The sequence below is a fragment of the Vespula pensylvanica genome, chromosome 15 (assembly GCF_014466175.1).
Source record: "Vespula pensylvanica isolate Volc-1 chromosome 15, ASM1446617v1, whole genome shotgun sequence".
Taxonomy (NCBI): Eukaryota; Metazoa; Arthropoda; class Insecta; order Hymenoptera; family Vespidae; genus Vespula; species Vespula pensylvanica.
In genome coordinates, this window is record NC_057699.1 from 4,575,725 (window position 1) to 4,693,297 (window position 117,573).

The 117,573-nt window shown below is 37.9% G+C and overlaps 10 protein-coding genes across 28 annotated transcripts in view; 3 read left to right on the plus strand and 7 right to left on the minus strand.

Moving 5' to 3' along the window:
• Positions 1-7,114, minus strand: part of LOC122634666 — a 10,964-nt gene extending 3,850 nt beyond the window's left edge. For both annotated transcript variants that reach the window (XM_043823821.1, XM_043823820.1), the window contains exons 1-3: positions 6,967-7,114; positions 383-504; positions 81-185 (exon numbers count right to left, since the gene is read on the minus strand). In XM_043823821.1, coding sequence (XP_043679756.1) covers positions 81-185; positions 383-494 — 217 coding nt within the window. In that variant the 5' untranslated portion in view covers positions 495-504; positions 6,967-7,114. The remainder of the gene's footprint in view (positions 1-80; positions 186-382; positions 505-6,966) is intronic.
• A 7,486-nt stretch (positions 7,115-14,600) lies between these two features.
• On the minus strand, positions 14,601-43,982 carry LOC122634671 (frequenin-1). Its single transcript, XM_043823829.1, has 8 exons — positions 43,761-43,982; positions 41,215-41,903; positions 24,427-24,451; positions 24,240-24,288; positions 23,952-24,041; positions 23,610-23,688; positions 23,137-23,225; positions 14,601-21,279 (listed from the first exon to the last, which is right to left on the minus strand). Exons 2-8 carry the CDS (start codon positions 41,276-41,278, stop codon positions 21,112-21,114), a joined length of 564 nt encoding a protein of 187 aa, XP_043679764.1. The 5' UTR covers positions 41,279-41,903; positions 43,761-43,982; the 3' UTR covers positions 14,601-21,111.
• Positions 43,983-51,130: 7,148 nt separating this feature from the next.
• Positions 51,131-53,176, plus strand: LOC122634611 (armadillo repeat-containing protein 1-like). The gene is made up of 5 exons (XM_043823711.1): positions 51,131-51,586; positions 51,688-51,874; positions 51,948-52,280; positions 52,349-52,558; positions 52,641-53,176. Exons 2-5 carry the CDS (start codon positions 51,773-51,775, stop codon positions 52,812-52,814), a joined length of 819 nt encoding a protein of 272 aa, XP_043679646.1. The 5' UTR covers positions 51,131-51,586; positions 51,688-51,772; the 3' UTR covers positions 52,815-53,176.
• Positions 53,177-55,317: 2,141 nt separating this feature from the next.
• Positions 55,318-63,072, minus strand: LOC122634698 (mitogen-activated protein kinase kinase kinase 13). 6 transcript variants are annotated; one of them, XM_043823893.1, is made up of 13 exons: positions 62,944-63,071; positions 62,684-62,881; positions 61,164-61,309; positions 59,552-59,823; positions 59,168-59,354; positions 58,850-59,041; positions 58,346-58,772; positions 58,047-58,273; positions 57,629-57,956; positions 57,049-57,452; positions 56,719-56,940; positions 56,432-56,627; positions 55,318-56,322 (listed from the first exon to the last, which is right to left on the minus strand). In XM_043823893.1, exons 2-13 carry the CDS (start codon positions 62,783-62,785, stop codon positions 56,200-56,202), a joined length of 2,826 nt encoding a protein of 941 aa, XP_043679828.1. In that variant the 5' UTR covers positions 62,786-62,881; positions 62,944-63,071; the 3' UTR covers positions 55,318-56,199. The 6 variants fall into 6 exon arrangements, with proteins under 6 accessions (XP_043679828.1, XP_043679829.1, XP_043679830.1 ...); XM_043823894.1 differs by having other exon boundaries at positions 62,684-62,898; positions 62,944-63,061; XM_043823895.1 differs by having other exon boundaries at positions 56,719-56,937; positions 62,684-63,072.
• A 76-nt stretch (positions 63,073-63,148) lies between these two features.
• LOC122634700 (3-hydroxyacyl-CoA dehydrogenase type-2-like) lies at positions 63,149-65,303 on the plus strand. The gene is made up of 4 exons (XM_043823906.1): positions 63,149-63,297; positions 63,735-63,924; positions 64,285-64,449; positions 64,555-65,303. Exons 2-4 carry the CDS (start codon positions 63,916-63,918, stop codon positions 65,146-65,148), a joined length of 768 nt encoding a protein of 255 aa, XP_043679841.1. The 5' UTR covers positions 63,149-63,297; positions 63,735-63,915; the 3' UTR covers positions 65,149-65,303.
• Positions 65,292-72,572, minus strand: LOC122634697 (protein nervous wreck). Of its 2 annotated transcripts, none has more exons than XM_043823891.1 (22): positions 72,205-72,572; positions 70,901-70,998; positions 70,748-70,793; positions 70,554-70,639; positions 70,334-70,478; positions 70,071-70,207; positions 69,920-69,983; positions 69,714-69,842; positions 69,505-69,627; positions 68,819-68,922; positions 68,578-68,722; positions 68,439-68,516; positions 68,280-68,331; positions 68,088-68,191; positions 67,862-68,012; positions 67,637-67,800; positions 67,246-67,564; positions 66,968-67,182; positions 66,781-66,880; positions 66,549-66,671; positions 66,415-66,446; positions 65,292-66,242 (listed from the first exon to the last, which is right to left on the minus strand). In XM_043823891.1, the coding sequence occupies exons 1-22, from the start codon at positions 72,430-72,432 to the stop codon at positions 65,655-65,657; spliced, it is 3,231 nt and encodes a 1,076-aa protein (XP_043679826.1). In that variant the 5' UTR covers positions 72,433-72,572; the 3' UTR covers positions 65,292-65,654. The 2 variants fall into 2 exon arrangements, with proteins under 2 accessions (XP_043679826.1, XP_043679825.1); XM_043823890.1 differs by having other exon boundaries at positions 67,862-68,015.
• Positions 72,573-72,693: 121 nt separating this feature from the next.
• Positions 72,694-77,445, minus strand: LOC122634699 (BTB/POZ domain-containing protein 10). Of its 7 annotated transcripts, none has more exons than XR_006328457.1 (10): positions 77,309-77,445; positions 76,865-77,149; positions 76,412-76,537; positions 75,453-75,569; positions 74,977-75,114; positions 74,625-74,896; positions 74,304-74,501; positions 73,739-74,221; positions 73,203-73,311; positions 72,694-73,104 (listed from the first exon to the last, which is right to left on the minus strand). XR_006328457.1 is itself a non-coding variant. In XM_043823900.1 (8 exons), exons 2-8 carry the CDS (start codon positions 76,975-76,977, stop codon positions 73,755-73,757), a joined length of 1,431 nt encoding a protein of 476 aa, XP_043679835.1. In that variant the 5' UTR covers positions 76,978-77,149; positions 77,309-77,444; the 3' UTR covers positions 73,366-73,754. The 7 variants fall into 7 exon arrangements, 5 of the variants coding, with proteins under 5 accessions (XP_043679835.1, XP_043679839.1, XP_043679836.1 ...); XR_006328456.1 differs by having other exon boundaries at positions 73,735-74,221; XM_043823900.1 differs by lacking the exons at positions 72,694-73,104; positions 73,203-73,311 and having other exon boundaries at positions 73,366-74,221; positions 77,309-77,444.
• A 143-nt stretch (positions 77,446-77,588) lies between these two features.
• Positions 77,589-78,975, minus strand: LOC122634701 (3-hydroxyacyl-CoA dehydrogenase type-2-like). The gene is made up of 3 exons (XM_043823907.1): positions 78,829-78,975; positions 78,410-78,574; positions 77,589-78,318 (listed from the first exon to the last, which is right to left on the minus strand). The coding sequence occupies exons 1-3, from the start codon at positions 78,835-78,837 to the stop codon at positions 77,728-77,730; spliced, it is 765 nt and encodes a 254-aa protein (XP_043679842.1). The 5' UTR covers positions 78,838-78,975; the 3' UTR covers positions 77,589-77,727.
• Positions 78,976-79,203: 228 nt separating this feature from the next.
• LOC122634450 (radial spoke head protein 6 homolog A) lies at positions 79,204-83,137 on the minus strand. The gene is given in 10 exon segments (XM_043823388.1): positions 79,204-79,689; positions 79,760-79,947; positions 80,295-80,527; positions 80,829-80,971; positions 81,079-81,232; positions 81,295-81,417; positions 81,534-81,882; positions 81,974-82,153; positions 82,231-82,437; positions 82,503-83,137. Coding segments are annotated over 10 exon segments (1,761 nt in total). The 5' UTR covers positions 82,622-83,137; the 3' UTR covers positions 79,204-79,624.
• Positions 83,138-85,148: 2,011 nt separating this feature from the next.
• The window catches only part of LOC122634451 (papilin), a 53,003-nt gene continuing 20,578 nt past the window's right edge, over positions 85,149-117,573 (plus strand). For 5 of the 6 annotated variants that reach the window (XM_043823389.1, XM_043823396.1, XM_043823393.1 and 2 more), the window contains exons 1-2: positions 87,023-87,260; positions 116,545-116,605. In XM_043823389.1, the coding sequence (XP_043679324.1) occupies positions 87,238-87,260; positions 116,545-116,605 (84 nt within the window). In that variant the 5' untranslated portion in view covers positions 87,023-87,237. Of the gene's footprint in view, positions 85,414-87,022; positions 87,261-116,544; positions 116,606-117,573 lie in introns of those variants that run through there. The other variant, XM_043823390.1, reaches the window with a different exon arrangement.

Sequence of the window (117,573 nt, forward strand, 5' to 3'; positions counted from 1 at the left end):
AGAGAGAGAGAGAGTAGCGTAATGATGCGTGATTTAGAGAACTCGCCGTTATCCTCTCGCTCGTCGAAAGGAGAACCTACTTTTACGTGCGCCCTGTCGGTAGATCCCTTGAATCCACTCTAGGATATTTTGTGCCATCACGTCTGCAGCCGACGCTGGAGCGGCTCGCTGGACTCTCGAGCGTGCTAATGGATTTCAAAGGATTTTTTTTTGGTCAACTTATTTGTCACTTCTCGTCGCTTCTCGTCTTTCTTTTTTCTTTCTTTTTTTCTTTCTTTTTTTTTCTCTCTTTTTGTTTAACTTTTTATATCTTTTTATTTTCTCTTCATCGATCGTGAGACACCGAGCGAACTCGAGACGAGTCCTCCCGTAACTCCCTTACCAGCTTCGACGACGTCGTCCGACGTTCTCACGAACAGGGCATGTCCTATGTATTCTTGACCCATCGTCGCTCCGAGAACAGCTACGACGAGTAACGTCGTACTGCGCCACATCGTCCCTTATCTGTAATCGACGTTAATCCGATTAAAGGCATCGACTTTTCGAGTTGCATCGACGAGTTCAATCGATGGCGACGTAAAATTATCGAATCGTTTTATCCTACCTAAGATCGTTTATACGAGATATGAAATTATTTCACTGGGTGTGATTGTTTCACACGCTCTTTTTTTCAACGCGTTTCTCTTTGATTCGTTAAAAAAACAAAGAACGAATTGGGACGAATTCGTTTTCAAGGACTCTTAAGACGGGACAACGATCGTGACTCTTGCAAAGTTCGAAAGTAGAAAGCGATAGTTATGAAATCTTTGCTTGGGATCCCTCTCAAGGTTGACGTCAGCATTCGAAGGCAATGGTACAGGAAGCCGTAAAAGTCTGGATGATGATTTCTCGTCGAGGTCTATCCTTCGAGATACTTTCGAAGGATCGCGTTGGCCCGAAACTTTATGAGAAAATATCCGATTATGAGAGAGAAGTAAACGAGGCGTTGCTTGCTACGAGAAGAGTTAGGATAACTTGTTTTTAATGAGCATCTCGTGAACGGATAAGGAACGAAGACGCCGAGAGAGAGAGAGATGTGAAACGAGATTATAAGACTTTATACTCCAAAAGGAGTACTTTGATCTCGAAAGAAGAATTGTACGTTGGCAAAAGGTGCATTTTGACGTGGTAATTCGTTTGCGATTTCGCAACGATTAAAAGAGGACTGATGGTTTGTGCAAGTGAAATCATCGTAAAGTTGGTATTAAGAAAAGTCGAGTCATAAATAAAGCGTTAAAACGTTCCGAACGAGTTACGGTCGTACGCGCATATATAGTTAATTTATACATTTTCACGTTGCCCGTGTCCATTTGCCACCAAAGCCAAATTTTAATGGCTCGAAACGAGCTTTTACTCACCTCGAAATATTTGTAAAATGATCGTCGCCGCGGACTCGTCCACAGAAATTTACGGTAATTCGAGTAAACGCTCGTTTTGTAGTTTCTACGCAATTGTTACGAGAGACATCGGTTGTAACTCGTGGTTGGCTCGACTCGAAACATTTTTAATGAATGCGTGGTGCAGGAGATTAAAATCATTGCATAGTTTTAATATATTCTTATCTTTTCACTTAATATCTGTTTTTTCGTTTCTTTCTTTTCTTTTTCTTTTTTTTCTTTCGATCATTAACGTCTCGGTAATCCGGATATATCAATCGAGTGATCGATTTTTTTCGTCGAAATTTTACGACGATCGTTTAATTTATATTTTTACACTTAAAATCGTTTTATACGAACATCGTAACGATAAGTATCAATGGAATGCAATTTAATCGTTTGATCTTATTAATCGGCAATTATTCGATCGCATGTCGAAAATATTTAACGCGATATTCGTAATTTTTCTGTAATAAAACGTTGTTTCTGCGCGGTATAATGTCTATTCCTTTGGATGTATCGAATCATGATTCAAAAAATGCCGGGTTAGAGTTCGAAAAGTCAATGGAAAGAATCGAAGAGTCGTGCGAGGTGAAAGGTGAAAGTCTCGTAGTCTCGAAGGAAAAAGATCTCTCGTGGTACTCGTAGATCGCAGGAGCGGGTAAAACGTAGTGTACGCGGAGACATCGAGATGCTCTCGAACCATGGAAAGAGAAGTCGTGCTCGAAAGAGGGTAAGAGAGAGAGAGAGAGAGAGAGAGAAAGAGAGAGAGGGAAATTCAAGATCCGAAGAGAGAAGAGCATCGATTCATTCATCAATTCTTTCGGTGAATGCGCAGGTACGACTTTCTAATCTAATCTTAATTCCTTTCTTTTGTTACTCCTATGAGATCTAATCCAATTTAAATTTCCTTAACATTGTTGTCAACGGGACGATTCAAACATTAATAATTTCTCATTTAAATTGCTGGTAATTGCGCGTATGCGTGTGGTGAGAAAAAATTCAATGATAACGTTAAAGTTTTCTCGAATATTAAACGTTAAGGATAAAAAATATTATACACATATACATATATATTGAGAATGACAACGTGTAAAAAAAGAAAAGAAAAAAGGAAGCTGCGGATACATGGTAGGCAGTTTTACGTGAAAATAAGCCGAAGGAACGTATAATTTTTGCGTGTATTAGAAACGAATCGATTCGTTGTAAGTAGTTGTAGGTGTCTCCGCTGTAGGCAACCTGTTCCCGCGAATAAAATTAATAGAAGCACGTTAATTAAGTTGGACCGTCGGCTAATTAGCGAAGCGGCCTAAGCGAGTGCAAGGAACGGTTCGTGTAGGTACACGGCGACTTTGCGAAAGACGGGTAGGTATCCGAGCGATATCGTAACTATGAGTTGAGGGAATCGTATCGAGGGACCTCGCCGAGCGTGTAATTATCGTGCGAAATCCTCTCGAGGACGAGACGCGTCCTCACGCGCGCGTTTCTGCGGTTTCGAGCTACTTCCAAGCGATTAAGCAAGATCGCACTTGAGATCGTTCCTGCGGTTTCTTTCTTTCCTCCTCCTGCTACCTCCCTTTTTTCTCTTTTCTTTTTTCTTTTGTTATTTCTTCTTCTTCTTTCTTTCTATCTTTTCTTTTACTCTTTTTTTCTCCTTTCCGTTTCTTCTCCTCTTTCGTTTTTTCCTTCCTCTTTCCTGTTACTTCTTCCTTTCCATATTTCTTCTCTCTTTCGTCCGTCTTACCTTACATTTCGTTTTCAAGAATTTTAATAACGAGTCGGACTAACTCTTTTATTATCTGAATTACGTGCGCGGTTTCATAACGAGCGCGCCTTCCAAGATGGTACATTTGGAATCGCCTGCTGAGACTACGATCATTACTCTTCTAAATGTAATCTACAAATCCGTCTTTATTCCTCTCTAGTTTCCTCATTCGATGCCACCTTCCATCTGATTACGTTTAATACTTCGCCCGAAATAGATCGGTTGGTCGCGATCATTTCATTTCAGATTTTACATAGATATTTGTACATTGATTTTATACGTTTGCTATATACCTTCGTCCAAGTATACCCATCTCGATATAATTTTAGCTTTAACACGTTACGGACAAATCACACACGCACGCACACACATATATATATATTTATGTATAATAGAGAAATATCTACAAGATGATGATTCGATGTATTCGATTTCGTACGTATATAAGTATAAAAGAAAAAGAAAAGAAAACGTCGAGTGTTCGTGTTTATTCTGCTAAAATTATATAAGAAAAAGAAAAGTGAAGTTCACTGTTAATAGAAATAATCGATGATAGCTCAAGCTATTACGATGATAGTTGGAAAACGTTTCGTGTTAGGTAGTCTATCGCAGCCTTTCTCAATGCGAAACGATATCCGTCATCTTACGTTCAAAGCGAGAAATACAAATTAATTTCTAAGAGATTTTTCGAAAATTTTCGTAGAACGTCCTTGCTAATTCGGGAGGAAACGGTAATAAAAATCGTATTCTTGTGGTATCGTTACGAACAAATCTACTGGACCGCAAACAGACGAAAAGGTTGAGAGACGCTGATCTATCGGATAGTAGCGAGCAAAGAGCTCTTTGATCTCTACGAGAAAACTGTTACGTTCGATAGGTCTGGGTCAGGAGGACATTGATTTCCTTTTTCACTGACACAAGAACGCTAAGGAAGATTCATTGCCAACAAAAAAGGAGAATTATATGCGTTTTCTATCTCGAGAAGCTGCCTAATATGCAACTAATTAACTTAACAGTATCGACTTATCGTAGAATTTCATCGAACGTTCGTCGCGATCGATCGAATACGAAAGAAAAAGAAAAAGAACAGTTTCCCATGGAAAGTTCGTTTGTAAATTTTCTTTTTTTTTTTTTTTCTTTTTTTATTTTGACATAGATCAACTGGAAACGATTTACTCGGTGAAACTAAAACTCGACCTTTTTCACTTTTCTCTCTCTCTCTCTCTTTTTGTTTTATTTTTCTTTTTCCTTTCTTTCTTCCGTATTCGATACATTTAGTATCGATTTTCTCGTTAAATTATTTTTTAAGGTAATCTCCAATACTCTGCCAGATCGCCAAACAGTTTCGTGTTAGTTTCGAAACTTTTGGTATTATTAAAGCACTCGTTATGCACTTTCCTCTCCCTCTCTCTCTCTCTCTCTCTCTCTCTGTCCCTCTCTCTAAACGTTTCTATCAACGCACGGCTCGAACACGACAAAACGCATGCTAATACTCGTTTCTAAATGCCAACGATCGATTCACACGAATAGATATTTCGAAACTCTTCTTTTAAAATGGTACGACTGTGTTTTCATTTATCTATCTTTTTTCCTTCTTCTCCTTTTTTTCTTTTTGATAGCTTCCTCGAGATGATATTAATTTATATCGTTTTTTTTTTTTGTAATAATAACAAAAAGATTATGAATATATATGTAAGTAGATATAAAAAAGAAAAATCAAAGAAAATTTTGTAGATTGTTAATCGTTATATTAAAACTTTTTATTAATATCTTTTTTATTAATATATATATAGTTTCCTATAGATGGTTATAGTTCGAAATAGAAGTTCTATTAATTTCGAACTAACGATATCCCTTTCATGCGTATTCGATGCGATATTTCGAATCGTAGCAAGTACTCGATTTAACGTGTGCTTCCAAAGTTAACTTTCCAAACAGTTTCAATAGTAGTTGAAATTAGATGAGTTTGAATAAAACAGAGAATAAAATTGGATTTTCTAGAAATCAAATTTTTTAGTATATAAATATAAATTCAGTCATCGAATCGACAAGTTTAATTGCATATTTGTTACATTCTAATTTAAAATAATCTGTTTTTTCTTTTTATAGAGAATGGACCGAAAGTTCCCCGGTGATTTTACTCTTTTTACTCTTTTTATATATATATATATATATATATTCTATTTATATATGTATATATGTAAATATATATATTTTTAAGTACTATATACTTTATTAAGAAAACGAAAAAACATAAATAAAAAAGTGTATAAAAAGTGTTAAATAAAGAGTAACACGTAATAGTTATTTCTTCATAGCGTCCATCGGCAAACGAAACTCGGTACGCTTTTCTACTTCTTTTACTTTACTTTACGAAATCCAACTCACGTCTTGTTCACCGTTTAACAAAAGAAGAAAATGTATTCTTCAACGAACGATGTAAGCCATGTTCTACGTGCAGTAAATAGTGTATGTACGTATGTATGTATATCTATATATATGTATGCGTGTACGTGTGTGTGTGTGTACGGTAGATGCATCTTTTATCTCCGTCTGGTACATACATAAACTATTTATGTTTCTCACGAATATATACAGCGTGAATGGTAGAAGTCCACAAAATTTTATTTTTTTACAAATCTCGCGAATTTGAAAATGTAGAAAAAAAATGAAAGAAAATAGTAATAATTTTTTTTACGATAAATCGTAAAAGAAAACCTTCGCTATTAATGAAAGTTTTAAAAGATCACTGTATATACGTATATATGTATATATATATATATATATATAAACGGTTTATAATCCATATATTTAATGCGCGTATGTATTCACTTTCTTCGCGACGCGTCGTGACCAAACGATCGATCATCGTCGTCTCTTCTTTTCGGTTTCTCTCACTCTCGCTCGACCGTGTCAAACATACTATGTACGGTAGATAGACGCGCATATGTATGTACATACATGTTCTGTCTTTGGATGGAGTATCTTTCAGAAGTAAAAACTTTTTTCTGTGGTTTAGATTGATTTAACATTGAATCGTCGACTATACAGACCGCTACGGTCCATTTTAACTCGAACAAAATAATATATACAAGTAACACACTTTCCTTTTTAAAGCCGTCCTTATGGTTATTAGGGATTGAATGACACCAAAGACTTGACTCGTATTACACGTCTAAAAAGATGTAGATATATAATCCTTTTGAATGCATAAGAGAGATTTGTGAAAGAGATGAATCCGAAGTTACCAAAAATTTGTAAATAACTGGGTCAAATCAAATAAGAGAGAATGGAAGAACCCTTATAAATGTATCTGACGTTTAATGCGTAAAAAATTTAACGCGCGTTTAACAATTATGATAACGTTACCGTTTCATTATTTCTGCGAACGTTATAATTTTCTCCTAAAAAGATTAAAGGTTTGAGCGTATAGAAATTCGGTACGAATTAATCTCATAAGAGAACAACATTTATAATATCTTTTTCTTTCTTCTCTAATTTGCAACTCTAAGGACGAACCAACGCATATGAGATATATGAAATAATTTTTTTTACAACCTCGAGCGGCGCGATATTTGTGTCGTGAAAAAGAAAAAAGACGTCATTGCACGCGTAAAAGGATAGAACGTTTATAAATCTCCGAACGAGTCAGCGCGAACTATTAATTAATTTTTTTTTTTTTTTCGTTCGTTTTTCTCTTCTTCACTGGACTTTGAAAGATGGACCAACGTAGATATCATCACGTGGAAGGAAGTAATATTTTCTCCGATTCGAAACTAGGCTCACCTGGCAGTGAAATCCTTTAAGCAGAGAGAAAGAGTTCGTGTCCAGTAGATAAATAGCGTTGATCTTCCCTCGCGATTCCTCCGGCGAAAGATTCGCGTTCCACCGCGCGCTAGCTTATGAGAAAGGTGAGAGCGAATACCTGGGAGCATCTTCATTCAAGCTTTATATAGGTATTGTGCCCCCTTACCTAGCCACGTTGTAGAAAGACCGTGCCATCACCGTGCCGTCGTAATTTTATCATCAGCGAGAGTGAAAAAACGATCTTCTGATGAAATTGCGTTAAGATTTATGTACAACTAAAATAATTCTTCTCGAGATCATATTCTTTACATTTCCAGGTCGGACACTAAAATAACAACGACGCGATCGTGATTTTCACGAAACTATTATTATTCAGAAAAACCGATACGCATTATCTTCTCTATTATCCGTAGGTATAGTTATGTTATAAAAAGTATATATATATACATAAGTGGCCGACAACATTACTAGTATCTACATCACTAATTATTATTATCAACGAAGCTTCATTGATTTCATTCTTAATTCTATCTGATTTTATAAAAAAAAAAAAAAAAAAAAAAACAAATAACGCGAGTCCAGTGAAATTTAATGATCATGATTTTCATAAAGCTGCTACAATCGTTATTAAGGGAAATCTATTACCTTAATGGATTTACATCTATTATCGTAATGGATTTACAAAATGATTACGATCGATATTATTAATTGTCTGTTCTAACAATGAAGCTTCACCAATTTCATTCTTAATTTCATTCAATGATTTTTTGATAAATCGAATAATGTCAATGAGAGAGATGTCAGAAAGATTGTCTCGTTATGTCATTTGGAATGATTATGTTATTACATTGTTTCTTTAAAAGGTTCGATAGTATCTTAAAGCCGAAATTTTTCTTTCACCTTGTTTAGAAAAAAAGTCACATGGGTCGACACAAATTTAACAATTAAGTAAGATGCAGCGTATGAAAATGGCGCTTTCTATTTCTCGAACTATCTCTCTCTCCTCTCTCTCTCTCTCTCTCTCTCATTCTGGGATATTAATTCGTAGAAGTGAATTATTCAATGCGAACTCGTACCTCTTCGAGAAGATAACGATCTCTGGAGGATTGGAAGCAAAGTTCGTGCGACTAGCATTCGCACTACTTGTGCGATCTATCAAACGAGATAAGTCGGTCCCACTATGGTTAATGTATAACGACGAACGATCGATATTAAACATGATTAATCAGAAAATAACGAGGAATTACTGTTCGCAAAGAATGATAACATTTTATCTAATCTTCAATTATTACGACAATTAAAGAACGTCTCTTGTAAATACTTTTAAATGTTTTATTTTTAAATCGAATAATACGTTTGAAATCTTTCGATCTTGTTCTCGCATTCTCGCGCGTATAATTATAGAAATTATAAAAAATCTTTCAAAGGAGTTCTTACAAAAAATAAATAAAGCTTTCAAAAAAAAAAGAAAAAGAAGAATCTTTAGGTATAGACGTTTAAATTGTTGCAAATTTGATCGATTTTATTTCTTTATTTTTCTTTTATACACATCAAATAGCTTTCGATTATTTTCACCTAGATGTATGTTTCTATACAAGGACACGTTTATATGAATGAACGACCAAAATAAAAACGAGTTCCTTTTACACGATCGATAGGGCGTGTTAAAGTATGCGTGAGCAAGAATTGGGATAGACTCGGTGAAATAAACGACCTTTAACCAGTGTGTGCACACGAAGACGATAGAAGTGAAAGGCTCGCGTTGTAACGATTCAATGCGTTATTCGATGCGTTTATTTCTTCTCTATATAAAAATAGAGATTCTCCAAATTTTTTCTTCGAATAAAAATCGATAAAATCATAATCATTCTACATTTGAGAAAACTATGATTAAGAAGAAAAATATTTAATGGATATATTTCTAACTTTCCCGATGAATTTATTAATAGATGCATAAAAAGTTATAAGAATCGAAAGGATTAAAAGGTAGCGTACTAACTTACTGATCTTTCAATATAAATTACGCGTACTTTACTATAATCTCGGTGCTACTTGTGTCAAATATATTCAACTACGGTAAATAACGTAGTACTCGTAATTACGCTATGATGAAAGAAACATAAAAGTTTACCCTTACATATATACGTACACGCATACATATATACGCGAATAATCGCTACGAAAAAAAATTAAATATGCTTCTCAACGAGATTATCTCCAAAATACGTCGACGTAATAAAATGGAAAGAAAAGCAAAAGAAGAGAATAAAAAAAGAAAAGCTAAAAATATTCTCTATTATCCTCTTCACGGCTTTTCCTTTCTCGAGCCATTTTTTTTTTCTCTACTTAAAAACAATTTTATAAAAAGTAATATACAGGAAAATATACATACGTTCAGTATATGCAACATTTTAAACGCGAGATTCTCTTTACGCATGAATATTTGCATCGGCTTTACGGTAGAAAAGCACGTTGCATAAAGGACGAAGGTTGCGGTCAGCTCAAGGTAAAAGATCATTTCCATTTGATCTATTTGCAAAACTTCCTTCAAAACATCTACGATCATCTTTTTGATATTTGTACATTATGTAACGATAAGATCTCGATTACGTAGACAAACGAGAGAAATAAATCTGTTGATCTCATTTTTTTACATAGTCATTTCGTTCTATATTCTTATTGAGTACGAAACATACATGTGTGACACGCACGCACACGTACACGTATCTTACAAATCTTACAAATCTTTCTATTTAAAGTATCCTTGTAACCATGCCAGAGCGATTAACGCGAGTAATAGAAATAACGACGCGATTAAGATAGTACATATTGACGTGTTCATCAACGAAAGGTAACAAAAGTTGCTTCTTTAAAGTCCCGATTCGACTAATTACTAAGAGAAAGGATGTGGTAGTCAGTCAGCCGACAACCGACGCTGAAGGATTTCCGAGGGAAAGAAGAAAGCTATATGCCAAAGGCGATTTTTGGTGTTCCCTCTTAAACTACACAAGCGAACACGTAATCGTTTGTTCTGTTTGTCGGCTGTTGCTCGAGGGACATTATGCAAAGGTCTCTTCGTTTTTTTGACTGCCAGAAAAGGATAGAAAAGATGTAATTAATCGATAGTTAAAGAAAGAGCTAAAGTTAGAGAAAGAGAGAAGCTCTGTATGCGTGCGTACATATACATATACGTACGCACACAAACACACACACACATATATATAATGTATATATTTTATAGTATATGATGTAGTGCTGTCTCGTACACGTGTATGTTTTACGACCTTACTATCGGCACAAAAGGCCAGTGCCGCTTTCTCGTGACGTTTTTTACGCAGCGACGACAAATGGTCCTACGATGATGTGTCGAATATCGCAATGAAGGTTCCTTCTTACTAAAAACATCGGTGGGATGGGCTGCTAGTTACGACATCAAATATCAGGTAAGAATGAACATAATCGATGAACATGTGTTTATCTACTACTATCGAAAAAGTAATTTTGGATTATTCCTCGATTATCATGGAATATTTTTGGGAAGATAATTTCGTAGAAATTACAATCCGTAAGGAAAGTAATTTCTGAATCGTTCTTATATTTTTTACTAGTTTCGAAGATATTTACATGTAAAAATTATTTGTTTGTTTAAAAAAAAAAAGTAATTTGTTTATTAATTATTTATTAATTTATGTAATTTTCTAAATTAGCGGCAATCTGAATTTCTTTTTGTTGCTGCAAAAGAATAGAAATTTACTTTTTACGAATTGTTTATAACAAATTGTTAATTAATTATTAACAATACGCTGAAAAAAATAGAAAAAATTCTGCCCTTTAAAACGACAGTTCGTTCGAGTCTCTACGACATTTAGTCGCAAAGATATTCCCATGTAAACGGAAGAAGTGGCTATTAATAATGTAACAAAAAATTGTTCATTCAATAAAAAAATAATTTGTCTGTTGATTATTTATCGATATATGTAATTTTATAAGTTAGACGCAATCTGAATTTTTTTTTGTTTCCGCAAAAGAATAGGAATTTACTTGCTAAAAAATTGTTTGTAACAAATTGTTTATAAAAAAATTGTTAATTAATTATTAACAATACGTTGAAAAAATAGAAAAAATTCTGCCCTTTAAAACGATAGTTCATTCGAGTCTCTACGATTTATAGTTCCGAAGATATTTCCATATAAATGAAAAACGTTTGGATTGGCCTACTGACCTATATAATTTCATTCAAATTAGCTCGGTGACACACTGACCTATATAAATTCCGAGAATTTACGCGCTCGTACTACTCTTACTACGAACAGCTGATCTTTACGAATTATGAACGAAAATCTTTCGAAGGCGATATCTCAGGAACGAGAAGTCGTAAAGACTCGAAACCAACGCCGTTTTCAAGCGTAATTTATTCTTTATTTATTTAAATATTGCAATAATATTGTTATAATAAAATCGATTTTGTTAATAACTTTTAAAATTGAATTTTTTCTTTTCTTTCGTAATAAAAAAGTAACCATGGCGAAATCATTAAAATTTTCGTTAAAATTATTTAAATTTAGTTTTGTTTATTTACAATTGGCTATACTACTATTACTACTACTACCACTACTACTACTATTACTACTAACAGCTGTGTACTATGCGAATTATGAACGAAAATCTTTCGACAGCGATATCTTCGAAACGAAAAATCGTAGGGACTTGAAATCAACGCCGTTTTAAACTATAATTTATTCTTTATTTATTTAAGTATAACAATAAAATCGATATAATAAAATCGATTTTGTTAATAATTTTTCAAACTGAATTTTTTCTTTTCTTTCGTTATAAAGGCATAACTACAACGAAATCGTATAAATTTGTATCATTATTGCGTAAATTTTATTTTGTTTATTTAAAATAAAGAATGAAAGATCTATTAATGATCGATAACGTACGAAATCGAAAGATGTGAAAATTCGAAAGAGCTTTTTTTCGTAACTTACTTACTACGTATTATTCGCGTCTATTCGCATGGTTTCTTATTTATTTAAAATATCTCTCAAATTAAAGTTTAATTAAAACGATATGTTGAAAATGGTTATAATTGGATGAGCATATGTTAACTTGTGTTGTATTCATGCTTCTGTTTAACCATTGCGGGTCTCTCTCGTGCAAACAGTAGATCCGATCCGACCGATAGCAGACACTTCTCGAGAGTCAAATTACTCTCGTTCGTGCTCTTTCAACGATCGTCTAGATCTCATTGGAGGATATCGAGGATGGTAAATATTACGCAAACAACGATTCCACGTTGAACATCCACAACGCGATCGTCTGGTAAAAAGACAAAAGTTGGAACGATAGAAAGTCTGTTACTTTCTTAAACTTGTATATGTAAGTGCGTATGTGTGCGTGTGTAATTACGAAATGTTTATCAAAGTGAACGTGATTAGAAATAAATTTTAAAATAGAAAATTTTATATTTACCGAAAATATATTTTACGATTTAAAAGGCAGTTTTTGTCATTTCTTTCTTACATGAAAATATTGAAATTTTGAAATTTTACAAGACTGTTTTTATCCTTTTTCTACTCAAATGAAAAGCGAAGGGGGAGAGAGAGAGAGAGAGAGAGAGAGAGAGAGAGAGGAACGAAGTGTATGCACTATTTGTCTTTAAAATAAAAATACGCTTTCTCTACGCCATACGTGTCGTAAGAATCGAATAATTTCAATCTTCTCAAGTGTAGGAACGTCGCAATTAACTTTGTCGACTTCGTCCACATCGTAAAGAAAAACCGACGTAAAATTGATCGTTCGTGTTTAACCCCGTTTAACGTATTTATGTATAAGTAGGTACATACTCGATCGGTTAAAAAGCATCGTTAAATATTGCAAATGTTGTTGAAATTATTCGTAACTAAAAAAGAGATGAAAGATTTTAGGTTTGCTAAGAGAGCAAATTTTTAATATTTAAATTAATATCTAAAGTACCTTACCTTTAGGATTTTACGTTAAAATTTTACCTGAGAACGTAAGTAAATGATTCCAACGACGACGGTTTCCTTATCCCTGCTTTTTTCGTTTTTTAACCGCTTATAAGGTTATGCGACGTTAAAGTCCGTATTCCGTAAAATCTGCACGAAATTTTATTGCTAGAAAATTAATCGTTACCTCGTATCTGAAAAGTTTTATGTTTTCTTTTAAATACGATTATAAATAGGGTATACTACACTTCTACTATTAAAAACTTATAATATATTAATATAGACATATTACAATGAAATATACCATGATAAATAAATGCATATACTGCGAGTATTCGCTACATATTATATATAAAATAAAAGTTATATACTTTTTTCGTAGGCACGAAAGAAACCTTGGATTGTAACAGAGATGATCGTAAATTTATTATATTTATAGAAGCAATAGAAAGGAAGAGGGAAAAAGAAAAAGAGAGGGAGAGAGAGAGAGGATAAAGTCCTGCGGATGTGCTTGAAATTATTTTTATTAATATTCATCGGACGCACAAACACACACATATCGTGTGTTACGATGTCGTCGTCATCATTTAGAAAAAACGCATGGGACCATACAAAATAACAATGCGCTTAGATTTTCGTGAGTAACCGAGCAACGGCTTTGAGATCGCGATTCTTGTTTTTGCAAATTGAAAAGCTTAATCGCTTTTTCCTCAAGAAATCGGTCGATCATCGTCAACAAACTACGAAACAACAATATCGCTCTAAAACGGAATCTTGCCATCTTGCGCGGTTATATTTCTCTATATCGCTTATATTTCTCTCTAATCCATATATTTCCTTTCTTTTCTAATCCGCATCTTATCACGTCGAACGAATCAAAATCTCTTAATTCGTTCATTCGTCCATCTTCGCGTTTCTCCCTCATTTCCATGTAATTTTCATTCGTTCGTTCGTTTTTCTTCGCGTTCTTTCTTTCCAGTTGCCTACCCCATGACTCTTCGCATTTAGTGATTGTTAATAATTATCACAGAAAGTTCGTAAAACAAAGATCTTGACGTGTATTGTTGTTGGTATTGTTATTGTTATTGTTGTTGTTGTTGTTGTTGTTGTTGTTGTTGTTGTTGTTGTTGTTGTTGTTGTTGTTGTTGTTGTTGTTGTTGTTGTTGTTGTTCAGTGTACCCCCACGCGAATCTACGCGTGATTTTTTTTCTTCCCTCTCTCGTTTATTTTTCTTATCTGTGCGTAATAGGTGTAAGTATGTGTGTGAGAATGTGACATTTGCGTTCCTTTGTACGTCGTGTGCCATTCGGTTCAATACCGATTTATAGTCTTTACTGATATATGTATGTGTATACGTGGGTGTACGCATTGAGAGATCAACATCTCGTGTTCGTGTATACATGTATGTACGTATGTATGTATGTGTTACGTATTAGTTTCTGTCGAATTACATGCTTTCAGACGGAAAAGTATCGCAGGCTGCTGTAAGTATAGTAACGATATTAGCGATAGGTAAGTAAATACTAAGTGTTAATAATAGCGCGGTACAAGTAGCGGTAAATATAACGGTATTATTATTTAGAGTTAGCATTATTTTTTTTTTCAAGATTCGCAGCGCTTAAAAGTAGTAGTTGTGTGATATTACTACGATAGAATACGTTTTCAATTCTTTTTTTTCTTTCTTTCTTTCGTTTATCTATTATTCTTTATCGTCAAAGGAGAGGGAGTAAGAAGAAATCATTCAGGGTACGAATGAGATAAAGGAAGGGTCGTGTGCAAAGGGATAATATTCCGCGAAAGGAATTATTTAAAATATAGGGGTTGCGTCCAATGATTTCACTTATTCTCCATCGATCTAACATTATTTTTTCTTTTTTTCTCGAAAGGGAAAGAGAGAGAGAAAGAACGAGGGAGAAAACTTGTGAAAAGTAGAAAGATAGAAATAACGGGAGAAAGAAAGAACGAAAGAGACAAAAAGTAAAGTTTTCATTCGGTTCATGCTCGAAATAAAAATAAATAACCCATGAAGAAACATGGAAAATCGTTTATCTACGGTTTAGCTGCTTGTCTTAAGCGGTCAAAAGATTTATGAAATTGCAAGTGATATCTTTTTCTATATTCCGTAAAACTAATGCATAATATTAAAGATAAATATAAAAATTTATTTTTCAAAATAATAAAATAAATGAAATAAAACGAGTAGCAAACTCTGAGACAAGTTCGATACGTAAAACGAAATGAAAAGAAAGCTACAACCGTTAATACCTTCGAAACGAACCCTTTCCATCTCTGAGAATCTCTTTTCTCGATGTTTTCATTAAAGGATAAAACTTTTCTTTCCAGGGTAACTCGAAAAATCGATCTTCCCTTTCGAGGATATCGAAGAGAAATCGAGAGGGACGTTAGAGGAGTACAAAAGGAATCGGTGCAAATTTCTCTCTTCCTTTTGCTTCGATTCTCACCGTTTAAACGTATTAATCATCTCGATTAGCATGTTTTCGACGGACGAGAATGAGCATGAGGATGAGAGAGAAAGGGGTGAGACGAAAAATTTCAAAACAAAAAAAAATTATTCTTCAGCTTTGTATTCTATCCTTTTCCATGTTCTTTGCACGCGTAATTCTTTCTAAGAGAGACACGGGTAAGAGCGAGAAGGGAAATCGTGCGAAATAGAGAGAAGGAGATAGATGGAGAGATAGAGATAGATAATGGGTAAGATCGGTTTAAAACACGTATGAAGAAGTATTAACACGAAAAGCGTCTACGAGTTTTCATTTTTGTTTTTGTTTCTTTTTTTTTTTTGTTCTTTTTCTTTTTTCAACTAAGCGAGACACAGTTGTCAATTCTCTTACTTGTATTCCCATTGAAAATCGTAAGAAAAATGGATTCGAGTAATCTTTCTTTCTTTTCTTATTATTTTATCGCCGTATTCTTTTTATATATATATCGTTCTTTTTTTTTGTAATTTCTCGTTTTTTCGTTCGTACCATTCTTCTCATCGTTAAAAGCTCGACGACTCTCTCGCTTTATACATATATATATAAAGTTTCGTCGATCGAGAGTATCGTCTCGAGTTTCTTCTCGCTGTGTATCGATCTTTTAAAAGTCGACGATAAACGAAGAATACAAAAAGGTTACACGCGGTAGATCGTAAGAGACAACGACGAAAGATACGATACGATAGAAAGAGACAACGACGACGAGGACGAAGATGATCCAAGACGAACGTGCCTTTACGATACTTTTCTTCTTACGTTTTTTTTTCTCCCTTCTTTCCTTTTCTTTTCTTTTTGCACTCGAGAAAAGAAAATTTGCGATATGACGGCGATGCTCGACGTCGAAGACGAGATGCGCGAATCGATTTATATAGCGTCAACGAAGAGAATATACAGGGTGATTCTGTGATTTTGTTTTAGAAACTTTTAAGAACGATAGAGGAGATCGTTATGAACGACTTTCATATAGAAACTCATTTCGTTTGGTAATTACGGAACGTGACATACGCGATTAATCGATCTAAGTAACATTGCGAAATAATGATCCAAAAATGTTCCACAAAAAAGCCTACGTTACAAACGAAACCAATGATTTACCATAACCCTTTAGAATAAAAACCATCGTTGGAGAAAGTAGTCCGACAACGACACACATCACTTTCCGTAATTATCTAAGGAGATCTTTAAAAGTTTGTAACAAACTCATAAAATCACCTTGTATGATAGAAACGAGATAGAAAAATATACATAAAACGGCACCTTCACTCGTTCGCTCGTCCTTATTTTCTTTTTTTTTTTTATTTTTCTTTTTTTCTCACAGTCGATAAAAGAATACCTTATTTACGTAAAATGCCTAAGAAATTGATTTTACGAGGTGGGCCAAGAGTTTTTACGCTTGCGTGATACTTTTACGATTTGAAAAAAAAAAAGGAAATTGATCTCAAAAGTTTCGGAAAAGAGTGTAATTGGATTTTTCGAATTCATCTGGAAACTTTTCACTCCCGTTCTTGTATTTTCATTCGTATGTATCTTTCTCTCTTTCTGGTTATCTCTCGAGATTGTCTTACGATCTTGGCGTAAAATCTGAAAATTTTTTATTTAATTTTTTTTTCGGTTTTAAACGAATCACTCGAAACGTAGGAAATCTTATTCGTTTCGAAATGATCGAGATTGTTCTTCGTTTCTTATTTAAAACACTCAAACGGCTGCATTCAAAGTTTCGTTTTGTCTTTTTTTTTCTTTTCTTTTTTTTTTTTACTGTTATTATTGCTACGATTCTTAATTTTTGAATCTCATTCATCTTTCCTAAGTTAAGTATCTTCCTGCCCAAACAGACAATATTTTTCATTCGATCGATAAAAAATGTCTATTATCGTTGCATTTTCGTCTCTTTTGACGATTACAGAAATACTCTTTTAACGATTAAAGAAACCTTCGAAGATGCAACGCACAATTATTATTAGAAGCAAGCAAGATATCGGATATGTAACTAGAAAAATGTTTGATTCGTCGGTAAAAATTCTACAATAAATCCAAGTTCTTAGCATTTAATTAAGAAACTCTTGCATTATTTCTATATCTAGTGATCCTGTGATAAAAATATATATATATGTATATGTATATGTATATAAGTTTATACGCATTTATTACACGTGAAACACATTAAGCAGCGTGCTTTTTTTAACGTAATCGCGATTGCTAATAAGCACGATCTCTCGTTCTCAGCCATTTCATGCGACGAGGTTCTTATTTTTTAATTTTTATTTTCTCTTTATTTTTATGTCCAAGATGTGGACAGTCGTAGAAGAATAAAATCGGCGAGATAAAGTAAAAAGAGAAAGGAAAAGAAAGAGGGAGAAAAAATATACAAAAAGTGAGGAAATTCGTCGGATAATATTTGCTAACGTAATCTCGTTGAATGCTGCCAAGGTAAAAAGGATTTCGTGGGAAATTTGCCAATATCGATGCGATTGCGGTTTTTCCGCCGGGCTAAGCAAAAACAAGAAAAAAAGACAAAACGAAAAAGGAAAATGTAAAAAATCTGAATCGAGGATGATAGCGAACGAGAAATTGGTAAATCGTAAATATTTTTAAAGATTTTAAGAACGAGAGAAAGAGAAGGGAGAAAGAAAGGGAGAGAAGGGAGGGAAAGAGAAAATTCGAAATTCGTTCGACGAAATTTAGCCTACTTCTCCTTTTCCTCGTAGTTTTTCTTTCTTTTTTCTTTAGTTTGGATAAAATTCTTCATAAAGAAGAACTTTTTTCCGAGTCGAATTTTAATCCTCACACCGAAGCTTCCCCGTTTCTTCAGCTTTGCCAAAGAATTTGCGCGCACGATAAACGAACGAGTTTCGCGTTGAAAGATATTTTTATACTTTTTGCGGAGTTTTAAAAGCGTAGCAGAAGTCTCCGAGTTCCTTTCGAAAGTTCATTTAACAGAGGAAAAGGAAATAACGTCGGATGGAAGAGAGAAAGAAGAGGAATGGAAACGGAGAATAGGAAAGGGGAAAGAAAATTCCACGAATCCTCGTAAATCGATCTTCCTCGATCGTTCAAGATGTAAGGACGAAGGTACGATTTAAATCCATTCGGATTTGCTTTTTGGAAAGTTTCCATGATCGAAGTTATTTGAATATCGATGATATGAAATGGAAAAAAAAAAGAAAAAAAAAAGAGATAGATACATCGGTATATATCTCCGAAAATTCTCCGAAATGGATAGAACGTTAAAGCGAAAAAAGAAATACACGTTAGCTGCTACATGTGATACTTTTGGAAAGAATCGTATTTTATTTTCCTCTTCCCAACGCATAAGTTTCTCTTGAATAATTGATGCAATCAAGTTCTTGGTAATACTTTCGGAGATTACTGTTTACTACTACTTAAGAATAATGTTTAATAAAAAGAATAAGAGAAGAAGAAGAAGAAGAAGAAGAAGAAGAAGAAGAAGAAGAAGAAGAAGAAGAAGAAGAAGAAGAAGAAGAAGAAGAAGAAGAAGAAGAAGAAAAGAGCAAAGATTGCGTCTAGTTAATTCCCTCGAGTAAAAGGAAAAAAGTTGCAAATTGTAACTCACTTTCATATTTCCGATCTATCAAAAAGTTCTTTATCCAACACATTTATAATTTAGAAGGATTTGCGATGAGACATTCCAGTGCGAACGTGGGCAACTTTCCTAATCCGTAAGAATCATCGTTTCTATCCTATAGATAGACTACTCGGATTGGTTTTTTAACCGTAGACAGAAATCTTGGAGTACCTTTAAATTACATCACTTGGGCGTTAGGTTTTTCCGATAATCGAAGATAGTACTTTACTTTTCCACCCTTTTTACCAGCGATACGACAGCGCCGGTACATATATATATATATATGTGTGTGTATGTGTGTAGGTATATCTAACGGTAGGTAAATAACGACAAGAGCCGGACTGTATTGCATTTGGTGAGATAAGATCGTATTGGTATCAGAACGTGTTCATGCATCGTCGACAGTCAGAGATATCCAATTACGAAACGGAGGATAAAATTATAACGCGGTGCTTGAATACGTCACGTTGAAAATCGATTTGAATCTTCCCCTACATTTCAGAGATTATTTCCTACATTTACAGACATATGTATAGATAGATAGATAGATAGATAGATAGATAGATAGATAGGTATATAAATTACTAATTTCTATTATTCGTTCGTAAAGATTTTTATCTAATGTATTCTTTCAAGGAAATATAGTTTTTTTTTCTTTTTTTTTATAAGAACGCGTTAGACAGAAGATTTTAAAGACATCAGCCGCGCAAACAGTGATGATACGATATGACGGTATCGTATAGATAGCTGTTAGATAACGATAATAATAATAATACTAATAATAATAATAATAATTGATAATCGTTTGGCGCGTAACAGTAGCCATTGGCAGATCAAAATGTAATTTGTCAATTTTGCAAGACTCACCAACGATTCTTTGCGCCATCAAGAAAGAAGAAAAACAAAAAAAATAGGAAAAAGGAAAATAGGAAGAAACTTGCCGTTAGTCGTGGTAAATATAAATATGTAAAACGGACGAGATCGCTTGGTCGCGATCCTTGTCCTTGAAAAATTCAACTTTCTACGGTCCTCCTTTGCCTCTTCCTTTTTCTTCTTTTATTCGACGAATACACGTGAATTTGAAAAAAGCTTTCGTTTGTAAATTTTTTGTCTTCTATTGCTCCTTTTACGTGCTCTTTTCGACTACCTCTATTTTTCCCTCTTTCTTTCTTTCTTTCTTTCTATCTACCTCTCCCTTTCTTCTTTTCCTTTCTCTTTTTCCCTTCCTCGGTAAAAGTACGCATTCGTTCGACGCGCATATTCCACGACACACTGAGAACGTTATAACCGATAAAGACGAGGATCGATGAGAAGGCACGGTTTGCCTCCCTTCTTTTCCCCCAGCTAATCCTCCCTTACATTCGCGATATTTCCCTCAACTTTCCTTCCTTCCTTCCTTCCTTCCTTCCTTCACACATTTCATTTCACGAGCCGCTCCATGTTCGCGCGATTAAACGAAGGAAGAAAAGCGGTTTAGCCGATAATATTCCACGCAACGACGAAAATATCATCGTTTCTCTGTCCGCGACGAAAGCTTTAATATTTTTTAAATCTTGTAAATATATTCCATGTTATTTCTCTCGAAGGAAACGCAACGAACTTTTGTCTCGTTCCTTTCTCCCTCTTCTTCTTCTTCTTCCCTTTTTTCTTTTTCTAATACAGGCTGACACTTATTTTAAACATCATTGTGATTTCCCAAACGTACCAATCGACAAAGCGAACAAAGCCGAGGATCGGGAAAAATACTGGGACGCGACGATCGTTGATAAATATTTTTTGGGCACTCCATCTCGTTTCTTCTTCGTATTATTTTTTTTTGTCTTTCTCTTTCTCTTTCTCCTTCCATTCCTTTTTTTACCTTTCCCTCGATATTATTCTCTCCTTTTTTTTTTCTTTCTTTCTTTCATTTCGATTATCTTCCCCCGTGATGCGCGACGCTATATTCTCTCGTCTTCGCTCTTCCTTTCCACGGATTTGGATAAATCAAATCGACGACGACGTAATCTCTCGACACGAATAGAAGATCGAAGGATCTCGTCTGTCGTTCCTGATAATAACTTTTAGCGAACGGTTACTCGCCACCCAATGATAAAGCTTGGACGATTCGTGGGTCCGCTTTGCTACCCTCTCGAAATTCTTCAAGGGTAAGCTTATTGTCGTGATTCTTGTCCATTTGATCGAATATTTTGTCGACCCTTTTCTGCGGCGTGTTCTCGTCTTCCGCTTGTGGTTGTTGTCCCTAAAAAATAACAGGGATTTTTTTTCTATATACATGTGTACGTATATATATATATATATATATATATATACTTCTTTTTCCTCTCTTCTCTATATTTTCTTTTTTTTAACAGTATTTCTAACACTACATTTTTTACGATTCGAAAACATTCATTTTTGTTAAACCTTTTTTATTTTTTTTATTTTTTATTCCAACATATCTTTACAAATATCTCGTTTTATCTTTCAAAAAAATTTCGAGAGAAAGATATTAAATCGTACTCTTTTCAGGTTGTAATTAATCAAAAAATCGATTAATTAATCGAGAATATTCGTATTCATCGCTTACGTACGATCTAACGTATAAAATTCAACTACTCCAAAGGGCGGAAATTGAAAGCGGAGAGAAAAAGCGATGCATCGATGTTCAAGGACGAAGAGACGAGCTTTTGATTTTACCTAATTGCAGGTCAATTTTATTTCAAATAGAGAGAGAAAGAGAGAGAGAGGGGGGGGAGAAAGTGTCTCGTGGATAAAATGAAAATAAATCAAACGAAGAAATTGAATTTGTATTACGTTGAATTCAACGTTACGCAACTACCGACGTAATTATAGGCTTTCACGATTATGCGATATAATTTCAACGATTCTTGCTTCATACTATTCCCTTTAAAACTAAAATGCAGATCATGGCCGAGTTGCACGACGTAACTTCGCGTTAAAGAGGGCCACGTTGCTCGAACAATGGCCACGTCAATGGATATACATGGATTTTATAACTTTTTAGTTTCGACTGCCGTTTTTTCGGGTCATTTCGTCCGTCTTAAAAGATTTAACGACGTTCGATATGGCTATATCAGATCTTATGAAAATTTGGAAATTTCTTTGACAAAATATTTTTCACGCGATAGTTTCGAAATAAGAATATTTTTAAACAAGTTACTATAATAAATGTTCGTTAAAAAATAATAATTATACTTCTTGATCCGTGTTTCGAATAAAGCAAGACGGTCGTTCGTCTAATTATCTCGGTCTCATCGAGTCTTCTATAGAGAAGCTCGCGAAGCTCAATTAACCTCACTCTCTCTCTTTTCTCTTTGGACCCGTCTCGATTCGTCGGAACGCGATCGATCGGGCCACTCGCCGTCGCGATAACATTTCGCTCTAGAATTTCCACAAATAGCTCGATTCTCAATTCCGAGTCCGACCTCCGACGTTTCGACTTGATTTAGAAAAAAAAGAAGATATCCTAAGGAGCTAGTCATTTAAATAAGAGATACAAAGTCGTACCGAACCCCTAAAAAAATAACAAATTAAAAATTTTTATTTCTTAACAATATTATTATTCAAATCGTATAAATACTTTTTAAAGATAACGTCTACTGAAAGCTCATTTTTTGTATGCAGCTTTATTCATTATCGTGACATTTAACGAGCGAATAAAGTGTTTTTATCAAATGTAATAAAGATAGGCCAAAGATAGGGGAATGCATCGCCTGGTTTGTTAAGAAAAAAAGAGCTGCATTTTTGTACTGTTGTAAAAATTGAACGAGCACGCGGATAAACGATAGAAAACATTTTTTGTTCGATTTTGAATATACTCGTAGTAGGAAAATTTATTTGATTTGAGAAAGCGAGCATTTAAACTGCATGCATACACATATACATAGTGTACATATATATAAAGTCGCAAAAGTTGGGACGATTACCTTTGGCTATACGAGTAACGAGAGAAACAAGAAATAGACGATATGAAAAAGGCGATAAAACGTTTTATCTCGTTCTGCCATGAAGTATATAATGTCTTTTTTCCTCTGTTTTTTTTTTTTTTTTTTTTTTGTAAAAGAGCAGTCGTTTCTGCTTTGAGCTCGGTACTCACCACCATTTGATATATCGCGTCGACGATATCATACATTTCCTCCCTCGTGATAAAACCGTCGTCGTCAACGTCGTACAATCGAAAGGCCCCTGTAAGACGAGCACAGAAATCGAGATGGTAGTTTTAAGAAAAATATATACGTATGCGGAAACACGTGCGAAATAAATCATTATTTTGATCGGCAAGAATAACTCCGTTGTTCGATCGTTTTATCGTGTCTATAATAGAAATTATGTATTTAATACGAGAGCCTTTATGGCGTTACCTTTATACGCGACAAATACGATCAAAATCTTTGATAAATAATATTGAGAAATAATTTCAAAGTAACAGGTCGTTGTAGAGGTTTAAACCGTATACAAGAGTTTTATATTTTTTGTCAGAAATATAGAAAATCTTTTCTCTTTTATCTCAGAAGGATAAAGTTTGTCTCCTCGAGAAAAGGATCTCCCATTTATTCGTTAGTTACTTACAGTGCAGCTTCTCGTCCAATTTGCCTCGTGACGTAACAGAGAGAGCTCTTATGAATTCTTCAAATTCTATCGTGCCATCCTAAAAGAAATGTCATACTTACTAAGAGCTTTCATTTTTTCATCGTTTACTCGCATCTTTTCGTCGTTGTCGTTTACATACGCGTGTACGTAAATCGACCCGAACGATGTCGAACGAGTCGAGATTATAATCGAAAGATACTATTTCCACGAGAAATCACCTTCGCGACGCGAACTCTAACGTTCTACGATCTTATACCAAAGTCGAGATGGGAGACGTGCACGATCGGTATTGCATTAATATTATACTTTGCTGACACTCACGCTGTTCTCATCGAATACCCTGAAGACTAGCGAGGCAAACTTGGAAGGATCGCCTTGGGGAAAGAACTGCTTATAGATCTTAATAAAACCCTGAAATCGAAAGAAGGGAAAATCTGTAGATTCGAGTCAAACTGTTTCGAGCGTAAACGTTACGCATACCTACGTAATTTCGCGACTTTTTATTTGTTGTGCTTGTTTATTTATTTATTTATTTATTTATTTATTTATTTATTTATATATTCTTTTTTTTTGTCGCGACAGCAAAGTAATCAACAAAATTTATATTACCTCTTCGGTTAATAGACCGTCTGGACAATCCTTGAGAAATCCTTTGTGCCTGGGAAGAATTAAGCGAAATCGATGATGGATAAAAAGCACGAGAATAGTTTGTTATGGTGATATAATATAAATTTGCGTTTTAATCAGCGTTAAAAATTTTTTATCGATTTATTGAGAATTCATTTGTCAAACTTACCACTGCCGAATCTCCTTCTCGGTGACTGAAACAAAATAAAGAAGAATGAAGAATCATGATTTAGTTTTATGGTAAAAGAGAGACAGAGAGATAGAGATAGAGGAGAGAAAGAGAGAAAAGTCCGAATAAAAGAATTATCGCGAGCGCCGAACACAGCGTCCTTGGGTATCAACAATCAAGTACTCTGATTTATCGAGCTAACGAATTTTCTCTATAAATCTAGTGGGATGCGGATTGGTCCGGAAATCCAAAAACTCGAATCGGGAATCGCGATTGAAATGAACGAAACAAATCCTTATTGCATCGAAACGGAAACTTTGTTTGTATTTGCGTACAAAGTACAAACAAAGTATTAACGAATAGACCATATCAATTATCGTAAATTAAACTCTCCGTAATCCTACTTTGTATCATTTATATAAAAAGATTTTATGTACTAATATGATAGTAATATATATCATGCTATAATGCTACAATGTTGTAATACGCCCATATTAATAGCGTAATTATAATATACTAGGTGGAAGATACTTGAAAACGTAAAGACTGTAGAAATACGAGTTCGTAAATTGAGAATTACGCGCGCGAGTGACGTTGCAAGAGATTAAATGCAATATACCTATATACGTGGAAGAGGAGAGAAAAAAAGAGAGAAAATTTATACGAAGAAATGATAGGAAACATCTTGGAATGAATTTCTCTTGATAGAATTCAGAGCTAAAGGTGAACGATAGAGAGAGAGAGAGAGAGAGAGAGAGTGGGAGGAAGAGTTAATCATTCGAACGCGGCGTTTGCTTTCTCAAAGAGCGAAGTGGTCGAAACGAGCCCTTGGCAGCACTCCTTTCAATCCAATGGAATAGTTCTGTTGCGTTGGAAAAGTCACCGCAATGCAGTCCATCGGTTCATCGATAAATTCAATTCGTTTCGAGATGACCAGTCTCCTCTCTTCGTGGATATTGTCGAGAAAGACAATCGATAACTGTGGTTAAGATAGGTATATGTAAAAAGAAGGCAGAGAGAAAGAGAGAGAGAGATTCAGCGTCTATGCAGCAGCTGGCATTCTTTCGACGATAGACGGTACTTAAACGAATGAATTAAATTTTTGTTTTCTCAGAGAGAGAGAAAAAAAAAGGTTTAAAAAACTTATCCTTTGATCGTTCTCTCGTCGAGATCACTATTAAATTAGGTATTCCAAGAAATGTTATCTCAAAGTTTCGTTCGTTTAAAGGTTTCTACGAAACTTTTCTCGTCCAAGGATAATCCGCCAAACAATCGTATTTGTTCCGCTTAAAGCGTCTGATTTGGAAATATTGACTTTTTAGGGGATGGCAGTGGGAGAGGAGAGGAGAGGGAAGGAAAAAAAATTTGGGCTCGTTAGTTTTGACCGAGGAAACGCTCGTAAAATCAATAAATCGTGGGTGGCCCAATTTCTTGAGCGTGTACGTTGTCCACCGCAATGGCACTTTTAATCACGATGGCCGATAAATTTCTCAAGGAGTTTCGTGCGAGATCACGCAGCGAACGTGACAAGGCCGGTAAGAATTCGAGATGGTGTTTGTCTCTCCTATGCCTGCTCTTACCGATTATCTTTAACTCTTTCTCCCTCTTGTTCCCTTACACCGAAGAACACCGCTAAGTACTCGAATATTATTCGACAATTGGCATAACAATAGTAATTTACATGATAATACCGAATAATGTTCTTGGTGGATTTACAATCTTCTTCTGTGTTCCGTTTGATTATGGCGAGCTTTCGAAATGTCGAAAATGTTACGTGACCGGAAATATAGGCTATAAGTTAACTACTTTTATCTCCCACAGGATATCGCATCGTTACCTGCTATGTTCGACATACACGCGAGTAGGTATATCTGTGTACATCTATGTACGTATATATAGCATCGAAATCATGCAACAACTCTTGGAACTCGAGAATCTTTGCATAGCAATGCGAATGGCAAAAGTAAAGAGGGTTTCGTTCCTTCGAAAGCTAGCTGTGCTCGTTTTAGTCGGAAATTAACTTCCTTTCGGTTATTTACATACCCGGCTCAAGAAATAATGTTATTAAAAAATTTGCCTACTCGTGTTTTTCTCTTCTTTAAGATTTCTTTTTCTTCTCCCTTCATATTTCATTCGAGTCGCTCTTTCTCACACCGGTCGTTTCGTGAACGAAATCACGATCGGTAAATGACTTATGTTTTTGAAACTTGTCGAGAAAAAGTTTGGAAATTGTGTGTGGCCCAGATAATGGGAAATTATATCGTTAAGTCGATCCGTTCCTGAACTAACTTTCCGCAATGCGGTCCATCCCGATAGTCTCCGTGTAACACGATGTAACACGAGTTCGAAAAGTGATATAACAATATATGCACGTTCTCATTTTTATAATATACCCGCTCCTTCGAGATTACGATGACGATGAGACTACTTCGTTCATTAATCTTTTTCACGAGAAACTATAAGATATCAAAGATATAATAATGAATTCTGCCGACATCTTCGATATCATCAAGATCTAGCCAGTGTACAATAGACGGATAACATCTAACATTTTCTCAAGTGGAAAAAGTCAGACAGCGTTTCTCCAAAATGTAGAAACTTATTTCCTGTTTCTACGATCGTTTTTTTAATCGTACCGTTATAAACCCAGGTGTTAAAGCTTTATAGGTATAATTAATGAAACGTATTTCGCGACGATCGCGTTTATTGCCTCTAGAAGATTAGCTTTGATTATTTATGAGACTTGCTTCTGGCGATATCGTAGAGTGTACGCTGGCAGTAATTAATGACAATTGTCATTTTTCTATCTACTTTATGTCGTCTTTTTAATGTCCCATATTTTACAGAGGAAAGTAGGTAGTATTTCGTATTTATGGAAAACTGAAATGTTGAAAAATGAATTTGTTTCACAAAAATTGTAGCTAAAAATACTGTAGTAAATAATACGTAATTGTATTAGAAATTTGTTATACGTTTATCTCTTCTGATCGAACTGATCTCCCATATATCGCTTTACAAGAAAAAGTATAATTATTTATACGTATATTTATATATTTATACAATACTATACGTTCTCGATATAGACAATGATATTTATTCCTCAAAGATAAGTCGTAAAGATAACATAAGATAGCTGGAAAATAGTAGATATTATATGATAATATCTTATCGTGAGAGGAAACATGTTGGAACCTTTCTAGTAATAAAAAGTTGTCTTTATTACGGAAGATATACGTATGTATGTAGATATCTAGGTAGATAAATACAAGTGAAGGAAAAGAATCTATAAAGGAGACAGGCAGATGAAAAAATGTAACAGAATATATGGGAATATTTAGAGAGAGGCAGAGAGACAAAGAGAAAGAGAAAGAGAGAGAGAGAGAGAGAGAGAGAGAGAAAAGGGGATGAGAAGCTCAGAAGCACAGAGCGAAAACCGATCGTCGTTCCCAAGGAGTTGCTATGGGGTATAAAATACTCCTATAACCATGCAAATGAGCTTTGATATATATATATATATATATACGTATATGTATGTACATATATACACCTATATTTAGTTCCTAACGTTTGTCTCCGAATACCACGCTGTGGTATTCTGTTAGGCAATTTTGCTAGGGTAAACAAAATTTCATTTTAAAGAAGGAAAACTAAAGAACGACCGAAGCGATAAGTTCTCTCTCGAAATTTTCTTATGTAACATTCCATTAACGAATTTCCTTTTCTTTTTCTTTCCAAAATTCGATAGTATTTCTTTTTCTAACAAAAAAATACAGGTAAAAGAAAATAAAAAGAAAGAAGAAGGAACCGACTAAAGTCAGCTGAAAGTTGCCCAAGTCAAGATACTTTTCGCTTTTGGGTAATAAAACTAATTATTATCGCAAGCTCAAAGTGTGCGAGAGGAAGAAGGAGAAACAGAGAGAGAAGGTTTCGCAGATCCCTTTAACGAACAATTTCCGTGACAGGAAAGTTTCGTGCTGACCGCAAAACTCTGCTCTCTCACGAACACACTTGGATACGTAAGCTCGAGTCTCGACTCTGGAAATGTGTCTTTCTCTTTCTCTTTCTCTATTTCTATTTCTACCTCTCTCTCTCTCTCTCTCTCTCTCTCTCTCTCTCTCTCTCTCTCTCTCCCTCTTTCTCGGCCGGAACATTCTCAAGAGGGCAACCGTAATTGGTTCGACGCCAAGGAGACTTAATTGCCGTTAGGATCGTTTCTATGAGAAAAACGAGACCGAGTTCAGCTTTGGCGATAATTATAGAGAATTTTATTGCAGTTTGTTTATCTTTCGAATACAGACGATAACCAACAAAAACGGAATATATGCACGGGTATATCGTTTACTATTAGAAAATAGTTACCAGAATAAATTCGTTATATGCTATTTTCTATTTTAATCCTTTTTATATATTCAGTAATAAAGAAATAATTCAATAGTATGAATTTATTAGTAGAGGAATTCTTATTGTTAGTATTAAATATCAACATTTCACGCGTATATATGTATATCGTTGATGAAGAGTAGTTGGCTTGCAGTTAAGCTTGTAGTTTTACAATCTGAAAAAAAGAAAATTAGCCTAGAAAGTTTCGAAAACGAGTAATTAATTTTTAAAATTACCGAGAAAGTTTTGGCGTGTCCTGTATACACGTACACACATATAGATGTATATATATGTAAGTACCCTCTTTCTCCGATGTAAGATTCAAATCATTTTCCTCAAAGCATTCTTTTCTTTTCCTTCCTTTTGCTGAAGTTTTTGAGATATCGCGATAACTATCTTCTTCGCTTTTCTCGTTGCAATAAATTAGAAAAACTCGGTATATCCTAGATTCGGAGAAGCTCGGTTTCGAGCATGAGACGTTAATTCGGAACTTTTCTAATCCATGGTTCTAGAGATACCTCTTGTAGCAACGAAAAAAAAATTTAGAAAAAAAGAAAAAAAAAGGGGAGCCCAAGAGTCATCAAGTTTTTCCCGGAAAACGAGTTTGCCAGGTCAAGAGGGTTATTTAATGAGTTGCTTCTCAGAAATTTAGTGATTTTCCTTTCGCCGTTTTTTTTTTATATCGTAGTGATAATAAATTAAAAGGGACGAACTTTCGTGCTCCTATTTTATTTATTTTATTTTATTCTCCCTCCTTTTTTCTTCCCTTCCTATCCCATCTCTGTTCCTCCCTTTCACAAACTCTCTTTGTTTCTCGTCAAATGTTCGAAGAAGATAAACGAGCCGATTGATCAGTCTGTGTTGTGCCACATCGATAGCGAATTTTTATCGACGAAACAAAAGAACCAACTTCCATCTATCTCTCCTGGTGTCCTTCTGCCTTTCTCTCTCTCTCTCTCTCTCTCTCTCTCTCTCTCTCTCTCTCTCTCTCTCTCTTTTATTTCTTTTTTTTTTTTAGTTTAATTTAAACGACACAAAGGGACAATTTCGACGTCATATTTGAAATAATGCAATCCTTTGTTTATATCATTGTAAACTGATGGAGTAGAATTTTAAAACAATATGTGCGAGTAAAGGTTCGTTTGATCATGTTCAAAACTCTTATTAAAATCTTATCATACATATGGATCAATGAAAAGCTTTATGCATTTTAAAGATTATATGATGATTACTTTATAGCGGATAAAAAGAAAAAAGAATACAAAGAAAAAATATGTTTCCAAACGAGTATTATTAGAAAAATTATAATAAAAACCTGCACGTATTTAAGTCACGTTCGTATAATTTTCCTTTCGTTTAATAGTTTATAAAAATTAACAAAACCGTGAAAGTATTCTTATAAAAATGATTATAAAAGTATGCATTTGAGTTACAGGCACGTATTTGTACAGTTTTTCATTTCTTTCAATTTTTACAATATTAAAAAAGTATAATAATAAATATAAAACGACAGAACAGAGGAAGAGGGTAAGAGATATAGAGAACGAGGAAGAACAAGAGAGAGAGAGAGAGAGAGAGAGAGAGAGAGAGAGAGAGAGAGAGAGAGAGAGAGAGAGAGAATTACGAGAACGGCCTCGACCGAGTCCTTGCACACGTACAACAGAGGGTAAGCTTAAAACGCATCAGGATGCAGCAGGATAGACCAGGCGTACATAAATGAAGCGCAGATAGAATACAAATACGGATTGCATAAGCATAGAAATTGTATATAAATTATATATATATATATGTGTGTATGTATATGTTCTGTATGTATAAATCACGAATGTGTAAGATCGTTTACTGGTTTAACACGATATAAAGCGTTATAATAGCGATTTTAACGATTTTCTATATGTCGTAACTTTCGCGATTCTTTATGTCCTCGAAAGAAAAAAAAAAAAAAAGAAAAATAAAGAAAATCGATATCCTTTCTATCCTGTTAACCCCATAAAACTTTTCTTGCCACTCATTTTATCTTTCCTGTGACTTGTCATAAGAGTCGATGATCCTTTTTAAAGTAGTTTGGGCAAACGAGCGTCTCGTTTTGGCAGCGGCCCTTTAGAAATGAGAAGGATGTGCCAATAAATCGACAAATTTGTCGACGATCAACATGTTCGAAGCGTTCCTAACTTTAAGGGTGAACACGTGCAAGCAATTTGTTTGCAAAGCAAGCCCAATTTCTATCGATACTTCAAGAGAGAAAGAGGAAGAGCGATAATAAGACAACTTTGATAATCCTCTCGAATAATCATGAAAACGTCTACCGTCATATACATATTGTATTAAATTATGTACGAGTTGCATTAGAAAAAATTAAAGAAATAAAAAAATTAATTATCCTCCTATCAGAAATATTATAATTATAATTTTTATCATACAGATATATAGATAAACAGATGTAGACATGAATATTATATATTGTATTTAGAGATATTTTTACATTTATTATGTAAGGATCTTATATTGGTCCATTTTTGAAAATATATAGCTTACTTTCCACACCTCTTATGTGCTCGCTATATAAATGTATATTTAGATATATACATAGTCGTCATTTTTCTGATAGAAATATCTTTAGAAAAGTATTCAATTTCGTAGAATATGACAGGGAAACGTATCGTGGTTACGGTGCATGAGAAATATGACTTATATCCAAAGAGATGTATGTTTAAAGTAAAAGCAAGAATGGTTCTTACCAAAGACATTGTATTGAGAGCATATAAATGAACAAATAAAGAGGAAGAAAGAAAGAAAGAAAGAAAGAAAGAAAGAAAGAAAGAAAGAAAGAGAGAGAGAGAGAGAGAGAGAGAGAGAGAGAGAGAGAGAGAGAGAGAAGGAATAAAAAGAAAATAAAAGCATCTGATCTTATTATTTAAAATTATTGAAGTACGCAAGTTTCGAGAGGAATTTAAGTCGTTTAAAGTTTTAATTAACGAACTCTCTTTCCTTTTTCGATATTGATTAATAATTAATATTCGATATTTTCATTGAATATATTGTTAATTATCTTTTGCTGTGTTCAAATCAATGGTTAATGGTAATTGATAAATGATGAAAAAAGCTTGTACAAGTATAAGTACGAACGAAAGCGAAGCGAACTGTTTTAATTAAAAAAATATTTCGTTTCTGATACGTTCCTGTTTATACTACTTATCAGTTAACAAAATCGCTAGCACGAAAGATCGCATAGTGGTTTTAACAGCCTATGGATAATGATTTGTTTTAGATAAAAGTGCGATCATTCGATAGCGTATAATTACCGGCAAACCCGACAATTCGTTTTTATATCGGATAATATTTACACACTTAAAATATCTTGCGGTGTGCTGTTCACGTTGTAGATTTTATCGCAAACAAACGAATATATCTTCGGATTATAACAGATGGTAGATATAATATGTAATCGATTTATCTTGTCTCAACTAAAACGGGATAAGAAAGTTGCTGGAAAGACGCGTCAGCTTTCCTCTTAATTTTCGAAAGACTATGATATATGAGTCGGTTTAAGTTCTACTCAAGGTTACTGAGCTATCAATAAAAATTTAGTTTTTTGATAAATCTTGATTTTTTTTTCTCGAACTATCGTTAATCAGATATTTAAAAAAATATAACTCGTGAAAGAGAAAATTTGTCAAGCTCCATGTACTGTGAAATGATTTTCAAGATCGAAATTTAGCTGCCAGTTAAATAGAAATTTAAGAAATTGCGTTGACAATTTATCTTCTCGTTCGTCGAGTAAAATAACTTGCTCGTTAAAAAGCTCTTCTTTTTTTAACATTCTCGGAAAGATGTCTGGTAGTTCGTGACGAGAGTATTCTTTCTAGCAAGATAACAGACTTCTTTAAGAGCTTTAGAGAACACAAATGTTTTCCTATAAAGCGTAACATTTTTTTACGATAGAAACGATAAAGAAGTCTATGAAGTAATTTATCAATGAGTTTGCTTTCATTCCAAAATTTAATAAGGCTATGGAGTAATTAGACAATGGACATCTATAATTCGCAATTAAAACAATGATCGTCGAAAATAGTCATTGATTCGCAATTTTATCTTATCCGTAGAATCGTAAATTGACGGATATCACTGTTGATAAATTTTCATTGATCCTTTCCTTATTAAAGGCGGCTATAATCCACGCGATAACGCTTTATTTCAATTAAGAACTTTACTAGGTGAACATAGTATAGGTATATATACATATATGTACGCGTGTACGTACATATGTATATGTATTTTTTTCCCTCAGTTTATAATAATACTAGATTAATCTCATATATGTAACTCGAATAAATAAAGCAATAATTTGCATAATATCAACAAATTAACGCTCTGTGAAAAAGTGTAAAATCGTGATTCGTCGTTTTCACGTTATATCCCCAGTCGTCTCATATTTTCGATAATCTTCGACTCGTTGCACATGCCAGTCTTTTATTTTCTTGTTTACCGACCTTGCTAGACTGATAAATAAATCAATGGAATATTTGCGAACAACATAGATTCTCTCTCTTTCTCTTTGTCTTATTTTACGACTCACCGCATTAAAAACGAAATCAGACAAATATTATTACTAGGAGAAAATGGATCGATGAATTTTCGTCGTTTTCTTCTTCTCAACATTTTACCATAAAAATTATACTAATTCAAAGAATCGAATATTTGATACTTCCCTCGTTCCCGAAATAGTTCATTAGAGATGATTCGAGATTGTAAAAAAAAAAATCTGTGACATAATTCATAAGTTCGATTTGCATATTCGCAAGAAAAACTCTATTATCAATTTAGATAGAAATCGTATACGTTCACAAATGATTTGTCAAGGAAGACACACTATACGACATCGGAACTGTACACTTTGATTTATTCATTATGACTTTACACTGTAGGAAACTCGAATGCTTGTAAGACTTGCTTATATACACGAAATGCTAAGAGCCACGAAAGGTTCGTCCCGTATATGTGTATACGTACACGTATGTATATACGCATGTGTACGTACGATCGTAACCACAAGCTAGTGCTTTATAGTGTCTCATAAATTTCCTTTGGTCGAACAAAGGACATTTCTAGCGTGCGAAAGTATCCAACACATACTCTCTCTCTCTCTCTCTCTTATTCTTATATCGTACGGGTCCATCGTCATCTCGCATTCTAACTCTAATTCTATTACGAGGCGAGAAATGACAGAATTACAAGCACATAGCGTTAATTCCACGAGCGTGATAGTAATTCGTTAGTAGCTCATAGAATTTAATACCAAGACCGTTTCCACTTGGAAATGACAGGGTGATTTTATTACCGGACCATCATCTTGAAGATACGATTGAAGTCTTCTCGAGACCTATTCCTGAAGAAACCTGATCGATAATTATGAGATTTAACAGGGTGGTTTTAGGGTCATCACGATGATCGACACGACCACGACGTAATCGTATTTTATTGCGAAGGAGAGAAGACCAAGTGTTGAAGCACTTTCTAGACTATGTAGAAATCGATAAATCAAATTAAAAAAAGTTAATACTATGACTATATTCCTGTTGCTATGAAATAAGTGATGATAAAATTTGAGTGTTAATTATTATCGTTCATTTAACATTTCAACGCGATATAAGTGTACAAAAATAAGATTATCAACTTGGCGCAATTTTATTCTTTTTTTTTTTTTTTTCAATCGTGTAATCCAATAATCCGAATGAAATAAATGACATTGGCAGGGTCTATCTATCGAGCAAAACTATAAGTCGATAAATCCGATCGGAAATGAGAAACGCCGAAAGTCCGATTACTCCAGTCAATTAGTAGCAATTAAGCTGCTCTTCAAGCGATTAATTGCGTCGACTTTGCTTCGGGACTAAATGTAACTTCCTACGTACATATATATGCCTATCTACGTACATGTGCACGTGTTGTATATATAAGTATATAAGACGTCAGGGAGACACGAAATATTCAAACACGCATTAGCTTACTTTCGGGTCACAGCAGAATTGCTTCGGATATTTCATTTTAATTTTGAGATAATTGCAAACGAGATCTTCTAGATCATTCCGTAATCTCCGTTTTTCCTTCTTTTTAATGTTGTCAGCTTCGATTAAAAAATAGTCACGAGAGAGAGAAAGAGAGAGAAAAAGTCATTTTTCTTTCCACGGATTCGTAATTTATTTTCTGTGATATTTTCTTTCCAGTAAAAAAGTGAGAATTTGAGGACATGATTTAACAAAAAAATGAAATGTCTGACAGTCTATCTTCTTCTTTATTCGCTATCTTCGTTCTCTCTTTTATTCTCGGAAGAAAAGCGTTTCTTTGGAAAATTATGTTAAATTTTGTATAAGTCGAGGAAAAACGAAGAACTCGGAAGCTTTGGAAAATAGCTCGAAGCGTGTCTCCAATGAATTGCAATGTACATATTTTTCTTCTCCATTTCTCTTTCACTCTCTCTTTCTTTCTTTCTCCCTTGCTTTTTTTCCAAGAAAAAAAAATTCGAAAAGTTAGGCGACTTACAGAAACCATATTCCTTTATGTGAAGATTCTCTGCATAGATGAAAAATCAATATTCCTTAAATAAAAAGTATTACTCGATCGCGATAATTAACCTCTTCGATAAGTTTCTTATTTGATTATATTACTTCTTAATTCCATTGAACTTTGATATTACTTCATTTACTTAGTACATGGTGAATAGCGATCGAGACTAACGGTAAGAAGTTTAATACAGTGAAAGAACACTCTATCACCTAATTCTAATCTAATTACTCGGTTAAGTAAATTTTCAGAATATTTTTCTATGCAATATCAAAATTTATATACCTACATTTCAAAGAAAATCAAATGAAATTTCCAATCTGTCTAAACCGTTATTTATCGATCAGAAATCTCTACAGGTCCTAAATCAAAACCCTTTTCTGAAACGTCAAATTCAGATCGAACTGTTCGGAATTATTTGCATAGTATATATACACATACATACATACATATACACGTGTATATATATATATGTATATATATCACATGCACACGCGTAAAAATATGTATCAATAGCTGCGTCTGTTTCAATAGGAAATGTGATATCGATACGATAAGGCAATAGCCTGTTTGGATAATAGCTCGTTCAAATGACAAAATATTTTGATAATTGATACGATTAAGAGATCGTATTGTACTTGTATTTTACAAGGAAACTGATTCAAAATACAAGAGAAACATTTTAATAATAAAACATTCAAAAAAGCAAAATAAGACGTGATATCGTTAAAAAATTTGATTCGAGATAACGTATCGTGCCGTAAATAAAAAATTGATCGATTGATCGATTGATCGATCGATAAAATCTCACTCGCGCGCCCACACCGACATTTTAAAAAATAAATGAGATAAAAAAATTCTTTCGAGAGATTTTAATTAGTAAATAAATAAATATATAAAAATTTTTAAAGCGTTGACACATGCAACATCTCGTGTCATAAATAATATTAATGAAAAAAAAAAGAAAGAAAAAAAAAACAAAAAAAAAAGGATTGATTAGTAAAAATTTAAAAAGCGTTTCAAGCCCGTTTCGAAAAAAGGAGAAACATGGTAGAGAGGATTACATCGTTTTACGGACGAGCGAGTGCTCTCAGAAGTTGGAAAATGAAGGGTCGTCGAGGCAACCGGACCGGTAATTGTTCAGCCACACTTGTGCACACGTGTAATATCTAGACAAGCTGGTGCTACTGCATCATTATCGATCGACCTTCGAATTCTCTCTCGCAGGTAATGTTCGATGAACAAACATCAATTATATTTTTCAAACGTAATAAACGAAGATCGAAGATACTTCTTGAAATACGAAAAACTTTATGGAGGAAGAATAATAAGTGCAATTTGTAGGTATGCAGCTAACCGATCCAATCGCAATTAGTTTTATCCGAGAAAGAGAGAGAGAGAGAGAGAGAGAGAGAGAGATGTATTGGATTATCGCGTTGCATATAATAATTGTTTATGGATTATGCGATCATTCGATTTATTTTATTTATCCTTTATTAAATCTATAATGACTTCCTATCGTATAGGATTACTTATCGTCGTTAAATAATTTATATAAATTGTATTTTGCGAAATTAAAAATACTGCTTCTTTATCCCTCCTCGTAGATACGAATATTTTTTGTTCCGCGTATATACGGATATTATATACGAGTACGCGTTTATCAAATTGCACGAGTCATTTCTAAAATTATAGAATATTTTATGACGTATATCGACGATTTTACAATAATGCTCGATTTTATGGGATAATATATAATATAATACATCGATGACGACAATACCTTCGTACTATTCGAGGATATCGATCAAACGACCTCTCCGACATAGTTCGTTGTCGTCGATATTAGCAAAGGAAGATTCGTTTTCTGCTTCCTCGACCAACCAAGCCCGACTTCCTATTTTCTCTTTCTTTCTTTTTCTTTTTCTAACCCGATCCGAAAGTTCACCCCGAACGAAGGAATTCGATTGAACTTGTCCTTTATATCGAGAAAAATTTTCTCGAGACATTAAATTGCTAAGAGACAAAAAAAATGGAGAAAGATAAAAAAATATTTCTCAAGTTTTTACTTAAAAAGTAACATTGTAATGTCTCTTTAAATTCTAACCAAGTAATAACTATAACGTTTACTTAACACGTAAAAACGAGCAAAAATACGTAACGTTAAACGCTCGTTAGTAGAAGAAATTCATATTTTCTTTGATATACGTGTTCTTTTAGAAATCTCGCTTCCTAAATAAATTATGACAAGAGATGAGGAAAGAGAAATAAAGAAGAAAAGAAAAGAAAAGAAAGGAAAAGAAAAGAAGAGAGAAAGGGAAAGAGAAATAAAGAGAACTAGAAAGCGGAAAAGGAAAAGAAAAAGAACGTTGGTAAGAGAAAAGGGCAAAGAAGAGCGATAGAAAGAGAAAGAAATAGAGGACAAGGGTAATAGGAAGAGAGGAATAGGGGCAAGAGCAATAGGAATAGGAATAGAAAGAGACAGAGAGAGTGCAATAAAAAGGGAAAGAGAAAGAAAGATATATATATATATATATACATATATAAATGTAAATAGAAGACAAAAAGACAATAAATAGTCGTTCCTCTTTGGTCACATTCTATCTTTGGAGAGCGCGAAAATTTGATCGTAGAATACGGTACGAAAGTATGAAAATAAATTGGAACGGTCTCTCGAGGGTGGAGAATCAGTAAAATGAGGGTGGTTGGGGGTGGGAGAGAAGGAGGTGTAGTAATTGTCGAGGGGTGGTTGGCGCACACGAAGAACCGAAGCGAGTTTTCTCGTCGTATGCATTCGTAGGTGCGTGACCAAAGAGTGGAAAAGCACAGACATCGATCGTCGTTCGTCCTCGCCTCGCCCTCTCGCCGCCGCCACCGCCGCCGCCGCCGCCGCCACCACCGCCGCCATCGTTTCGCATATATCCTACGATCCCGCCTGTAGGCAGAAACGATAGCTAAACTAAAACGAACGTTGCTCGGTTATGTACTCTCGTATATATATCTGCATACATATATTATATGTATACGTACGTACATATATATGGAGAGATAGAGGTACGGAAAAAGAGAGAGAAAGAGCATCGACTTTCACCCCTCCTTGCGAACATTCTTTTCTTTTTTTTTTTTCTTCTTTTTGACTCTCCAGCCACCCTTTGTCTCTCTCTCTCTCTCTCTCTCTCTCTCTCTCTCTCTCTCTCTCTCTCTCTCTCTCTCTCTCTCTCTCTCTCTCTCTCTCTCTCTCTCTCTCTTTTTATGATAGGAAAAAAGCAAACTTTTTTCTAGAACCGATAACACGGCCAGCAACGTATCCTATTGTCTCGTTATGTTGTATGAAACACGTGTCCTCTTTTACTGCGTGCATATGGAAAAAGGATGGATAGAAAATAGGATCGACAGACGTTGAATAAAACGAGCCTTCTAGTTTCTCGCTATGACACTTCCGCCTTTTAATCTCAATTGAAAAAAAATATCGTTTGGAACGTTTAACGTTCTGATTTACCTACGTTTTTATAATATGGTCGAGAGAAGAATATTTTTTTAGCGCTAATAAGAAATTACAAAAATAATTTCTTTTTCTTTTTGAAAATACGATGGAATCAATTGTAATAACGAAATGATATAATGTAATTTAAAGTGATATAAATGTCAAGATTTTTAATCAGGATTTTATGAAAGAAAATGATAGAAAAGTTAGTTAATAACGATAGCAAAGAGAAAGACGCGCTTTATACTGTGCACTTAGTTGTTAAACGAACGTTTGATCCAGTTCATGCTATCGTTAATTTCCTTTTGAAACGTTCGCTTCACAATAGCTACGTTCTCGTTTATCTTCGAGGCGTATTGTCAGAGATCGAGGAATTTCGAAGAACTCGATCTGATAGGGCTATCGTTTCTAAATACAGGGTGTACCAAAAAGTTTATCATATTAGAATGTTTCCTTTGAAACTCTCAAAGGTATGTTAAAAAAAAAAAAGAAAGAAAGAAAAAAGAAAAGAAAAATATCGAAGAATTCGACGATCGTGTTCGAAACGTCGTTTTACGTAAAAAAAGAATCTCTTATCTAACAAAAGTAGCGATTTAAATATAATATATTCGAACGAAGAGAATATAAATATAAATCGCTTCGATCGACGAGTTTAATAAACGAGCTGCTTCCCTATTCCATACCTAAAAAGAAAGGGTCCCCATAATAGTATATAATGACACACGAAACCAGGTATTCCACTGCTGAAGTGGATAGACGACGGATATGGTTCCCACATACGAAAAAAGAAAGAAAATATAGGGAGATCGTCCCAGGATAAAATAATCATTCGAATCGATCCAAGTTGAATAAAAATAAGAAGGACGTTAAATAAGTGGAACAAAAAATAAAAACCAAAAAAAAAAGAGAGAGAGAGAGAGAGAGAAAGGAAAAATACAAGCTACCTTTCGAGTTTGGTCATCGAGATTTACATTTAACTCGATAAAAATTTTTCCTTCAAGAAAAATAAGAAGAGGAAAGAGGATTACTTCGAATATATAGTATCCATCGCTATTCTCCAATTCGTTTGAAATGGCAGGCTCATTAAAATCCTTCGTTACGACGCGTTAGATACAAATCGCCATTGGAGAAGAGGGTGTTTAACTGACGAGCTAAATGAGACTGGATTACACGGATCGTTAAAGGGGATAACTAAACGCATTGTGTCGGCTAATGACTCCGCGCTTCTTGGCTACGTTCATCGAGTGTAAACACCCTGAGACAGTGTATCCTTGCGAACAATAAGCATCGTCTGTCCGTTACATTACCATTCCTTTTACTACCATGGCCTAAGACTCGCAAAGCTTTTCCTTTCAATGTACATATTGTATTAAACGCTCCTGCATCGAGATATATCATATCAAGACGCAAGAGTATTTTGTTAATGTGTATGCGTTTGTGCGTGTACACACACATACATACGTCATACATACGTACATATATATATATATAGAAACACACACCAATACGAAGCGATATCTAACGAAGTCATTAAAATGAAAAAATTAAAATTAATCCTCTGTAACCCCTAATATTAGTACTATTTCAGTTTCGCGTACACAACATTAGTTTTGATCAAGAACGTACCAAAGTTAATGCGATTGGCTGCTGCTAAATATGAATATATTCATATCGTATAGCAATACGCAAAATGTTTATATGCATATAAAGTGCACGTTGCTTTATATACAATGATATAAACAGGGAACGGATCGCAAATATACAAGCTTCGCGTTATATAATATTTATTTGTTTATATAGGAATAATAATTGAGTTATAGAGGATTAATTAAGAATAATCAATTTGCAGAAACCTTTTTTTATAGAAATGTTCTAAAATCAACGATCATTCAAATCGAATTATTCTATAATGATTTCTTCTTCGTTGATGAAAGGAACGCGTTCCTGGAAGTTCGATTGTATCTGACGACTCTCGCACAGTATTATTCCTCTATCGAGTAGAAACGTGGTAAACGACGGATGCGAGAGAAGACCCGAGAAAGAGAACAATACGAAAGTGGAACGTTTCTAAAGTCGGTCGGTACCGATCATGAAACCAAATGCGAATACCAGAGAGAAGAAAAATAAAAACGGTCGTGATTACGAATACAGAGCATGATTTATAAAACTCGAGAATGTCGGAGGATACGAGTTTGGTCGAAATTTGGTTGCAAATTTCATCGAAAATTTTTTTTTCCGATTTTACTTCGAATTCGTTCGGCGATCTTGTTTCCGATTGAAAAAATTTGGTTTGAAATTGTTCTCGGCAATGTTTTTTCTCCTCTCTTCGTTTCTTCCATCAATCATTATATAATTTTACTTACAATAAGTAGCGGTGGTAAGTCGATCGATGGTATCCTGCTTGAGCTTGCTATTTTTCTTGCCCATTTTCGTTGACTTCTTTTTATTTCTTTTCCTTTTATCTCCTTCGACGGAAAACTTTTCTCCCTCGACGAATATCCGAACAACGTAAATATGTTTTCTCTTTCTCGAAGAAATAACTCTCACCGTTCACCGTGCATCGCCGCTCGACTTATTAGACGAATTCGACGAGACGAGAGAAGACGTACTTGAAAAAAATCGTCGAGAGATTCAGCTCTATCCTTCGACGCGTTCTTTTCTCAAAATCACTTTGTTTTTCCCTTTCGATTCACTCTCGAACGAGTAAAGTCTTTCGAGACGATTCTTTGCGATCGATTGCACTTTCGATCGAAATATTTCGAATCGAGTTACGATTTCACTTGTTTCGAGCTTATAGTTCAACACATTCTTACGATCGATTCAAGTTTTCTTTTCTTTCTTCGTCGTTTATTACTACTACAAAACAAAAACTTACTCTATCTCTATCCTTAAAAAGTCTTGGACAAAAGTTTTCGAAAGGATTCAATTTGGATATACAGAAACTTTAGCTCGTCGATGTGAACATCCGTGCGAGTTCCAAAAGACTTCTCGATAATTTCACGTTGCGATCTCGCACTTGGGCCGATCCTCGAGAGACGTCTGGAGAAGTTTGCTGGAAAGCCAGTCGAATTCCTTATACGTTGGGCTTTACCGATATAATCTCGTTCCAGTTCGATCCTCATCGAATCTCGCTACTTCGATTTCGACGACCCGATTGCCCTCGAGGATTCTCTCTCTCTCTTTTTTTTTTCTTCCTTTTTTGTTCCTCTTTCGAATAACGATCACGAAAAACAATCGTACCAAAAAATTTACTTTCAAAATCGAACGATCTTGTTCTTACCTTCGTTCGATTTTTCTCATCAAAATCTCAAGAATTTTTCTCTCGAGAAAATACAAAAAAGATGACGGAGACTTTAATGGATTTTTTTAGGATGTTTGAGGAAACGTAATTAGAAATTTTAATGATTTTTCATTGGCCTCTTTAACGAGGACGTCGAAAGACTCTTGGTACGAAGATAATTGCTTTTTGTCATCGTTCTATATAACACGATTCACTCCAATTCGCTCGATTACGATAACATATTTTACTTATAGAAAGTTTCTCTAGTCGAGTAGACGTTTCGGTTAAATAATTAATGAAGAGACATTCATGACGTTTAATCGCGAAATAGAAGGACGTACAGATAAAGAAAGAAAGAGGAGAGACAGAGAGAGAGAGAGAGAGAGAGAGAGAGAGAGAGAGAGAGAGAGAGAGAAAAGAACCAGAAAGGAAATCCTTTAGACAGACAAGGAGAAATCGCAGGAAGAACGTAAAGTTTCCGCAAGAGAGTTCTCCCTTATCTTTGGTGAAGCAGGATTCACTTCCGGTCGAGGTCGTGCTGCACCCTTGACCTCGATCTCTCTAACGCGACACCAGCAGGTGCGCGCTCGTGTATGCGCTTTCGTTTACAAAAGAAACTGTACAAAAAAAGAAAAGAAAGGAAAAAAAAAGAAAATTAAAAAGAAAGAGAGGAAAAAAATATGCTATTCGCAAGATCTGTATTTTGTTGGTTGAATGAAACGACTCGTCGAATCGAGATAACAATTGAGGAGAATAGAATAGGATAAGCTGGAGCTTCGATCGAATGCATTTCTTTTCATATGCAACGATGCGTATTCTAGGGAAATAGGAAAATAGTCAAAAAATGAAAAGAAAAGAGGAAAAAAAAAACAAAAATATTGAGATAGTTCGATCACGGAAAGAATCGAGATATGAACGAAAGAATTGGTTCAATTTGATTTTCCTTTTTTCAAATCGGCGCAACTGGTTATCGACGCGATAACACTCGCGCGCGTGTGCGCCTGGATTGTAGGTGTACGTAGAGTCCCATTCATAAACTAAAGCAGATATTGACAAACCGCGGGTGGCAGCAGCACTCGAGTATCATGTGGGTGGCAACGTTCCACTTAAGTCGTCGGAAAGAGAAGAACTCGTTAGGGAGGGAAGGTTTAACAGGAAAAAAAATCGGATCAAGAAGACAACAAAAAAAAAAATTATAAAGAAGGAAGAAAGAATGAACGGGACGAATGAGAAAAGAACGTTCCGAAGTTACTGACGAAATCGGTATAATTTTGACTTAGCGATAGAAAAGGGAATATGCTATGCCTTTTGAAAATCGCAATGCGGAAAGAGGAAGCTGTACTGTTTGGCTTGACTATCGGACTGCGTCTCGAGTCGATAGAGGTGGTCCAGGAATTTTCGGTATTGGCTACTCTCTCGTATCTCTCTCTCTCTCTCTCTCTCCCTCCCTCTCTCTCTCTCTGCCTGTCTGTCTGTCTGTCTATCTGTCTGTCCGTCTGTCCGTCTGTCCGTTTGCCCGACTCCTGTATAACCAAGAAGGACGCAGAAAGAAATTCGTATTTTTCGTGAAAAATGACCGTAGCTGTTCGAACCGTCGAAATAGCGAGATTTCATTCATGAGCTTCTTACCGTTGTTGGCGAGAAAAGTAAGTACGTCGGCAAAGCGCGAACCAGTGACGTCATAGCTTCGCGGCGCCTGGCGTCAGACTGGCTCAACGGTGACATTACGTGCTGGTGCGTGGGGTAAACGTCGCGCAGGCGCGACTACGTTCGAACCGGAGAACGCGGCTCTCTCCCATCGTCTCTTCCCCACGTCTTCTACGGGGAGAAAACGACTACCCTCTCTTTCATCCCCTCTCCTACCCCTTCCCTTTCTTCCTCCACCGCTATAGTCCTTTTACATTTTATTCCATTTCCCGATCCTTCGTTTCTTCCTTTTCCTTTTTTTTCTTTTTCTCTTACCGATCGTTTTCTCGGTCTATCTTCGTCCCTCCCTCTCGTTTTCTCAAAGTCAGACAAACCGATTTTACCGAACATCGAGCAGAAACGTAATCGACCTCCTTTTCAAAGAACCGTCCTTCCAAATCGCTAATCTCGATTACGCTATTGACAAAAAACAAAAATTTCTTACGACCTCTTACAACTTTTTACGACAAAACTCGCCGAAAGCTTTCGCCCTTTTCTTCTTCTTCTTCTTCTTCTTCTTCCTCCTCTTCTTCCTATTTCGTTGATACTGGCTCTAGGAACTTAATTGAAAATAGATAATTAAGTGCGATTAACGGCGTACACGAGGAGGATTCGAGAAAACAGTAAACGAACTCTCGACTTGATAGCTTCGTCATCCAACTTTTATAGGACGTAGGACGGATTTGAAACGAGATCGTTTTCAACTAACTTGTTCTTCGTATAGTTCTTGAGAATATATACTATTAGAGAGACAATCCGTTTTGTCGTTTAGGTCATATAAATATATAGATACTTGTGCTTTTTTTTCTTCCAATATACATAACGTAGCTGGATATAAGTATTTAGACGCGAAATATACGTATTGGATACGTGATAATATCGAGATTTTCAGTGTTCCATCTGAATAAATAATAATAGTATCTTTTCTACTATCTTATATCCAAATAAACGACATCGATATTTTTAATTAAAATTACTAACACTGCTCGCTGGCCAATCCAACGCCATACTACTGTTTTTATCCCATTTATCCCATTTTCCTTTTGTCTCGCCATTTTATTTAGATGTCAAATAATAAAAGTTTCAATATTATTTATCGGCCAGCTCGGTATACACATCGATACGACTAGTTTTGTATATACGTAAGTAGAAATCATAGAAACAATCTTGTACGTTCGAAAACAAAGATACGTGGATACGTATGAACCGTAAGAACGGTTAATGCATATAAACACATCGTGCGAATAGTTTTGTACGTATATCGATATAAATCATAAAAATAATTTGATACGTACATACAATAGATATAAATTCACGTGGAAAATATCGATGTCACGAGGGCTAGGACACGTAGTTTGGTGAAACGATCGCATGACAGATGACCCGGTGTCGTGGCGACCGAGAACTGGGATTTGCTTTAAATCCATCGATGCGGATCGATTGACTTTAAACGTCCACTCCGGATCGCTTTTTCGCCTGTCCTCATGAATAAAAGAGGAGGCCTCGCGAGCGTTGACGTATTCTCGCGAGTACATACATACATATCGTACGGGTAACTCTTCATACTGGAAACGATTTCGTTTCAGTCAGCACCCTTTCTACCGCGAAATCCTAAATCTTTCATTCTTCCTATTTTCTTTGTTCGCTTTAAATTCCTCGATCATTTTGCCGACTATTGTCAAACTTTTCCCTCTTTGTTTCCTAATTATAATTGCTCGCATCTAGGAAGATTCGTCGTGACGGACTCGCAAGAAAGATACGAATGACGTTGGAAACGTGCCAAAATATTTATGAATGAAAGAACAGAAAGAAAATCGTATACATAGGCACACGCGTATCCTTATAACTATCTATCTCGCAGCTAAGTTTGTATTTGATCGAAGCTTCCGCGTAAATGCGACTTCAAAATTTTCTTTACTAATGAAAATATTACGAATTGTCCTAAACAGAAAGCGAATTTCCATGAAGTTATAAAATGAATTTCTATCGAACGATTCTACCATATTTCCGATATAACTATGACGATGCAAATTTCTATCTACAGAGAAGTGAAATAGCTCTGCGAAACGTCGGTACTTTCTTCGAATAGTTGCGTAGATCAGGGATTAGAATCGATTACTCGCAAATTTTATCCTGCGTAACTTTCCCCGAGTAGTATGCAAATAGATTTAGTATAGTTATTACCTCCAGAACGTCGTTTGTTAATCTGGAACCTGGGATCAAATGATTAGCATTTTCCATGTAGCGATATCATCTGGAACAAAATATTGTATATTTGTTACGTATGGAATGTATAATATATATATATATATATATATATACACGTATGTAAATAATAATACGAATATTATACGCGAATACATATGTATATGTAAATAATATGTAAATAATAAAATGTATATGTAAAAAATAATATGAACGTGTATAATACGTGTGTACAATTCGACAAAAACATTCGTAATTTCGATATCTACTAAAATTAGACGTGTTTGTATAGTACACGGATAATATACTACATCCGGTCGTCACAAAGTTATAACAAAAGTGCTCGATAAAGCGTAGAATATGTAGAGATTGAAAACAGGGTCAAAGAAAATAGGATGCGTCAGCGATTTCGGTTTCGTCGGTAGAAAACATCTAGTTTCTATCGAAAATAAAAGCATCAACGAGTAAAGCTACTTAACGAAGCGTCTACCATAATTTTTTACTAATATTTAATAAAGAAAGAGAAAAGATACGATCACGAAATTAACTCAATATCGAATCTTGAAAATGATTTGTCGACGAGATAAGAAAATTAACTTTCTTTAAACAATTATTATTGTATATTTACAATATTATTACATCTTTTTATGAAAATAAAAAATATGAATTCACGCAATTAGAGGAAGAAAAAAAAATTTTCTATGTACACAATGAAGAAGCGTGTTTCATCGATATTAAGAAAACGATGAATAGTAATGTAAGTTCGCCGTACGATAAGTATCATACTTGCGTGTTTGCGTGAATTGTAATATTTCGTAGTGGCGCAAAATGGCACGTAGTTGAAGGTACAAACTTTAGGTCGAGCTATGTAAATTACCTTTGTGAAAAGTCATTGAAAAAATATCGTTATCGAGATGGGTGGTCTAGGTGTTAATTAAAATCAAATCAAATAAAAATGTGTATAACGAGATAAACAGCAGGGATAAGCAATTAAGCCAAGATAAATTACTATCTATTTGGCTAACGAAACATCATTAAGAGATACTAATTGCCTCTCTTAATAGATTTACGGTGCATCGAACGTTACATTTTCAACAACGAGATATCTCTCGGAACAATATTATTTCGAGAGTAGAATTGATATGACACACGTACATAGGTACATATAAGTAGATACATAAGCGTGTATATTGGTGTGAATACATAACGTAGCCAGATTCGAAGAAAATTCTCAACGCATTCGTACAGATCTTACTTCTCGCATTACCATATTCCACTTCGATGGTCATCGTTGGAAAGTTTCTCCCTTTTCAAAAGAACGCTCGACTTCTTCTTGTTCTCGTTCAGCACATCTCGCTGATTGGCAACCGTGGAATACGGATTCGTGTTCCGTTCTTCATCGAGAATACTGCCACTTACATCGCTACGGTTTTTCCTACAAAATCGTACCCTAGAATTTCTTTCAAGGCTAGTCGCTATATTTCTACGTTCTTACGTAATGTACGAATCTATACTCTAGTTTTATATTTCACAACCTGTGATTCGGACATTCCGAATTTATCATCTCGGTGAATATTATATTATATCTAGATTATAATATTAATATTATATTAGCATGGAATATGAATATATATATATATATATGTATTCCGTGGAATAATTTATAAATTATATGTATACTTATTTACGCACTGATCGGATACATGAGCGTATAAATAATCAATAGTAAAACATATCGTGTCTGATATACCATATGTACTTGTGTACGTCGACGACAGAAAATTAATCGCGTAAGTTTTTCTTTTTGTGTCCTGACAAAAGGACCGATCAACGTTCCATCGATGTCATAATAAAATATTTCGTCGATATAACCGATACGCGTTCAACGGTTAAACGAGACTAATGCAGCGTCTACATATATATTATATAGTTCTTGATTCGCATTGCACACCGACGGCACCGAGAGAGTACAAATGGAAATCGGTATTTCTCTGTCATGAAATTGCATCCATTGCATAAATGTGTAGCTTCCTATTCGTACATATATAAAAATAATGAATTAGTATTAGAACGGTTTTCTTTCTCCGAAGAACATGAGACAGAGATAGAGGTGAAAGAATTTTATTACATTTATTTACTTTTTTTTTTTTCTTTTTTTTTTTTTATCGTAAACTCGTTCACCTCGATCTTCTATCGATATAAATCTTTGAGAAAACGTGACTCGATGTCTACGAGCGAATATATGACTCTATTTACGATCAAGAATAGATGGATGAACGAAAAAGAGGAAGAGACAAAAACAAAAATAGAAAATGACGGAGATAAAAATTGATTGTGTCGAACGTAACATCGAATTCGAGAGAAAAGATAGATCGATATAATTTTGTAAAATGTTTTGATAATAATTTTGTCCATAAAGAAGAAGGATAATGTCGATTATCGTTAAGATTTCTCGAGAATAAAAATCTTTTTCATTTCTTATCTCCCTCCCCCACCCTCTCTCTGTCATTTTTTAATTCTTTCGATTGGCTATACCTGTACATATGTACATACATCAAGGACACACATAAATATCTTTTAAAGTTGTACAGAAATTCTGCTTACTCTGAATAAACCTATCTGTTGTTGTGTGTATAGACGATTCCGATATTCGCGAGCTTTGTTCATCAGAGCGTATGCCTATTTACAGTTCGTCTCTTGATGTGTGCATACTGCAGCATCCGTGCAGAAATTCATCGTACTTGGAAATTTACCGAGAGCACCGTGTTGACTTCTCTATGCGCGCACGCACACAGCTATGTTCTCCAAGAATATTAATAAAAAAGGTATAATGACGATAATGATCGGAAAATTGAAGGTTAATAACAAAATATTTTCGACAAAGCTAAAAATTTCGTGTTTCTGAGATAACAATTTGTAATGCTTCATTTTGTACATCCGATATATTTCCGTCGCTTATTTAATTATGTAGAATATAGAATATTTTACGAATGAATGACTAATAGTTTTATTATTTTTTCAATTATTACAAAGAGGATTGTCGAATTTTATCTAGCATCGAGTTCTTGGATCATTCGTTTGTTTGTTTAATAAATAGTCCGTCTTAATAGCAAACACAGATAACGAAATAATAAAGTGTCGATCTCCGTGTTTCGTCCTAATTCTTCTCTCTCTCTCTCTCTTTCTCTCTTCCTTCGTTAAAAGCAGGCATTTTTATCAACGTCACGGTTAGAGATTCATTAGTAAAGCTCCGTGAATAGTACGAATCCTATAGAATCTCTTCGAAGAGTGATTACAAAAGATAGTAAAATTACAATGGGAATTCGATCCATGATAGTATCGAGTTACGATAGAAAAAATATTAGAGCTCGTTGATTAGCGTGTCTCAGCTGACAGTTTCGATTGTTCCTTAAGGTTACATAAATTACTTTTTTTTTATTCCAATAATAAAAAATGTATATCCGATTAAGAAAGATTTTTGTAAACTATTTTGTTGATAACGTATGCATTAAATTAGCCAACAAGTAACGTTGAAATTTTCTTTCAGTATTTTACTATTTATTTTCCTCTATTTTTTTTTTTTTTTTTTTTACTCGTAATTAAGATATAATTTATAAGCCTCGACCCAGCATAAAATATTATTTATATATAATATTATAATAGTTCATTATTATTTTTTACTGAAAATTCTTATATATTATTTATTTATATTTTATTATACATTATTGTTACGTATAACATTGCTGTCATATTGTTGTTTGCTTTGAGACGAAAGTTGGAAAAATAAATAAAATATATAAATAATATTTGGCAAAGAGAATATTCGTCCGACCCTGTGGTGCGTTTCTTGCGACTGACGACGATATCCACCCTGTATCGACCCAGCAACGCCCACCCAAAGAACAGCTCCCACCATGGACTACCGACCCATCTACTACTAGCAAGCAACTCGTACAATTTCATCCAAAAATCTAAACGCAATGCGACGCACCGCATGCGGATGGCTTTCTCTTCATAAAAGTTTTATGACTTTTTGAAACGCTGTCTTTTGAAAAATCATAAAAATCCACTCTTTTCTTATTTACTATTTACATCATAAAATATCTTATCCCATCAAGTATTGAATCCTAATATATTTGGGGTTACCCCATGTACATATATATGTGTGTGTGTATATATATATGTATATATATATGTATGTATAACCTAAAAATCTATTTTATGAAATTATTTCGAAATTATAAAAAAATAAAATTAGATCGATTTTTGTAAATATCCTTTTGCTACAAAACAAATTATTTATTTGTATGGAATCTAGAAAATTTATATGCTATGGCATATGTAAAATGAAAATTTGACAAAATGTAACCTAAATTTCATTTTATAAAATAATTCGTAAATTATAGTCATAAAATTATACAAATTTTGTCAAGTATCATATTTTTTCAACATAACAAATTATCTCCTCGTATACAAATTTGAAAATCTTTATGAAAATAAATATATACGTTATGTTATACATACATATCAAATAAAAATCTGATAAAAGATATTATTGTAAATATATATGCGTGTATATTTCTTACCCATAACGAGTAAAAATGGACGTATTCTTATTTAATAAACAATCAACGAGGACTCCAAGCGTTGTTTATATGTTTCAATAGAGAAAATATAGGCACACATTGATCGTCAACAACTTATAAATTATTACAAGAAACGAATACGTATTCAGCGTGGAGATACACAGCTTTCACATATGGCGCGAATAAAAGAAAGTCACTGCGAAAAAATCGCGCCAATTATGCAACACTGGCGCCGTCTGGCGTCGCTACTAGGAATCTTTACTAGGGATCTGCATAAATTTAAATTTAATTAATAAATTATTAAAACGATATTAATGATAAAATCTTGAATCAGTATAGTACAAATTTTACAATTCCAATGTTCTTTTCTAATATAATAAGTGAAAATCGTTAAAAAGGTTATAGAAATTTATACGTCCAATTTAGACGCCATATTATACTACTTGATACAAAAATAGAGTTCGATTCTTTTATTTTCATTCGTTTAATTTTTATCATTTTTCTTCTCTCTTCTCGTCTTACTATTCGTTTGGTTTATTCTTTATCGCATCTGTAATTATTTTTACACCAATGTTAGCTTTATTCATGCAATTATTTATTGTCCCCTACTATCCCTGTAAAACTGATTCTAAACTTTCCTTTTTCTCACAATCATTAGAAGTTGTCTGAGCTATATAAACGATCGACTCGTACATATAGTTATAGAAATCAGATGGAAAAGCACGTTTGGCGCTAGGAGTCAACTCACATTTTCTGATAGTAAATAGAAAGTACTCGTTCCAACAGCTCTTTTTGTTTGCAACGTGCTCGTTAAACTTCCTTCTGTGATACCCTTTAACGTTTATTTAATTAATTTATTTTTATACTTAGTTAAATAATTCTTGATCCTTAAAAAAAAAAAAAGAACGTTTCGTTCCTACTGTATTTTTATAAGATACAGTATGTTTAATTTACTTAACTTTTATCGTGACGAACAGTGTAAGTTGTTGTTTATGTTGTGAAATATGGTGTATACTGTAATATCGGTTTATCAGTGAAAATAAAAAATATATATATATAGATGTATCTGATTATTTCAGAAGATTGAATGTTTGTAATCATCAAGTTTCATTACTGCGGTGCACGGGTTTCCAAAATAATTCCCGTTTACGTTACGTGTACAAAATGGAAACGGAAGAATATGATAATCCTAAGGAAATAAGAGCAACATTAGAAACATATAAGAAGTTAGCTGACGATTTTTCTAACCATGACACAATCTTAAAGGTGAAACATATAATATTTTTTTTCTCAGCTCATCACATAAATTCAATGTTATCATATATCGTTGTTATTACAGGATAAAACGGTGTTGTCCTACATAGCTTATATTCTCGAAGTACCTTATTTAGATATTATTAATCTCTCATTAGATATTTTGGAATTGTTTATTAAAAATGCTGATAATTATTTACACATAACCTCTACTTTTGGAATAAGAGAAGCCTTAGACGCCGTTGTAAACAGATTTATATTGAGTGAACCAGAAATATCTAAAAGGGCACAACATCTAAAAGATAACATAGAACGTATGAAACCACCCATATATAATTTACGTAGTAGGTGCAGGATCATCGAACGAAAAAAATTAAAAACACATGTAATTGTATTACATGTCCAAGGCTTGTTACCGGTAAGTTTGCTTTTTCTTTGATAAAAACTATCTTAATTAATGATTTTTATGTTTAATGTTAAAAATAGGAGACTAGATCTGAACTGGAATCTACACTGATCAAAATTGAAGGATTGATATCTCTTGTGATAGATGTTGAACATCAACGCGTTACCATGCGTACATTGAATAACGTTACAGCTAAACTAATCGCTGAAGCTATACAAGAAAATTTAGATAACATGGAGGCATGGCTAGTTACAAAAAATAAATTCAATCAAGAATTTCTAGTTAGACTGGTAATTTGCTTTCTTTGTTAGATTGGTAATGTGACAAATATGTAAAAATATTGACAAAATTAATGATAATCCTATGTCTTAGACCCATAAAGAAGATACCGATGACATTGAGAATATGCCAGAATACTTACCGGAAGAAGAAGAGCAAGAAGATGGAAAAGAAGGAGTCGTATCTTTATTTAGTGGTTTAAGACAAAGTGCTTCGTCGTTATACAAATCTACAGCAGAATTTCTTCATAATTCTTTTTATTGGTAAATCATTATTGATAAATTAATCAGTTCGAATCATGAAACTGTTCTGCAAATAAGAACATATTTAATGAATCTTTTCATTTATATGACTAAAGACTTTTAAATCAATAGTTATTATTTATTATGACCTAAATATCACTTTTTATGAATATATTTGTTCTCCTTAAATTTTGGTTTCTCTTTATAAGAGTATAGCATTATAAATATTGTAAAGATAACAAAAAGTCTCGTGCATGTACCTATTTATCAAGTTCATATTTGAACTATAATGTACATATATCTCGAATTATCTCGAATTTTCTTAAAAAAAATAAAGATGTGTTGTAAGTTATATAGAATTATATGTGATCAAAAATAATTAAATCTTTTAGGCTTTTACTTATTTACTTATTTATGCTGCGTATGACTTCTTAAAAATAACATATTATACATCAACGTATTAATCGTCAATTTTAATTTAACAATTTCCAACGCAAATTATATTTTAATGTTTAAAAAGTATACATCTAACGTTGTTAAATGTTATAAAAAAGATTCGTAAAGAGAATGGATATTATGAATATAAAAAATGTGTTATTTAGAATAAAGCATAATGATGCATTGTTCGATAATTATCGTTCTCTCCTTTTTTTTTTTTTCTTTTTTTCGTATCAATAGTTAAAATATTAAAATATTCCCTAAATAGAAGGAACGAGACAATGACGATAATTCTATAAATGTTTAGAAGAATTGTTAATTGCAAAGTTCAAACTATCATTGTATTTTTTATATAAATGTGAAAAAAAAATTCTATCATTTCTCAGGTACTTTTTGCAATATTCCTATAGTAATATTGGATATATAATATTCTAAGTTAATACATATAATGTATATGTACCGTATAGTGCAATATTTAAAAATATTTAAATTAATGTTAGTTTAATAAAATAGTAATTAAATCACAAAGTCACGCACATTAGGCCGTATCAATGAACTTTATTATACATAACATTAATTTTTGTGTAGCATTTCTATTATCAAAGAATAATAGACTTAATCAAATTAGCTGCCAATGCATGGAAAGGGATAATGTACACACTCGTGTGTGTAGCTGTCAGCATAAATATGTTGAATACAACATATATAATTCTTATACAAAGTATACTTCTACACACTTTATAAATCATCTTAATCAAGTGAGCACATCAATACATTGCCTATAATCTTAAAGTACTATTCTTTTAAATCTACATTGTATTGTCCATATTTACAGACATATAATAATTGTCATTAAGGCAATCTGAGTTTCAAAGCAGGTACAATAGATGGATGCGAAATATTACGTTGTAAAATATAGAGTAAACTATATTTCACAGTCAGACGCGCATAAGAGAGCTGCGTAATAGTTTCATTGCTTGTAATTTGACAGAATGAGTATATCGTCAGAATACAATTAAACGCTATCATCAAAATTTGTTTCTGAACTCAGATTTTATGACTTTTATATTTTTCTATATAAAATGATTTATTTAAATGGTAAGCTAGACTAAAATGACGGACTTCAATATATATATATATATAATAATAAGAATCATTATTTCGTTCTAACGATGATCTAATGACTAAAAATTAGGAAAAATGCATGAATTATGTTATCTGCTTTGGAAAACAGAATGAGTATAAACAATTAAGTACAATGTGTGTGTGTGTGTGTATGTATTTAGTATTAAATATGTCACCCGCGCGTTATATCTTTAATGACAATTGTACATACATATTGCTTTTATCAGCTCTTATTTATTCTCTCTTTTTATATTTATCTCTTTTATTTTCATTTTATATTGGTGTTTTCTTAAATTTAGAATCATGTAAGAACATATACCTAGAACCTCGATTATCCGAAACTACTATAGAATTGATCTCTTTGAAATAGAACATTTTTTTCGGATAATCAAATTCAATGACAATACTCAACTTTATCATGCTATTGTATTTATAAAGGAAATCATTTTTTTCAATCATTATTTTTAAATAGTCGAGAATATACGAATATTTTAATTAAATTAGTAATAATATTTTATTATAAGTTTTTTTCAATTTGTTTATACACTTAAATGTAATATTTCGAATAATCACAATTCTATTAGATGCCATATTATGTTTCAGGAATTATTTTGAAAGACTATATTTTATATATCTATATATATATATATAGATATAGATATAGATATATATATATATATAGCAACTATCTTTTCGAATTTATATAAATTGACGCGCTTTATACAAATGGCCATCAGTACTCGTGTCACGTTAATTACCTAATTATTGTTAACTTTTATTTTCTTCTTCGTTATTTGTGAAAAATACTTTCATTATCCTTTCTAAAGTGAAACCTCTGCTCCTATGCAAAATGTTTGCAACATACTATTATTTGATCTACTTCTTTCGCATGCTATTCATAATGAAATTGTGATATTGTTCTAAATAGTTTATACAAAATAAATTCGTTAAACCCATCATACAAATTACTGGAATGATCAATTTGTTAATGCACTCAGATATTTGTACAGGATATATAATCCAAAGTCTTATCGCATTGTACCATTACTGATTATGACTTACCAAAGACAATGTTTATACAATGTTTATTTGGTATACTAGAAGAGAAACTATTTTTATAATTGTATCTTTATATCAGTTGAACTTGCGTCAAAAATTATTTCCAAGTCGTTTACAAAGGTACAATTTTACGTTATATAACACAAAGGAACTATAAATAAAGGAAATAACCATAAAGAAATGAGATGATCTTTCATGGAACAAGATGAATGAATTGACGAATGAGTTACTGAAAAGTAAATCATGATGTTTACATTGTTAATCACGTTCAACCTGATGCACTAAATAAGTAAATTTCTATATACGATCTATATCTACGATATAAAAGAAATGTCTCAGCATTCAATAAATACATCCCCATAGCTTTGACGATTTGAATTGTCGCGAATGTAGAAAAAAAAAAATTGAACGTGCTAAGTGTATTGATTTTTTCGTTGTAAAATTTAGCAAATATGATAAAAATTCAGTAAGCAACGTAGTAAAAATTCAAATTCCTGTCCTGATATTACTTTCTATTTGTTATTTGTATTTATTACGATTTTATTTGTATGATCTATAGATATATCTGAAATTATATGGATTTTTTTTTGTTTTACTTAGAAATTATGCATGGCGGATACAATCTAAGAAATATATACCCTGAAATAGACAAGCATCTGGAATACGTAATATAAGCTGTAAAAAATAAAAATAGATGAAACATGATTACTTAAATGACCAATATTGCAGGTGACATTATATATTGGAAATCATTCTTAAATGAGACGTAAAAACGATACTAATACGAACTATATATTACTTTTCAACCTTATTACGTTAGCATTGTTTGGTTGAGATGCAATAGTAATCTCACTGACTTCATCCGTTTCCGACTGACTTGAAGAATCCGAACCATCATGTATTCCTTTCCTCTGAATAACAATTAAGCGATAACAGAATGCGTTAAATGTAAATTTGTAATTTCCAACTAATCGTATAAAATACGGCCATTTACCTTTAAATTGATCATATTAAATTTACCTTTTGTGAATGATGAATATTGCGAAGGACCCTTTGAACGTCAGGATTACTTTCTAATGTAGAGGATTGACTGGACGGAGGATGTGAATATTCTGAAGTATTCTCCTCATCAGAGGCCAATACTCCTTCTATTCTAACGGTTGCTTGTTTAAATCTTCTTAATCTACAACCTGGACCAATTGGCCTTCTTGCAATACTAGAAACATAGATACACGTTTGTATTAACTTCGAGATCGCACAAATACACACTTTTTATCTGAATATAACTTATTTAATAACGAATGTACCTTCTACGTCTAAGAGAATAACTATAAGTATAATTTGGGTCTTCTCCTTCTTCATCGGACCAACTTTCCTCGCAAGCATCATCCTCCTCACGATCGCACAGAGTATTTACAAATTCCGAACAGGACCTCACTCTATTCTCAGACTGTTCTTGTGATATATTTAAAGTACTCGTGACAGAACAATAGTTCGCTGGCAGTTTCGTAGGCTCATCTTTACCCCTGCTACAAGACGCATTTATTGTATTTATTAATGACTTCTGCTCGTTACGAAATAACGTAACAAAAAATATTCACGTATAATACATCAGATTAAAAGTGATTTAAAATTACCTGTGTGATTTTATTACTTCGTCACAATTTCCATTATCCATAGGCGAAATAAGGCGATTAGCATTTATAATTTCCGTCACTTTTCTACCGAGAGTCTCAAGATTATCGTCGTCACTGCAGTCTGCCAATCGTTCATTTCCATTCGCATTATTTTCATGCTCGGGGTCTGGACTAGAACAAGAACTAGACTGCATTTTACAATGAGTTTCAGACAAAATTGGATTCCCATTGAAATATTCTATAGAGTGTTCAGCCATAGACCGTGCATCGATACCATCTATCGAAGATTTTTCTGTTATCGAAGAATTCATTGAGTTTTTAATGGAACTCACGACATTTCCACTTATATCCGTTAAATCTGTTTGAGTCTGATTATCGACTAGCCTCGCCGTTATTTCGTTGCTCTGGAATAAATGGTAACGCCTTCACTATTCCTATATTACGATACTCTACATTTTTTTTTTTTTTTTTTTTTTTTTTTTGATATAATAGAATTATTACGATTTAATAAGAAATTTATGAACGAATTATAAGCATAAATGTAAATATTAACGATTTTTCTTCATAAAATTGTCTCTACCTTTCTCTCACGATGAGGACTCGATCTTGGACTACAATTCACACCACAACCAGACCCAACTCTTCGGTGTCTATATTTCCATTGCTTAAAATTATTATTATTCGATGCTAATACAGTCTCTGGTTGATTCGCTTCGTTCAACTGTGTAAAAGTGGTTGCTTTAGCAGGGCTTAACGGATAATCAACAGGAGATGATGGCGTAGTGGGAGTTGAGGAGGTTGAAAACTGTATCGTGGGATTTCTTCTACGATATAATCTTTCCTGTGCTTTCAAAAGCGGATGTACAAGACGTTTTTTACATTGTTTGTATCCCGATTGTTGTTCTCTTCTACAAATATAACAAATAAAAGAGAATAAAAACGTTTGAATGGCTTAACGTAAATTGTGTCTCAATATAAAGGTCGTCAATATATCTCACTTTATTACGTCTCGTTCACGCTGTTCCAACTGCAATAACACAGCACTTAATTCCAAATAAAGATTATTAGTACGTTCAAGTTTACGTTCGTAATGTTCTCTTATATCCTGAGCATGCCTCAATTCATCTTCTCTTCGTCTAATTAAATCGGCCTCGAATCGAGGACTACTGGAGCTATTTGATTGCATTTGTTTCATATGAACTCTTATTTCTTTTTTCCAAGATTGCTATAATTAAAAGGTCATTTTATTTTATTACACTGAAATATCTAGAGATATTGATTATAAGTTTAGTCTTACTTGTGATTTAAAATATTCATCAGATTTTGTACAGAGCACTTCCACAGCTGCAATACCAAGATGAATTTCAATATGTTTGAAGGAAGGCCTGTTACGAGGTTTAGCTGCCCAACACTGTTTCACAAGTAATCTGTACCCTTCTGGACAACTCGCCGGAATGGGCAAATGAAGAGAGTTGTTTCCTACACCCCAAATAATAGCCGATGAATCAACATCTTTGTAAGGTATTTCTCCGCTTAATAATTCCCAGAGGACGACACCGTAAGACCATATATCAACTTTTTCCGAGCAAGGTTCATTTCTAATTATTTCTGGAGCCATCCATGCAACGGTTCCAGCAAAACTCATTCTGGTACTAATTTCATTCCATTCTCTGCTAGTACCAAAATCACTGATTTTCACGACTTCGCCTTGACCTATTAGAACACTTCATAACACGAAATAGATTATAAAAATACGCCAATATAATATAAAGAAATATTATTAACAAAATTATACACTTACTTTGGACTTTTGAGATCTCTATGTATAATTTTATGAGAATGAAGATAAGCCATTCCTGCTGCAATTTGTTTCGACCAAGACACTAATCTGGTAGGTGGGACTGGTTCCCCAGCTCTTAATAAATCGTATAAAGGTCCATATGGGCAAAACTCCATAATTATGCAATAGCACGGTGCTTGCGTACACACTCCCCTAAAAGTATTACGCATTAGAATAGATATAAGAGGATCTTATACGTTTCTATAAAAACTTTTGTATATAAAAAGTTTTTAATTATCGCACATATAACAAATATTTATTTTTAATCGATCAACTTACTTAAATTGTACTATATTCGGATGATTTAATTTTCGTAAATGCCGTATATCAGTCTCACGTGGTTCCCTTACTTTTTTAACAGCTACTACCTCTTTGTTCAATTTACCGCTAAAAACTGCTCCCTGAGCTCCAGAACCCAACCATTTAAGTTCGCTAATGGATTCAAACGGTATTTCCCAATCATCGGCTATAATAAAATATGATTTATATCATTCGTATAAAGCGTTTACATAATACGTGCATTTGTATACAATGCTAATCATCGTGCTTTCCTACTATATATGATACTGAACTTTTAAATATTAATTATATTAAAAAAGTTGTAATATTCGGTATTGATAAGAAGAGCGTGTATAAGTATACACATATAAAAATGGTGCTTACTTTGATGTCCTTTAATTTTTTCATTGACAGCAGCCTTCGATAGCATAGTCCAAACGGGTCGCATACATCCTAATATTCCTTCGACCCAGCTCGATCTTTGAGCGTCTAAACTAACAGATCCCGAGGTACATTTTGTTGCAAATTCGCTACAATTACTGTTGCTGTCCGAATTCGTTTGATTGCTATTGTGTATTTGAACTTGCGTATCGTTAATAATTGGTCCTCCTGCGATTCCACTTAGTTGACCTAACTCTTCCTGAATGCATAGCATGCTAAAGCATAATCATAAATTATTTCTAGTTATTCTGCCAAATATACACCATATCATATTATTTCAAACGCATACGACAAAGAAAAAATGCTATTGTTCCCTTTCGATTAAAAAATAAAATTCTACCCAATAGCATAGTTCATAGAATTCTAAGAGACTTCGGATGTTACCTACCACTCCATACATGTCGCGTATGCACGTCACATTTCGTGACGTCGTACGCATCGCGTGCACGAGCCGTGTACGCGCGCACGAGACGATTCTCGCAGACAACGAATAACAGTCATTAATAATACTTCATTATAAATGAATCGTCATTGTATAATAACGAGAGACATCTTAATCACGTTATAAGGATAATTTCATTTTGATAAGAGAATCGAAAAAGATAAAAAAAAAAAAAAAAAGACATCGAAATTTCTTGACAGATCAAACGATACGGTAGATTTTTTACCGTCCTTATCTGATCTACTATTTTATATGTGTAGGTTATTCGTGAAACGTCGACGACGTCGTTCATTTTGGTCGACGACATAATCGTAAAATATATATTTACAATCGTATCCTTTCATTTTTAATCGCGAACCAAAGAGGAATTATTTACTAAAAGCTCGTCCAATACTATTAAATTTATTTTCGAGCTCACCTCTTTGTATCAACGTTCTTTGGTACATCGACGGCGACGATTACATCAGGCTGTACTTGCACTTTCTTGGAAAAAAACCGCGCGAGAACCATTGTGCTATACGTGATACATGCATCAAAAGGCCAACGTTTCGTACGCCGGATAAAAACAACACCTTACGATCTGTTTCTCCACGCACTTGACGAAAGGAAGTAGATTCAGCCGAGAAAATATGTACAAAGCCATACAAGATAAACGCCATACACACAAACATACCGAAGCGTGAGATAAACTGATACAACCTGCCGACAGAGGGCTAACGTTCGCTGTTTCTCTTTCTCTCTCTCTCTCTCTCTCCCTCCCCCTCTCTATCGCTCAGTTAAGTTTGATTTACAACAAAACATGTGACTTCGTTTGGTTCAAGCGCAAAAATTTTCAAAAACAAATTTGATCTGACTCGTTGTAAATAATATGTATGTACGTATGTATGTATACACACACATACCAATTTGTATATTTATAATAATTTTGAAAATAATATTAAATGATATCATATATAGATAAGATACAAATAAGATCATATAGATAATAGAAAAGAGAAAGAAATTTATACATAAGCTTAATTAATTATTACAAATTAGAAATAACAAGCTACTCTTTATCGAATTATCTTTTTCGTCTTATCTTAACGTTAAAGTGTAATTTATTTTTCACACCTATTTGTAAATATATGTGCCTCTGGATGAGAAGTGGATAAGATGACTTGGTTCACTTCGGACGAAGCGACTGGTTCCTGAGATTCGAGATTGAACATCTCAGGTTGGGCTATCTTCTCGGCTTCAGCAGGAGTACGCATTATTATCTGTGAATTGATATTTTAATCCTGAAAAGAAATAGAGAAATGATAAACAAAAAACTGTAATAAGATAATACACTGTTGGAATTCAAATTGTTATTCGTATTAACCAAATACACTTTAAACAATGCAAATGTATAATGGAGGTTTCTCAAAATGTTCCTTTTGATATACGTTACTTACTTTGAATTTTGCTAAGTGTAATTATTGCGACTTTCGATGATTATAATATTTACATTATTTTATACATATACATCTATAATTTATCTAATATGATATAATTCATAATTACTTTGCACTTGTACGGTGAAAACGTACGTACATTGTTCGTAATCGTAATATTTATTTAATAAACAATCGGCTGTAATCACGAGGAACGATCGAACGAATTGTGTTCTTATCCAAGAATGCAATGTATCACAATTCTGTTCTACATCCGTGCATTGAAATCACTCGATAAAGCCGGTGATCGCGATGCGAAGCCTACTCGTAATATTTAACATCGTCGAATCCAACCCCAACAACTTATTATTGCTACGATAATAACATCGCGATCATCGCATTACCATTACTTAATTTAGTTACGATAAAGTAGAACAAACGATAAAAAAAGTTACAAATCTTTATAAAATTCTCGAATCTTTTCCTTTCTTTGTAGCGTCGGCCATTTCAACGTCAGCCTTGAATTTCGATCTATGAGATACAGATCTAATCGATTGTAAAAGTAATAGTAACAAACTACGAGCAGTCGATCGAGTTAATTTAAGAATGTAAATCTTTTTCTTGTCAATAATATTTGTAAACAAATTGAAGAAGGTCGATCATAAAAGAGAATTTAAATCGAACGAATAGGAAAATAGATTGAAAGAACAGCGATGATGATGATGATGATGATAATAGTAACAACAACAACAATAATAATAATAATAATAAAAAGAAAAGAAAATGGACGATGGTTTCCAGGATACAACAGAGAGGAAAAGAAAAGAGATAAAATTTGGGCTGGATTAAAAGATGGTCTAAATGCATGAAAAATAAAAAGCGTCGCGCTACGTTCGATACGTAACCTGGCCATGTCGTATTCGAGGAGTAAAAAACATAGGCATCGCATGGCATCGACCCCTTCCGGCTACCGAGCGACTTACGACGGACGAATCAGCGGTCTCGTAGGAGGGCAAAAAAAAAAAAGAAAAAAAGAGAGAGAAAGAGAAAGAGAGACAGAGAAAGAAAGAGAAAGAAAAAAAAAAGAAAGGGGAACGCGTCGAGGGAGTGAGAGCGCAAGCGGGTACGCGCGCGCTGCTGAACGCGCAAGTGTGTCCATGCGTGTGACGGACGCTTTATCGATTCGACGAGTTTAATGCCCAATCCCTTTTTCTTTACCTGCACGAAGAGTGCTTCTTCCCGAGATGATAATTTTTCGTGAATCATTCTGAAGATCGCTTTTTTTTCAACGTCCCAATGACAGACGTTTTTGCGATCCATTCCTTTTTCTGTTAGGATCGTCCAGACATTCGTAGTCCTTCTCCTTTTATCCTTGTCCCTGTTAGATTTTCTCAAGTTCTTTTCACCTTCGTTGTACTACACAAAGAACACACCTATTATCGAATATATCCCCTTCATTCTGAAACAACACTACTCACTCACGATCCCATCGCAACTGTGGTCGAATAGCAAAAATTATTATTATTTCTGTTGACAGTCATTAAAGACACGCGCCATGCAAACTACGCGACGACGAAGCGCGACACATACGCGTCCAACGGGTACTGAACAAAATGGCGCTATTATTTTGCCTCCTTTCGACGCTGGGCAGCGCCACGTACGATTCGTAATTACACTCTTTGTTGCAAAGTTGTTCGGAGTATTACGAAATACTCTTTACACCGATACGAAAAAGAAAAGTACTGTCGTTAGTTAGATGGAACAGGCTTTAATCTATCGCTCTTATTGATTGGTTAATTAAACAATTAATTGCATCGATACCGTCCACTAAGGTGATAAGTTTTCTTTTGTGATTTACAACTTTTTATTGTTATTTTTATTTATTAATTTATTGTTATTTATTTGATCATCTATTCTAAATCTGATTACGTCCACATGTAAATGATACGACTTTTATGATTTGTTGATTGTTCGTTTCTTTTTTTTTTTTTTTTTTTTTTCAAGAATATACTGTTATCCCTAAACAATGTTATATTTATCAAGGAGAGAAAAATGCTAATACGTTCGAAAAGAAAACGTTAATTGATAAACACCGGATTACGTTCCTTTCGCTACGATTTTTCGAATAAAAGTTTTCTTTCTTTTTTTAATTCCCTTCGGTCGAAGAAAAATAATGACTTCGATCTCTTCTTGAAGTTACATAGCATAAGTTTTCTTTTTTCTGCGTGTTAAATTTAATCGATCTATAAAGATTATTTCTTTATTATAGGTTACGCATCTGTTGTGAGGTTATGAGGAGTGGTAAAAGGCATACCGTACGGGTCAATGTTCATATTTTATAATTATTCGATCCATCGGTATTTCGAACCTGATCATTTCACACTCTCTTTTCATCCATATCCGAGCGTAGTTCGTTTAGAATTTATTTCAATTTTGCTTAAATATCTGCAATGCTTAAGGTAATTATTTTCGGAATTATTGATAACAATTGATAGCAATTAAGATTATTATAGCCAACTTCAAAACTTTAAAATGCCGGCAATTATACACAGTGACGCGTTAGAAATTATTTTTATTTTAAAGTATATTTTTCTGCACATTTATATACATATTTTAATAAAGACACACAATCGTATAAAACTTATTATCGTAAAATATATGTTTAGCACCAAGTTTTGTTGCACCAAAGATTATACAAAGTATAACAGCTGTAACAAATAGACATATAGATTAGATTCTACAATTATGTATTAGAATATAATAGTTTTTTATATGGATAAAATAGTAGAACAAACGTATCAAATTAAAAAACATTTCAGAACACGGTAGCATTAATAACCGGTGGAGCTTCTGGTCTTGGTCGTGGAACTGTACAAAGATTTGTCAAAGAAGGTGCAAAAGTTGTGATTGCTGATCTTCCTACTTCGAAAGGACAAGAGCTTGCTAATGATTTGGAAGATCAGGCTGTGTTTGTACCAACCAATGTAAGACTATAACAAGTTAATCTTGCATTTATTAAAGTTTTACTTAATTATAGTATTTATATATGATCTTCCTATATTAATTTTATATACGACATATTTTTATAGGTCACTTTGGAAGAAGACGTAATGAATGCTCTAAATGTATCTAAGGAAAAGTTTGGCAAGTTAACTGCAGTTGTAAATGCAGCAGGAATAGCAATCGCTTATAAGACGTATAATTTCAACAAAAATATACCACACAAATACGAGGATTTTGAGAAGGTAATTAAAGTAAATACGATTGGAACTTTTAATGTAATCAGACTAGCCGTTGGCCTTATTGGTGAAAATACACCTAACGAAAATGGTGAACGTGGAGTTGTAATCAATACAGCGAGTGTGGCAGCATACGAAGGACAAATGGGACAAGCAGCGTACTCTGCCAGTAAAGGTGCTATAGTTGGAATGACTTTACCAATCGCGCGTGATTTGTCTAAACAGGGTATACGTATCGTTACTATTGCACCTGGATTATTCGATACACCGTTATTATCAGCTTTACCAGAAAAAGTACGCAGCATTTTGTGCAAAATGATACCTTTTCCTCAAAGATTAGGTCTACCCGATGAATATGCGCAACTGGCACAACATATAATCGAAAATCCACTTCTAAATGGAGAAACGATAAGATTGGATGGTGCTCTCAGAATGCCAGCTTAAGTCTATAGTTTCCTTTTATATTCAAACGCATGCTCTTTATAGATAAAGGGTGCATGTTGGATAGGGCTACTATGATAATTATTTTATGATATATATATATATATATATACATCTATGAACATGTTAAATAAAACAATTGTCTCTTATACATGCAACACCATTGTATTCTCTTAAAATGTACATGAACCACCAAAAGATTTTCTATTACAGGTATCGACAATTCTTTTTGTTACCTTACAACTGTACATAGATGCCTCGCAAATTGCAAAAGTCGCAACTTCTTGGTTTATATATGTTACTAGAGTGTTGCCTAGCAAAAGAGTTGTGTACGTTGTATTAACATAAAAATCTTTGGTTGTTTGGTTAATTCATTAGTCTTTTTTCCCAATAACCTCGGGAGATTTCCAAAACTCCAACAAATGCTGGAACTTGTTCTGATGATTTTTTGGAAGAGCCCATTTATTCGTTAAGGCAGGATAATCGGTATCTCCGAGGTATAGTCATTCCTAGGCATTCGATTCTTTTAAATTTTGAAGCTTTTCTAATTGGTCAGGTTGTAATTCGTCAGGAATACTTGCCCTCCCACCACAAACTACCTTTTCAAGTATAATCGCAATCTCTTCTGCTTCTTGTGCATCTATAACCGTGCCTCGTGACGGAATTGACTGAGAGTTATCTGCTGTACTCGGGCCGGACGTTGAGTCTGCTTCGCTACCGGAGCTACTACTTAATGGAAATGGCGCCGAATCCGTTGGCAAGTCATCCACCGTTGATTTCTCTTCTATATCCTCTGCAACTTCTGTAACTTCTTGTTCATCGTGTTCGTTCATAATGACAGTAGTTTCCTTGCAGTCGCTTTCATTCATATCTGTGGTAACGCTTGACGGTAAATCTCCTTCAGAACTTTCCGTTGATTTCACCGTATCGTCCGTACTTTCATTTACTCCTGGAAATGGATGTTCAACTTCTTCCATTGGAGTTGCTGCTGTAATAACAATTTGTGCGACACCCAATCCAAAGTCTTCTTTCGCATTTTCTGCAGTATCGTCCGTTACATTTTCCGACAATTGTTCCTCCTTTTCGCCAGCAGTAGTCTGTCGAAATAAAAAAAGAAAAAAAGAAAAAAAGAAAAAAAAGAAAAAAGAAAAAAAGAAGTATTCGCCATTAACGTTCGCAATGAATCAAAATATTATGCAATTATTTCCGCAGAATTGCCTACATTTGAATCAATTTTATTCCTACGTTCGTTAAAGCGAATATCTTTACCTTATCTTCCGCATCTTCGGATGCTTCCACAACTAGGATAGTAAGATCCGAATAAATCAAATTGGCTCTTTATATAAGTTTTGTTAAATATACGAATACGTAATTTTATAGATCCATTAACGATCATCTCTTACCGACTATTCCAGGAGGCTCGGATTTCTCCTCTTCAAATTGCGAGCCGTAATGTTCCTTTTGACCCCTCGTTAAGTTTATTACAAAACCACTTTGTTCTTCTTCAGTTTTTCCATCGGAAATTTCTAAATTGAACAATATCGAAAGTGTTTAACTATTTCATTATTATTATTTTTTTTTTTATTATAAAAAGTATTTATAAAAAACAAAAAAGAAAAAGAGAGAAATGTTTACCATTTGAAATAAATTGTGCGGCTTCCTGTTCCAGCAAGAATTCCGGCACTTCGGGCGGTGTAAAGACAGGTGGAGCAGAACTCGGTGGTGTCATATCCTCCTAAATTAAGAAAATTGTCAAAGTTCATTCGTCAAAGATGTCCCATTTGTTCCCTATATCCATTTGACCAGATATCGATCTTCAAACCTGAGGAGTCAAAGGTGAACCATCAGGAGCACACGGTTCGACAACAAGAGACGGGAATAATCCTTGGCATCCTCGTAATTCTCCTTCCCACCAGCCATCGTCAACATCATGCGGTTCCTTTCTAAGTACTTTAACGATATCACCTTCGAGGAAACTAAGTTCTTCTTCACACGTAGCATCGTAATCGTAAAGAGCGATGCAATACTGATCGATATCTGAAAGTACATGACATATTGATTCGTATGAAAACGACGTATTATTTTTTTATAATAACTTACCACTTATATGATTTTGCATTATGGCCTCCTGTTGTTCCTGTTGTATAGCAGGTTGTAAATTAGCATCGGGATCAACGGCATCGTGATCGTCTACAGTGTAATCCACAGAAGAGAAGGATATTTGTTGGACGAGGCCAGGTCCTTGAGAAGAAAGGCCAGACGTCGTATCCGGCTCTCTTTCAACGTCCAAATAATTTTGTGGTACGTAACCTTCTTCCCCGCGATAATTTCGTGCCCTCAACCAACCATCTCCGTCGCCTTCGCCAACAACGTCGAGTTGTTCGCTTTCGACGATCGACAACTCGTCCGGATTTTGTGCCTAACGACAGGATCGATTCTCTAAGTAAAAAGAAAGCACTAGAAAAGGATTATTACAAAATGTCTTACTCACCGTATACGAATATAGTGCCGTGCATTTGTATATTTGTTGAACAGGAGCAGGTTCTTGCGTTTCTACTTGTTCATCTTTCTCTTCGTTCGACCAATCAACAGATGTTGGGTCGTCCCAACCAGCAGTTAACTGTTCTATCCGTTGTTGCTCTTGCTCGAGTAAAGCTAAAACACGGTAAAACGTTATTTCTTTATTTCCTACAGAGTTCGTAATAACGATACTTACCATCGACCTCTTCGCTGTCGTGCCTTTGTCTTTCTTCTTGAACCTCTTCCTCTTGTTGCGCTGCATTGCGAGTACCAGGTCTTTCTACTGTCGTTAAATCGCTACCACCATCGCCATCACTGTCGTAGAACGATTCCGAGGAAGGATGCTCCTGCTTAAAAATATTTTTTTGTAAGACAACGGTGCCATTGTGACTCGCTTTTGCTACAACGTTCTTTATTATTACCCCTGCGCCAGATGCGTCGGTTCTAACTGACAAAGAACTGGCCGATCTTGGCATGTCTTGGACACTCAACGTTTCAGCTTCTTGAAGCCATTCGTCGACGTTCACTAAACGAAAAATAACATGTGATCTTTAAATTAATTTTGAATTTTTTTTGTTTCTATTATTTTTTCAACGATTGTTTCGTTAACCGACCTCCTCCATGTCGAAGACATTCTATTCTTGCCTCTGCTTTTAATTTCGCCGTCTATCAACCGAAAGTTTATATATATAGACAGATGTATATATATATATATATATATTTATTTATTTATTTACATATATAGAGAAATTTAATGTCGTAGTAAGTAATACCTCTGCCCGGCGAATACTATGTTTTAATTCATCCATTTTTGTGTCTACATCAGGCCCATTCGGATCGCTAGGATCAGTCTATAAAACAAATTTTAATTAACACGTTGTTAGGACAAAATGATTATAGGCTTTTCTTTACCTTCTGTCCAGATTCCTTCAACTGCTGAAGTACTTGTAATTTTCGATTATTTTCTCGTATACTACCCACTTCACGAGCGATTCTCGTCGACCAGCGACGTGCTTCTTTACCCAAAGTAGTAGCAGCAGCATGATCAGCAGTTATCCTGTTGTAAAGAACGATCCACTTTGATTTGATTATCACGATCTATATAAGAATTTTATTTGATCTCTAATAGTTATATACTATTATTGATACGAACCTATCTACCGGATCACTATCGCATGGTTCAAATTCATATTGTATGTGCTGCTTTAAGACAGGATAATATAGGCAGCAGCATTGTATATTATATTCCCTAGTGAGCTATAAAAAAATCGATATTAATTTAAAATCCTTTTTAACATAATTTTCAACGACATCATACCCATACACCTATGTAAATCCTTTACTGCAAATATTACATGGATAATATACATAAATGTAGTTTAAACAGGATATCTCTGTAAGACCATGCACTTAACTGAAATCAGTAAGTCATGTATATATTATGTATTCTTTACTTCGCGTGTGCATGTGTGTGTGTGTGTGTGTGTGTGTGTGTGTGTGTGTGTGTGTGTGAGTGAGTGTGTGTGTGTGTGTGTGAGTATATATGAGTATATGTGTATATATATATATAGACACACGCACACATACGTACATAACAAGATGTTTTGTAAAAAATAATCGCTCGAGTTTTTTGATTATTGAAAAAAAAGATGTGCAATGAATCACTCTCTTTCTCTGTCTCTCTCTCTCTCTTTTCAAAATAATATGTCGGACGAGCATTTTATGTTAGATCAATCTTTCTAAAAAATTCTCTTTCTACATACTTCTCGAATTTGGCTTGCAGAGATATCATATTATACACACGCACACACACATAAGTATATATAACATTAGTTATACCTGTTGAGCTTGATCGCGAATTTTGCCAAAACTATTTTGCGTTGCCAAGCATGTAAGAAGTTCTGTACGACCCATAAGAGTTAAATATTCAGCTACTTTATCGTAAACGCCTTGTTCCAAATACTAGAAAATTTATTTGTATAAAAACAGCGTCAAGATAGAAAAATCTATAAAGAAGAAGAAAAAAAGTTATGACGATGTGTTCTTACTTGCATAGTAGATTGTAAATCAACTACAAAATATCTATTCTGATGAGCATTGGCAGCAGCAAGACTAAGTAGATAATCATTACGAGCTCCTGTAGATTTTTCTTCCAAAGCATCGCGTTTTGAGCTTACCTAATTCATAATACAAATTTGTATAATAAATCATTTGTTTTAAATTATTTGTAGACAGGTCAAATTTTTACTGTTACCTTAGCACTATTTTTTTGCAGTGACGTTATTGACTGGAAGAAGGAACCCTTCTTTTTCTTTAATCTATGTGATATAATATAATAATAAATAAATGCAATAAATAATCAAAATTGAAGTATATAGTATAGATAAAAAATTATAGTCACATACTTTTCTTCTATATCTTTCGCTTTATCTCGAACATCGTGAGCACTGTGTTCCTCGTCGAAGTATAATTTTTTCGTTTTATCGACATCCTGTACACAGGCTTGTAACTCTTTTTGTACTATCAATAATTGGTCGATTGCCTAAAAGATAAACGAAAAGAGAGGTCGTGTCTACTCCGATAACATTGTTATATATATATATATATATATATATATATATATATATATAATTTTTTTTCTGTTATATATATCCTTATTAAAATGTACCTTTTTTGAAATTTGAATTTTGTGCATTTTTAAACTTTTTGCGTCGTCGGCAATTTGTTGTTGAAAAACTTCAACGGCCGCTAAACGAGCTCTCGCGAGTTTTTCGTTCTCCTCGAGCACCGTTCTCCATACATTCCACATATTCCTATAATTTATAATGTTTTAATTGTATTTAATCTCCTATGCCAATCGTGAATATTAGATCATTGGAATACTGTACCATTTTTCATCTCCCCCTTCGACCTTAAGGTCCGGAATGTTTGGTATCTTTTTATTCAAATATGCGGAAGAGATCTTGAGTAATGCCTAAAATATTTTGATTATGATATATCTGCGCATAAATCAATCACGTTTGAAACGTAATTTATTTATTTATTTTTTTTTATGACATAACGAAATATTTTTTAAACTTACCTCGGAATATGACTTTTCGATCGCGGATTTTTTAATTGTAAAATTACTGAAACAAGTTTGTGATTGATCAAATTAACACGTTTGTCTCTAATTATGTAATAATATTTAAATGTTTTTTTATTTAATAACAAATTTTGTTCCCATTGAACTCACCGAATATCTTCCAGCAAATCGCACTCATGTTGATTTTTTGCTTGCAACTTTGCAGCTTGTTCTGTGTGTACATTCTTAAGAAATTTTGCATAATTTCCCTAAAAGATCAATACATTGGGATAATTTAAAAAGTATCATCGATAGTTTGAATTTTTTACGTTGAGAAACTATAAGTGTAGGATATATACCGATTACGTAATGCGACCTACGATGCACTAGATTTCTTAGCTCTTCGTACATTCTTACAACATTCTTACAATAAGAAAAATAGTTGAGATCGTAACAAAAGTTTCTAAAGTAAAAAATCCTAAGGAAAAGTTCTGTCCATTTTTAGAAGAATGAGAGAAAATAATGAATTTATTAAAAAGAAGAAAAAAAAAAGAAAACTAACTTTTCCATTAATATTAATAACTTCTTTCTATCTCGATGAAAGCCTTAGAATTCTTTTCCGATAAAAAGACTCGTCCTTGGAAGCTAAAAACTGATTCGGTATACGTAGATAGAACTTAGATCCAATAGAACGATAATTTTTCTATCATTTCTAAGATGTCTCGATCTACAGAACGTTATCCTATCGAAATGAGATAACGACAAAACTCATTGATGATATCATTGAAGATCGAAACATCGACGGTGTGACGGAATGATAACGCAAAGTGGGTCAGAAATTGGAGGATTGAGGAAGCATCGAAGAATAAAAACGGCTTCGATCTTTTCCGATCTATACGTGCATCCACGCAACGTCTTTCACGCAGGTTGAACCCGTCTGATTTCATAACAGCATATCCACGGGTCCTTGCCCCGATTACCTACGAAACTACTATCATTTGGCATAGATTCGTAAACGTGCGCCGAAGCATGCATTGATTTTCTCATCGTGATGCCGTCGAGGCGCTGCTTACGTCGATTTTTGCGTACGGTGACGTCGAAGATCGATATACAGATAGAAAGGGTAAGAGAGGGTAAGAAAGAAAGAAAGAAAGATAACTGAGACGTCGGCGAAACTTTATCGGCTAAGGAAATGATTATGAAAGATATAGAAAGCCGAGTATGCGCGAGAAGTAGGGAATCCGGTTAAGTTCATTGAGTATGCCGATGATAATGAGGGTGAAGGTTGATTTTAAAAGGCAAAGAGACGGAGAGAAAGAGAGAGATAGATAGATAGATAGATAGATAGATAGATAGATAGATAGAGAGAGAGAGAGAGAGAGAGAGAAAGAGAGGTATATAAAGTAAAAATAAAAAAGAAGATAAAGATAAACGAAGATAAGGATTGAGATGGGATTTTTGATCAGATAGCTTACTTTTCTAGGTGGTGGTTGCATGCTGCTGAACGAGCCGCCTAGTCTGCAACCCTCGCTACCTGGCAGCTCGTTTTCCACACCGTCCGCACGCACCGGAAGGTGGTGGCCCGTTGTTTTCGTACGTCTCTCGTCCAACAACAAATGCGCGCACCCACCCTCGCCGATCGCGTACTCGTACGCTACTGATTTCTTGCCCTCGACTGTAGGAGGACCGTTTATTGATCGCATCAGCGCCTGCGTTTCTTCGTTGCTCCACTACCTTCGAAAATCTCACCTCCTCCCGCACGTTTTCGTATGGCCACGGGGGTTGCTCGTCGAACCAGACTCACTTCCGGTTTTCCTTTCGGGGTTGTTGGTCCTCCAAGATGATGCTTAATACCGACCGATACTCTACGGTTACCGACTCTACTTCTTCGTTCTTTTGGTGAACGGAAGTGGAGAACGTGTCAAGGACGATCGATAAGATAAATTCCTACGATAGGAAGGAAATTGATAAAATAATGAAAATTTATTTTAACCTTTTATACGATACAAGTTCCCCATTTTTGTGTTGAAAAAATATGTTATATATACTTGTTAAAGTACAGTGTATATAGTACAATATAGTTATAGTTTAGTTTTAGTTCATTCGGTATAACTAAACTAAACTATATGTAAAGTATAACTTATATTTAATATAATAATAATAATGATGATAATATTTATACTTGGTAAATAGTACAGTATGCATAGTATATGCGGTCTAATAACCCAAGTTATACTTAGTACACTGGCATATACTATCCCTGCTGTATATTAAGTATATAACGTATAATTCGTATTTAGGAAAAAGAAATATTTATCGAACACTAACGTATAAAGGAACAATTGATTTCGTTGCCAAAAAAAATGCGATAAAACCTAAAAAAAAAAAAAAAAAATATAAATATATACGAACGTGTGATTTCAAAGTTACAAGGAGTTATAAAGGACTAATGATAATATTAAAAGAATCTCACCTTAATTAGGTTTGATATTTGGAGAAAAAGGACTTTGGTTTTCTTTGGAATGATCTTGGAATGGTCGTGTGATATGATATTTCTTATCCTTGAGAAGAACCTTAGGAGCCTAAAGAATAAAATGGAAAAAAAAGAAAATATACATATAAAGAATTAGAAAAGATTATTGAGAAATCGTATTGTAAACTTTATTGATAGTACAAAATGGGAAAAGTTTGTATCGATGCGAATCGAAAGGACACGGTGTATTTTGAATAACACAATCAATATCGCATATAAGAAACATACCTCGTATCATATATATACAAAATACAAAAAATCGCATAATACATACGTCTTTAAACTAGATCTTACGAGCAACAGGTTTATCCAAGGATTGTCCCACAAAGCTCCTTGGATATAAACAGTCGTGTTTCAGAAAAACGGTGCTCCATCCATATATATAAATATGAATGTGGGGAGAAGCGGTAGATAAAGGGAGGAAGGAAAGGAAGGGAAAGGTTGTGAACGTTCGTACTTTCAAAGAACGTACATACGAGAAACGGATGAGACTCATGACAACTCGTCGGGTGGTAAAGGTCCAAGGTCCTGATCGGCAGGTAACCCTATGCCGCCTTCGACATCGCCGTCAGAACCCATCGGCAGTGCCGCTTCTGGTTGAGGTACCGGTTCTGCGGCTTGCAAGAGAGCATTTATTGGATTTCCTCCGGCGTCTAATACCGGATCGGCAGTGGCTTCTGCGAGATTCGTAACCGATTTAGATTTTAAACATTGAAAATCAACGTGACGACTTTTTGCCTCTTCCTTCTCCCAAGACATGTGTATAAACGGCCTTTGAACGTAATTGTAAATAACTTCGGCACGACCGCCAGCCCTCTTCTTAACTTTTTCTTTATAAGTAGGATAACCTTCGATTCCTAAACGTATCTTTTTCAAACCACGCTCTTTCATCACTTGTTTGGCTACATCTCTATTTTCGATGTATTTGAAAAATCTATACATAGCGGTACTGTTAACGGCTACACGAGAAAAACAAAATATTATAACGTACTCCTTGTATCGAAAGGACTTACCGTTTCGAGTTTAGTATTCGACACTTACTCTGCGAATATTCTTCTCCCATTTGCGGCGGATATTCTTCGTCCCAATCGACTATATCGTCTTCCAATAAGACGACAATGTGGCACTCTCTATCGCCTCTACGTGCACTATTTACCATCAAAGGTAACATCAAATCTTCTAAGAATCTTTCGAATTGGCAGCGAGCACCTTCGTTAGATAATTCGTGTAATAATCCTCCTATAATAAAGGAATTTAAAAAAAAAAAAAAAAAAAAAACAAAAACAAAAAAAACAATTCAAGAAGGCTATATTCTATTTATACCGATTAATTATTGCAGTATTTCAAAAACGATAAACTTACTTAAATTTTGACACTTTACGGTATTTGCATTAAAAGGAACGAGAAGATAGTCGCAAGCTTCGCGTAATTCCTGTACAGTGACCGTAGGAGGACAACGTATTATTCCACCTTTGTAATATTCAAGAATAGCTTGAAACACCATCGCTGATATTCCATCGGCAACTTTGTACTCTCCGCGTTCGTTTGGCTGAGCATATTCGACGCCAGAACTAAACATTCGTCCCAACATTGTATTCGGGCGTGCAGTAAATAAAGCTGGGTCTATAATAAATCTAAAACGAATTTTATAACACTCGTATTACGTGCTCTTTTTTGTTTATATTCAACAATTACAACGTAGTTTTAAATTTACCTTGTGTTATCGACGATCAATGTTATTCGTTCATCGCTACCTTGCGGAATACTAGCCTCTGTAGCAGAACTGTTGCATGGTATAATATCTCTACTTTGGTTTTGTTGACTCTTTCCAAGCCCAACTCCAGAACGGAGTCTAAAGAAATAAGAACATTATGTTATAATCGTTTCGCATAGATGAAAGAAGAATAATTCAATGCGACAAGAAATTAGAATAATAAACATATAAAGCATCATTGGGTATACAATAGAGTAGTAGAGAAACCTACCTTATGGAATACAAGATGTGGACTGTTTTTACTTAAATGAAAATGAAAAAATAGTTGATGTATGATCGATGAAAAATTCAAGTAGAGAAATGTCTGATTTCTATATTCTATAATATAATAATACGAAGCAATGTCCATAAAAAAGTGAATTTCTAAAAAAAACAAGCGCTACCAATGATCTCTATATTTTATCTTTGTGCATTACCTGCTCGATTGATTTATATTTGTGCCATGTCTGCCTGAATTATAAGAATGGCAGTGCCGATCGTTGCTTCCATCCCTCTGTACCAGACAAGGTTTTGGTTTGGACGAACCACCACAACTACATGCAAAACAACCACATTTCCTTACTAATGTTTGCTACCAATGACAAGCATCGAGTGACATTTACTGATTTTAAACTAATTCGAGTTTCTTAATAAAATGATGTAAACGCGTTTAAAGAAAATTTAACTAATAAAATATGAATGTGGTGTGAATGGTGGCTACATCATGCCAATGACAAATGTATCAGCACAAAATGTATATCTAAAAGACAAGCTTCGTATGACGCAACTTCACACAGTAATATTTTTTCGTTAATCAAAATAATGAGTTACAGATTGTAATATAAATTTTCTTTGCATAAAAATAGTTTACTATCTTTCTTTCGAGGATAAAGCTTAAATTCATAAATATATTCTCATAATTACACTTATTGTTTTATCGTACCGTTATTTACTACTGATCTAACATCAGATATAGATAAGTAGTTTGTTCATAATTTAAAGAATGTGAGAGACATGCATGTAACAAGTTTAAAGTACCAAATGTGCATGCTACAAGTCTAGAGATATTATTATTTAAGAAATGAGATAGTATAATCTACTTTTATTATCAGTATATATACATATATACACATATATATATAAATATATATACATACATATATCATACATATATACATATACATATATATATACACACCACGCACACACACATATACGTATATATATGCACACATATGTATGCGCGTTCAAATCTCAAATATTCTATATAACAATTGACTTGATTGTAAATAAAAGTATAACATGAAAATTGCATTATTATTGTTATAATAAAATATCTCAATATTTTTGAATTTCCAAACAGCTTTATGCACCGTATTGACGATGAATATTTTACCTTAATCTATTTTGGTATAATCTTTGTTGCCCTCTTGGATCTGTCTCTTTATAATCAGTTTCCGTATCGCTGCTACTATCTTGCGAATAATTTAATCTTTCTGCTGGATTTGTCATTTCTGGCCAACTGTAACGAAGCTAACATAAATCATCAATTAAAGATTTTTCAAAAGAATACACAAAACGTGATAAGCTGAAAAAAGAATAAAATTAAATCATTGATAACAAATATTCGTATATACACGCACACGCACACACATGTGTGTGTACATATATATGTGTGTGTGTGTGTACTACTTTCTACTAGAAAGTTCTTAATTTATATAAAGCCAGTAATAAAGACAAAAAGTTGCTAAAAATAAAAGCAAAAATAAATTCTCAAAAGGACTGAATTTTTCACTGATGAATTATTAATGTATTTAAACCGTATATATATACATTAGACACTACTCACAATTTAAATGTAGACAAGTACCACTTCTTTAAGAGCCACCTCATCGACGTATAAACTTCCCAGCCGCACAATTTATGGTTGCCTTCAATTTTTCTTTTTATACGAACGTGCATTCCACAACGATAACGTGTTCGGTGCAACGGTTGTCCGCTTAGTCAGGTCAAATTTTCTTGACCAAGGTTAAGAACGAACGATTTCCATTATCTGATCTCTCGCGCGTGAACACTAGGAGCAAAGGGCGTTCTCGACGTTGACAATTTTTCCATTAAATTCGACGAATGAAATCTGTTGAAAAACAAAATGACGCTTTAAATGGGCGCAGATAACACATGAAACATGTGACGTTAGTCATCACTCGTTGTTCCGATTGAAATTTTTATACGTTTGCAATTTCGTTTTTTCTTTGTTTAATACGAAATATAAGATTTTAATGGGGTAAAATACCTTCGCATCTAACGAAATTGTTTCGGTTTAGAAATATAATATTAATATAAATAAAAACCTCTTCGATTGAAAATATCTCAGAATGTTCTCATACTTTCTTCGTGGAAAGGACACGGGCTACCTACTACTTAATAATTCCTTTTGTCATATATATGAAATAGAAGTAACGACATCTACCGAATGGTTAGTTAAGATATTAACTTTTAGATCACGTTCGTTTGTTACCGACGAATCGAAGCAAAGGTCAGACGCGACGGCAGGAAGAAATACAAAATTAATATAAAAATAAAAATAGTATTTATTTTTTTTATTCACAGATTTATATCATATATACCATTATAAAGAGATTTATTTTAGTAGCTTAAACCCACGTGCACCCTTCATCCGTTGGAATATACAGAAACATCAGAATTCTTAGGTTAGGACATTCTAAGAGCACCATCCAATCTTATCGTATTTCCATTTAAAAGTGGATTTTCGATGATATGTTGCGCCAGTTGTGCGTATTCATCAGGTTTACCTAATCTTTGCGGATGAGGTATCATTTTGCACAAAGAGTCGCGTACTTTATCTGGTAAGGATCCAAATAACGGAGTATCGAATAATCCAGGTGCAATAGTGACAACGCGTATACCATGTTTGGATAAATCACGAGAGATCGGTAAAGTCATTCCAACGACAGCACCTTTACTGGCAGAATACGCTGCTTGTCCCATTTGTCCATCGTACGCCGCCACGCTTGCTGTATTGATTATAACTCCACGTGCTCCATCCTCGTTAGGTTTATTTTCACCGATAAGACCAACGGATATTCTGATTACGTTAAAAGTTCCGATAGTATTTACTTTCAATACTTTTTCAAATTCTTTTAACTGATGCGGTTGATTCTTATTAAAGTCATAAGTCTTATGAGCGTATCCTATTCCTGCTGCATTTACTACTGCAGTTAACCTACCAAACTTATGCTTAGCCATTTTCACAGCTGCTAATACATCTTCTTCTGAGGTGATCTATAAACAGATACGTCGTATATAAAATTAATATTAGATAATATCGAAGTAAAACTTTAATAGATGCAAGATTAACTTGTCACAATCTTACATCAGTTGGTACAAACACAGCATCGTCTTTGTAATGATCCGCAAGCTCTTGTCCTTTCGAGCTAGGAAGATCCGCAATTACAACTTTTGCACCTTCTTTGACGAATCTTTGTACGGTTCCACGACCAAGACCAGAAGCTCCACCGGTTATTAATGCTACCGTATTCTGAAATGTTTTTTAATTTGATACATTTGTTCTATCATCTCACTAGATACAAAATTATTACATATTAATATATAGAATTTAATTTATATGCCCTTTCGTTATTATAATTCTCATTATTATTAATTGATAATTTTTTTCCTCGTGTACACGTCCGCATACACGCACACGCATATATACGCAGTTATTTATTACGTGATATAATCTGAAGTTAGGAGCAACATTTTTAATTGTTGTCAATAATAGCAACTAATTACCCGAAGCATTGTAACTATAGTTTTAGCACAAAAAATGTAATGAAATGTTTGCACAAGAAGAAGAAGTAACCGGCTTCACTCTGTTACGACCTGAAGCAAAGTGTGAATTGATCGGACTGAAGACAGTATATGTAGGAACAGAAGAATATTATCATATAGACTTTGATCCCTGTATATAAATTTTTCTGTTTTCGCTACGGATGCATGCCCTGGAGATATTATTGTCGATTAAATAAATATATTACAACGCGTATATATAATAAAAAATACAATCTCTCGTAATTAATTAGAATTAAAAAAAAAACGTTCTTTTTATGAAATACGATGAGTAAGAGCATTGTAGATGGCATTATTTCCATCGGTTTAAATTCGCTCTGTAATCTTGCTATAATTTAAAATCATTATTTTCGTTCATTTTTATTTATACTGTTCAGATTAAATATTATATTTTTCGTATTCCCTCTATTGCTATCGCAGTTCATATCTTGTTCATATCCGTTAAATGCACATCTTGTGAAGTTACACTCGCTTCGATCGGAAGGTGGTAAGCGGATTAGGACTATAAACCCATAAGGATTATCGATAATATCGGTTACCTCTGGAGTAAAAATATTTCTTGAAAAAGAAGGAATCTACTTGCCGACGAATAGTATCGTGACGTAGAATCTCTCTACCGCATCGGTAAATACGCGGGAAGATATTTAAATACATTTTCAGGGTTGATTATTTTGTTCTTATTTTATTATCTTTAATCGAGCTTATGTTGATTTGAATTATTCAAGAAGTTAATTGTCGATCATTCATCCTCTTCCTCGTCCTCTTCCTCTTCCTCTTCCTCTCCTAGCTCTTCCTCCCCTTCTCCTACACGTACGAAACGTTACATCGAACGAATGCGTTAATTATCGATTATTATTGTTAACAATATCATTACCTATCGATAATGGTGGTGGTGGTAAATGAGCGATACGGTAAGCCTCCTCTTCTTCAAAAGTAGGATCCCGAATCTCCATGACCTCGGGACCAATTCTATACTGATCCTGAACGGGAGGCATAGACGGTGGATTGTAATTGTAAGCGGTGTACTTGTGACCCCAGCCGATGTACACGTTGGCGAAACGTCTGCGAAAATGACACCATTAAAATTGCATTAGCGTAATTTCGCGCGCATTAATTTTCTGGTAACGTGACTGCAGATCAGCATAATTTCCTCCGCTCCGTTAGCTCATTTCGCGATCTCGAACGATCGTGGTATGCGCGAACATTCATTTTATGCCGTGAAATAGGTCCGTGCCTATGCATGTGCATGTGCATGTGCATGTGCATGGACACGAGCATGGGTACGGGCATTACGATGGAATGGACAAATTGCTAATCATCTCGTTGAGCTTTTCCTCGTCTTTTCCTTTCTTAGTTCGATGTGTCGAATGGACAAATGTTTTAATGGGATATCGAACATGTAGACGCACCTGTCAACGGCGAACGCGTAAGCACCAGGCCAAATATTTGACCTTACTAACGCAACCGCGGTGTCTAGTTGAACGAACGACGATTGCCTGGTCGTCCACGGAAATACAGATTCTAAAATGGCATCTTCGGACAATGGCGTCAACAAAGGTGGTCCAGTTTCTCTGACCGCATCTCCGACTCTTGTTTCATCCTCTTCACCTTCCTCTTCCTCTTCTTCTCTCAACGTTCCTTCCTAAGTCATTTTCCAAGTTATTTTTTTGAGCTAGACGGTTTCAATTTTGTCGATTGCATATTTCGTTTGATTAATCGTCGAGCTTAAAAAAGAAATGTTTTATTATAAATCGCAATGAACGATTAAACGTTAACGGCGCGACACGATTAAATCATCAAGTCATTCGCTCGATCACTTCGTCAACGATCAACAATCATGGTAGTCAAACGCGAATAAAAAGTTCCTCTTTAAAGATTAATTAAAAATTAATTGATACTCGGAAAGCGAGAATGAAAATAATTTTACGAAATAGTTTGTCAACCTCTCTTTCTCGTGGATCCCACCACACCGTACGTCCCTGCTTCAGAATGTACGGAGTATGATGACACCAATTCGACATTGATGGATCCACTAGATCCTTGACTGGCAATGGATCGTAATGTACATTCTCCGTCAAGGTCCCTCCTGAATATAGGATAACCTCGTTGACAACCAATTAGATCGAAATTCTAACGTTTCGTTCGGTTTGAGAGACTTTAAAAACACAGGTCGATACATATCGCGATCCTCACCTTCTTCCATTTCTTCATCTATCTCCTCTTCCTCGTCTAATCCGCCGAACGTAAAATAGCCTATCGGCGATATGTCGGTCGCTGCGCTGATTCTCGCGATTTCTGCTCGGAGATAGTTCTCTTCGGTGCCGGGAAACGGTGGAAAAGTGTGTATCTAACGATCGAAAAGAGATATGTGCGTCGTTTCGTAAAATAATCCAAAATATTAATTTATACCGGTGTCTTCAAGTTGCCGGTAAAGTAACGAACGATTTCACGAGAAATCACTATTTGTTGCGGCGTGACCGGCGGAAGTTCGAGCCAATCGTCGATTCCTAGCCTGTTGCATACGAAATATACCTAAAAGATATAGAAAATGGAAAGGAGTGGGGGGAAAGAGAAGAAAACAAAAAGAAAAAGAAAAAAGAGAGAAGAAAAGATATAATAAAAAGTAGATTAAAGAGAAAACTTTGGACCTTAGCGTTTACACCAGTTCCAATTTGTTCCGGTGGCACTTCCGCTGGTATTTTCCATGTACTAATCGGCAATGGTGGAAATACCAACTGCAATCCTTTTTCCTGATCTTCGCCTGAAATTTCCGCCTCTTCCTGCACTCTCTCTTCCCTATTTTCTTCTCTAATTTCCTCCGCGGCTGTCACTTGCTACTTTGAAATTATTCTTCGTTTTAATCGAAAAAAAAAAAAAAAAATCGTTGAAACCGATATAGTAGCAATTACCTCTAATCTCCTTCGTAGCTCGTCCTCATTAAGTTCGGCTTCCACGACGTAATAATTCTTCGGATTACCAAGGATCTTACCCCAAAACCTATACTCGCGAAGACTCAAATTTTCAGTTACTATACTTCAAAGATAACACCTAGTGCATACTTAGGAAAATATTCTATAGACGGTGGTACCTCACGTTTTCGATGGGCATGCTGCTAGCTAGTTTTCTTATCGCTAGATTAAGCAAAATCATCTCGCTTCGTGGCAAACCCACGCCAGTTTGTTCGAAATAAAATAGCAAGTCCATCATATTTGGTATCGATTTCTTTCTCTCACTCTCCTCGTCCTCCTCCATTCTATCTTCTTCCTGTCTCGTTTCGGGTTCCGCGCTCTTCGATCGGAGAGACGATTTTTCAAATTACGCACGTAGAATCGAACGGATTTTAACTCGAAACGTTTGATTACTTGAAACAGCGCGATGAGCTTCTTTGCATTTTCATATTGCATAGGTGGGACGTATACGTCATGCAAATGATTAGTCTGGGTTTTGAATCTTTCTTCCTTCAACCTTTTGCTATACTCCTCGAATAAATCGACAGCATTTTTCGGCCTTTCCGCGAGTATCTTTGAGAGGAGATCCGATAAGTGGTCGTACCTAGAATCTTTGGATGGTAAAAGTCTATATGTTTCTTTCTAAATCCCGTACCGGCAATTACGTACAGATTATCACCGGACTCGGGACTGTGCCTCAGCAAAAATTGTTTCGCACGACGAATGTCGTGTTCCACGCACGGCTCGTCGGCCATCGGAACCTCTTCGATGTTGTAAGAATAAGCCATTTTTCTTTGTCGCTTCGGTGATCTTATCGACGACACCCTACTAAGAAATAAACGACGTCGCGGTGTCTCGCTTAGAGAATTAGTTAGAAATCTATGGCATACGGCATAACCTAGGCTCACTCTCCTCGTCTGTTTTATAATTTTCAACGGAATTCAGTTCGCACACGTACACGCGCCTATGCGTACGTATAATAGACTTACACATTGATTGAAAAACAGCAGATTCCGCCTCTCGTTCTTTTAATAGACGTTATTCAATCGTTTTGTTCCTGACTCGAAGCAGGCGAAAAATATAAAAACTTATCTGGCGACCCAATTATTTTAATGAACCTCTTGCCAAATTGGCTTCTATCAACGAAGTAGAAGAAGATAAAAATGGACCAACGATAAACGTCATCCCATGCGCTACTTCTCTACGACTACTTAACGATACCATTATAATTTGTGCGAAAACGAAACGTCGATTCGCTTATACATTTATTTACGTACGTACGTACCTACACGTGCATGCGTCTACGCGCGTAATCTACGCTACTATCGTGGATATGATCTTTGGAGCTCGAATATTATTTTGTAGGATTTAAAAGAGAAAAAGACGAAATTCGGTCTCGTATTTGCCATCGCCTCGCAAGGTACGAAGTTATTCAAAGCCTTACATCGATAATTATTTCATGGGTGATAAGCGAAACGTGAATTTGAAAGGTTGAAAATATCGAAGGTAAATCTGAATGAACGTATTTATAATATATACATCCACGCGCAGGCACGCGCGCACACGCACACACATACACACACGCGTGCGCGTATATCTCTTAATGAAGTTGAATCACACGCGCCAGTTTCTATCAGTTTGCATCCTGGAGCCCGTAGCTATCATCTATCGGGTGTCCTAAATACAACCGAAGCTACCCGAGGTCATCCGGCACATTTCCTTTTACGCCCACCGAATAGCATACGCATACACGTACGTACGTCTAAAGAATATCGCGCGTGTTACCGATTTAACAAATTTTCGATTCAATTTCTTTTCAATTTTTTTCGATTTATTCTTCCTTTTTTATTCTTTCAACTCTTTCATTTTTTTTCTATATTTTTTTTTGTTTTTCGAACGACGAACAATCTCGCGACGAAATTAACTTTTCTATCTGCAAAATCGCATCGTTGGGTATACCAACGCGATTCGGTCGTACGGAACATCGGTTCGGAAAATGATAGACTATTACGGTTAATGGAGAATTCTATGAGCGTGCATTAGAATGGAGATCGGTGTCTGAGAGGTCACGATGCGTTTATGTGGTTATTATATTATACGATTAATCATTACGTAGATATTTATTTTTAATGCGAACAATACAATAGACTTAAATACGTACTTACTATTCTATGTATCTATCCACTTTTTTAACACCGACATATATTAGTAATATTTTTTCTTCCATTTCTTTTTTGTTTCTTTCTTTTTTTTTTCTTTTTTTTTTCTTTTATCTCGCGGTGACTTCAAAGGCTGCGTCGTGTGTTTAATACGAGGTTAAAGATAATGAACATAGAGTAGAAAATAACTAGGATGACTTAAAGCTTGTCACTAATACGCATTAGCATTAGAAACGCAAGTATTGGACATCGGACCACGGTTACACGTCGCGAATATTCCGATTGGCTCGTATGCACGTGTACGGCATAATGCTTCGTAATTAACGAAATCGTATGGTAATTAATAAAAGGTACGTGCATACATACGTGTACGATTATGAATTGGTACGCCCCGAAATGCAGTTTCATTTTGAACGGAATTATCAGGGATTGATCGAAATTGATCAGGCGTATATGCCAATGCCCGTCATACGCGTCGTGACATCTCTCCGTATTCATTAATCGTCGAATTAACAATATTTGAACGTTGATCGCCGTTAGGATTTTCTACGCTTTACTCCCATTTATTCTTCGTTTCAAAGGTCTTTGTTCGAGCAACAATTTCCAAGTATTAGATTACTTGAATTTCTAATTATCAATTGATAAAACTAACAGACAAGTTTTGACGAATCGATATGGAGAAAATCTTGAATAATCTCGTACAAGTTTGAATGCTCGACTAACAACGAATTCACAGACGCGATAACGAACAATACTAGCCGCTAATTCGATGAGAAGATTAGCTGGGAGAAAGAGAGACGGAAAATGACGATTATTAACGAACGTTTCGGCTCTAATCTCGAGAAATACGTTGATTAAGTGGCATTGAACGCATCTCGAGTGCCGCGCAAGAAGTTACATGGAGACATTCGTGGAGAGAAAGAGGGAGAGAGAGAGACTCTCTCTCGTTCTGTGCGGAGGCGTTCGAGTATGAATGAGCAAGAAGTCCCCACCGGTTCCTCTCCGAATCCCTCTTGGACTCCATCACCTCCCTCTCTCCCTCCTACTCTTCTTCCTTCTCCTCTTTGCTCTGCTGCGCCTGCACCCTACTCTCTCTCTCGTTCTCTCTCTCTCTCTCTCGTTCTCTCTCCCTCTCCCTCTGTCTATCTCTCCGCCTCTCTCTCCTCCTTCGCATCGGGGGTTCCAACAGAGCGGTCCTCTCTCTTCGGTCTCGCTATAAGCCTCTTTCGGCTTAGTTTTCTCTCGCGAGTCGCAGGCGCGCGAGCAACGCAATTCGGTCCTTCTTCCTCTCTTCTACACGTACGCGAGTACGTAAAGACATCGTTGGTTCAAGTTTCGAGCTGGGAATCTTCGTGAGGACTGCTTGGATCTCCGCTCGATCGGCGGACCACGCCGTTAATCATGCACCATCGATTTATCCGGTTAGTGTGAAATATTACCAAATTCTTTTGCTCTGTTTCTTTGCTTTCCTTATTTTTTTTATCTTATTTTTTCCCTTCTTCCCAAGTCGTCGTAGATCGCGATCGAGTACAGAATCCTTAACGGTGTTTCTTTTATTTATTATCTCTTGAAAAGGACGAATTTGATTTCGATTTTCGTCTTCTTTTTATAAGTTTGACAGTTTTAAATATAGCAAGCCCACGAACCAAAGAGAACGTACTTCCGCGTATGGAACGATCTCGCCTACCTTCTATTTCGAAAATTTTGCGATATTACGATCGTCCTGACGTTTACATTACGAGAATAAGTAACGCGCTTGCGTAGCCCACGCGTGGGATATACGATTCGCTGTTCGTATGCGCCCCCGTCGAGCATACACACGCACACACACACACACACATATTTATATGTATACACATATATACGTACATACAACATTTGAATTTATATGAAAAACTCATGCGATACTTTCCTCCCGACGGACAGAAATTTATTAATGCATTTGCGACGGCGGTTGACTCTCGAAGTGCAATTTTGTCGCGCGACGAACAATTTTATCGACTTCAAATTATTATCATCGAAATGATATGTACGACAAAAAGCAATGAAATGAAAAAGAAGAAACGTTTCTCTCTTACACGACCGGCGAAACATTAAAATTTAATTTTAGTGATTCGTGGCCAGATCGAACAAAGGTTCTTTTATGTGTTCATTTCTTATTAAAAGTCGTTATCGTTGGCCTCCAACGTGCGTTATGACGTTCGACGAGAAGTCGAAGCGCACTCGGAAAGTGTTCTTTCGAGAAGCTCTGCGAGACGCCCTCCGTGGGTGGGGAAGGGACGGTAATTGGTCTGAAAGTTTAATTATACGAAGTACTGCCGTTCGTTTGAGGGCCATGCGAGGTGCCATTCGAGTACTCCTCGCTGAGGAATAATGCTCGCTCGTTACTATTAACGGCCGATCGCGAAGCATGCCTTACATTATTCATCGGACGTTTCCACGTGCTAAAAAGAGATAGATAGATAGAGAGAGAGAGAGAGAGAGAGAGAGAGAGAGAGAGAGAGGGAGAGAGACTGGATTGGTCGTAAATCGCTCGCTCCTTTGCTCATCCGATCGTTCATCCATCCGTTTGCTCGCCAGCCATCGCTTCGTTTCCATTAAGACGTTCCCGCCTCTGCTCCGCGAGAGAATCGAATGAATTTTCAAAAGCCGGTCTCTTTAAGAGATCTCCCGACACGTATCGCATCTTGATCACCTCGCGCCTACGTAAGAATATCGAGAAGAACTAGAAACAAAAAGTGGTAATTTTACTTCCCCTTTTTGTCGTCTAATTGGTCCTCTTCTCGAAACAAGAGAGCACGTTTACTCGACGGCACGTTACCCACGTACCCGGTCTTTCCGAAACCTTTCGGAATCTTTGAGAAAAAAGGTTCGCTTCTCGAAGTCTAAAACGGGAAATCACGATGTAACGACGGCGGACTTCGATCAAGTTCGGAAGGAATTCTGTGAGAGAGCGAGGGAGGAGAAGAAAGAGAAAAAGAGAGATGGGAGGGACGGGCGGGGAGGGGAAGGGGTAGGGAAAAATTAGTTACGACTCGAGTGTCAGGAGGAGGCCACAGGCTCGTGGTCCCTGGCTGGTCGACGCAGCCTCCTCCCGGTTCCAGAGAATCGCAGTCACGTTCAGTCAGCGCCCGACTCCCGTCCGTAGAGGTACTGCGTGTTCCTCTTCTTCTTCGCGTCGTGTCGTTAATCTCGCCGAGAGGGCATTCCGGTGTTTCCTTCGGCCGGAGAGCATCCTCATCGGGATGACCGTCATCAGGAGCACGTGGTTAGTCCTCTTTTTATTTTTTCGTCTTTTATCCTTCCTCGATCGATCATTCGTCGTTCAACGTTTAAATGTCTCAATGGTATGCCTCTCCTCGCGAAGGCTAACTTAAAGAGCCGGTTCAACCAACGAAAGCGTTGGTAAATCCATCAGAGACATACGATTCGCACATGCCAAGAAAGCAGGACAGCATGGCCAACACGTGTTTCCTTTCCGTCCTTTCTTCGTTTGATCGATTATAAAAATAGACGATACTGGGAACCAACCGCTCGACCGCTTTTTCTTTCAACTTTGTTTAATCGATTAATACTTCGATCGTATAATTAACGAACGAAATTATCGAGTCGCTCGTTAATCCGGCGTTAAAAAAAAAAAAAAAAGAAAGCCCAAGAAAATCGGACATCCTCGGCTTCAATTTACGGTTATAACAGTACTACACCTGCGCCGTGGAAAGGCTTATTGCGAGGAGCTTTCAGATACTTCCTACTGGCCAGCGAACTGGCAGGACAATGGCTTATGCTAATTCCTTCCTTCTATTTCTATGTAGACGTACCACCTTCCGACTTTGTGTACGTACGTACGTACATACCTAAATACGTTTATACCGACTGTGTTACGCGTGTAACATGACGGCCTTTAAAATTCACCGCGTTTATATGTATGCACGCAGATACACGGCATGCGTGTACACACTGGTCACGAAAGCCGACGCATCGAATGCAATTTTCGAACAGATATACTCGCGTCCGCGACGTCTTTCTATCGCCTTCGTACTTATTCATTTCGAGTGCTCGTTAAAGTAAATAGGAGAGATACGTGGTTCGATTTAACGTTCCCTAACGTTCGATTTATAACGCACGGTAACGTACGTATTCGTGGAGCGACGGTCATTCGAAAATCTTTCTAATCGATCATTTCGATATCGGAGATCGTACGGTAAACAAAGCCGCGATATCGATGCTCGTTGCAATATCGTTGCATTTTCGGTTCGAGAACGTTCTTCTTCTCTCGTTCGTTGACTTTTTATACGATTAAAGTACAAAGGAGTAATATCTTCTTCCGTCGAAATATTCGAAAACGCTTTTTTTTCTCTAGGGAAAGTCGAAGTCGAAATATCATGGATACGAACGGTATTGTTACATTTTTCTTACCCTCCCACGCGACGAACAGTTAGATTCTATTTCACTTCGGTCGCCGTGTATGCGCTTAGGCAAATAAACAATTCCGTAGGACGAGTAATAAATAGACGGTCCATCCGCGGCTAGAAATATTGAGCAGCCGGAATTCCAAACGTGGGAAGCACTCTCTTTCTCTATCCGTATCTATTTCCACGTCCCTCTCTCTCTCTCTCTCTCTCTCTCAGGTACAGAGCACGTACATGTTGCGGACAATCCAGTATTTCGTGAGTTATTTTGGCTCCTCCAGGGGGAGAAGGCTGTTATTTCTGTTCCATAAGTTAATACTCCAGGGCACACCCTTTTCTTCGTTACACGCGTTCTACTTCTCCTACTCCGAGTTCTCTCCGACCGAGACACATTCAGGTACATCTCGTGGTTTATTTATCGCCCGACTACTCCGGACACGTGCGTCACGTGCATGAAAAAAGCAAGGAGCCCGAGAGGAGGAGTGGAAAATTATTTTCTCGCGGCACCCTGACCGTACCGTATCCGCCATCTCTCCTCTCGATGCAATTACTTTCGTGGAGCGTGATATATCCACGCGTATCTTCCTGAATAATCCACGAATCTGTGGATTCTTATACTTTTTTCGTCGAATCGAACGATCCCTTCGAGATTTTACTTCTATTCGTATCGAAAACGATATACGCATAGGTGCATAGGTGCAAATTGATGCGCATAATAAGAGATCGAGCACGATCGAATATTCTTCTCGGATTCGCGCTCGTCCGGTAGATCGATCGAAGATCGCGTCAAAGAATGAGCACCACTGTCAAAGGGTTGACGATTAGCATGAGTTAGTAAGAGAGAGCCCGAAGATTGTACGAGCCTTTGATGCAGCCGACTAAACGTTCTACGCTTTTATCAGTTGAATGTACGTAGGTACGTATGCGTTGCTTTAATATCCATCCGTAATCCCGTGCCGTGTTGGGGGACTTTTAAAAGAAGCTAACAACCACGTTTGAAATATAAATTTTTTTAATATAAATCTTATCGCTTTTATCGCTCGGACGAAGCTCTGAGAAATGTTTTAACAAACTTTTAACGCGCGTGTAATTAAATTCCATCGAAGATATTCTATTTAGCGCATCGAGTTCGTACCACGTAAGATAAAAAGGATCCTTTAGAATATTTATTTAGCAGTAGGAACATCAATTGGTTAAATTCGATTCTTCCCTATAGTTTCGAAACACTCGACGTGCCGGCAAAGATACTCGTGAATTATTCCTCAGGCTCGGGTCAACGGTCCGCACTAAAACTTTCTAGCAGGCCGTCTCTCTCTCTCTCTCTCTCTCTCTCTCTCTCTCTCTCTCTCTCTCTCTCTCTCTCTCGGCTGCGACCACACATGTGCTTAGCATGGTGGCTTTTCGCGGAAGAAAGGTCAACGAAAAAGGGAGTCCGGTCTTTCCGGAAGGGCATCGAAAGGGCCGACTGTTGGCTCGAACCTTACGATGTTTTTTCTCCGTTGAACTAGCGTACGTGCATACAGGGTGAACCAACGAGGAACTTGGTGCGATCAAAGAAGAGCCGATTCCACGAAATTTTGCGATGGGCGAAAGTAGTATCTATCGAGTACGAAATTCCCCATCGTCGTAGAAATCGAGGGAGCATTCGCGCATCGCTTAAATTTTCAAAGTAATTTACGTCGACCGTTAACGTCTCTTTCGCTTCTAACGAGTAAGTGGAAGAGCGATATAAACGCGTTGACTAAAAGTAGAAGAGGGTGCAGATGCAGGGAACAATCAAAAATGCATTCCTTCGGGCGAGAGCTCCCGATGATGATAAAGCAATTCGTTTCGATCGATTCGCACAGATCAATAATTCATCCGGTCGTCCATTATTTATAAACTCGCTGGAATGGACTCGTAAAACCGTGCATAGCTCGCCTACGTGCGTTATATGGTTATACGTGGTATAGGTATATGTGCGTTCGCATGCAAGTATATGCACCCTAGCGCAGGAGGCAACACGATGCATTTTCTGTTCTCCTGGTACTTACTTCGTCGGGTCGAGACGAGAGAAGACGATGTAATCGAAAATGGTCTTCCTCGTCTACGAGAATACGGAAAGGATTAAACTAATTTAATCGAAGCAATAAGGCAGCTATGAAATCGACGATTAAAACGAACGATTAAAATGGGCAAGACCGGAAACTTTCCACAGTCGAAAGATTAAATATATAAAAGATCAAATGTATTCTCTTTCGATCGATTTTGTCAAATCGCTTTCAAAGTCACGGAAGCGTAGATTCGCAGAAGTAGAAGCGGGAAGGGACGGGGAAAGGGCGACGCTCGGGTTTTTCATAGTCAGTCGTCTGTAAGAAATTTGACGAGGAAGACGACGAGTTTGCTCCTAAATATTATGGTCGACGCGCGGACTGACGTAAAGCCGATAAAGTACCGGGGGTCGAAAGATCAGAAAAGAGAGAAAACCGAAAGAAAAGAAAAGAAGCAAGAAATTCATCGTCGGATCGCGTCGGATCGAGTCGGTTATAAGATTCGTCGCCGGGTTTCTGTCTTTTTTTTTTTTTTAACGTAGCGTCTTTCGTCGCGCGTTGCCAACGCGATTAGAACGCGTTAGATCGGAAACATCGTTCTATCGTCTCTTCCGGACGAGGACCCGGAGAAACAACAACGATTGCTTGCTGTTCTCCTTGTCTCCGTACGTCCATTCTGCTCCTCTACACAGAGAGAACGTACGCCGAAGCGAAGCGAAAGCATGCGTGTGTGTCCGAGTGGCTCTCTCTCTCTCTCTCTCTCTCTCTCTCTCTATACGTATGCACGCGCATGTCGTGCCATATATATCTCGCCACACACAGACATTTTCGGACAAGCTCCGAGTTCACGTTTGTGGATTATAATCAGAGAAACTCAAAGAGCGTCTGCCGAGAGAGATCAATCGGAGAGATCGCTCGTTGGAATGTCTCCGAGATCCACTCGTGAGTCCGTTCGTGGTATTACGTGGCTACGATTTCCCTCTAACATTGTTTGATCATGGTAATTACAAGAGAGTCTCGTCGAGTGCCTCTAGAGTACTTCTCAAAGGGAGCAAAACGAAGTACTTACGTGGGTACACCGATCGACGGAGGGATGCCGACCTCGCGATATTTTTATTTTCAGCGGTTGCCGACGGGGACGAGGAGGAGGATGACGACGATGAGGCTGATACAAGGCACTGACTTTGATTCCCTCGTACCACGTCGATGTACCGATCCGAAAAAAAGAAACCGCGGCTCGTAATTCTCTCCGTAGGCGGGTTGGGAGGATGATCATAGCAGATTTAAATGCCGGATAGTAGCGAAAAAAGCCGCAGGTTTCCTCCTAATGAATTCCATCGACCAAGAAAGTTCGCGCCAACAATTTACATACACCCCGTATACGTCGACCGGAAAACTATTAAAGCGCGAGCAGCGCGAGGGATAAAATACCATACGGTATTTAGCGCATACGCGGCAAGTATACGTTACGCGCGTTGATAGTCCTTCGAAAAGGTTCGATGTTTGATTTTCGTATAAACTAGGGACGCGCGGACACGTATACGGGTCACCACGCGCGTGTGGCACGTAATTTCTTGAGGTCGCATCCGCTGATAACTCTCGACGAGGCGAACCTTCCAACCTGTTGCTTCTCCTTCCATTTCTCTCTTTCTCTTTCGGCCACTCCGCGTTTCTCTCTTCGCGTCTCTCTTTCTCAGCTCTCGCACACACGCACGCACGCTCGATCGATCGTTCCGCTCTCTCCCCTTTTTCCGTCTTCTCCCATCCTCTTCTTCCTCGAATTCTTTCTCTCTCGCTCTCGCTCTCTCGGAGGCGCGATAAAGGCACCCTCCGTCTGGCTCAGGTCTACCAACGACTCTACGGCATGTTCTCTTGGTAGTACGAACGCCTGAAACGTCGCACTCTGTTGCTCCGTTCTAACCTGGCATCCTCATCGTTCGCGCGCCAACTCGGATGCCGCTTTCTCACACTCGGCTGGACGTGGACCCTTTCCGTCTCTCTCTCTCTCTCTCTCTCTCTCTCTCCTCCTTTCCTCCTCCGGAGCGAGTCGAACTCTTCGCTCGTTCGCTCGGACCCTGCCTGGCCTGCTCTACCGTCTACTGATCCCTTGATCCAAACTCCCCGAGTGTAGAAGAGCGCGGTCAAGGTATGCTCTCGTTCGTGACCGGAGAGAGAACGAGAGACACGGAGAAGAGTGGAGAGACAAAGGGAAGGACAGAAGGAAGATGGATCGGAAGAGTCCACACGAGGACGGAGATAGAGCCAAGAGTATCAATTTCCCAGAGATCGTTCGTCGTGGGCTCGTTTCAAAGACACGACGTTTCTCGACGAAGGACACGGATAAGAGCAAACGAAAGAGACGCGAGACAAGGATCGCCGCGAAGATACCAATCAAGGAGCAACGAACGCACAATTTTGGTTTGCTCGCAATCAACGAGTTGCGATCAAAGGGAAGAAATGAAAATCGGCAGTCGACGGGCAAGGGAAAGGAGGAGAGGAGAGAAAGGCGAACGAGCGAGCATTGATCTTTCTTTTGACATCCCTTTCATTAGGAGCTCCTTGAAAGAAGCGGGGAAAGATTAAAATCGTAGTCGGAATCGAAGGAATGTTGTCTTTGGTTAACGAAAACGGGAGGAGACGGTGCAAAACGATTTGCGGCGAGGAACACGCACCTCCGTCTTCGCGTTTGCGGTCTCGGCCGAAGACCGCAGGGAATTCGCCGGGGCGAGAACGAAATCCGATTTGAAAACCGATCGCCGAAATTTCCGTTTTCCCCGTGCCGCGTCCGTCGCTTCGTGATTACTCCCGTCGTCGTACGGTAAAGCTTCGACCGCAAACGAGCCCGAACGTGTGCCATCCATCCGAGAGAAATCGAAAGGTGATTGTTCCGTGAGAGAAATATCACGCTGAGGGATCATCGATAAACGTCGACACGGAAAATTAGCTCCGTTCTCTGCCCGAGATACCATATCGCTTTCCTTTTCCTCCTTTTGTTTCTTTACAATTCATCGAACACTTTCATTTTGAACGATTGATAAACCTTCGAGGAAAAACTCTTTCGTTCGGAAACAGCCTTTCTTTCGGAGGGAGAAAAATAGCCTACAGAGGAGGGAGGGATATCCGCGCGACCCGGTCCGTATTTCAAGAACGTAATATCCTTCTTTCTTCTTCTCTTTTCTCTACGAAATAGTCCCCGAAGCCGGGAGAATTCAGGAAGCGAAGAATCGGAAGCGAGCTCTCTTCTATCCCTACAGAGGGAAATGCACGCGCGTATTTATATTTTTCGTGTATACGATTCGTACCCCCTGAACGTACGTGCGTATTACGCAGCCGTAGCGACTCCGTAAAACGAGACAACCCGTTGCCGTCGTCGCCGCCGCCGCCGCCGCCGCCGCCGCCGCAACGACCGGAGATATTCGAGGAATGTCGACGGGGTCTTCGAGCTTTGTTCGAGCACCTGCGTGTGTGCGCGTTATTAGTGCGTTTCGTGTCGCGCGTTCTCGACCGTGTAGACGATCTAGAACGAGGAGAGGACGTATTGAGACGATAGGACGGAGCGGAAGGTCAAAAAAGTTGAGAGCGAAGATGTCGTTTAGGGAATTGTTCGCGAGCGATCACCCGGTATAAGCCGTAGCGAAGACCACCGGTTTACTCACACACCTGCGAGGTAAGCGTCGAGAGGGAACGGAGAAGGGCTCGGAAGGGGCCGTGTGTCCCGAAGGCACGCGAGGGATACCGTAATAAGATCTTTAGAACCCTTCCTTTCTCGCGAAACAGGTCCTACTGTCCTACTTTCAATATTCCTTTCAGCAGAAAATCAAACAGGTCTAGACCGGATCGGAGAAGAGGCCGTCTACGAATTCTTCAAGAAACTACGACGATCGGCAGCGTCTTTTTACTTTCCCCTCGTGCGCGCGTTCGTACACGTCATCCTTTCTAGAATTTATAGCACGATATATCGCGCGCATAGCGATTATTACTCGTAGACGCGAGATAATGCAATCGATTCTTGCCCTCGCGCGTTTTCAACGAATCTTTGCATTTTCCCGATACGACCGAATTATTTCTCCAGAGTCCTCTCGCCTCGCGTATTTCGGTGCTTGCTCTTTGATCCCGAATAAAAAGATTGCGACGGTGGTTTATGCCACGAGTGCCTCGTAATTACGACGTCACGCGCCGTCTGTGCGATTTTCCGCGCGGCACCACTTACAATTAGCGCGATTGCCGACCCGCATAAACGCGTACGCGAGCGTATTTATATACGCGCGTAAGTACGTTATATGTGCGCGCGTCTCTCTCTCTCTCTCTCTCTCTCTTTATATATATATATGTATATATATACACGTAGTCACGTAGAGGCACGTTGAATGGTGGAAATTCGCGAAGGACGAGAACGTTTCAAAGGTTCGCGCATAGTTCGCGCGAATGCACGCTCGCGAAGTTTGCCTCACCGTCGTTGGAAAATAGGAACGCTTTGGGTAAGGTGCGTCGTACAAGCATGCATCCTCGTTGCATACTTTTACCCCACCATACTCTAACCGGCTTACGCACACAACTCCGTCTGCACTTGCCACGAACTTTGACATATTTCGAGAGGAATGCTCGAAAATGGCAAGAAGCAATAATAATGCAGCTATCATCAGTTTCATCGTTTTTGCATCGGCCTTCCATCGACCGGGGAGACGCGTCGATGATAAAATTAATGGAAGAATGACAACGGTTCGATCTCGATCTTTTCCTTCTTCTTTTTTACGCGTCTTCGTAAAGAGAGAAAATTGTCGGTACGCCGCTCAGGTGCGGCAGAGAGAGAGAGAGAGAGAGAGAGAGAGAGAGAGAGGGAGGGAGAGGTAGTCCATTGGAATCGCGCACTGATTGCGCGTAGATTCATCTTGCGATTGTGTCTCTAATCTGTAATAGAAATCGGCTCGGCTTCGTCCGTGGATATACACTGCGCTATACCAAACAGGGTGATATCTCGTAACCGTTCATTATTCGCATCGATCGAACGCACGCGATTTTCCACGTAATGCCGATTCACGAAAATTTATGGAATTGTCAACGCGAACCGTTATTTATTCGCGTATTGAAACGCATACGTAGTTATCGCGAACGCGTTGCTTTCACAATTTGCTGACCGATAAGATGATTTAATAATGTAATCGTTTTTCTTTTTCGTCATTCCTTCCTTAAAATCAATCGTACAAATCGTACAAATCGCAGAAATCGCGTCGCATTACGTTTCGTTCTCTCTTGTTTTCACAACGGAATCGCCGAGCGAAATAAATAATAGCTGAATCCGCCAGAGTCTCTAAGCTCGAAACGATCGACGCGTTAACGAGAGGAAGGATAATAAGTCGGCTGCTGCCGGCAAGTCGTTCTCGAACAAACGACAAGATGGTCTCGCGATTGAAGCGACGACTCATTCCTCGCTCAATTAGACGGCCATTAATCATGCCTTCGAATTTCCCTATCGAGAATCGAAGAACGAAAGAAAGAGAGAAAGGACGGAGGAAAGAGGGAACGAAAGAGCTTAACGCGGAGAATCCGCCGCGGATTAATTCCGCTGCCGATATCGACGGGCTCTGCCGACCGACGATAAAAAAAGCTTCGGAATCGCGGAGAAAAATTCGACTTTCCCGTACCGTTAGTGTCATTAAACGCGAGAAAGGTGTAGCGTATCGACGCTTTTCTACGCGCTGTCTGTCCGCGCAAACTTCTTTATGGCGATCGTTAAGTTAAGACGTTAAGTCTCGCGCATCGTGTTAACTGACGCGTTTTCAGGAGGCAAAGAGGCCTTTATTTTCGACTCGCTACTACCGTGCCACGCAGTCGCGGTCTTGTATGTTCTATGCATTAGTACAATGACACGAGAACCAGAAGGAGAACGCTTCCGCGAAACCTCTAACGCGCAACCGTAAATAGTTAGATACTCCTTCTACGATACATACCTATCGGCTTTCGAAAGCCGAATGAATTAAATCTTGAAATTCGTTCCGAACGTCGAATATATACGTACGATATATGTGTGCGCGCGCGTGTGTTTGCACGCGTACGCGGCGTATAAGGAAAATGCGATAGGCGTGGTGATCGACCGACTCGAAATAAATCGCGAATAGAATATTTTCGTGCTTCCGATGCACTTATTATCGTCGCGTCGAAGGCGCCGGCGCCAAAGTTTGAAGAACGCGGACGGAATTATCTCATCGCGAGTGATTAATCGACGCGTCAAGTGTGTATTGCCGTCGGCGAATTTGAGGGTGGTCCGAATTTCGGACGCATACATTCCAAATGGTAGTGGCACGCGTGATTAATCTAATTGATGGTGGCATCCCGCGTTGTCCCATGCGGCAAGAGCCGTGAAACACGCACGCGCAGGTGCACGAGACATTCGTGCATGAGTTGTGCCCGGCGCTACTGTCTTCATCAATTAACGTTTTGCCATAATCCGTTGCGTCTCTCGCTGGTATCTCACGTACGCGCGATGCCGTACGTTCTTTCTTATCTCCTTCCTCTCGAAAGGAAAACGGCCTATAAACGTAGCTCCTTGAAAAAACTTTATTTTCCTATCGGAGCAAAATCGAAAAAGGACGTCCGTGCGCGTGCACTCCCAAGGCAAAACTAATTTCTTACGTTTTTTAAAAGAGCCCTGCCTTGCGCCGTTCAAAGAGAGGAGAACGAAATAAACGTGACTACGCGACAATAACGTCCGAGTCGCAAACTCATTCTCCTCGTAAACGTTTCATAAAGATCGCCCTCCTCGCTCGTCTTCTTTGTAGATAAAAGCTCGTGAATAACATTTTTGTCCTCTCAATGAATCGTTTCATGAGAACGCGTACACCGAGTTATCTTCCTGGCTTTATCGCCAGAAAAAGAAAAGTCGAGAGAAAAGGAGAAAGAGAGAGAGAGAGAGAGAGAGAGAGAGAGAGAGAGATTTTACAAGTTTCTGCCTCCGAAATAATCTCGAAGCAACGACGATCAACCGACTAACGTTTACAACGCGAAATCGTTTCTTTGCGAGAACTATGACGTTTTCCGTCGTACGGCGTCGTTCCTATTTTCCTCGTTTCGATTCGTATTGTTCTCTGGTAGAAAATAAATATTTAACTTAAACTTTCTAGCCGTTTACCGTCTATCAAAGGAGTCGCTAGAAAACGATGAGACGCGAAAACACTTTTACCGCGCTTTCCAAAGTCATTCTTCCTAATGAGGAAAATAAAGCGACACGAGTCGAACTCTTTGACATCGGCGAAGCCGAGTCGATCGGCAAACGCGAAAGGTGTTAGAACCTAGATATCCTGCGTACACGTATATCCGATGGAACTTTTCAAAAATCATTTATTTAATCGACCACGTGGAGAAACGAGTTTCTCTTCTCGTTACACGTTTAGGAGGCGATATCGTTATGACGGAATAATTAAAAACGGTTCGTTGGAGACGGCTACTCCTATAAAATCTGAAAAGTATGTACGCTGGAATTTACGTCGGAACGACGCGTGATATTCTCCAGATAGTTTTCGAACTATGCTTCTCTTTCTCTCGCGCGCGCACGGTTGTTCGAACGTAGATAAGCGTTCCGGGTATCTATAAATTATTTTCTGTTCGATGTGATTCGTTTCATAAAATGCCACATTGTCTAAAAACTTGATATCTCTCGGGCTCTCTTATACGGACTCGTATAGAAGAACGAATCGACGTAGTTTCAAAGAAAAGTTATTGATTCCATCCGGCGCAACGAAAAACTCAATCGCGATCGCTGTCCAAGAAACTTTTGTCAGCGAAACGAAAGAGTGATTAGTGTTTTGGCGGAGGCCCAAACTAATCGTTCTATGCTCCGCCCGTTGAATAAGTCCGAGAGTTCGTTCGACCGCTAATTGCCGTCGTATTTTTTTTTTCTCTCTTCGTCCTCACTTATGCGGCTAATAGATTTACAGGCTCGCGCGAACAATGTTTGTCCTTTGCATAATCTTTGTTGGCGGAACTATGTAAATTATTCTCTTAGCTTTTAAACGAATTCCAGTCGTGTTTATCTCGACGCGCGCGCGTGCGTGTGCGTGCGTGCACGTGTGCGTATTATTACATAATCCACGGGCGGACTAGAAAAATCAAAGCGGTCGCGGCGAAACGAGTCTCGATTATCGATTTCGATTAAAATCTTAATTGATACGCTCGCGATTGAAAAAGTTCACGTAATTATCGAGCGTGTAACGTTTATAAATTACATAAAACCCTGGCGACGATAATCGTCCAGTACGCGAATAGAAATGTAATCGAATTTGGCTTACTTATTCGATGTAACGTTAACGATCGATATTAGCGTTAAAATCGTACGACACCTGAAATCGATAATACTGAAATCGAACGAGTCACGTATCGAGCAGAATCGAAATTTTTGAGCGAACACGAGCGACGTGCAACGAGTCTACGTCAAAGTCCGCTAATGTACGCACACGAAAGTGTACGCACTAATGGAAACGACAAATACTTCCCTACAAAGAGAAGGTGCCGACTCTCTTTAACGATGCTGGAAGCGTAATCGAGGCCTCCTTGGTGTTCTAAAACGACGTATTTTGCGTCGATCTTCCGAGAAGTCCTTGTGGAATCCATATGTTCGCAGGACAGACCGGACAAAGGAAGCGCACGAAAATCGGTTTTATATTTTTTCGAACAGAACGAAGACTCGTTGTCAAGAAAAAAAAAAAAAATCGTCCGACCTAACAATTTTGCCAATATTATTTAATTATCAACATTTCCCTTCGAGCGTTTCAAGAAAAAAAAAAGGCAAGAAATGAAAACAAACACGAACGAACGAATCGTAATATTTCCTCGCGACGTAGGTCGATTTATTTTCAAGAATACACACACGAGAGTCCAAGAGAAGTCGAAATCGGGCGACTCGGTTCTTATATCTCGATTCGTAGGGACTGTTCCTGACGGTCGTTGTTCGGCAAACTGCGCGAACGAGGCAACGTACCCGTGATCCATTTATCTCTGACCAGGCCAGGAGGAACCGCCCGAAAGTACAAAGCCACGAATTGCCGTCCTACCGGTGGTGCTCCATATATATATACATATATATATATATATATATATATATATATATATATATATATAGGGAAGAGCTTACTCTCGCCAAGTTACACTTCTATTATATACGAAAATTTCATTGAAATATGTTACGCTATTGCATATTCCATGGGTTCCGATTACATTGGAATACGTTCGATATGAGTCTATAATCCGATTCTAGATTTAGTACCGAGTATTAAAACAATAATATTTCTGTCATAATTAGAAAGCGTTCTCTCTCTCTCTCTCTCTCTACTCCCCGCAATATCTCTATTTCCGTCTCTCTTTCCCTCTAAAATTAAATCGATGATCCGTGAATTACAACACCCGACCTATGTTACGATTAGCAAGATAGATCTCGTTTATTTTTTCAATGCTTAAAATACGTACCGGATCCGTGTTAAAGTACGAGGAATATCGGATGGTTGGAAAGAAGCAGGACTCGATTATTTTCCTTAGACGTTCCACGAAACGTTTGTCTTTAGTTGGCACGTCTAATCGCTCGTGGTACGAAGATTCAGGATCCGTTGGTTCCTTTCGACTCTCTCAAATTTATTTTCACAAAAAGTACGACTTTCCTCTATCTCTCTTTCTCCCTCTTTCTCTTTTCCTCTTTCGTCGATATCCCTTTCTTCGAGGTTCTCCAGATATAAAGGAACTTTGGTGTCGGGGATCGATTTATTACGAAACTTCCTCTTATTATTTTCTCCTCTCTCCCCGTTTTCTCTTAGATAAGATAAGAAAAATAGCGTTGTCGTTCTTACTACGATTGATAGTTGCAACTCGTTATCCTCATCGTGAGACACCCTTTGCCCCGAGATACGTACCTTCGACCGGGTCGCCGGTAGGATATTCGAATAATTTTTCTAACTTTAACTCGTCACGCTTAATTACTCCGTAGTAGATAGGGAAAATGCTTTTTTTTTCTTTTTTCCTTTTACAAAGGTCTTTCTGTAATCGACGAGGTTAGCGATTCCATGTAAAAGGTACAAAAAAAAAGATGTAAGTAAAAAATGTAGAACAAAGCGTTGTCGCGCGACGCTTTGTTTTTACGCGAAAATAAAATTTGCGAATAATGAGAACGCGCGTAACCGAGCGAATACATGGAAGCAATTTTCTCGAAAACAAAGCTTCGGACGAAACGATTTTATATTGCGTTTGTTACTTCTCTCTCTCTCTCTCTCTCTCTCTCTCTTTCTTCATACGGCGGAGTAATATGGCAGAGACCTTCATTGTTGCGCAACCAGTTACACGAGATATTTCAAAATTCACGTCCTCCCCTTCTTTCGAAATCAGTTTGTTGCCTTTTTACGAGCTCGATTTCTTTCGACGATCCCAAAGCTCGCGTACTCCTTTTACGGAGCGTATACACGGTGACGCGATCGATGAAGGAAAGTGAGCGGTAATGAGGTAAGAGATATATCGTATATAACGTCTGCGATACGATATAGACGTCTCTCTTTGTAAATACGTAGGCACATAGATGGACGTTAGATGTACTAATCGGAAACGTAGAACGGCGCTAATGCAGCTCACGTTGCTAGTACGGATGTCACATCTCGTTACCACCGCCGCACTTCTGCGCCTATACGTCGACGAAACTGTTGGACGAGACCGTGGACGATGAGCGAGCGCCGTTCCTATTCCGGCTGGTAGGATTTTGGAAACCGCACGAGTTCATCGATCTTTCCTACGATCGCAGAAACGTTCGAGAGTTAAAGGAGAATTTACGTCGTCGGTATCTCGTTAGCAGTAGCAGTAGCAGCTGCCGACAATGCGCGTGATCGTAACTCGTTGCCGGGATTTAATCATTTCTCGTGGGCGTACCTTAACTTTGCGCTGATTAAAATACAAATCATATAGGTACGTATGTACGTTCGTAGTCCGTAAAAACTCGTCGATTTTCTCGAATGCACCGTTGTTCGTCGTTCGCCTTTTAGTCCCACGTCGCTTTAACGCAGAGTTTTTCAAAGAATAGATTTTGGATTTGTTTAGTGACATTTCCAAGTACTTAACGGTCGTTCGACTCGACTCGGTTTGTATGAATTTGTTGCGGGGAGTACAGTGGCCGGGCGAAAGAGGTTTATTACCGAGCTAATACGATTTTACTTGTTCTAAACTCGTTCCGAATATAGATCTCCCGGAAGCGTTCGCGCACGAATTCTGGAGAGGGGCTATCTTATCGAATTCAATGGGACGAACTAATTGGGAAATGGCGTCCGCTTAAACGAGCAGGTTTCTTGTAATTCAAGGGATTAGAGAAAGTCCTTTGGCGGGTTCGAAGGGAGGACACGAAAGAAAAAAAGAAGAAAAAGAAGAAGGAAAGGTGTGCCAACGAAGTAGAGTAAAGAAAAATTAGCGGCGAAAAGATTTCAACGGATAACACGCAATGGGATAGCGAATGAAATTCTCTCGCGTATATTACGCTTATCTCGACGTTCCAATTCGATCAATGAACGCAGTGGCGATGTAGGTAATGAAATCGTGAATTAACCAGCGTATCGATACGCGAACGTAATATCGGCTATATCGACGGGGATGAGGAGTTTTCAATGTAACTCGAAACATCGTTCGGCTTTTACATCTTACGAGTAACGTGCTCGCTATGCGATATTCGCAGAAAGCTCGTAAACTAGCTGGTATAAACGATGCGTTACGATGTGCGTACCTTTTAAACGAAGTCCACGCGAGCTTAAGTACGAAGAGCGAGGGAGAGTGAGAGAGAGAGAGAGAGAGAGAGAGAGAGAGAGAGAGAGAGAGAGTCATCGAACCCTAAGAGTTATTTTACGAGACGCGTCCGTCTTTCTCAGCGGGCGATCGAGATCCGCAACGCGAGTCGAAATCGTTTACGAAAATAACTGGGACGAGTTTATTAATCTTTCCTCGACTTTCTTTCCTTCTTCTTCCTTTTTTTCTTCTCCTCCGTTCGTTGGCTCACTCGTCGAGCTTATCGAACTTAGCGAAGTAGATTTAATCTTTAAACGATAAAAGAGAGCGGCACTAGCTTCTTCTCGATCGCCCTATTTGCCGAAAACACCTGCCTTCCATCCGAGGATCCCATCTGGTAGCCGCGGTAATGTTGCCGGTACTTCTCTAGCTACCGAGTTTACCAGCCAGCCGAGTTAATTTATCGTCGAGTCGGGTTCGTAAGGGAGACGCATTAACGAGAAGACCGAGGGATTTTGTGTAGGACGTCATGGGAACGTCGATGTAACGTGACGCTTTTACTACGACCCACTTTCGAGTAACGTAGAAAAAAAAAAAAATCGGAGAACTCGAATCGACGTTGTTGCGCGCAAACGATATCCAACGAAAAGGGCTTGATTGGAAAACGCGTAACGCGCGATCGCGCTCTCGAGAGCTCCTTCGAGATCGAGGAACGGACAACTCGTTTCGCTCGTGACTCATGGGATTGGCGAGATTCGCGGAACGAGAGTTATCTCGAATATTCGAGCATTATTCTCCGAGTAGGACGCTCTCTTGTACGAGTACGTACGTACGTTCTTGGAGGATCGGAGAATGCAAGTCGAGGGAGTATGAATCACGCGCACTTAACGTTGGCACGGATCAGCTTGGCTGCATCGTTGCAACAAGTGCGTCGCGAGCTGTTCCACGCCGCCTTGCAGTCTCGTCGATGCAGACAGTACGGCGCTCGTACCGTCTCGTTGCTTTCCAACTTCTGCTTCCTGCCAATGCACTCTCTCCTCGAAGACCGTTTTACCTCTCTTCTCTCCTCGCATAGCGATTTACGACGCGTTCCAACTTTTTCTCACTCGTCGGATCCGTGTAAAGGTTGATGGATCTTTTTAATCGTATATCTCCTCGTCCGCTATATCCCCCCAGGCCTCGGTAAATAACTGTCCTTTTATCCTCGCTATATATCTCGCTACGACTCGCGATGTTCGAGAACGCGTTAGGTTTTTCTCTGGTCGATTACGAAACGATCGATCCAAGATCGCCGAAGGCGAACGGTACGTTACGCTTTAATCGAACCCCATTGCCATTTCGTCAGGAGAGACACGCGTTCGAGGTGGTCGATCGAAACGAATCGTTTCCTCTCCGATTTTTATTCTTCGCTTTGCGTAACGAGCTTTTCGGCGCGAGAACGTTAGACGGGTATCGATTTGTAAGTACGAGACGTTACGAGGACATGAATAAATGAAAAAGAAACTCGATTGTTCCGACGCGCGCGACTTGATCGTTGCTAAAAAATTTGTCTCGCGATCGTTACGTAGAGTGCGATCCGACGGAGAGCTTCTCTTCGCTCGTCGACGCCGATTGCAGGCGTTAGTATTGTTTGAAGATCGAGCCGAGGCGGCATTTATCGCGGAGCCCTTTTCTCGAGGACGGGCACTGGGCCGGATCTACAGGGGAGAGCTCTCACAAAAGGCTGCTGGAATTGCTCGTCTCCATGGCGTCGCGATAAATGACGTCGTCCCAATTAAAAATCCGTCCCTTTTTATTTGTTTTCTTTTCCCCCTTTTTTCCTTTCCTCTTCTTACTTCTTTCTTTTTATTTTTATTTTTTGTCATTTCGTCTATTTCTTCTCTTTCTCTTTCTTTTTTTTCCAACGCGTACCTTTTTATCCCCATCGGATAAGTTCGTCAGGCTGGCCGAGCTTCTCTCTTTCGAAGGTACGAACGAGGAGAAAAAGGAGGAGCCACGAAAGACGAAAGACAAACGCACCTCGGGGGATATATTTAACGTTCGTTTTAAAGACCGGTCTCGCGTTCAAAAAAATTTTTCTTCTTTCATCGTTCGATAAAAAATCCTTTTTTTTCGCCTTTCCTATTAATTTTACAGTCACCGTTGGAGAACGGTCCTCCAACGAGAAGCGTGGATGTGCGCGATATTATTCGTTTTAACGTTTCACCGGAAAACAAATATCAACGACGAAGTTTCCTCTCTCATAAATTCGTACGCGCGACGCGACACATTGACACATTATATACGTCGTCGTATCCTCGTCGCGACGCATCATCGGGTTATATTTCAAATCGGTCGCCGAGGAACGTCGGACGGTCGCCCGATGGATACCTGTTCGGCGGACATCGACACTCGCCAGGCCTCGAGGTCCTCGCTAGTTCCACTTCTGGATACTTTTCTCCTCCGTCCTACGCCCGTCCTATCTTTTCTTTATTATCCTTAATTCTGATGTAAGGAAAAAAGAAGGGAAAGGAGAAAGAGGAGGGTTCTTACGACGGTCCAAAGTATTCTCGAGCTCGAGCTAATTAGTAACCATTATCTCAATACCGACCGCGCAATTAATTACGACCCGTTGGGAAGCTTGTTAAGCTTCCTCCCCGCCGATACTTTTACCCATCTCTCTTTCCCTCCTTCTCCTTTATCTCTTCTCTCGTAAGACAAATCGTCTTACGTATTGCACATTTGACGTTTAAACGGTAATATTAAATCTCAAATTGATAAAATTGCTTTGCCCTTTAACGTCGAGAGAGAATCTCGACGCGTCTTTTGTGTTTCCTGGAGGGAGAGAGGAAAGAAGCAACGACCGCGAGCAGGGCGGTCTGCCACTTTATGGCAATCTCGACTCCTCGTGGTAGTCCTTGAAACGAGTCAGACACGTCGCGTCGTTCCGGTTCGTCACGCATATTCTCGATACCTTCTCGTCTCCTTATAGAGTTAGAAATACGCGCGGTAGCGTCAAAGCACACACCGCCAAAACTGTACGAGCCTCTAAAGATCTTTAGAATTTCGGCGTAATATTGGTTTTGACGACGTCGCCTGTCGTCCAAATATTCCTTCGGTACGCTCTACGTCGAAACTAGCGTGTCTCCGAAAGAAACGGTCCCGGTTCCTCTCCTCGTTGTCGGAAGAATCGGATTATATCAAAGTAGACGGCGTAAATTGCAGCGGCAACGTCCTTTTTACCGAGAGACCCATAATCCTCCCATAGGTACGTTCTCAACGCGGTATATAAGCGTCATACGTATAACGCCATAGATGGGACACGTATACGTACACGTATCTCCCATACGTATCTATGTGGGACAAGCCGGATTCCGGTGTTGCGCTTAAGAGGATGAGAGCCACCGTTCGAAACAATCCGACTAATTTCCACGGGCCTCTACGATCGGCCAAGGATCGAGAGAATAAGGAGAAGACGGTCGTGGCACGTCTCTCGTCGGGGAGGGGAAGAGATAGATGGATAATCCTCCGAACCACTCGAGATGCCATCGTCCTTTCCTCCTTCTCCTCTCGTTTCGTCCTCGCTCGAATACGAGAACGTGGCTAGCGTGCTGGCACGGCTACTTCGTCGCTAGATCTCTGATTCGCTATAACGAATGGATCGTGCGATTATACTCGAGCTTAATTAACCGGATCATACGTGGCGCGTACGGCTCTTGGAGGAAAGGTTTGAAAAAGGAAAGAAAAAAAAAAGGGCGAAGCGGAACAAAACAATTTTTTCTAAAACAGGAAGCAGTTTGTCTACTCTTATCGCACTATCGCATTTAATATTATCCCCTAGATGCGCGTTATCGAGGAAAGCGCATTCGCACGTTCGTTCATTCGTTCATTCATTGGACTTTACGTAAGAGAGCAGCTCGATCTGGAATTGAATTTCCGGTGTAACGGATCAACAGTGGCTTTGACCGCCCTTCAATTGCAATAGGAACTCGCGGCTCGTATGACAGCCGCAAACGAGTCGCGTCCGTTTTCTCAATATTTGCCGTCATCGCGGAAAGAAAAAAGTGAACTCGCGCGAATGAAGATTAATGGGATTACAGATGTCCCGTTTTCCGCTTCTCCGGCATTGGATCGAAATTTTCTTCTCTCGCGAACTCGAGTTCGCGCTTTCCACTCTCACGAGAGTCGTCCTTTTCGTCCTTTATCAGCGCTTAAATATTTGTACGACTTTCGCGCTCTTACTCGCCGCTATTCGCTCCTATTCCTTTCGCCTTTCCTCTCTCGCACCTTCGAAGAACCTATCGTGAATTTTAAATTCGCGACGAGAAACGCGCGAAAAAAAGGAAGAGAGAAACAAAAACCGTAAAAGGAAAATTCTCGTGCGATTCCGGTGCCGTAGCAATTTTTCCTACTTCTTCTTTCCTATTTTCCTTTCCCCCCTCCCCCCCCCTTTAGATTTGCGCTTAATATCGTCTCGTTAATCCTCGAAGAAATATTTCTCGCGCGGAAATTCTCGGCGTGGGACGACGAAAAAAAAAGAAGAAGAACAAAAGAAAAATCGTAGCCTTTTTTTCTCGTCGTCGTAAATTTTCGAAATTTATATTTCCATTTGGTATCATCGCCTTTCCGATTACTCTTTTCTACGTTCGTCGAACGTTCCCTATATATATCTAGATACGTGATTACGTAAATCCTCCGTCGTAGATCATCCAGCGTGAAAGTTTGGATTAGGATAAGTATCTATCCTCGGGAAGAGGACATCCTTCTGAAATTCCATCGGTCCGGTACTCGCGTGGGATCTTGAAGTGCAAAATACACATTTGTCCCTATTACAGTTACGGCCTCGAGCGACTCCACGGTCTGGAGTGGCGTTCTTAAAGCGCACTTTACATGCACTCGCGTATAGTAACGTTCCTGAAGATCCCGTCGAGCGGATGTTGCTCACTCGTGGATTCTTCTTTGGGCCACTTTCGTATTCGAACTTACTCCCCTGGATACTTTCGTGAAGGCATCGTACGCTACTTCTCCCCCGAGGCCTCTTAGCTTTTTCCGGTACTACGTCAAACAAGATAACACTAAAATACGTATTTCATAACCGAGAGTACGTGTTCGCTTACCGAAGCCGCTTTTACATTACTTTCGGTCTCACGATATACGATAGAAAGTCGTCGTCGTCGTCGTCGCCGTAGAATTTTTAAAACGTGCACAAAGACGAGTTTGAAATTTTTCTGCCGGCCGTATCGCGAATTCTCTTCTTCGTCTTAAATCGATCCATCGAGGAGCAATAAAATTTGTATCGATAATACAGCGTATACTTCGTAATTAGAAACGTAATCGACGAAGAAAGAAAAGAATTCGCCACGCTGCCTGACTCACGATCTTTTTTTCGTCCTTCGTGAAATATGTGACAGGGTCAACTACGGAGTGTATGAATTATTTTGGCCTTAATGCGTTCGGAGGTTGGCGCCTCTTTCTCTTGGACGCATTGTCTGGGACGTTGGTATACGAGTGCGAGAAAAAAAGAAAACAAAAAAGAAAATGAAACAAAAAAGAAAATGAAACAAAAAAGAAAACGAAACGAAAAAGAGACGGAGTAATTTTGGATCGCGCGGACGAACGAGTGTTTACGGAGATATTTACGTAAGTAAGTACACGTCGTATCGAGAATTGCGTTACGTCATCGCGTAGCATCGATCCGACGACGTTCGATCGAGAATTTTCACCAAAGCTTTGTTTTGGTTCGAACGAAGCTTTGTCGGTTCGTAAATCGGTGAGTAAGACAAGGACGAAGGGTGAGGCGAACGTGACGGAACAGTTTTCGAAGAGACGCGAAGTCGTTAGGACGCACGCCGAGACGCGTACTTGGTCGCTGCTTGGTTCTTTCGCCTCTTGGTAAGTTTCATATCGAACTTTAACGAATATTCCGTTCGAAAACGTTATACGCGCGCGTACGAGCGCATATACGAGAAGCTCCCAGTCGCGTTTTGACGATAGACTTTGTTCCTTCTTTCGAGCGGCCGCGAAAGTCGATGCTTTTACTTACCTTCGTCGAAGCAACCCCTTAAGCGAGCTGCTCCGTAGCTCTTACGCGTTAACGCGTTTAAGAAACTTTTCGTCCGGACGGCAGCTCGTCCCCTAAAAATACATTTATCGGACGCAAATAGCACGGTAAAAGCCGGATGCTCCCACGTCGTCGTTGCCGAAACGGTAGCGATAATAAAATTTGACCATTTAACGGGTGACGTGGTTAACGCGATTACGCTCGAGTAATCGACGGCGCCTTGTAGAAACACGACTTGGGAAAATACGATTATTATTATTACATAGATTATTATTATTATATAGGGAAAGGAAAAAGGAACGATAAAGTTTGAAGAAACCGAAGCAAGCACTTGGCATCGTCGATGAGATATCAAAATCGCATACCATTAAACGATCGTCGACTCGTACGAGAGTAAGCAGAGCGTCACTCGATCAGCATAACATTAGAGCGACGAGGCTGTCGTCGTCTATCGGAATTATCTAGAGCGCCGGCTCTATTATAAACGAACTTATCGTATGTTCTAAAAGTTCTCGGTAGAGACAAGAGATATACCGGAAGCGGGACGATTTCCTTTCCTACAGTGTCGCGAAAGCGACACGCGCTAATTGTGCGTCGCGTTTATCGAGTTTGGATTCTTCGATCCGACTCGAGGCAAGTTTCGAGGAACTCGTCCTTTTTCCGTCTCGAGAAATTTCCTTGAAATTTCTCTTCGAAAGAATCGCGAACGATTAGACACGCGTATGCGAGAGAGTCGAGATCGTTTCATTCCTCGTTTCGTTCGCACGAATTTCGTACAGCTGCTGCGAGTAATTTCTCTCTCGCTCTCGCTCTCGCTCTCGCTCTCGCTCCCTTCGCTCGGAGCTATCCTTTATGAGGAATTATTTGCACTGGTTGACGCTAATTTTCGCGCGTCGGCGTTTAATACGACGGGTAAATACGTTCGCCGTGATAATCTTTTTCTCTTTTTTCTTTCTCTCCTTCTCCGCTTCTTTTTCCTTTTCCGTCGTCGAGCCTGCGGCTTGCTTTTCGACGAACGGACGCAAGGATACGTCGTCGACTCGTCGATTACTCGTCGACTCGAGAGCGGAATTAATCTCGCTGATTCGATTTACGCTCTTTGGCTCGACACAGAGAACGCGCCCGTTTACCGAGCAACGAATTGCTTCGAAAGTAACGAGCTTTAAAGTAAACTCGAAGGGAGGAGATGGTTATTAGTATACATGTGCTCGATCGATGATGACATCGATCGTAGAGATCGAGGGACGTGACATAACGGGTGTGTAACGCGTCAGTCGTCATCTCTCGAGGCGAATATAATCGATAATTCATTCCACCGGGCATCGAGTCACGTTTCTATCGGTCGTGTATGCAAAGCTTCGTATTCGCGCGTTCTCGCGTCTCCGTCATCGTCCGATCGACGAGTCGATTCGAGATCCCTCGAGAAATTTGATCGGAACACCGGAAGCGCCGCGTTATCGTTTCCAACAAATTCCCCGTTTACTCGCAACCGATTCTTCCTCGCACATACGCGCGCGCGTTAACGACGAAATATCCGGTACGACTCGACGCGTAAGCACGCGCGCAGGAGCGGAAAGGGTTAAGCGTTAATGAGATATATAATAATTATGCTAATCCAGCGCCGACAACGAATGCGGACTAGGAAGCGGAACTTTTGTTCCAAGAAGTTTCGAGTCGAGGAAGTTTCTGTATTCGCGCCACGTACGTTATAACGAAATAAAAATAAGCACGAGAGTCTCGCACGATTGCGTCACTCGATCTCGGTGGTACGCACGTATGTACGGACAAACGCGTGTAGAGGCAGACGCGCGCGCGCGCACACACGGCACGCAGGGCGTCGAATACGAAACCTATGATCCAACGAGCCTCAAAAATTCTTCGACCTCCAGTGCGAGCGCGCGTGTCTGCCGGCCAAGTGCTCGAGGAAGAGCCGTACAAAGAGTAACTTGAAAAGCACGTTGAATGCGGGTGGTCGATCGCGTCCCTGAGAGAAAGAGAGAAAGAAACGCGCCTTCCAAATCGTTGCGTCGAACCAAGCGCGATCACGGAGGGCCGAACGAACTCTTGGAGTTTGAAAGTATAGTGCTTCGTTATATCTCGCTTATCGTCGTATCGTTACGATTTCTGAAACAATTTCCTTCGGAGATTCCGTACTTGTTCTCGCGCGGTCAAAGTCGTTCGAATCGACGCGACGAAACTTTCGACAGGAGTTTAACGATTTCTTTCTACTTCCGTAAGAATAAAATAATAACCGTTTAAAAATGGGGGGAAAAAGCGTGGATTTATTGAGCATTTATTCGCCTGGCGCTGCGTGGGCGACGATACCAACATCTTTCCGTTGAGATAGGCACCACATCCCGGATGCTAAAACGATAACATTCTCTTCCTCCACATTTCCTCGCGCCTGCGTTTACATTCGCGCGCAAACAGGCAGACACGCGCGCACACGTGTCCTTAAAATTTTCCTTCCAATTTTTCCCGTGGCCTACATTCGCCGCCCGTTTGCCACGGTCTTACGGCTAAGTTGAAACGTCGAGCGATCCTTCTTCGTATCGGTCCGAAATCGATCGGAGGAGCGCGGTTTTTTCTGAGATCGTTCGTCGTTACTCGTCGACGTTACTACGCTCGGGCTCGCCCATCGCGTTTATGGCGCGAGTTCCATCCGGGGTAGGTCGTGGTTAATATCGAGTCAGGGCGCGCCGGCAATCTTCATACGGATATCTCTTTCCTAGCGAGGAACTCGGCTAAACGATCGCGTTGTTCGTTTCTGCTCCGGTTCTCCATGCGAAACAACTTTTATTAAAAGCGTTAAAAGCGTCTATTCTTCTATCGAGAGTCGTAAAGGAGAGCGATCGGCTGTAAAGTCGTACGACCGTATTTTACAAGGAGGCCGGGATAACAATTTCCTCGAAAAGCGCGAAGAATCGTCGCTCGTCGAAACGGTCGCCGATTCGCGAAGGGCTTTTAATTAAACGAAAGGGCCGGCCGTGCGCGAGGCAGAAGAGACAAACTATCGCGTCGTATCGTTTGTATCGTCGTTCTCGTGACTGTTTGTGAACGCGACGGGTCAACGAGCCCGCAAAGCTTGCTCCGTTCTAAATGGCCGAAGTAGCGCGAGATGCTCCGATTGCTAGTGACAGCTAGTAGACGTAAACCCGCCCGGATCGTAGCTAACGCACTGCTAGCGGCAGATCCAGATCCCAATGAAAGCTTTCGCGTCGTCCCGATTACGCGAGCCATCCGTCGGCCATCTTTCCCGACGTTTGATCGTTGGACGTTACGAGAAGAGAGAGAGAGAGAGAGACAGAATTTGCGTTACTCCTCGCGAAAGGAGGAAGAGCGATTTTATCGGAGCCAACGAAATGATCGGTCCCTTAACGTTTCGTATCCAACGCGTACGTATCGATCGTACATATCGTGTAAAATATCGTTCCTTTGTTTTCCCCGGGGAAGGGAACGCTTTGAAAGCATCGAAAGAGAAAAAGAACGTCTAGAAGAAATCGTCCTATTTTCTGAGAAAACCTTTTAAGGTTACTCCCGGAGGAGCAGAGCCCACTAAATTCGTGATCTGAATGAAAGTCAACGAAGGCGGCTGAGCGGACCCTTCGGTAGCGAAGGAATTCAAAAAAGAGCAGGAAAAAACGTTAGATGACTGCGCGGTCCTTCGAAGGGAAGATTCTACGGGCATGCAAGCCGACTGAATCTCGGTGGTAAACCCGCTGCTAGACAGGCTTCCAGTCAATTAGCTCGCGGTAGAGACAAAAGGTTCGCCGACCGTTCGCCCGCTTTTTTCGCCATAATCTCGGCATTGTTTCCAACATGGACTCTTCGCTTCTACGCATACACGTATAATAAGCATCGTTAATATCGAAGCGCAAAGTTATCGAAATTTGAAAATTCGAGCTGGACGTTGCGCTAGCTTTTCGAAATCGTCTTCTCGTCGATCGAGAACTTTGAAGAATATAGCGTCGAATAGCGGTTTGTCGTTTCGTGGTCGAAAATCGGCCGCTCGTGCGACGGCTATTAGCTTGGCCGTAGAAAAGGAGAGGCAGAGAGAAAGAGAGACGCCAACTTATCTGCGGCAAACCTTAGGCATAAAAGTTTTCTTGGCTGTGTGTGTGTATGCGCGAGAGACAAAAAGAACGTGCCTTCGGTGGTATTTCAAAGAGACCAAGGAATAAGGATGGATGGGTGAAAATGGAAGGTTTCATCAGCCGGAGTAGGATTGAATGGAGCTGCCGGAAAGAGAGACAGAGGGAAAGGAGAGAAAAAAAGGGAGGGAGAAGGAGAGGAAGAGTTAGCGAGCGAGAGAGAGAGAGAGAGAGAGAGTATAGACGCGCGCGCAAACAAGAGAAGAAGGGGTAAAGGGTGGTAGAGAAGAAGCGGGAGAAGTTCCTCCGCTTGGTCTGCTTTCGTGAAAACGTCGAGCTTCGCAATCGGTTCCTTTGTCTGGTTTTGCAAAGAGAGAGGACTTCCCTAGCGGTCTTCGACGTTCTTCATTCATTTCTCTCTCTCTCTCTCTCTCTCTCTCTCCCGCCTCATCGCTGATACGCATCATAAGCGATTCCGAACAACGCGCGTCTTCGTTAATTAGTCCATTCGCGATTATTAGGACGACTATCTAGTCGCTTCGTTCGTAAAAAATTTTTCTTATCCCTCCTACGTCCATTTCGTAGGAGAAACAAAATGCAACTCGTTAATCCTAATCGGGTAGGCGTTTTCCACGCCGAACGATTAATCGCATGTTAGAAACGGGCTTCCGCCGAGCTCCGTAAGTCGTCGGTGCTTTTCCCGAGCGCGCGAACGAACGAACTTTGGATCGGCGTGGCACCAGCAGATTTCTTACGCCGTGAAGATTATAGTACTCGGTTCGGTAGAAACCGATTTCGATGAAACTTTCCTGGCTCGCCGAGTCCTTGTTCGTCTCGACGCTTCTCGTTGGATCTCGGGTTTCGTCGTGGCTCTCTCTTTCGCTCTCTCTCTCTCTCTCTCTCTCTCTCTCTCTCTGCCCTTTATATCTTTCGATGTTACGATCGTCGTCGTCGAGGTCGAAAGAACGAAGGGAGGAATTTTAAGAGCGTCGTCCTCGCGTCTTGCGAAACGTCGATCATATCGGGAATGCACTTTTAACGGTACTTACGTTAATAGCGGGGGACTCTCGCGCTCTTGGCAAATGCAGGACGACGTTTGGATTTCGGTGCAGAAAGAATGGCTGCCGAAAGAGGCCGGTTTTGCAAGCATTATGAACCTCTATCTTTCTCTCTCGGTCGGTCGCTCGCTCGGTCATAGGGCTTGGCACATTCCCAGGAATCGATCTGACTAGATGCTCTTTCGGATAACCGGCTAATGTCGAGGTTTACGCTCCTTTTCAACGTCGAATGGGACGGTAATCTTCGAGACGATACCTCGCGGTTATACGGTACATCCGAATCGAGTAATTGGATATCGAATTCTATAACCGTGTTATGAGCGATAACGAAACGTGAGAAGTTAATAAGGATACGCGGCGAACGACTTCATTTCGAGGTCGCGTCGCGCCGACGAAATTTCGAATTTTAAACTCATCCACGACGTAGAGATTATAAAGGCCCTACCGATTGAAATCGTTCGCTTTACGTCGATAAGGAAGGGAAAGAATTCGAAAGTCGAGTTATTCGAAAGCTATTCGCAGACTAAACGCGTTTCGCTTTAAAGGCAATAGAGTAATTCGAATACAGACGTACGCATTAGGTGCTTGGCATTTTTTTAAAGGCGAAATAAGAGCCGCGTGCGTCTTGACCTCCTTTTTTTGATCCCGCGAACGACGACGAGTGCGCTCGTTCGTTCATTTTCAAAGGACTCTAACGAACCTCGAGCACCATTAAAAGAAATTTCCGCGGTTAGGCCCCCCTAAATTGCTAGAAGCGAGCAGCGAGCAGCGAGCGGCCGGCGTTAATGGAAATCCACGGAGAAATTCGTAGAGGATTTTGTAAATCGCGCGATATATCGGCCGATGTAAAATTCGTCGTAAAATTCGTCGTAAAATTCGTCGTAAAATTCGTCCGGGAGAAAGAAGAGATGTAAAAGATAATGCGTTTACGCGGGTTAAGAGGCGTCCCACGACGAATCGAAAAACATCGCACGCGCGTCCCGCGAGAGCCTTCTTCGGCATAGAGCAATTTCAGATAATCTCGGAGTTAAGAGAGAAGAAAGAAAACGCGATCGATTTCTCGCGCGTGCATTCGCCAAAATTATACGGTTCGATTCGCGAACGGATCATTATCCTCGTTAAGGGTGCGAGCTCTCGTACGCTCGCAATCTGTTCGATCTCGTAAAGAAAGGGAAAGAGCACGAGCCAACCAATCGTCGAAGGAAAAACGAAGGGAAAATTTTCCTCGAACGATCGCCGACGTCGTCCGACATGGTGCGTCTACGTACAGGTAGGCGCGCGCGAGGGTGACAGGAAACGAACGTACGTAGCCGTCGGACGTAGGAACGTTCGATCGGAGTGCAATGCCGTGTTCGTCGGTCGATCGGTCAAGGCACACGGGATACGTATGCCTTCGGTGGATCGAACGAATCCTTGATCTTTTATACGGAAAAGAAGGAAAACCGGACGAGGCTCCTCGTAAAAGCGAATTTTCATTATCGTCGAAGGTTATTCTCTACGGGAACAATCCCTGATAAAGATTCTCCCGTCGATATTCGATAATGATTTAAGCTTGGCCATTTATTTTTGAAACGATCGTAATTACGGGGACACGGTACGGCTATCTATTCTACGGACACGAGTACATCGGATGGGAGGTGCACACCGGTTGGGAAGTTGATGCACGAACCTCGAATTCCTGCCGGTATCGAGTATTCGAACATAATCCGATAATATTCGTGGCTCGAGTTTCATACCCGTCGCGTTCCTATCCGCGAAATCGCGTGACCTCGCGTAGAATATTTTTCCTTCTTTTTTTTCTCTACCTTCCCTTCCGAAGAGTTTTCTTCTTTCGAGGACGGATCGATTTTTGATCCCTCCAAGGTCGATGCTTCGAGAGGGACGTTTTTCGAGGGAAAAGTCTTTGGAGAGAAAGGACTAACTACTGCGCGCCGTTTAATAGGTAATTAACCGAGAGTAATGGAAATCGATAATCCATTGATCGAACCGAGGAGGCACATCCCTTTGAAGGGATGCTAATTGATTCATGAATATTTATGTCTAACGAATTAGCAACGTTGCGGAACGTGGAGCTCGGGTAACTCTCTCTCTCTCTCCCCTTCCCTCCCCCTCTACCCCTCTAGCCCTCTCCCGTCTTACGTTCGTCTTCCTCAAATCGACGACCGTTCGCACGACCTCGCGCCGATGAAAATCTTTTTACGTCGACTCGATCGTCGTTCGATCCCTTGGAAAAAACGACGTGAAATATTCTTGTAATAAATTTCGTCGACTAATCTTACAATGGCACGGGGCTTACACGTTCTCGTTCGCGAGCGAACGCTCGGCTCGTGTAATTGGACGTTCGGATCTGGCTCCGAACGTCAAGCTCGTCCTGTCCAATCAGAAGTTTAAAGAACCCGTTCCCTTTTAACGAACGCGATCGTGGGGGTTCCTCGTTAGGGACCGCTCTAGATGCGAGGCCAGTCGTCCAAGAACGATTTACATATTCATGCGGTTCCAAATCTCCTTTGACGAACTAAACATTTTGTGGGAAGGGCTTTGGACCGATTAACGCGAACCTAATGACTCCTCGAACTTGAACTTTGGAAACGATTAAGGATCGTTCTCCGTGACAATACCGTGGCCGAATTTCGACTCGTCGATCGCCTCGACGGTTCGACGACCCACCGATCCTTCCTCTCCTCCGGACGGAAATATGGGAGCATGGCATTGGACATTGAAGTTTCGCTTTCGTCGACGTAAAAGCCAACGCGTTCCTTCGACGTAACGCGGCACGTAACGCGTAACTGTCTACCCACGCTGACGTAACGAGTTGCGGAACCACTTTGCAAGTGAAACTTGTCTCGCCATAAGGAGCTACACCGTTGATACGAATATCGGAGTCTGGGTCAATGTTTCGCAAAGCGAGAAAGATATGGGACGGCCGAGACGCCCGTTGTCCCTTCGTCCCTTACGCGTTAACTCGCGAAACGTAATTTAGAAAAGCGACCCAGGCGCGTTTCAAAATCAACGTTGAAACGATTTTCATTATTTCCCTGCGCATTCCCTGCGTAACTCCGTTATACGCGGTAACGTAATAACGACGGCTGATTTTGCCGTCGTTAATGCCGCGAATACTCGCGCGATCGATCGAGCGATATAAACCCGTTCGTTGGTTAACTCATCGACTACTAAATCTCGTTCATTTTCAGGTCGTTGGTGCTCTTCCTGTGCGTAACGTCGTTACACGTCGGCGACACTTTTGCCAAATACGTGAGTACTCCTTTTTTTCCTCTTTCCATCTTCTTTATCTTCGTTCTCTACGTTCGTGGCTCGCGCCGTCGTAGAGTTCGATACGTCTCGTCCTTGACGATAAAGGTGCAACAAGGGCTTCGTCGAAACGCGCCTTGGCAACATTCCTTCAAGTTTTATTGCTCGGCCGTTCTCTCCGATGGCGGTTCGAGTTTCAGCCTTCCCTACCCAACGTCAGATACCTAATCTCGTAGCAATTTACTTTTGTTAGTTCCAAATCGACACGGAAGCTTTCAAACGTACCCTTTGAACTTTTTCATCCGTCCGTACCGACGAGAAAAAGAAGTAAAAGAAATAAACAAGAAAAGAAGAATTGGTTCAAAAAAATACTTCTTTTTAGCGTCGTTAAAAAAAAAGTAAAACGCGATTCGAAAAGAATTCATTCAACGTTCGCACCGTCGATACAACGAACAACGAGCAATCCTATAACGTATCTAGGCGCGTATCTAAACGCGCCTGTGTCGTTGCGTCGAAGAAGGAGAAAAAGGATCGTGTGATCTCACTTTTACGATCCTCGCGAAATCCGTGAACCTTGACTCTCCCGCTTTCACGCACGTTAGAAGTGATAAACGAGAGGTGTCCCGAAGCAGGCGCATCGCGAAAGCTGATTACGTGGATCGTAGAAATCCTTCGTTCGAGTTTCTACGGTTATGTTTTTCGGAAAAAAAGAAGAGAATAAGAAAAGAAGGAAGGAAGAATATATTCGTCGGGTTATCTCCTGTCGCGCGATTTTTTATTCGATCTCTCGACGATGCGGATTGGCAAAATATCCTTTTCTTAGCAAAATTCTCGACTCCATTCCATTTTCGAGCTTTCGGGGGACATCAGCGAGAATCTCTCTTTTGTGGTCGCAAAAAATCTCCGAACGCTTAGCACCGGAGAGAGAGAGAGAGAGAGAGAGAGAGAGAGAGAGAGAGAGAGAGAGAGAG

Coding starts and splice junctions, on each gene's coding strand:
- LOC122634671 (XM_043823829.1), bottom strand. CDS start 41,278: ATGGGCAAGAAAAATAGCAAGCTCAAGCAGGATACCATCGATCGACTT. Junction 24,452..41,214: donor ACTTACCACCGCTACTTATT/GTAAGTAAAATT, acceptor ATTTTGTTTCAG/TCACCGAGAAGGAGATTCGG. Junction 23,689..23,951: donor GGGTATTCGATGAGAACAGC/GTGAGTGTCAGC, acceptor CATTTCTTTTAG/GATGGCACGATAGAATTTGA.
- LOC122634699 (XM_043823900.1), bottom strand. CDS start 76,977: ATGCACGTTCGTATAAAAAGAAAAATTGAAGGCAACCATAAATTGTGC. Junction 74,502..74,624: donor CGTAAAGTGTCAAAATTTAA/GTAAGTTTATCG, acceptor CCTTTATTATAG/GAGGATTATTACACGAATTA. Junction 74,222..74,303: donor GGGAGAAGAATATTCGCAGA/GTAAGTGTCGAA, acceptor TTTCTCGTGTAG/CCGTTAACAGTACCGCTATG.
- LOC122634701 (XM_043823907.1), bottom strand. Junction 78,319..78,409: donor CTGTGTTTGTACCAACTGAT/GTAAGATTGTGA, acceptor ATCTGTTTATAG/ATCACCTCAGAAGAAGATGT.
- LOC122634700 (XM_043823906.1), top strand. Junction 64,450..64,554: donor CTGTGTTTGTACCAACCAAT/GTAAGACTATAA, acceptor ATATTTTTATAG/GTCACTTTGGAAGAAGACGT.
- LOC122634698 (XM_043823893.1), bottom strand. CDS start 62,785: ATGGATCGCAAAAACGTCTGTCATTGGGACGTTGAAAAAAAAGCGATC. Junction 59,042..59,167: donor CCGAATATAGTACAATTTAA/GTAAGTTGATCG, acceptor TAATACTTTTAG/GGGAGTGTGTACGCAAGCAC. Junction 57,957..58,046: donor CGTGAACGAGACGTAATAAA/GTGAGATATATT, acceptor TTATATTTGTAG/AAGAGAACAACAATCGGGAT.
- LOC122634611 (XM_043823711.1), top strand. CDS start 51,773: ATGGAAACGGAAGAATATGATAATCCTAAGGAAATAAGAGCAACATTA. Junction 51,875..51,947: donor ACCATGACACAATCTTAAAG/GTGAAACATATA, acceptor TTGTTATTACAG/GATAAAACGGTGTTGTCCTA. Junction 52,281..52,348: donor ATGTCCAAGGCTTGTTACCG/GTAAGTTTGCTT, acceptor TGTTAAAAATAG/GAGACTAGATCTGAACTGGA.
- LOC122634697 (XM_043823890.1), bottom strand. CDS start 72,432: ATGCGATCAATAAACGGTCCTCCTACAGTCGAGGGCAAGAAATCAGTA. Junction 68,723..68,818: donor GATAGTGATCCGGTAGATAG/GTTCGTATCAAT, acceptor TCTTTACAACAG/GATAACTGCTGATCATGCTG. Junction 66,672..66,780: donor CGCACAATTTATTTCAAATG/GTAAACATTTCT, acceptor TGTTCAATTTAG/AAATTTCCGATGGAAAAACT.